The 144179-nt window shown below is 44.8% G+C and overlaps 2 protein-coding genes and 1 pseudogene across 19 annotated transcripts in view; 2 read left to right on the top strand and 1 right to left on the bottom strand.

Annotated features, from left to right (window-relative positions):
- The first annotated feature begins 666 nt into the window (after positions 1-666).
- On the top strand, positions 667-57822 carry GAPVD1 (GTPase activating protein and VPS9 domains 1). Of its 7 annotated transcripts, none has more exons than XM_039861690.1 (27): positions 681-821; positions 5569-5620; positions 18581-18798; positions 19564-20407; positions 21892-21978; positions 22795-22929; positions 23075-23264; positions 26401-26561; positions 28722-28851; positions 29973-30098; positions 31971-32144; positions 33703-33843; positions 34918-35052; positions 35538-35657; positions 38743-38820; positions 39021-39391; positions 41759-41846; positions 42851-42931; positions 46531-46653; positions 47727-47856; positions 49309-49418; positions 49707-49866; positions 50723-50910; positions 51394-51607; positions 53589-53661; positions 54449-54646; positions 55873-57822. In XM_039861690.1, the coding sequence occupies exons 3-27, from the start codon at positions 18614-18616 to the stop codon at positions 56011-56013; spliced, it is 4383 nt and encodes a 1460-aa protein (XP_039717624.1). In that variant the 5' UTR covers positions 681-821; positions 5569-5620; positions 18581-18613; the 3' UTR covers positions 56014-57822. The 7 variants fall into 7 exon arrangements, with proteins under 7 accessions (XP_039717623.1, XP_039717627.1, XP_039717629.1 ...); XM_039861691.1 differs by having other exon boundaries at positions 698-807; XM_039861689.1 differs by lacking the exon at positions 5569-5620 and having other exon boundaries at positions 667-821.
- A 1545-nt stretch (positions 57823-59367) lies between these two features.
- LOC120601849 (uncharacterized) lies at positions 59368-59486 on the top strand (annotated as a pseudogene).
- Positions 59487-108515: 49029 nt separating this feature from the next.
- MAPKAP1 (MAPK associated protein 1) overlaps positions 108516-144179 on the bottom strand; it is a 229154-nt gene continuing 193490 nt past the window's right edge. For 9 of the 12 annotated variants that reach the window (XM_039861615.1, XM_039861617.1, XM_039861622.1 and 6 more), the window contains 3 exons: positions 133217-133354; positions 113778-113875; positions 108516-109021 (listed from right to left, as the gene is read on the bottom strand). In XM_039861615.1, the coding sequence (XP_039717549.1) occupies positions 108896-109021; positions 113778-113875; positions 133217-133354 (362 nt within the window). In that variant the 3' untranslated portion in view covers positions 108516-108895. The remainder of the gene's footprint in view (positions 109022-113777; positions 113876-133216; positions 133355-144179) is intronic. The other 3 variants (XM_039861621.1, XM_039861620.1, XM_039861618.1) reach the window with 2 other exon arrangements.

Below are 144179 nucleotides of genomic sequence, written 5' to 3' on the forward strand. Positions count from 1 at the left end.
TTACTTAAAGCAGTGAGCTCTCTGAAATTTGAACTGTGGAAGTACAAGTTGGAAGACCATTCTGCTGAAAAGTACAAGAGGGAATTCCTGCCCGCGCGAGAATTGGACTAATGACCTTTAAGGTGCCTTCCAGTTTTAAGGTTTCTGTGACTGTTGAGCTCAGTTAACTAGAGATTTGAATATCTGAATTGCTTTTGTAAACAAGTTTTTATTAGATAAATTGTCAATCCACTTAAAACCTGTGTGGTCATGTTGACAATAAATAAAATTTGATAAAATGAGGAGTGGGAAGTCATGTTTAAAAGTGAAAGTCCAGAGACCACTAAAGGCAATTAGAGAAACTTTTAACAGAGCATGAGTGTGTGTATTTCGAATGATGTGTCCTGGGCAAGTGACAGTTATCAAAAACATAAACGCTCTGAATTGTTTTACTTTACACGAATATTTTGCTCAGGCGGGTTTTTCACATAGAGCAGTACAGTACGCGGAAGCGAGGGCCAGTGTGTGGGGAAGCACAATTTTCCAGAAGGCGCTTGGTGGTATTGCGGGCGCCCAGGACCGCCCAAGTCGGTAGCTGACCTGACCCGCCACGGCGTGTGAGGCCCCCGGGCCCGCGGGGCCGAACTACCAGTCCCAGGGGCCCTTGCGGCTCCGCGCACGCGCGGTGGCGTGGCGGCAGCGCCACCGCAGGACGCAGGGAAGCCAGCTAGCGAGTGGCGGCGGTAGCGGCGGCGGTGGCAGTTCGCGGCTAGGGCGACGGCTCCGAGGCCGAGTGGCGCTCGGGCGGTGGTCTCGGTTCCCTCTTCGGTATGATCGTCGTGGTGAGTGCGCGTCCCCCGTTAACCCGCGCCAGGCGCACGGCTCCTCGTCTGGCGACCGCGCTGCTCCGGCCTAGGGCCGCAGCCTGCGCCTGATGGCCGGCCGGGCGGCCGGGTCCAGCTGACCCCTGGCCCTTCCCTCCAGTGTCGGGGGAAGTGGTTGTGGAGGGAGTCACGGTTAGGCCGAGGGGAGAGGTGTGGCGGCGCGCAGGGGCCGGGGCGGCCTGGGGCGGACCAGCGGGTGGGACGCGTGGGGGATGGGATGAGGAGGGACCGCCGGGCTGCTTCGGCTGTGAGCCAGAGGCGAGGCAGGTAGAGAACCGGAGTAGAAGAGGCGAGAATGAGGTGGAAATGTCTTGAGTGCCGCTGGTGAAGATGTCGTGCTGTGAGGACTCTTGATAAGCTGGATTCGCAGGTCTGGGGGTCAGCCCACCTCCCACAGACACACACTGTACTTGGTATCTTTCCACTTGCTGTTGGAGATCTGGAAGTGAGGGACTGTTGGTTTCTTCGATTTCCTTTCCTTCAATCTCACCTTTTATTGACTGGCAAAATTTAAATGGGTGCTGTCCAGGCAAACCGTAGAAATAAACAGGGTGCGGTGTATAAATCTGCGTAAAAACAGGGAGGCATGATGATTTGTTCAGATAAGAGGTAGGTCAAAGGAGGATTCAGTGCTTTTATTTTGAAATTTGTGACAAAAATCAGTTTGAGCAAGGCTTTGAATAGAAAGGGTTTTTAACTTGGGATAGAATTGGAGAGGGGGTCCTCGAACTATAATGGGGATAAAACACATTTTTATTTTTATTATCCGATAACTGTAATTTATTATTTCCTTCAATTATGAATGTAGGCAACAAACCACAGTAGATTAGCAATGCTTGTGACTTCGTCACAAATAAAACTTACAGATATTGTTGTATCATGTTTACAGTTGTTGCAAATATCTCAAAATATCCCTTATGCCAATAATTTTTTCAAATTTATGGTATTATTAGACCCACTGTTAGCTTTTGTTATTTAATGTGTTAAAGCTGCACATATATTACTATATCAGGGTTTTAAAAATTGTTTTGCTAATAGTTCAGTATAATTGGTTTCCTTTGTAATCTCATGTATTTAATTATGCATTTAAAAGCAATCTGAGAAGGGGTCCATAGGCTTCACCAGACTACTGAAGAGATCCAGGGCACAAAAAGATTAAGAACTTTTTTGGAATCTGTAAGTCTGCCTGGACGAATAGTTGAATCATTAGATGAGAAAGAAGACAAGCAGATAGGATGTAAGTGTATATGAAAGAGGGAATTTTTTAATCAGGGAAGTAAAAGAGATGTGGCTGAGATCAGAGTAATAGTTTTGAAAGACAGAATAGACCACACAGATAGATATTTCATTCATGGTACTGGGGAATCAACAAAATAATCTGAGGAAGAAAGAAAAGTGAATACTTTGACTCTAAAATTTTCATATTAAGGCACTTCCTAGTTCCAGGTGGTTGAAGCCCTCCCAGCTCTTGTGTAAGCCTGTGATAGGAAATTGTAGTGCGTGCTGGTTTTCTTTAAATCATGTAGGTAGTGTTGCTTTTAACGAATTTTCTATCCTTAAGTGAAAAAACACAGGATCTCTTTTCAAATATAGCTTCCTATGGCTATTATCATCTTTTCATATATGATAGAAAGTAAACATGGAAATTATAGAGTTGGAGAGTTGGTAAGTCACTTTCCTGAAATTTCATTAAAAATTTTTGTAGTTCAACTTCATTTTGGCATCAGACTTCTTACTGATAAATCATTTGTAACATTTTTTTTTCCCAGACTATGTGTGACTTGAAATTTGCATCTGTTTGTAAAGCACTGTCAATATCTTGTGTGAGATTTTTTTCCCATCTAAAATAATGGCAATAATGGAAAACCACTGCAGCAAACTTTTTCTGGAAAAATGAAGGGGGCAGTATGAAAAAGTGAAGAATATTTTTTGAAACAAATGTTGGTACTGAAATAGTTTATGTTGAATCGAACACATTATATTACAAATTACTGCCTTGGAGAAGTTTTGCCTGGTACATCTGTGTCCTTACACTGCCTTTTTTGTCATCCTTTGTCCCCTGTCCCTTTATTTTATTTATAGCATCTACCTATCTGATATCATATTATTTGCATGTTTATTTAGTATTTTAATCTTTGTCTCCCAATTAGAATGTCAACTCTGTGAGAATAGGGACTTTGTCTTCATCACTGTGGTGGAATAGTGGCTGGCACATAATAGGTACTCAGTAAATATTTGCTGAGTAAGTAAATGAATGAGTTAATTTATAAGAGCTAGGTTTTTTACTTCTGGGAATAAAACATCCATTTTTAAATCTTGCAAATAGTATTATACATGCTGGGTCGAATTTGAACTTTTTCATCTTAATATTTTATAAAAGACAGGAAATTATTTCCCAAACACTATGTGGTCCCTTGTGAGAATTTGGTTTCATATAGGACTAATCATTCTTAGTACATGCTGCTATGTAAGTTTGATTATCCTTAACTTTCTGTATGAATGTAAAAGAAGGGTATGTGGGTGAAGTTCTTATTTTACTAAGGCTCTTTTACTGTGTGATCCTGCGTTGGTATAAGTGACTCTGAATTTTTCACATGAGATTGATAAAAAATTTTAATGTCTGACTATCAAATATTAATGAAGATGTGTTTGAAATTGGTAATGTAGAAACTGCTGGTGGAGTTTAAACGTATTGCTATGTTGAGGGACAATATGTGCAGTATTCAGTAAAGTTGAAAATGGTCATGCTTACTTTATAATTTCACAACTTCTGGAAGGCAGTAAGAATAATGGGAGGTGCTGACAAAGGGAATGATGATATCTGTCATTTTTATTTAAAGACTAGAAGCAACTATGACAGTGTTAACAGTTCTGGGAGACAGAATACAAGTGCTGAATCATTTATACCTTTCCCTATTTTCTGTTGTTTTTTTTTTCAATGCATAACTTTTAAATATTGTTTCCCAACTCTTTGAAAAATTGTAAGCCTATGGAAGAGTTGAAAGAGTAGCATAATAAACACTCATACACTCTTCACCTAGATTCGACAGTTGTTAACGTTTGGCATGATTGCTTCAAGAACAGGTGTAGACCTATATTTTGCTGAACCATATGCAAGTTAGGTATAGATACCATCAGGACACCTTTCCCCCAGATACTTTAGGATGTATTTCCCAAGAAAAGGGATTTTCTCCTACATATCTACAGTTCAGTTGTCACCCTCAAGAAATTTAACATGAATGTAATATTACTTAATAGTATATAACCAGATGTCCCCAGTTGTGCCAATACTGTTCTTAGTTTTTCGGTTTTCGTTTTTGACCCACAATTCAATTAAGGAGCTTCATGTAGTTGCCTACTTGAATCTAGAATCATTTTTCAGCCTTTTTTTAGGGGGGTCTCTCGTGACAGTAAACATCCAGATCAGGTTTTGTAAGTTGCCCCTCAATTGGGATTAAACGTTTCTTCACAATTAGATTTGCGTAAACATTATTGCTTGGAATACTATATAGGCGATTTTAGGTCTCTCACATCAAAGTGTATCACATCAAAGGCATGAAGATGTCAGTTTCATTATTGATGTAAATTTGATCATTTGAATAAGGTAATGCCTACTAGATTTATATTGTAAAGGCAGGCACCCTTTTTTCCTTTGTAATTAGTAATCTGTGGAGTGATAATTTTTTGAAACTTTCTCAAAGTCATGATTTCTTAATAGACGTGCCAGTATAAAGGGTCAAGAAAGTTTAGATTGGAGATACTTCTTCTAAATAGGAGAGTGGGAGATTAGGGGATGGCTGGCTGTGTGGAGGAGATGACATTTGAACTAGACCTTAAATCATAGATGCAGTTGGCTATAGGGGTGTTGGAGAAGGGCTCCAGGTGAAGAGAACAATGTGAACAATGACAGTGACAGATTTGTAAATTAAATAGATCATCTAGGTCTTTTCTTCTACTTCTCTCCCTCTCTCCTCTCTCTTCCTTTCTCCCTCTCTTTTCTTTCTCTACTCCGCCTCCCCCCTCCCCCATGAAATTGCTCACAGGGAATCTGAAGTCAATATACTGGGGAAGAACCAGAGAGCAGAGAAATCTAGTTTTGAATTCCTTCTTTGTCAAATAATAGCTGAATGATTAGGCAGTAAGTTATTTGACTTTTCTAAACTTGTTTTCACATTCGTAAAATGGAGGTGATAAATACCTATCACTTAGGATTAAATCTAATAATAATACAGTATAAAAAGCATCAGCAACATGGCTTTTACTGAGTAATTGCTAGTTATCTTTTGGTGTCCAGCTCTCAGTCTACTTTCACTTTTTTACACCTCGATACCACATTCTTGAATTTAAAACATGCCCTACTCTTTGGTGCCTTCTTGGCCACCATCACTGCCCACTTCGCCCAGTTGGCTCCACTGTCAGTTTGTGAGCTGCTTTCCAGTGATGGCACACAGCACTAAGCACCTCACAAGGTGATGCTATCTGAGAATGGCATTCTGGAAATTGCAACAATATGTATTAACTTTTTGGGGTTCAGTTCACAATACAACATTTGCCATTCTTTAAATGTGATATACTTCAGTTTAAATTAGTTTATTTGGAAAAATCATCTGTAATATTTGTAGAAAATTGAAGAGGGAAAGTTGATATATCCCAATGGTAAGACATTTCACTTTGTTTATTTATTTATTTATTTACTTTTTTTTAGGAATGAGTGTATTGGGGAGAGTTGGTTACACATTACACTAGGATTCTCCAAGGTAAAGTATGATTTTTTTTTTTTCTTTTTTTTTGGTTAAAGCCCAATATAGGTGGGATCCTTCTTACTTGCTTTGGAAAGATCAGTACTTGAAAAAAATTTCTCAAATGATTAATTCAGTTTTTTTTCCTTTTAACTTTCTGTTTTTTTACCACACATATTTTCTTCTCTCGAGTTCATTTTTTCTTAGGCAAGAATTTCAGCCATGTATTTTTTTTAAAAAACTTGAACAAGCTGCCTAAACTTGTGTTTGCATAGAATTATTTGCAGCTTTAACTCTTTAAGTAATCCTAATCAAGATATTTTCATTTGTGAAGGAACTAAAATCACTAATCCTTGCGTCATGTATACATTTTAGAGGAGGCTTTAGGCACCGAGCTATTTGATTTGTGGTTATTAAAAAATTATAGATAGTTAAAATTTCCTTCTTTATGCATATGTATATTTTCTGATTTTTCAGAATGTTTTAGTATATGTTATGATTTTGTAAAAACATTTTCAGAAGGGCAGTTCTTAATTGTTCCTAAGCCGAAACCCGGTTTTGAACTCTGCAGTGCCATGGTTTAAAGAAATAGTAACTATTTCTTGATGCTGCATGTTCTGTTATTTAATATATATAAATGAATGTTTGAGCAACTGTTTAAAAAAATCTTACAGACTTTCTAGGGGTTTCTATGTCTTTTTTCTTTTTATTTTATAAGTTTGGAGATGAAAATTCAACGTGTACACCTTTTTTGTAAACCATTTTTTAAATGTAAGGCTTTAGGCATGCTGTTGTAACTGTAAAAACAGGCAAGATGTCTGCTCATTAATCTAAGATGTCTGTCCAAAAGGTGCTTGCTTGGTCTTGCTGTCATGTAATGCCAGTACACCCACGCTGCAGACTAGTGGGGAAAGAGCATGTCATCAGACGTGTTCAGTTCTTCTTTTTTTTCCTTACTAATTTTTCAGTTTATTTTCTGTGAGTCTTGGAAATAATTAAACTGGTTTTTCTATTAGAAATTTTAAAAGACAAAAACGTTAGTCAAGGGATATTAGCCTGTTTTTCTTTCTTCAGGATCAGAGTCAAATTATCTTCTTAAGCAATCTTACTTTTATGGAATTGTATTTTTAAAGTTTTTAGGACTTAAGCTAAATTAATATATTTTCAACCCACTTTGAACTGTCTCCTTTCACTGTTCATATAGGACTCTGACCCATATCTTGATTTTGCTTCCATTATTTATAAATCCTGACTACTTGACAAAAATACATTAGGTCTAAAAGTCATAGCACTTAAGACAAAATTGCAAAGTGTTTACAGATACTGGTTTCTGTACCGGAAAAGCTTGGGAAAGAATAGATGAATTAGTTTTGCAAAATTATCTTATTTTTCCACCTACTTTAGAACACAAGGAATCTTTGATTCCTTTACAACAAAGTGCCTTTTAACATCTAACTATTCAAGGTTGTGATGGGTTTTGGATTCAATGGAAAGTGACTTATTAAGCCTCTCTATGAGTAAGTTTCTGTTCCATGATTTCAAAATATCATCATAGTAATAGTAATGATAATAGCCAACATTTATCAAGTTCTTTTTCTAGGCATTATGTGACCTATTTAAAATTATGAATTCTGTTATTCTATGGAGGCATCTTAATGGTTGATTTCTTTTTGAAAAATTATTTTAACTAACTAGATAATTTTTCGTGTGTGGTTCAGGAAGTTCCTTTTAGGTTAGCACAGTCAGTAATAGTAATATTGTTTGAAATCTGATGATAAATACTTTTATGAAATACCATTCTCATAAATGCGGTGAAACAGACGTGACAGCTTGCTGTTTATGAGCTTCTGGGGTGGACTCTTGGGTTTTGAAACAGGCTTTACCAGTATTACAGCTCAGCAAAAATGCAGCTGAAGCTCAAAGTTCTCTTTCTGCTCCCCCATTTTGTTGTTTTGTACACCCACTGGGTTTATGGAAGAAGCTAAGTTTATCCAGAGACCAGAGCTTCCTCAAAGCATGTGGGTGGTGAACTCTTCCTTTCAAAAGTTCACAGAGTGTTCTGAAGGTTTTAGGTTTTTCTTTAGTTAATTGGTTTGTCTTGATCTCCAGATTTATATGTCTTGGTGAGTTTCCATTAGAGATTGTTGAATAGGAGGAAATTAGACTTAGTGGTATTTAATTTCAGATGAATAAAATTAATGGAGCCTTATTCAATTGTGAAAGTTTCTGATACCCATTCCTGGACTGGACAGACATTTGTATCATTTATTGCCTCTGGGAAATAAAGGGATATATTTAATGCCATTGCACTTCTGCTTATTGGCGTGTAGCTTATTATTGTAGAACTATGTCTAGAAATTACATACTGTGTTCTTTTGGTTGCACTTGAAATTTTTCACATTTAGACATATTATCATTCATAGAATTTGTCTAGTCTCAATTGTTTAAAGTAATTGGACTACCAGATTTTTCAGCAGGAAAGATTTTAGTGCCAAGTTTTTATATTTTTCTTCCCCTTTTTAATTACTAAAGTAATAAATGTTCTTCATTAAAAAAAATAAAATAAAATGCAAAAAGAGAGAAAGCTTTTCTTCCCCACATATACCTACGTACCTGTACTATGTGCTTTGCATTTCTTCTTTTTCACTCCCAAATTATAGTTGATACTGTGCTTAAGTGCTTTACATATATTAACCCGTTAAATCCTCACAATCCTGTGAACGTACCTTAAGAAATTAGTTCTATTTACATCCATTTGCAAATGAGGAAACTGAGGCATGGAGAAGTAACTAGCCAATGGTTGCCTAGCTAGTAAGTGGGTAACACTGAGTTTTGGACCTAGGTAGTCCTGCTCCATGGTTTGTATTTTAATCCCTGTACTAGGTCTTACCATGTGTATCTTTCTACGGTTTGCTTTTTTTCACTTAATGATTCATGATGGACATCTTTCCATGGACCTCCACCTCCTCTTAATAATCATGTAGTATTCCAGTATAGGGGAGTACCATAACTTTTTTAAATTAATGTATTTCAAACTTATTCTTCTTTAATATTGCCAATCCCATTAGTAATAATTTCAAGTAGTATTTTTAAAAGTCGAGGTTTTTGAACTGGAATGGTGAGGATACGTTAGTATTTATAAGTAATGCATATTAACTGTTCAGATGTTTTGATATTCTTTCACTTGAGTCGAATAAAATCTGGCTTAACCCACAAGCCTTTTGTTATGCAGAGATTCATTATTTTTGTGATTCGTCTGTGTTCTTTCACTCTGGAAAATTAGTAGAATATTGGGGGTAAAATCAACATCTATTTAGATTTTATTTACTTTTGGTAGGGTCTGGAATTTTGATGTCATGACAAGAAGTCTGTGTAATGTTAATTTGAATTCTGAGTACTATTCGGCTTTATATTGCGTCTTCAAAGTAGTGTACCTTTCAATTCCCTGTACTTGTGCCGGGAATAATTAGTACTAAGTTATTCTTTCTTCTGCAATGTTTTACTCTTGTTTCAAATATAGCAACGAAAGGTATTAAAGTATAACTCGTTTCCATTTTTGTCCTCATTGATAATGCATTTCTAGTCCTGAGGAAATATCTTTTTGGTCCATTAATAATTGTTTCAAACATGCTCATTGGAAAGTTTGTAGATATTTTCAACTTAAATTTAGTTACTATTCTTAATCATTTTGGAACTGAGTTAGCAGCAGCCTGGCCGATTCCTAACTGGAGCATTGCTCTTAATCATTCAGTCACTTATTAATTATTTATAAATTCAGACATTGATTCAGCACCTGCTAAATGCCAGTCCCTCTGCTAAGTAAGGGGTATTCCAAGAGGACTTCATCCCTACTTCAGGGAACTTGAAATTTTGTTGCAAAATTTGTTGCAGTGTAAAATGCTATGATAGAGATGAGCCCAAATGAAAAAGAGTTTGAGTCAGGAGAATGGACAGTAAAGCCTCCTTGGATCGCATTGGGCCCTGGTACCTAAGTGGGATGTAACTGGCCAGTGAAAGGAGTGGCAAAGGATTCTAAATAGAGGGTGTGTAGAAATCTGGTCTGTGGAAACCACTCGAAATTATCATTAGAATGTCATGCTTCCTATATTGAGGGCCCTCAAGAGCAACCTTACCTGTCTTGTTCATCAGTGCCTAGCACATCATAGGTCTTTAAGCATTTGTTGCAGGAAATATGTTTGATAAAGCTGACTGTGCTTGTCTGCTCATTTTTTTTGGAAAGAAATGCGCTCATTATTTTTAATATCTGACAATTTTTAGATCATGTGGCTTAACAAAACATTATAAAATGAGTAAGAAACTGTTTCTATGCTGAAGGAGCTAAGTCTTATAAGGGAAAACACATGCAGACAAATCCTTGTAAAGCAACATGATGATTTATATTTACAAAAAATACTTGCAGGAGACACCCATCTCTTGTATGGATTGGTTAGATCATTGAAAAGTGGTGGGTAATATAAATCCTCAAAATTATTTGATTGATAAAATACAGGAGCTAACATTGTAGTAGGTTATTTAAAAATAGCAGTCATGTCCTTTTTTGCCCTATCACATTAATATGAATATTACATAAATACTATGAGGAAAAGAACCTGTATAACGAACAAAAAAAATTACTGACAGTTCTGTCAAGGTGTAGTCATCAGTATATAAAAATGTTTCCTATACTTAATCCTTGAGTAAGATCATGATTTTTCCTAAATCTGCATACCACTTGTACTATTATTTATTTAATGTTTTTTATGGACACACTTCAAAAATATTTTTAAAGAAGCTTTATGTTATTACCATAATGAAAGACTAATATCTCTTACCTGTGTAGAAAGCAGCTAAAAAACAAAAACAAACAAAAAGAACAATGTTGTAAAACCTGGCTAGCTACTGTTTGCAAAAGGTGCTGAGTTCGATGCCTGCTATCCTTTAATTAAAAGGAGAGATTAGCCAAGTGGTAGGGAAGTGTTGAAGACAAATTGGCACCTTGCTTAGATTTTCTCCATGATGTAAGCAAGACTAAAAGAGACTTGAAAATGGAGTAACTTTCCGTCTTGGTGATTTAGTGTCATAGGGGAGGAAGGGACACACTCTGTTGGCGGGAGCAGTTCCCCAGAGCTTCGCAGAGGGAAGAGATTTGGAGGTTGGGTCTGAAAGGATAAATCTGAGTTCACTTGAAAATAGGGAGGGTATGACCTCTTAGGCCTGTATAACAGCATCTGCAAATGTTGAAGACTTTAGGATGTAGTAGGGCAGCAACATGTGATTTGGGGAACTGGAGAAATGTTGAGAGATGATGTAGGAGATGGGAAAAGAAGCATGTATGGGGTTAATCCCTAATAGCTTTTTCTAAGCTTTCATATATCCTTTCTTTCATAGGATTTAAGAGAATTTAGGTTAATTGTTTAGTCCTGAAGTCTAACTAAACCTGATTTTGTCAGGCAGTTTGAAACTTTCAGAGAAAGAGGGAGTTGTCCAGATACCAATTTACATATTAATAGTTGTTGAAAGAGTGGATGTTTAGAAGAAGTGACCTTGACCATAGATTAAAGCTGGTGAGCCAGATAGATAGACCTGGATAAATTCTAGTCCCAGCTTTGTCACTTACTAATTTGAGCATGGGCAAATTATTTAATTTTCTCAGTTTCCTCTTCTTGGAAATGTGCATAAGAATACTTAGCTTTTAGGAGTGTTACACAGATTAAATGAGAATATCCATGTAAAGCACTTAGTTGGCACCTATAGTACACGATGAGCCTGTAGTATGTGGTCATTATTGTTCTTTTTATTTCCTAAGCACCTGTATATTTTACTCCCAACAGTCAATTAAAATTCAGGTTCAACCATTACTATTTATAATGGCTTTTTAAAAAAGTTTGTTATTAAGTGGAAATTAATCTAAAAACTGGCTTTTCTTAAACAATTCAGGCTAGGGAATATATTTGCCTTGCTTCAGTTGATCAGGAATTAGTGCAAAATGTAATGTACCCATGGAAATTTCATGTTATTATGAAGTTTCTGTATTTCATTTCTGATGACAGTGAACTGAAGGAAAAAATATTTTTAGTCTGATCGTTTAAAAATTACAGCGTATTGCCAGATGTTACATCATATGATAGATGGGAATCCTTTTTCTAAATGGTGGTTGTTGGAGGTTGTTCAAATGTTTTCTCAAGTTTGTATACTTTTTTCTTATTGAATAATGTTTGCTAAACTGGATGCTTGCCTTTAGAAGTGTATTATTTGTGTAGTTTTAAAAATTTAAATAGACTTTTTTAGAACAGTTTAAGATTAACAGAAAAATTGAGACGATAGTACAGGGAGTTCCCATGTAGCCAGCACCAAGTTGCCCCTGTAATTAACATCTTACATTTGAATGGTGTATTTGTTAAAATGAGTGAACCAATATTTGATATAACGTTATTAACTAAAGTTCACACTTTATTCAGATTTCCATAGTTTTTACCCAAGGTCCTTTTTTTGTCCCAGTCAGGATATATTACCTTTAGTAACGTGGTAAGGACATGTCATTATTTGTGTTATTTTTAATTGGATAATCTTAAATTAGACACATTAATTTATTTGCAAAGGATGCTTTATTCTCAAATTTCAAAGCCATACTTCTATATAGCATATTTTGTTACTAAAAATGATCTTAGATTGCAGATAGTTGGCCTTTATTTCACTTTCAATAAGCCTTTTACAAGTGTAGGTTTCATAATGTTAGCAAGCAGTCTATCTTACCTTTTTAGTTATGACTTTGATGTGTCCCATTTATTTTCACGATAAGGTTCATTTTGGTAAATTCAGTCATGTGATGAACATGGAGTCTGTCTCATTGTGTCCTAATGAAATGATAAAAATTACCCTACCTTTTAAAATTTAATTTGTTATTAGTTTCAAGTATATAGTACATTGGGTAGACATTTATACAGTTTATAAAACGATCCCCCTAATTGCTCTTTCTTACCTCTGGCTCTCCACCTCGCCATTACATTAATGCTGACTGCATTCCCTATGTTGTGCTCCTGAATTACCCTGCCTTTCAACTGACGAGAATACCGAGGTCCTACACTCTGCAGTCATTTCCACTTTACAGTCATCTCGCATGAACTGTACACTGTAGAGAGTGAAGTAGATAAGGACATTATTCCAGTTTTGAAGATGAGGGAACGGAAACTTAGGTGAAATGACTGTGTAACAGATGACATTGCCAGTAGGTGTCAGAGCCCAGTCTTAAATGCCAGCTCTTCAGACCGCAGTTTTGGTGTCCTACCACTGACTTGCTTGAAGTAGTTACTCTGTATAAAATAAGAAAGTAGCAGATGGTCTTATTGAGTTTCTTACAAAGTTATTCCTGAATTTATTAGATGAATAAAGAGATGATTAGTTTGTTTACTTGAAGTCTAGCTGTTACTTAGAGTTTAGAACTATTAGATACATATTAACTCGGAATGGCTTTAATTAGGAATTTTCAAGAGAGAACACATAAAACGTGATTCTCATTCCGTAAAACATTTCAAATAATTTTTTCCTACTTTAGAGTCCTCCTCTTGAGTCACAACGTTTGTTCAGGCATCATTGCTAATATTTTTTATATGTGTATGGTCTTTGGAACTTCTGCCTTTTCTAATTCACACATTTCACCTTATCCGGCTGTGCTTCCTCTTCGTGCTCTGCGTTCGAGTAGGTATGATTGCTTATCAGGAGTTGGCAGACCTTTTCTGTAAAGGGTCAGAGAGTAAATATTTTAGGCTTCGTGGGCCATATAGACTGTGGTAACTATTCATTTCTGCCACTGCAGCATGAAAGCAGTCATAGATGCTATATAAACAAGTAGGCACGACTCTGTTCCAGTAAAACTTTACACAAAAAGGCAGCTCGCTGAACTTGGCCCACAGGCAGGAGTTTGCCAGCCCCTACTCTACACCATTGTGAAGGATGCAGAAACCCAGTGTGCTTCACTCCTTTAGCTAAAATCTCCCCACTGGGCTCTCAATGATATCTTCATAACATGAACTGATAAGCTTAAAATCTGATTTAGCGTGCATGGGTGTAATTGATTTTATTTTGTAGAAATGTGATAAGTGGAACTGAACTTAATATAGATTTTCCAAGTCTAATTTTTGACCGCTCCAAAAAGAAATTATCTAACTTGGAAAATGCTTGCAAGTTTCTGGAAAAAAATCTTGTTGTGATTGACATGAACAGAAAAACAGGGCAGGCTAAATTAAAACCCGGTGGTCTAGGATAGATTTTGATGGAGTTGGCTGTAAGGGTTGAGGAAAGGGAGAGGAGAGGATCTTCTTACCAAATACCTGAATTTTCTGGGGCTTCCATTTGACTCCTGCTGTTGTTTTTAAGTAGTGACGTGTTAGATATTATTATTTGTATGTGTTTGGTATTATTTTTTTTTCAAAATGTATCAGCCAGTAGACTTGGTGGCACCTGAATTAAGTTCTGTTAACATGTTTGAGCTTCTGCCTGCCTGCCATCAACTATGCCAGGATGCAGAGTCCAGTGAGTTCTTTCCCTCAGTGTTTACCATCTAATGGGAGAGACATATATAATATCATTATGCTCGGGCATGTGCTACATGTTATATAAAATAGTATTCAGAATATGAATTTAATTTAGGTGAACTGTGGGAAAAAATATAGGTCAGAGTTAATTCATATTTTAAATCTCTTGCATTTTACCCAGTATTTAGCTGACACTTTCCCATGTGTGGTAATAAGAGGATTATACATTTATTCCATGATTTTTTTTTTAAGCATTGTTTTGGAGAGTAAGCCACTACCTGTTATTTGTCAGCATTCTGGCCATCTTACTCTAGAAAGGAAAGCAATACAGCTTATAATTCTTGAATATGATTAAAGAAAAAAGTTCTTAGCAAGTTTGTCTAGTGTTCTAGGTTTATTTAAAAATCCCTTTACAAAAATGTCTTTTGAAGACATTTGGGACTGTCGAAGGGTTTAGAAGGTGAGTTCTCGTTCAGATTAGTGGAGCATTACTTTCAAGTGTTAATTTTTTTAAGTGAAACTACATTTACTTAGAAAATTTTCTTTTCTAAATTGCATAACTTGGTTCATATTTTGCTGTGTGATTGGAAACTTATACAGCGTTCTATCTTGAACAGTATTTTGGTTGTAATTAGACTGTCAGCTCCTTGAGATTAGGGGACCTGGGTAGGCGCCAGCAAAACTCAATAATCTAGTTGTTGAATTAAGTTGTATTAAAGTGGTGAGAAGACCACAGTTTGATAATTTCTGAAATACTTTTTCCTATCTTTTTATTATGAAACATTTCTAACATACAGAAACCGTTGAAGCACAGTACAGCGATCACCATATAGCATCACTCACAGTGCCCAGTTGTTTACATTTCGCTGCATTTTTTAATCTCTTTTGATTTTTTTCTGAACCATGTACAAGTAAGTTGCAGACATCCTAACACTTGCTGCATACTTGAGCATGCACCTCTTAAAAATAGGATATTATCCTGTTCAACCACAGGATTTCTGAATCGTTTCTGTAGAGTTCAGGGTAATAATTAATAATAATAATGTACTGGCTCTGTTACCTTTCACTCACGTGGCCTTGTGCAAGTTATTTACTGTCCCTGAACTCAGTTTCCTTAGCTGCAAAGTACCTATCTCAGCGGGATATTAGGAAGATTTAAGTATGTAAAGTTCTCAGAACCATACCAGGCACAATTTTCAGTTTATAAAGTGGTGGAGAACAGCACTCCCACCCTTGTCCCCAGAGTTGGAAACTTCGACCTCACCTTCCCTATATGGAGGTGGCAAGAAATCTCTTATTTTCTGCCTCCTAACATCTCTCAAATTTGCCCTGTTCTTTCCATTGCTACTACATTTCTGGCCTATCAACAATTTCTTAATCTTTCATCTAGTTCCATCCCCGCCTCCTCATCCTTTTCCTTACTTTCCTTATGTTCTCAAATACAAATTTAGTCGTATTCATTCCCTGTTTAAAACTCTTTTCCCATCACCTACAGTGTAAAGTCCAAGTTTCTTAACTCTGACTTCTGTGTACCTTCTGTCTCTGTAGCCTTATCTCTCATTATACGCTTCCTCCCCTACCCTACCTCACTCTTAACACATACAAACACATGTGCCCCAATCCGTAACAAGCCATGGCTAGTTCTCTAAATATACTGTGTCACACACCTCTGTGCCTTTGCTGGTTGGCTTCTTCTCTCTGGAATCCTGCCCCTGTCTCTGGAATTCTACCCCCACCTACCGTCTTCTTTATGTGGCAAATACTTGTTTTTTTTAAGACGAGGTACAAGTATCTAACTCATCAGTCATTCTTTCTTGCCCCTACTCTACATTGTAGTCTTAGCGATAGCATATCACTCATAACTCTTCTGGGCTGCCATTTGCTTGCATGTCTGCCCCATCCTCCTAGATGAAAAAGCCCTTGAAGGCACACGCTAGGTTTTATTCTTTTTTGTATTCCTAGTACCTAATATGTTGCTTGTACAAAATAAGTGTAGATACTGTGTCCACATTTTGTGGATGAAAAGAAAACCCTGAGGTTCAGAGAATATTTATTATGTACCCAAGGTAACAGAACTAATTAATGAAGCTTACAGATCTTTAAGAGTCCATTTCAGTCCATTTTCATTAACTATAATACTTCTCATAATTACATCTATTTGTTCAGTAATTTTGTCCTTAGTCTATGGACTTAGAGCCCCCTAGAGGATTTTAGAGTTTCCACATAGAAGTCTACAAACTCATACATGCGTTTTCTATAGACAGTTATTAATAAGATTATACGTGTGTGTGTGTATAAATATATATGGCATCATTTTTTTTAATGTACACAGATGTGTTTGTGACTAATAGTAAATCATCTTGGTAAAGTAGACATATCTTTTGAGAGAAAAGTATGAGGGCCTTAACCATGTAGGAGATTTGGAATAACACTTTTGCCTAGTTTGCTAGGAAATTGATAAGGTACAAGAAAGCATTTTTTGAAAGCAATTAAATTCAGATTAAATGTTAACATCTGAAATTTTCCTAGTCATCAGTAGTTCATTAAAATAAAAGAAAGTTTAATATTTTCTAAAATCAGACAATTAAAAATTAAATCGATTTCTTTAAATAAGGTAGCTTTAGATATACTTTCAGCTGCTACCATAATGTTTCTTTTTTGTGCGTTAGCCCCATAATTATTTACATATATATATATATATGTATGTATGTATGTATGTATTTATGAACATGTTTTTATTGGCTCTCTAGGTCGTCTTCCCTTTTAGAATTTGAATTCACTGCAAATTGTATTTTATCAATTTTAAATAGATCCATTAGGTAACTTATGAATCTGATTGGAACAAGTTTTTTTTTCATCTCTATTGAGATGTAATTGAAATATAGCATATATTTAGGGCATATTATGTGATGATTTGATACACATATATATTGCAAAACATTTAGCGCAGTAAGGTTAATTAACACATCCTTCACCTCACATAATTATCATTTTCTTGTTGTGTTATTATGGTGAGAATATTAAAGTTCTATTCTATAGCAGCTTTCAAGTTTGCAATCATAATGTTTAATTCTTAATGAGAAGTATTTTTCTAATTTAATGACTGAACACAACAATGTATTTTGTTATCTTGGCCACAGGCACTTCTGTTGTTGATATAAAATATTTGTGGTCTGGCAGGCATTCTAGGTTCAAGGGTATAGCTTAAATAATAATGCTTTAAAATATGTGTGCAATTTTAATCAGTTTGCTTAACTACTAGATAAATAAGAATTGTGTGATTCATTCATTCCTTTGGTAAATATTTATTCAGCTCCTGTTGTGAACCAGGCCCTCTCTTCAGCCCTGAAATTACAGCTATGAGTGAACAAAACAGACAAGCCCCGGCCCTGGCGGCCCTTACCTTTCAGTGGGGGAGTCACAATCTTAGTGTGATGAACATGCAAGTAGATATCTGTAATAAGATGCCAGATAGGGGCAAGTGCTTTAAAAAAAAAAAAAAAAGTCGGAAGAAGGGATAGGAAGTGATATTTTCTATTTTACAGTTACCTGAAAAGGCCTTCCTAAGTAAACATTTGAGCAGAGAGACCTGAATGAAGTCAAGGAGCTAGCCTTGGGAAGAAATCTGGAAGAATAGCCTTCTAGACAGAGGGGTTGGCAAATGCAGAGGCTTTGGACAATTTCTAGTAGGGGCTGACAGTGACCTGACTGAAGTTTAAAGGATATTGCATGCCTTGTAGAGCAGTGGTCCCCAACTGTTTTGGCACCAGAGACGGGTGCTCCTATGAGAATCTAATGCCTGATGATCTGAGGTGGAGCTGAGGCGGCGATGCTGGCACTGGGGAGCGGCTGCAAATACAGATGAAACTTCACTCGCTCACCCGCCACTCACCTCCTGCTGTGCGACCCGGTTCCTAACAGGCCACAGACTGGTACCGGGTCAGCGGCCCACCGGGTTGCTGACACCGAATGGAGAGAACAGATCCTAGTAGTGTAAGAAAGGAAGCAGGGAAGTCAGTTAGGAAATGGTAATTAGAGACCTTCAGGTGAGCGGTGATAATAGATGTGGGGAGAAATAGTCAGATTTGAGGTGTATTGAAGATCGAGTCAACAGAATATGCTGATTGACTGCAATGTGACAGGAGAGCAGTCGGGGACTCTCCAATGTTAATAGGCACTGGACTTGAAGGGTAAACACAAGGTTTTTTGCAGTGGCTATCTCTGAGTGGCCTTATTAGGAGCTTTTCGTTTTTTCTTTTTGCTCATCTGTATTTACCAATTTTTCTATACTGAATCTGTGATGCTTCTGTAATAAAAAAATATAGATTACTTTAAAATTAGAGTTAACCATGCTGCTAAATATAGCTTAATTCTTAATGTGTTCTCTTATCCTTTTTGATTTTAGAAAACAATTTCAGTAACAAAATTTTTTAATTTGTCTTTTTAGTGATCAGCCTTTGTACCATTTCCACATTTGAAAATGGTGAAGCTAGATATTCATACTCTGGCCCATCACCTCAAGCAGGAACGCTTATATGTAAACTCTGAGAAACAGCTCATTCAGAGGCTCAATGCAGATGTACTTAAGACAGCTGAAAAGTTGTATCGGACAGCATGGATTGCTAAGCAACAGAGAATTAATTTGGATCGGCTTATCATAACCAGGTAAAGAAAAGATTTTGAGGTCTTAAATTTATAAACCACCGTGATTCTGTGCTAACTGTAAATGGATCTGTTTCAACAAAGTGCCTGGTTTAAGATAGTTTAAATTAACATTAAGGTGAGTCTTTGCTTATTTTGTTTATTAAATCATTTAAGCACTGTTATAGAGAATTACAACTTAAGCACTGATATTTTGTACCACACCAATCAATTTTGTATCTTCGTACACACACATTTTACTGTTAGAGAGTAAATTTTCTTGCACTCTATTTTTCTCCTAATATAATTTAATATATACATTTCTGTGTTTTGCTGTTGTATATCTACTTTTCAGTTTTAGAAGCCTCATTTTTCACTGTGTTCATACCTCATTGGTCTGTCATTCCAAGAAGCAGTTTTTAACTGTAAGAGTAGTAGTAGTGCTGAAGTATAATGTTGAGAAAAGGAGCCAGACACAGCAGAGTACGTATTGTATGATTCTATTTATGTGAAGTTCAAAAAAAAGAGGCAGGACTAATCTTTGATGCTAGAAATCACAGTAATGGTTACCTCTTGATACTTTTCATTGAAACTGATTTAATGTGAGAAATCTCTCGTTGTTTGTACTTTCTGGTTTTTTCTTTCTTTACACATTCAGATGCTAAAAGATTTTAGCAATTTAGTCATCTCATTGCTGGGACTATGCTCAGGTTATGGTTCATGTTACAGTATGGTATATGCGTTAAGTATTGCTAAGTTTGTTATGTTGCTTGTTTGTTCATTTCGTAGTGCTGAAGCTTCCCCTGCTGAATGTTGCCAGCATGCCAAGATTTTGGAAGATACACAATTTGTCGATGGATATAAGCAATTGGGATTTCAGGAGACTGCTTATGGAGAATTCTTGAGTCGATTAAGGGAAAATCCTCGTCTTATTGCCTCCTCTCTGGTTGCTGGAGAGAAACTTAATCAGGAGAACACACAAAGTGTTATTTACACAGTTTTTACCTCTCTCTATGGCAACTGCATTATGCAAGAAGATGAAAGCTACCTCCTTCAGGTTTTGCGATACTTGATTGAATTTGAACTTAAAGAAAATGACAACCCTAGGCGACTTTTGAGGAGAGGAACTTGTGCCTTCAGCATCTTATTTAAACTTTTTTCTGAAGGATTGTTTTCTGCCAAACTTTTCCTCACAGCTACTTTACATGAGCCAATTATGCAACTGCTTGTGGAAGATGAAGATCATCTGGAAACAGATCCAAATAAGCTGATCGAGAGGTTCTCCCCTTCTCAGCAGGAAAAACTCTTTGGAGAGAAAGGCTCAGATAGATTCAGGCAAAAGGTTCAAGAGATGGTAGATTCCAATGAGGCCAAACTAGTGGCTTTGGTGAACAAATTTATTGGTTATCTCAAACAGAACACCTATTGCTTTCCACATAGTTTGAGATGGATCGTGTCACAGATGTACAAGACCCTGTCCTGTGTAGATAGACTGGAAGTTGGGGAAGTCAGGGCAATGTGTACCGACCTCCTATTAGCTTGCTTCATTTGTCCTGCAGTTGTCAATCCAGAACAGTATGGAATAATTTCCGATGCTCCTATTAATGAGGTGGCAAGATTCAATCTGATGCAGGTATGCCTTGCTGTTGTCGTTATCGTGGCATTCGGTCTGAAATCAGTTGATTAGGCAATAGGGGCGGGATCAGAAAATCCGATGACAATATTCATAGATTCTTACCAATCATTCCTTTTCCTTAGACTGTCCTAAATATTTGCTGCCTAAGGTATAAAAGCAGTCATATTGGGACTTTAAAATATTGTTGTCATAAAACATTTTGTATTAGTTTTTAAACGAAATCCTTACACCTCCTAATGTATAGTTGATTAGATTTTCCAGAACAAGCCCACCGTCCCCTTCCCATGATTTCAAAATCTGGAATGATTGAAAACTGAGTCTTTTGTACTTTATTTGGTAGCAAAACCTAGTCTGAACAATCGTGTGGCTATTTATAATTGTTCATTATTCCATTTAGCACTAATGAATACTCATGTTTGCTGCAGAAATGTTCCTGTGTTTGATTGTAGGATGCTACCCTAAATACTGGACATCTTACACACTAACCAACCTTTTTAAAATCTCCAAATCTTGAAATATGAAATTCTTCTAGACCCAAGAGTTTTAGAAAGAGGATTTGGGGATTTACATTAACACTTTTTTTTCTTTCTAATTATCTGAACTACTGAAATCATGTTATTTCTTAAGGGAATCTTTTAATCACATGTCTCAGGAATACTGTGAAGAGGAGACTGAGTTTATTTGGAATAGGATATATCTTTGGATGATTCTTTTTAATCATACACTTTTTTTTCATGATCGGTTCCATTACACTAGGGTACTTAGCAATTAACTATAGAAATCTCTGAAATAAAATTTTTTTATCATCTATGAAATACTAAGTTTGTTCTTATGATAATGTAGCTGTAGTTTTTATTTTTGTCATTCTAACAGAAATTGAATCACATATTTTCAAAATGATAAAAAGGGGGTATTGTCCTAGATATTAAGAAGACGATGCTATATGATGTTAACTTTCAGCAAAGTATCTTTAAAGAGAGTGGATTAACAGTTCACTTTTGTCAATAAGGAACTTGTTCCGTGAATTAATATTTACTTTTCAAACAGCATACATTTTTTTAGGAATTGTTTGCTTTTCAGTCTGGTGGGAAAAAGATCTACCATGAGTACTTTGTGAACTATATAGGGAAAAGTACTTAGCATTAACTTGAAATAGTTTGAGTCAGCTTTTACAAATTAATTTTAAAATTTCTAAGCACATGAAAAGTACAACATCAGAAACAAAGGTGTATTTTTATTACCTAATGTCGATATCATTCGTTGAAGAGAAGTCAAAGCAAAATTTTCTACTTATTCTTTATAACTCTAACTACAATAAAACCTGATGTTGGCAAGATACACATTGGGGACCCTCTTTTGTCTGTCTGGTCAGGTGGTGTGAATATTACTATGAAAGAGATTTTAGAGGAGAAGTGGGTAAGTACTTTCACAGAGAACTTTGTACGTTACAGCCTGTGTCTCCCCACTGCTTTGGGTTGCAGGTCGGCCGCCTTTTGCAGCAGTTAGCAATGACTGGCTCTGAGGAGGGAGACCCTCGGACGAAGAGCAGCCTTGGAAAATTTGACAAAGTAAGAATGAACGCTATATCAAGTGGAATACTGTTCATAGTGGCAAACCTAACTATTGTCTTTGTTAAATCTTGTCCTTAGGTGGTGTATAAATTAAATGTGCTTTTCAATTACCCTTGGTTTAGCTAGAGAGCATGCAATGTTGGGTCAGCAGCATTTAGAGGAAGATGTCACTAAAAATTACTAATTCTCACTTATAGAAGTGTCGAGAGGCCATCGTAATGAGAACCAAAGAGCTATTAAGATTATTTTATTTTGAAAAGTTTAATTTAAAAAAATTGTCACTAAATCAAATTGGCAATAATTGTATAATTTTACGTGTATTTCATAAGTTAATATTTATGGCATTGTTCAATTAGTTTAATTAAATAAAATTTTAATCATATTTGAGTAGGCTATATTCAATCTAGTTCAAAATTCATAGGCTTTACAGTGAAATTTCCCTTCCACCTCTGATCTCTAGCCTTTATTTCCTCCCCCGCCAAATTTCTTGATGTTATCAGTTTTTTGTGTGTGCTTCAAGAGATCCGTGTGTATACAAGCAAATTCCTACATATATTTTCCCAATTACCCTAATCCTCCCTTTTCACAAAAGATAGGATAGCGAGCACTGTTCTGCAGTATGTTTGTTTCACGACCCGAAATATCTTGAAGATCATTCTATATCAGTTCATAAAGAGTTTAATTTTTTTTTAAATGTTGGGTTTAATAATATTTTCAAGAAGAAAAACTTTGCATGCTTGTCTACCTTAATCAGAAATTTTGTTCTCTTATTTTAGAGAAGTACTTCACTGTGATCTTTTCCTGTTTTAACAGAGCTGCGTTGCTGCTTTCCTCGATGTTGTAATTGGGGGCCGTGCAGTGGAGACCCCTCCACTGTCCTCCGTTAATCTTCTGGAAGGGCTGAGCAGAACCGTGGTTTATATAACCTACAGTCAGCTTATCACCCTGGTAATGGCTTGATTCTTTAATAGAATTTTCTTGGGAGTCATTTATCTGAGCACGGACAGAATCATAGATGAGTACATTGCGTGAGGAATATATATTGTGTTTGAAAAATTTATTTCACTAGCTAATGTCCATTTACTTTTGCCAGGTGAATTTCATGAAGAGCGTGATGTCTGGAGATCAGCTGAGAGAAGATAGAATGGCTCTTGACAATCTGTTGGCAAACCTGCCCCAGGCGAAGCCAGGGAAAAGCAGCAGTTTGGAAATGACTCCGTACAATACCCCGCAGCTGTCTCCAGCAACCACGCCAGCAAATAAAAAGAATCGCTTGCCTATAGGTAAAGAGACTTTTCTTGTGGGGCTTTCCCTTAAATTTAATGGTTTTTTTTATTAGCATTTGTTATTGCTCGGTGTTTCTGAAATACAGTTTTAAATAATTTGGAAATGTCTTTCTCTTCACATTTACTGGTAGTAATTCAGTTTTTTATAGTTGTACCAGATTAGTTAAAGTTTAGCAGTAGGCTTTAGCTTTATCTAGACCACGATTTTCATAATCAATTGAAATCATGCTACCTGCAGTATACTTTGCTTATATTTTAATGTCTTTTTTTGGGAAACTTTAAAAGTGTCATTTGTTATAAGTAGTCATTATTTGAATTATGTAGCCCTTTCCTTTCTACAAAATTCTAAATAATATAATAAAATAATAGTTTAGAAGTTCCGATCAGTAAAGTTGAAAATACAGTTATTATTTTTCCATTATTGTTACTAATAGTCTTTTATCAACTGAGCTAAGATATCTTTGTTATTTTATAAAGTAAAACAAAATTTCCAATTTATTTTGTTATTCATTAAGAATTAGGCTTAATTAAGCTTTATTCACTTAATAAACATCTATTATCCATAGATATATACCAAAAAATTAATTGAGCATATACTGTGTACCAGACACTGGGTAATCACTTTATAAATGTTTCATTTAATCCATGCAAAAAATCCATGCAAAACAGGTAGGCATTATAAGGTAGGCATTATAATCACTACCCTGCAGGTAGGGCACTGTGTTAGACACTAGGGATACAAAGACCTTAGGATGTGCCCTTATTCGAAGCCAGCTGCCAATAGTCTGATTGTAGAGAACAGGAAGAGTCCAAGACCCTTCGGTGTACTAAGTGTTTGATGGACATAAGCATAGAGGATTATCAGGACATCTAACTTAGCTGGGTGGTGATCCTGGAGCAGGTGAAGCCTGCACTTTCTCTTGAAGGATGAATGAGAGTTGCACAAAGTGAATAAGACAACAAAAGAGTGTTTAGGCCAAGAGAGCAGAGTAGGTTAGGGCTAATTTTTTAATAATAACGAAGACCTTAGTAATAATTAGTGAAAATAAACAGTTAATTATATTTTTTACATTTTGAAGAATGAGATTTTATTTTTAAACATACATGAGCTGATTTGTTAAAAACCATCAGTTTCTTAAAATTAATCTACCTTATATTTAACATAATATGAAATAATATCATCAACAGGAATGCGATATCATAATCTTTAAGTCAGGGCTCCCCAACCCCGGGGCCGTGGGCTGGTACCGGTCCGTGGCCTGTTAGGAACTGGGCTGCACAGCAGGAGGTGGGTGGCAGGAGAGCGAGTGAAGCTTCATCTGTATCTGCAGCTGCTCCCCCATGGTAGCATCACCACCTCAGCACCAGCTCAGATCATCAGGCATTAGATTCTCATAGGAGCACCGGTCCCTGGTGCCAAAATGGTTGGGGACCACTGCTTTAAGTCTTTAGCTTTCACCATCCCAAATGTCAATTTTCAGAATTAAAAATAGGAAAAAAATGAAGTTTGACACTCAATGATTTTTAATATAGGCTATTTGCACTTTTTTTTTTGCATCAAGAAATAAATGATTTGGTAAATTAGAGATAAAAATGTTCATTATTCACTCCTGTACATTAGTTTTTTCATTTCTTGTCATCCAGAAGTATCATTAAATATGGGGATAATGGAAAGTAAATTTCAAGTGTTTTCCCAGTATTATTTTGTATAGTCTATGTGACCTGGTAATTGAATTTATTTCATATTTTAAAAAATGTGTCCATTATTCAGAGGGTTGATTTTCTTTCTGTTTAATGCTTTCGCAACCCAGGACAACAGTTAGCAGCCATCACTGCCTGGGATTCCTCAGCCACCAATCTTACTGCTCATATAGCTCTAGTAACCCCATTTGGTGGGTAATAGGCTGTTCTTCCTCTTCTTGTACAACTTTTATTTAAGAAACAGTTTATAAAAGTGTGCTCCACGTGCATGTTGCTTTTGCTTTGTGTACATTGCTACATGAATTTTGATTACTTGCATTTTTATAAATTATAACGTTTGTTGTTTAAGATTCATGTAGTTGTTCCTGAAGTTGAATTTAAGTTCACAATTCAGTAGAAGATAGTGAAGGTCAGCAAAAAAAGGTGTGGGTGCACCTGACTTTTGGAAGTTGATGTGTGCTCTGAATTTTGAAAGTAAGAGTTATTAATGAACAGATCTATAGCATTGTGGAGAGGAGATGATTCTCTATATTTCTGTCTTTAGATCAGTTTCACTCAAAGTGAAGTTGAAAGACTTGATACTATAGAATATTTTTGCTTTAGGTCTGTACTTTTGATTATTTTGCCCTGCAATAAAATTTCTAGTAGTATTCAGATTGTATTGAATTTTACTGACCTCTGAAAGAAAATTGAAACTGATCACAGAAGACCGAAACTCATAAATTGTCACCAACTATCTAGATCTTTCAGATATTCTTGTAAGATCTATAGGCTGGATTATTTTAGATAAAAGTATTAGGTAGGGGAAAAAACACCCCAAAATAATTAATCCTGTATTAATTTAGAATGTTTCCAGTAAGCAGAAGGGAAACTTGTATTCAACATAGGGAAATCTCCATCTTTGGGAAGAGGTTAATTCATTTTAGGAAAGACAAACTTTCTGGTTTTGTCAGCATTTGCCTGATTAATGTATATTACTTTATATGGCAATCAGATTTCTATATGAAATTTTCTAATGCTTATAAATTCAGTTCTTAGTATGGGAGACCCTTGGCAGTTATTTATAGGTGAAATAGTTGAAGTATCTTGAAAAGATAAGAAATAGGGTAATGCTTTTCCTGTCATCCCGAGTCTTAAATTGATTGGGACGTATTTGCTGTCCTACAGATGTGGTCATCTGTGTGTCATTCTCTGTCAGGTGAACATGGATCATTGTTTCTGCTTATCAGTTTTGAAGGAGAAACTATATTAGTCATCAGTAGAGTAACTGGGAAGATATAGGGGTTTTTTTTCTTATTCATATTTTCACCACTCTTTTTTTGTGTATGCATGCGCAAATGTTCTACATTAATAGAAAATATATATTTGTATTTAGTGTGCCACTTTCTTTATCTTTTTTTATAAATTGTGTTATTTGAAATTTTTTTATTAGCAACTCGGAGTAGAAGTCGCACCAATGTGCTAATGGACCTACATATGGACCATGAAGGATCATCTCAAGAAACCATCCAGGAGATACAGCCAGAAGAAGTCTTGGTCATTTCCTTAGGGACAGGTCCCCAACTTACTCCAGGGATGATGTCAGAAAATGAGGTATGACTGTATTGTTACATTTAACTTGTAGCCATCAATGTTAAGAAATTTAGATTCCATTCTAATTAATGGTCACTTCTATAAATCAGTATGCATTTAATGAATATTTTTCATTATCTTCAGAGGGCCTGCCATGACACACCATCAAATGCTAAATTTCTTGTCAGCAGTTCTGGAAGCCCTGCACATTAATATGTCTATGGCACTGTAGTTGGTGACCAGGTCCACACCAAAAGGAATTTTCCTAATAGTGAAAGAGACAGAAAGCCAGGAAATTGTGATGTGGAAGTTGAGACTTTTCCAGTGACCTGTAGAAAGTGTTTTGTGTTTTTTTTTTTTCTTTCTAATCATATACTAGTGGCATTCCTGCTTTAAGGAGCCAAACATTCTTTAGAAATATATTTTTTCACTTGGCTATTTAGGAAGAAATGGAAGAGATAACTGAAAAGAAAACTAAGAAAGTAAAATATTTTGGAGAAATGGGATTGGGGGTATGGGAATCTGTTTTAAAATATTTGTAAACAGAAGAGCTTGGGATAAAAGGAAAGAAGAAATCTTGACTCTAAAGATAGGAGGAGCCTTTTCTCATAGATCGTGACCTCCTGAAAAAGCAGCAGCATCTTATATTCAACAGCGACTGCTTATTATTTAAGAAAACCTAGTCCTGGCTGGGAAGAAGGGACCAGTTATAGCGGTTGTTAAGGTGGTGATGGTGGTTGGCTGTGTTTGGAATTGTGGCAGCACTTCTAAGAGAGAGGGCTGTCAAACTCTCAAACTTTTCACACACACACACACACACACACACACACACAATGAATAAGCTGGCAAAAACAGTCAGAATCGACTTTTAGGAACTCTAGAATGTAATCACAAACGTATAACAACCAAGGGAATGCTTAATGAGGAAGAAAACTGGTGAACGTCAACCAGAGAGCTCTGTGGAATTACCTTCCCCTGTTACCGTCCCCCAGTCCCCAGCTCAGTGGCAGCCTTGATCATAGTAGTCTGCATTCCTGTGCAGGAAAATGTCTTCATTATGGCACGATCTTTTGTTTTCTGTTCATTTGTTCCACCCTCTAGGCTTTTAGATTTTGCCTGAAGATTTTTTGCCTTTTATTCATTATGAGTTTAAAGGTCTGAGTTATTATTTTTATTATCTTAAAAAATACAAAATGTAAAAATTTTATGTCTGCATTTAATTTCAAGCAAATAGGAAGAAATTCTATTTTTAAATAACGTTTTAATAGCATCGCATGAGTAAATATATAGAGCCATTAAAAACCCTTTATTTTCCTTATTTACCTGTAGGGTAGAAATAGTACATTGAGGTGTTTTTGTTTGTTTTTGTTTTGTTTTTTTTTCTTTTAAGTACATAAAAATTCTTCATATCCCAGCACTAATAGCCTAGGAGCTCAGTGGCTGTGAGTTCAAGTTCAAGGTGTCCTTAAAACATGCTGTGTGCCTTCCAGTAAAGCAGTAATTATGTTATTTGGGAATCAACATATAGAACAAATAGAAAACAAAAACGGCCATCCAGCTCTAAGCTAGGTGTGGCTGTGAAGTCACACTTCAGCTTCTGGTATTGACTTTTATGGCCATGTATATGGTGATCCGGTGCAAGTTCAGACTAGACTGATTAAATTCTGATACCTACAAGATAATTTGTTTATGTTTTCTTTTTTCCTTCCCATTGGCTTAGTTTATTAACTTTTGTAAAAATGTTCTGCAAATTTAATATGTCAATTTACCATGCTAGGTGCTTTATGTGCATCTTTTTATTTAATCCTCAACTCCATGGCATACATACTAGTATCACCATTTTAGAGGTGAAGAAACAAAGGTTTAGGGAGTTTAAATAACTTATCCAAGATTACACAGTTGGCACATGGCAGAACCAGGAGGACTGGCTTCCTGACTCCAAAGCCTTCTTGATTGCCTTTCCAGTTTCCAACACCAGTATGGGAGGCATAAGTTCAGTTCTCACTGATGGTCGTACTTCTCAAGGCACTTAAAAGCTCGATCAGAATAACAGAGAAATGGGTTTTTTAGTTAAAAATGATAGTTTACGATTAAAAAAGAACTTAAACATGTATTTGCTGTGGTTTGTCTTCTTGTCAGTAATCTTCAGTTGTGATGCACCAATGGCATTTTATTTTTTAGGTCCTAAACATGCAGCTTTCGGATGGAGGACAAGGAGATGTCCCTGTTGATGAAAACAAACTCCACGGTAAACCTGATAAAACCTTGCGCTTTTCCCTGTGCAGTGATAATCTGGAAGGCATATCTGAAGGTGAAGGGTTACTTCATTCAAGGAGTTGTGTGGTTCAAGTAATATTTTGTTTTGTGTTCTTTAAAGGAGCCTTATAAATTATAATTATACCATCTGTGCCCCTCACGGAGGAGAGTAATGAAGTTTTCCTCTAATGATCTTGAACAGTTGGCTAAAGATTGTTTCTTGAATAAAATTAAGAATACAAGAAAAAAAAAGATTGCAAGAGACCTTTGGTCATATAAAATGGAAAAGATATGTGTTCATTGAGACTCAAATAATACAAAGTTTTGTTTCTCTAGTGTCGATATATACTAAAGCTTATAGAGCTCCTTTAGAGGGATATAATGCATGTCTAAATGGGAAAAAAATGGACTCACTAGTATTTCAGGATGTTGTGTATACTTTTAATATTCTGTATTTTTTCATTCACACACTCACACACTTCACCTTTATGAAGCACAAAGATAAAATGGAAATAGGAATTAAAAAGACAATTAAAAGCCAAGACTGTGAAGTGAGACTGTGTCAACCTTTGTACTAGGATAAACTTTTAATGAAAAAAGTTTAAGTTTACTAACATTTTAACATAAACATAAAATATAATAACCTTTCCTCTAACTATATAAAGTAACATATGTTCATTCTAGAAAATGCTGAAAATGAATCATCTGTGATCTCACCATTCTATTAATAACAGTTAACTTTTTGGTTTATTTATAGCAAGATTAGGTTTAGGCTGTTTTGTAACCTTTTTTGTTTAGCGATATAACAGTAACATTTCCTTTTATAATTTAATATTCTTAAGTAACTTGGTTTTTAATGGCATGGCTGTCTTCTTTAATTTTCAATGGGCGTATCATGATTTATTTAAACATTCTTCTGTGATTAAACATGTAGATTGCTTCCACTTTTCAGACATTATAAGAAGCCCTGAAACAAGCAATGAATTTTTGAATTGTTCCTTAGGACAATTTTTTAGAAGCAGAATTGCTGACTTAACAGTCATGTATACGTTTAAGGAATAAATGCAGCATTAAAAACACTTTAATCAGTCTTTAGTCTCTTATCCAGGCATGAAAAGTTGCATGGTGCCTCCCGACTGTTTTCTAAAGCTACTCACAGTGGAAACATTTCTCTAGGTCCTTCAAATCGCTCCAATTCAGTATCCTCTCTAGACCTGGAGGGAGAGTCTGTATCCGAACTCGGAGCAGGACCTTCTGGGAGTAATGGAGTCGAAGCTCTGCAGCTGTTAGAGCATGAGCAAGGTAAAGTGACGTTGGACACAGTTGCTCAAGTAGCAAAGAACTTACCTGGTTTCAGGATAAACAGTGTGTCTCCATGTAAGTTGGCTCTGTTCAGGAAGAGAATAAATTTAAGTTGATTATATAATGACTATTAAACTCACATTTATTCATAGTTCCTTCATTTCTTAAAAATGTGTTCAGTTGGTGAGTGAATTGTTTAGGCTTAAATTACATGCTTGAATTCTGTAATATTTGATATTTTAATTCTGTAATATTAAAATTTTAAGGGATACAAAGATAAAACTCAGGGCTCAAGGAACTTAGAATAGGACGAGAATGGTACACAAATGATTAAAAGTGTCATAAGAGTGCTTTGACAGTTCTGAGTGAGAGAGACAGTGGTTGAAAGTATAGGGAAAAGCTTATTGGAATAAAATACTAGCCTTAAAGCCTGGCTGGCATCGCCTTGGCAAAAACTGGAGATAGGGCATTGTAGGTGAAGGAACGTGTAAGCAAGTCAGAGAGATGGGAAACCATAGTACTTACTCAGGAACTACCAAGTAGGGAAGAAGCACCAGCTAAGGATTGAAAAATAAATGGATCCCTATTGTGCTTTAGGGAGATTAATTTGAAAAAGGTCTTTGGATTTGTTTATTTAAAGATCACTAGAGGCCTTCAAGAGAGTGTTGAGGGCAAATACCCTCAACTGGGTTCGAGGCAGTGATTTTTAGACTTTAGTATGCATAAAAATTACCTGATAAGTTAAAAAAAAAAAAAAAGCTATTTCCCATGTCTCATTTCTAGAAATCCTGGTTCAGTCAGTCCATTTTAGAAAGGAAAAGGGCATTGCCAATTGGAGTATGTGTGGCTTCAATAAAAGTAATGCTATATTTTAATGGTTTGTTCTTGTTATCAATTAGGATTAAATTTTCTAAAATCACAGAATAGTATTAGCTTAAGAGAAAAGTCAAAAGAATATCATTTCCTTAACAAGCCCTCTAGATCATTCTGATGTAGGTGGTTGGTAGTCTGTAGTTTGTGAATATCACTTCCTTAACAAGCCCTCTAGATCATTCTGATGTAGGTGGTTGACATTCTGTAGTTTGTGAACACTAGGTAAAGAAGTGAATTGAGTTAAATTGCAGACTCTTTTTTATCAGTCAATGGAAGACAGTAAACTCCAGATTTAAGGGGTGTATCCAAGTCAGATAAAAATTTTTTTTTTAGTATGAGTTTATTAGTTAATTATTGCCACAATGCTATATAATAAACCACCTCAAAACTTAGTGACTTAAAACAATAAACATTTATTTTTGCTCTCAAGTCTGTGAGTCAACTGGGTGGTGGTTTTGATTTAGACTGGACTCACTCATGCATCTGTGGTCACCAGTAGTCAAGTAGGGAGCTCCACTCATCTTAGCTGCTGGTCTAGAGTGACCTGTGCTTTGTGTCATGTGGTCCCTCATCTTCCAACAGGCTCGTTCTCATGGGAAAAGCAAGGGTGAGAAAGAGCAGATGTCTATAAGAGTTCTTAATGCCTAGCCTCACAGCTGGCACACTTCCTCCTCACCCTTTTAGCCAAAGCAAGCAACATGGCCTGTGCAAATTCAGAGAGAGTGGAATGTGTCCCAATTATTGATCAGAGTCACACTGCAGAGATTATGGGTACAGGGAGACAGTTGATCGCATCTATGGCCCCAGTTAATCCATGAGGGGAGATCAGTTCAGGGAGAGACTACATCCATGAGGGAATAACTCAGTGTTTTGGTCCTGTGTGCTCAGTGTTAATTATAAAATATGTAACATGAAGTTCAAGACAAAGTTTTTTAAAGTTAATTTAAGAAATCATAGCTGTACTACCATTTTTCAAGTGTTTAATTTTGTTTTCGATAGCTACAACACAAGATAATCTTGATGATAAGCTGAGGAAGTTTGAAATTCGTGACATGATGGGACTGACAGATGATAGAGATATATCAGAAACAGTGAGTGAGACCTGGAGTACGGATGTCTTGGGAAGTGATTTTGACCCTAACATTGATGAAGATCGCTTGCAAGAAATTGCAGGTAAATGCTCTCTGATGTATCTGGAAGATTGCTCTGTGGTTATTCACATCTACCCCCTCTTTGTGGGAAGAGCGTCAGTGGTCTGACAGACGTGGTGTGTATGTTAGCACAACCTGGGAAACATAACTGTAGGGAACAAGGCATCTGCGTATTTTGTTTCTTTACTTAAATAGAGATATGTTTTCCTTGTCTACATTTATTTAACTCCCTTCCTCACCTCACCCCTCGGAAAAAAAAAAAAGTCTTTTGAATTAGCTTCTCATCAAGTCTTATTTACAAGGCATAGTATATGTTCTTAGTCTGTGTTTAGGATGATGTTCTTCTGAGACTAAACACCTTAAGATGAAAATTCTTACAGATCATAGCCATAAAATCTTTCAGAATAATATGATACTGAGATTCTCTAAAAATTGAATTTACTTCTGGAAGGATTAATCTAGTTCTAAAAAGTATCCAGTTTTTTTTTCTTTTTTTATATCAAGTGTATCGATGTACAATTTACATACATTAAAATTCACCCTTCTTAGCATACTGTTCTGTGAGTTCTGAAAGATTCATATGGTCTTGTAAACATCTTTATTTTTATTTTAAATCATGGAACCATTCAAACACATTGAAGTATAATAGTATAATGAACTCCATGTACCCACCATTCAGCTTCAACAAGTGTACATGCACACATGGCCAGATTGTTCTATCTCTTTTTCCTACCCACTACTGGTACTTTTGTTATCCCCTCCCACTGTTATGTTTAGGTAAGTTAAAGACATTTTTTTTGTAATTATTTCATGACATATCTTTAAAATGTAACTTTTACCAGTAATCTTTTTCCAAAAGTTTTTTCATTTTCATGCACTAGAGTAGAATTGCTCTTTTATTAGGTTTAATCAGAAGTAGTAGAGCATTTTGAGTATTTTTAACACAGGTGTATAATAAATAATGTTGAATCCTTTCTATTTGTATTTTGAAGTAGTGTAAATAGATTTTTTAATTGATTTTGCATTACTTCGTTCCAGATGCTAAAGTAGTATTTTTCCTGGCAGTAAGCTCTATTTGAACAGTAAGTTGTATTTTGCAGTTGAATGAGTACTACAGAGACAAAGCATATTTTCCTGCAAATTTTATTGCTCTGAATACATGGCTGATGTGCCAGAATAAAACACATTTGGCCAGCATAACTTTCTGTGGTTAAATGTTTCTGAGTATTTTTAATCCCTGTAGGACTATAAATTTTAGAAAGATAATAGGGACACACGTAAAATTTGCCGAAAACCAAAGTGAAAGCTAGTTGAAATGACCTCCTCTAAAAATGGGTTTTCTCTGTGGAGAACCCAAGGTGAACAGGAGGCAACCAATGAAAAGGAGCCTGTGTCATTGTGACCAGAGTGGGAAATTTGAATTTTCAGTGGTGTTATTGATTGAAATTACTCTTACCTTGGCTTCTTTCTTGTGGGTAGAGTAGAGAGATTTTGTTAGCTTAGTGTTTGGCCTTTCTCCATTATCACTGCTCTTTCCATCAGGATCTCTGTTAATCCTTTGCTCCCCACTGGTTATACAGGTGCAGCAGCAGAGAACATGTTAGGCAGTTTACTGTGCCTGCCAGGTTCAGGGTCAGTGCTGCTTGACCCCTGCACTGGTTCTACCATATCAGAGACAACAAGCGAAGCTTGGAGTGTAGAGGTATTGCCAAGTGACTCAGGTTAGTATGCTGTCATTATTTGCTTTTTGATTTGCACAGAAGTTTTCAATGTAAGGTATCCTGATTTCTGTATTATGGACATTTTGCCAAATAGACATTTGACAAATGTGAAATAATCACATTGCTAAGAATTTCAAATGGAAAATTAGTTCGGGGCATTTTCTGTCCATCAAGAATAAAATGCAGTGTTGAATGGCAGTAGGCTAAGATGGCAGGTGATTTCAGACTGTTCAGTTCTTTTGGAAGCAACTGTTAGTAACTCATCAGGGTTTTGTGTGGGGCTTTGAGTCCAGGATTTCCCACTAATTCATCACAAAGTAGGTATAGCAACACAAATCAAACCCTGAGTGCTTGGATCCCTGGTAAGCATGTTTAGATATATCCCTGGGGAGAACTTGAAGAGCACTGAAAGTGAGACTGGAGTCCTGAGAATTATTTTGTGCAGGAAATAACAAATGTATGTAGAGTGTTTAGTACTTTCTCTTATGTATTACACCGATGCTTTTTTTTTCTGCTTATAAAGATAAACCTTTGCCTTTAAATAAATGTCAACTACCAGAATGTAAATATAAGTAACTGTATGTCTGAATTACCTTCTATGGGATGTGCTTGGCTCAAGAATTATTAAGTGATCCTGACCTGATAGGTGTTTTATGATGTTAACACATTCAATCATGCTAACTTTTACTTAAGGAAACAGTAGGATTAACTCACTGTCTGTTAAGCATCCATAGGAGTTAATTTTTTAGAAAGTGGTTGATTTCATGCCAGCTTGCTCCGTATTCTCTTGTTCAGTTTACTTGTTAACCAACAGCACACTCTATGAGATTAGTGATCTGAAAGCAAAATTTTCATCTTTGCACAATGAACTGGCCTATATGGGGATGAAAACACAACCTTGATTTCTTTAACACTTGATGATCTAACTAACTTTGCTTAACTAGTCCAGACTTAGAAATCTATTTACGCTGATTTCATTCATGCCCTGGTAGCTTTTGTCATCTGGGTCACAGAAGCCGAAACTGTGGTGTGCTAACAGAATCACTAATGTGACACCTCATGTCTTCTATTTAGAGGCCCCAGATTTAAAGCAGGAGGAGCGTCTACAGGAACTGGAGAGCTGTTCTGGACTGGGCAGCACATCTGATGATACGGATGTCAGGGAGGTCAGTTCCCGCCCCAGCACGCCAGGCCTCAGTGTTGTGTCGGGTATGTCTGTCTTGTTTTAAGGAATAAGGATTTCAAGGTGTGTTCCCGCCTCCTCATTTATAAAGTTGATAACAGAGATAGATTTTATTTAAGACCTGAGTAATTTCCAGGAAACAAAATTATCTCTATGGGACTTTACATCTATGAGAGTTTAATGTTAGGCTATTATAGAGTCTGCTGAAATAATTGGCAGTCTGTATGTGTTCCCTTTGTAACTCGGTATCTGTTCTTGTTAGCCTCTGCTACTTGTATTTAGAAATGACATGATAATTCTGATTATGTTGAACAAATCAAGGTAAATGTATTTAAGCAATAGTATACAATAAGGGACATAATACCTAACAGCTCACACGTATGGAACTGGGACACACAAAAAAATTGAGACTATTTACATTTACCCAAACCTCATATTACTTTTTGTGTGGTTATTTTGTTCTTCTTGCTGTTTATTTTTATTATTTATTTATTCACTTTTTTTTTTTAAGGCATAAGTGCCACCTCTGAGGATATTCCCAATAAAATTGAAGACTTGAGATCTGAATGCAGCTCTGATTTTGGGGGTAAAGATTCTGTCACTAGTCCAGACATGGATGAAGTAACTCATGGTAAGAGGGGGGAATGAGAATGACTATTTAGATAAACAATCACATTTGTGGGTGAAATCGGTAGTCTTACACATTGCCGATGGAAATATCAGTTGTTACAGCACTTTGGGGTATAATTTGGCAATACATATCTAAGGCCTTAAAAGTTCACATACTGAATTTGGTCCAATTATTCCACTCTAGCAATCAATCATAAGGAACAGTTCTATTTATAGAGAAAGTTTTATGCACAAAGATATTCTTCATAACATTGGCAGACAATTAGAAACAACCTAAGAATTGAAAAACAGAATGGCTAAGTGAATTTTGATGTAGCTACTTATTAGAATTTATACTGCTGCTTTTTGACAGCTTTAAAGAATATGAAATAACTTAGAGAAATACCTACAACATAATATCACCTGGAAAACTTAAAGAATTTTGTTATATATACGGTAAAAATGTTAAAACTAAAACAAACAAAAAACAACCCTATCATAGAGAACGCACCGGAAAGAAATACTAAAATGCAACTTAATTAAAAAAAAAAAAAAAGAAATGAAGAAAGAAATACCAAAATGTTAGCAATGTTTTATATATTGGGTACTAAAATTTTTCTTTTTTTTTTGTGTGTGTGTGTATATATATATATTTTTTTTTTTTTTTTTTTTTGCTTGTTCTAAACCAGGTTTCTCATCCTCAGCACTACTGACATTTGGGGCCAGATCATTGTTGTGGGGGCCTGTCCTGTGCATTGTAGGATGTTTAGCAGCATCCCCAGCCTCTACCAGGAGCCAACACTTCCCTCCCTCCCCTGCAGCTGTGACAGCCCAAAATGTCTGCAGACATTGCCAGACGAGCCCTTGTCAGGGCAGTCACCCCAGCTGAAAAACACTGTTCTAAACTAACCAGCAGTTTTCAAAGTGTAGTCTCCATGGACCAGGGAGGGTCCTTAAGACTCTTTCGGAGGTGGGGAAAGAGTGTGAGGTCAAAGCTATTTTCATAATAACAAAAGATTATTATTATTTTCCCTGTATTGACATTTGCACTGATGGTGCACAAGCAAAGGTGGGTAAATTTGCTGGGACCTTAGCATGAAACAAGGCAGTGGCAACCAAACTGCTCACAGTCATCATATTCTTCTTTCACAGTTAAAAAAAAGAAAAAGTTTTACTTACGAATGTCTTTGATGAAGCAGTAAAAATTATTTAATTACATCTCAACCCTTGAGTGCACATCTTTTTAATATTCTTATGAAGAAATAGGGAGTACCTCTAATGCATTTCTAATGCATTCTGAAATACGAAGAATCTCAAGGAAAAGCACTTATATAATTTTTGAGTTGTGAGCTTATTAACTAGCTGTTCTTTTCTTGTTCATTTTTCATGAAACACCATTTTTACTTGAAAGAATGACTGACAGACAAACATAGTTATTCACACTTGGGTATTTGGCAGACATTTCTCGAAGATCAACAAAGTGAGCCTGTCACTTCAAGGAAAACAACTGATAAAGTAGAGTTTGTTGCCGATGATAAAAATTCAAGCTTTCAGATAAAAATTAGAATTTTGGAAAACTTGTGTCCACTTCCATGAGCTTGACAGCTTCCCACTATTTAGAGACTTTTTTGGTGAGATAGGTGGTGACATTAAGACTTTGATTTTTCTATATGATGTGAGGAAATTTGGCAACATTTGCAAGTTCTGCATATCTAATTAAACCAGTATTTTCTAGATGATCAGTACACGATGTTACAAAATCATGCATGGGTAAAATATCCATTAAAATATAAGACAGACCAATTAATTTTAATGTAATAGAGTACAAAAAGTTCATTGATTTGATTTCAGATTCCAAATTGTAGCACACCTTTAAAAAACTACTTGTCAAGATCTGGTATAGCATCAAAGTGGAATATCCACAGTTATCTGAAAAGGCTGTTAAAACATCGTCCCCTTTCCAGCTACACGTGTCGGGCCAATTTTTCTTTATGTACTTCCACCAGAACAGCACATTGCAACCAATTGAGAACAGAAGCAGACGTGAGAATCCAGCTGTGTTCAGTTTGGCCATACATTAAAGGAATTTGCAAAACTGTGAAAGTGTCACTCCTCTTATTTTTATTTTGGAAAATAGAGTTATTTTTCACTATAAAGAGTTACTTGTATGACCATTTAATGAGTATGTTTAAATAGATTAATAGATAAACATGTATTTCTTTTCAGTTCTAATTTCTAATATGGTAAATTTCAATAGGTATAAATCAGTCAGTAATTTTTAAGAATGTAAAGGTATCCTAAGACCAGAATTTTGAAAACTGTTGATCCAAGCTATCTTTCCTAATAATATGTACTATTTCTATAATTTAAAAAAAAAAGATAAGTAAGATATAGAACAAAAAAAAATCAAAAGGCATAGTAATACTGTCATTCATTTTCAAAATGATAGCTCAGACTCAAAAAGTTTAGAGTAACAAGGCCTTTTGTATATTTTTGAAGTGTTAGTCTCTGCATACTTATCTACTTTAATGTTTCTGAGTTTGGTTGTTTAGACATATGCTTACAGGAGTTCTCTCTTACTCTTTAGCTTTAAATAGTGCACTTTAGAAAATTCGAGTTTGTTTCATGGTAAAATGTAGTAGTATTCATTTTAATATGAGCTATTTTATAAATTGTCATTTGCTGAGAGTAGTAATAGATTCCAAATTTTACAACTTTTTATTTTTACTTCCTCCGTAGATAGTGTTGCCCCTATTTTATAGATGGAAGATGAGGCCCAGGGAATTTGTGACATTCTAAAATTTTTGACGATACACAACTGGTTCTGTGCTCTTTGCATTAACTATGATAGAGTTTGGCTATTAGAATTCATAGGCATGTGGGATGCTAGGCTACTTAAATGTAATTAAAATCCACGTATGTAGAAAAAACATATAATGAATTTAGAGTAATCAGAATTTGGTATTTATTAGATTATCTTTTTCCTGATATGCCCCTCAAGTTCTAATTGATCAAAAAACTTTGAAAGCTGTGCGAAAGTGCCAGACCATTTTCATTGTGCTGGGGATCTCACTGAGTCACGTGTTCTGCTTGCCTGTCCGCTGTAGGCGCCCACCAGCTGACCTCTCCTCCTTCTCAGTCAGAGTCGCTGCTTGCCATGTTCGATCCACTGTCTTCACATGAAGGTAAACTCATCAGATGAACTTTTTTAAAATTGAGATATAATTGATAGATAGCGTTATATTAGTTTCAGGTGTACAACATGGTGTTGATTTGTATTGTGAAATGATCAAGTGAGATTTTTGACTGTCTTATCGTGAGCAGTTTTCAGAAGAATGGAACAAAAACTCTTTGTTAATTAACACTTTGTTCTCCTGTGTACCAGGGGCTTCCGCCGTGGTAAGGCCAAAGGTCCACTATGCCAGGCCGTCACATCCACCGCCAGATCCCCCAATCCTGGAAGGAGCTGTGGGGGGAAATGAGGCCAGATTGCCAAACTTCGGTTCCCATGTCTTAACTCCAGCTGAGATGGAGGCGTTCAGGCAAAGGCATTCTTACCCCGAGAGATTAGTTCGCAGCAGGAGCTCTGATATAGTGTCCTCTGTCCGGCGACCTATGAGTGACCCCAGCTGGAACCGGCGTCCAGGGAATGAGGAGCGAGAACTCCCTCCAGCCGCAGCCATTGGTGCTACTTCTTTGGTGGCTGCACCTCATTCATCATCTTCATCCCCCAGTAAGGACTCATCCAGAGGAGAGGTATGGCACACAGGCCACGTAGAAGAATTTGCTGATTGTGATCACCTTTAGTGTTCTGTCCGCCCGATTCTTTTGACATCTGAAATTAACATGGATTAGGTACATCTAAGGTTAAGGATAGACAGTAGCCATGATTGAAGATGGTTTGTCAATCTGGCATATCCAGAACCATAATCCATAGGAAACCTGTAGTACTTGGTTTTGTGGTAATATAACTTAACATTGTTATTACACTCTTAACTTTCTCCAAGTAATTTTATATCTAATTCCATTTAAACCTCACAGTTTCCTTCTGAGATGGTTAGCTATTTTTTCTTTTTTTCTTCAACAAGGTATAATTTTTTTTATTTTGAAGCAATCACAGAGTTAGAAAGAAGTCAGAAGTAGATTAAAAACAAAAAACCTCCCCCCAACCACATGAGAGTAAGTTGCCAGCCTGATGCTCCCGTGCTCCATCACCTGTGAATACTTAAAGTTTCCTGCAAGTACTTGTACACATAGGACAACCATCTAAGTCTCACACCCCATTCTTGTGTCCCCAATTGTCCCAGTAACATCTTCATAGTGAAAGGATCCCATTCAGTCACATCTTGTATTTAGTTGTCATGTCATTTTAGTCTCAGCCTAGAACATTTCCTCAATTTTTCTTTGACTTGGTGACCTTCACACTCTTGAAAATTACAGGCCAGATTCTAAGATGTTCGTTTAATGTTTTCTCATGACTGTATTCAGATTATTCATCTTTGACAGGAATATCGTAAATGTGACAGTACGTTCCTTTCACTGCATCAGCTGGCACACGATTTTATTTTGTCCCATGCCTGTGGTGGTCATTTGGATTATTTGATGAAGGTGCTGTTTGCCAGGCTTCCCCTCTGTAAAGTTACTTTTTTCTCTTTTGTAATTAATAACTTTGTGGGGGAGGGGGTCCTTTGAAAATAAGTAAATATCCTATTCTACATGAAATTTTTTATTTACTCATTCACATGGTTTTCTATTTTAGTCAGTGGGTTTGTTACTGTCATTTATTTCGAAGCCCAATTGTCCCTGATTTGGCCAGTGGGAGCCCCTTCAAGCTGGCTCCTGGGTTCTTTAGACATACTGCTGTCATTCTTTGAGTATATCTTTGCTTTTTGGCACAAAGTGTTATAAGCTTATATTGTACTGTGTTTGCCCTAGTCTTGGAATCAGCCATTTCTCCAAGGAGCCCTTGTTCGTTTTAGTAGAAAATGGTTTTTAGAAACCAAGATCTGGATGCTAGATGTATTCTTTGCTGTAGGGGTGTTGTTGCTCTCAGGACCTCTCAGTAGACGGAGCTAATGAGTGTGTGCATGTGGATGTGTGTGTGTGCACATGCGGTTGCACACATTTACATATGTATTTGTATATTATTTTTCTCTTTATATGTAGAGAACCATGAGCTCACACCAATGTATTCCATTCCAGTCTAAAAACAACAGAGTTCATTTCATCCTTCTCCCTGTCCATATTTGTAACTCTCTCTCCAACAGCGAGAAAGCTGTTTGCATTATCTTTCGTGTGTGTATGTATTTGATCAGTCCACTGCCCCCACTACTAAACCCTCTCTGGCACAGATGCTCTCACCTCTCCATTCAAGTTCTGATACCCCATGTACTCGGATGCCCTTAGGGAAGATATTTTTAGTTCCAGTTTTGTAGATGAAAAAATCAGAAATTAAATGATTTGTCCAAGGTCACACGATGGGCAAGTAAGAGAATTTCAGTCCCCGTCCTTTGACATGTGATTGTAATGATAACTCCACTAATCGGTGATCAAAACGTGAACTTTGAAGTTAGTCAGGTCTAGGTTTGTGTCCCAGCTGTGCCACATACAGGCTATGTAACTTTTGGGAAGATGAGAGATGACCTTTTTTTAGCCTCATATTTCTCAACTATAAAAGAGACTTAATAATAGTATTTATCTCCTAAGACAACCGTGAGGTTTAAATGAGATAATATGCATCCTTACACTCAGTGTTGGCACACAGTATGTACTTGGTTTTAGTAATAAATACTACAGCTATCATCTCCTACCCCTCTCGACTTTGTTTGCGTTGCATTTGCTCATTCCATAAGTATGTGTTGCGTGCCTACTCTGCACTGGGCTCCATATCGACCTTTCAGTTTACTAACAGTAATGAGAGAGTGCCCATCCTCAAGCAGAGTGCAGTCTGGTGCTTAAACGGTGCACGTCCATGTTCCAGAAGTTGCCCATAAAGCAGCATGAATGGTTTAATTTTAAGACAAACCAGAGTGGCTTTTGTATTTCACAGACTAACTTAAATCCTTTTCATAGTAATTTGTCCTGCTGCCCAACTCCAAATAAAGCATCAAACTTTTTCTACAGACTGAAGAACGCAAAGATAGCGATGATGAGAAATCAGACAGGAACAGACCTTGGTGGAGAAAACGTTTTGTTTCTGCCATGCCTAAAGGTAATTTTATAAAATATTAGAATGCTGTATTGGCAACAGGAAGCAAAGCCCCCATATCTCTTTCAGAGGCCAGTATCTCAGCTCCTGAGGCTTGCTGGGCTTGTTCCTAGCTGTTCTGAGGGCATAGAAAATAGTTTCACACAGGCGAATGCTAAGGCAGAGCTTTAGAAATGACAGTTCTTGCTCCTTCAGGAAGTGGTAGTGGTTTCATAAATGGAAGTCATGCAAGTCATGCTTGCTTCAGTATCATATACCACTGATGTTAAGCATTTAGGACTTTCGACATATGTATTGCCAATGATTATTGCAGAATAAGGAATGCTATTGGTAATTAGATTGAAAATTTGAAATTCATCCTTTACATTCCCAGAATAAACTTAAACTTTTAATGTTTACGTTCACCGAGAATGTTTATAACTTAAACATTGGTGAGTGTTTATTTTGAAAGGCAGTCGTATAAAATTGCCTTTTTTTTTTTTTTTTTTTTTTTTTTGGTGAATAGCCTGGTGCCAAACCAATAGATACTGAGATTTGAGTTTACAAAAGCGTCTCTTCCCAAAAGGAGAGATCATCCAGGATCAAAACTAGGGACTTCTTCAGAAGGCCTCTTCTTGGCGCTGTGGTGCTCAGGAGCTGAGGCGCCCTGCCGTCCCGCCGCGCTCAAGCCCACTGGGTGAGGAGAGGATGAGGCCCAGAGCTCTGAATGTGCTGTTTTTGAGCAGAGGCTGAGAAACTGTGGCTTTGATGTCGTCCCAATAGAGTGCCGTTAAATCCTTCTTCCTGTGACAGACGACCCTCAAGCAGATTCTGAAAGCTGCTTTAAGAACCTGCAATGCTGTTTTAGGAACGATTATCATTTGACACTGGGGATTTCTTAGCTTTTAAACTTTTCACCTTCCTTGCACTTAGAAATGTTGGCACACCAGTTAACTCCAGAATGCCTGCTGTCTTCCGGGTAGTGCAGTATGTTATATGTCACACTACTGACTTTATTTAATTTCCAGCTCCTATACCATTTAGAAAGAAAGAAAAACAAGAAAGAGACAAAGATGATCTGGGGCCTGACAGATTCTCAGCACTCACAGGTTTGTAGACCCATGGGCTTCCTGGCTCCTTCATTCCCAGAGCACATATTTCATAACACTTTTTCTTGGTGCCATAAGCGTTGCCTTTTTAGAAGAGTGTGTCTGTGTGTGTACAGTGGGGAGTATGTTCTTTACAGCCCTGTGGTTTCCAGTTGGCCACAGTGCCCCTCAGTGTGCTCTTCCCGCAGCCCACCACCACCATCATCATCCTCATTATCATAACTTGTTTACAATGAGGCCCCTGCTCCTGAGCCTCTAGGCGCACCCTACAGCTCGACATCTTAGTGGGATGATGACACATATAGTGCCTTTTAGGAAAGTGTGGTGATGGTTTTAGTGCTGCATGCCATATCTTTGAATCATTGATTGAATAGTTTTCTCTAACATTGATCATAGAATTCTAAATTTATTTCCATCTGTAGTTCTTGATTATTCAGGATCACAGTGAAATTCTGTTTTTACCTAATCATTTTCTTTTTTGTGATAAAGTGTTCGTTTAAACAATATCATAAATTTATAAACTTGACCAGTTTTTTACAGCTCAAATCATTTTAACATTGCTATCTGACTCAAGGAAAATACAACTAAGGGTTGGGTTCTTACCTTATTCAGCATTTGTATTTTTACAGCTTCTTTTTGGCACATTGCGAATGAACACCTAACAGGAAGGAGTTTGAGAAGCAGTGTTAATGGCCCAACCTTGAGTTTGGTAGCTGTGTAATGTTTCCAGTGACGATAGAGCATCTAGAGGGAAATTAATTCCTCGCCTCTTTTTGTTTCTATTTTGATTTTAAATTTTGTTATCTTACTAAGTTAAAAATGAAGATTTTTATTTAAAAAGGGGGGAAGTTTCAAAAGAACATCCTTCTCAAAGAGCTCAGCATAGTACAGGTAGAATCCCATTTTAATGCATGTTATTTAATGTCTAATTCTCTGTATTTAGACATAGTTCCTTGTCCTAGCATACATCCCTGCTTTATCTGACGTGTGACGTTCCTGGGATAAAGGGTTTGTGCAGCAGAGGCTGTGCTTCCAGACCACCGTTCCCTGCTGGGAGCAGTCAAGCCTGTCCTATTCAGTCAGCCAATACTTGTTGAACAGCTGACTCATGCCGGGGACTGTGCTAAGTGATGTAGGTATTAAGTCACATCACGCATGATCCCTGTTCTTCAGCAACCCAGAGTCTGATTGAAAGGAGTTGGAAACGCATTCTTTTGGCAAGATTTTTATGTTTCCTTACCATGTTCCCAGTTTTAGAACACCACCAACATTTACAGAGTGAAAATACATTTAACGAAATTTTCTTTTTTGAAAATGCTCAATTGATCAGTTTTTGAGAAATTATAAATTATTTTTTACTTGTCTTTGGGCAATACATATTTTTTGATTCTTAATGCCTAAACTGGAAGGTAGGTAGAATAGAATAAGTTTTTTTCATGAAGTATTTCTTGTTCTTTGTGTTCGATTCAAGCCATTTAACTTCTCTACTGGTGCAGAAACTTCTACCCAGTCCTAATTAATGACCCATTGAAAATTATTGTTAAATCAACTTTAAAAAGCTGTGAACAGAAATTTTTTAACAGTCTGCCTATAATCCCACCACCCTATTGTTTTTTCATGTTCTCTCCCAGTCTTTCCATAGTTGTACATGGCTTTTCATAATTGAATCAGAGTATGTATGTAACTATTCTTTTACCACATTTTATTTCATAAAACCCTCTCCCAGTTTCTACTAGACATAGTTGTTTTTTAAATAATTTTTATTGGCTCTAAGATAATATATTGTATGATTTTACTGCAGTGTGAGTGTTTTCTTACTTCTGGGCATTTAAATTGTATCCAGTTTTTTACTATGAAAATAATGCTCACAGCTTCATATATTTAGCACCTTTTGTTTTTATTATTTTCCTGGGATAAGATTTTTAAGAATGGCATTATAAAAATTATAAGCAACATTATAGCTTTCACTCTTTGTGGGTTTTTTTTGTTTTTTTTTGTTTGTTTTTTAGGCAAAGCAACCCTTGGTTGACCTCACAGATTTCAAGGACCTTGTCAGCTTAGAATCCCTTATTTTTCAATTTTTTTTTTTTGCCTACAGCACCTGGTCTTCCTGGGTGGTCTCCCATCCAAGTACTAACCAGACCCCACCCTGCTTAGCTTCCGAGATCAGATGGGATCGGGCATGGCTGTAGATGGCTTTCACTTTGTTGCACCAAATTTTACTGTCACTTTCTCAGAGCCCTCAACTGCACTCAAAACCAATAGCAAGAAGTTCTCCCTCTCTAAAAAAAGATTTTGTAACGATAAAGGTTTGATCAGTTTCCATTTTGAGTAAGATCAGATTAGGACTCTCTGATCGTGCATTCAAATGACATTATAGCAGAAAGATTAAATTACTTCAGAAATTCTTTCTGCAGTCCGTTACAGTTCTACAGAGACACAAATACTAAATATTTTTTCATGAAAACAAAAGAAGAGCCTCTGAGAATAACCTCTCTGCACCTCGATTTGCTCTTCTACAAATGGGGCAATGGTGGTGCCTCCCTATTAGGGTTGTAGTGACTGAGATCATTCATACAAGGTGCTTAGCACGTTCCCTGGCATGTGGTAAGTGCTCAATAAATGTTAGCTGCTATTAGTTTTAGCTGCTATTAACATACATATATAAAACCTAGTGATTTTTATGTGTTTTTAGACTTTCTAAAAAATGGGATTCTACCAGAATGTGGATATTTATGGCTATTACCTGCTCGACCTAGAACCACCTCCAGAGTTTGCATTTTTCTATGGAACTTAATTTTGTCCCATAGACCTGTAGCAGTTCCTTGCTTTGGTAACTGTTAATTAATGACTGCTGTCTTCGACTCCAGGGACACATTTCGATGTGCTGATTTTGCTGACAGGACAGAGGTCCTGTCAGTAAACAGTGCTGCATCTGTGATTGTGATAAGCTGTTTCTCTGTGCACCCCAGGTACAATTGCAGCACTCCCAACAATGTCTAGGAGTGCCCCTGACATCATTGCCCTGTTCCAGCAGCGGCACTGTCATGGTGAGATCTAGTGAGATAGAATATGAACATCTGAAGTTTTCACATGTGGTGTAGACAGAGAAATCCATGAAGGAAGAATGAAGGAAGGTTCTTCTTATTATTATTATTAAAAGGCTTTAATTCTCAGTTCGAATACTTCTCTTTTTCTTCCTTCAGCATGGAGATGTCTGAATAAGTGAAGTCTGCATATAAAAGTGCACTGTTGGAAATTCTGTTAGCATGGATTGCTAATAACAGTGATTTGAGTGTTAAGCGCTTTAGAAACCCATCATCCATTTAGTCTGCACTGAATTTTTTGACACTGTCATGCAGAATTGTGGCGATGATGAGAAAGTGGAGCTAACACTCCCAATTCCGTGCTTTGGCAAGGCTCAGACCTAGAGATGGGACGAGTAGGCAGCTGCATGGTGCCTCTTAACATTGAGATATGTGCTCTTTTTAAGTCTTACCTCCTAATCAGCCTTTGGGATTATGCTCCTGGTGTCGTACTAACGTCAGAGTTGGTACAAACCGAGGGGAACTAATTCTCTCACTCTCCTTTCCCTGCAGATGATCCCAGCCCCAGACTCAGTGCACAAGCCCAGGTTGCTGAGGATATTCTGGACAAATACAGGAATGCCATTAAACGCACCAGCCCCAGTGAAGGAGGGATGGCAAACTATGAAAGTACAGGTGATAATCATGATAGACATTTGAATAGTAACCTTTGTATCACAGTGATAAAGGTGATCTATAAAAGTAGCCTTTTAGTAGCTACTTTTGAATAGCTGTCAGAGAAATGTGGTAAAATTTCCAGGATAAATTAAGAGGAAACAAAAGTATATGAAAGCATAAACTGCATGTATTTATGCTTGTGTGTGCACAGTGTGTCTCTGGAAGAATTTCCGACAAGCTAATGAGTTGGTTCGGAGGGACTCGTAGGGAGCCTGAGAGGGGAAGCCTGGGGAGAGGTGGACTTCCCATACTTCTCGTTTTGAAAAGTTTTAAAATAACATAAAAGTTGAAAGACTAGTACAATTCAGGTCCATGTTTCCTCTGCCTAGACTTACCGTCTATTAACATTTTGCCACATTTTCTCTCTTTTTTTCCTGAAGCATTTGAAATTATCTCTTAAGAACAATATTTTTCCTACATAATCAGTATCTTTATTATACTAAGGAACTTTTTTATTCTATTTGATTTTATACATGTATGTCTTATCTAAATTGATTAATTTAAAACTTAAAAACAACTGTGGGACTCACAGATCTGTCCTGGCTGCATTTGCGAGTTCGCCCCCAGCTCACTCTTGGGCAGTGGGTGACGGGAGGCCTGAGCGCATGGTCCACTTCATCCACTGGCGAGCCAAGGGGGCTTCAGGCAAGCTCTTTTCTGGTAGCGCAGGATGCTATGTTGATGAAATGAGGGTATTGTGTAAAATGATTTTTGAGGCCCCTTTTAATTCTGTGGTTCAGTGATTCTGTTTATAGAGTATTATCTTCATTAAATTAATAAAGACTTTCATCGTTTTTCTTTTTAGTTAGGGTTGGAATAAGAAGTAAAACCATTCTGTTAATAAGTAGTCTCTTGATATATTATCATTGCTCTCAATAACTTATTTAAATGTTTGGAGTTTTCTTTCTTTTTCAAATAACTTACTGTAAAGCTCAATGCTAATTTATTGTTGATTGGCTCTGAATAACTACGAGTGCCAGAATATTCCAGAAGAACCTTCTTATCCTTTGGGGGGGTTGGGTTTTGTTTAGAGGTTATGGGTGATGGTGAAAGTGCACACGATTCTCCTCGAGATGAAACACTGCAGAACATCTCGGCAGACGATCTCCCAGACTCTGCGAGCCAGGCAGCCCACCCTCAGGATTCCGCTTTCTCTTACAGGTATTTCTTTTACAGTATTTAGGACTTCGGGGTTTGGGCTTTTATTCACCATTGCAGTCATTTCAAGTCAAGTGTTTCATTGAGTCACTTAATAAATGTATGAAACAGAGATAAATTATAATGAAGTGGCTATTTACTAAGAAGGCTGTTCTCGTGTGGATATCTCATAGCAAAGGCTTTCATCCAGGGGTAAAAGAAAACCCCATGTGCTCACAGGCACCACACGGGTAATTAAAATGAAACAAGTGGCAGCGCCTCTGCCCAATTAGAGCTCCCAGGCCTCGCGAGAAGCGTTGGAGGGATAGGGAAGGAGGTAGGAGCAGTTGTGGGGTTGTCGAATAACCCCCCCGTTAAACAGTACATGGCCAGTACTGTTTCATATTTACTCCCCCCCAATTAATGTAAAGCTAACTCTAAACAGTATATCATTATAAATATTGATGCTTTATAATTTTTTTCCTACAGTAAAATTGGGGGGAGGGCATACAAATAAAAATTTTTATTTACCGTTATATATTTTATGCATCTTTGCAAAGTGGGTGAATATTACATTTGATAAGCTTGATTTGTAAGTTGCTCCATTTATCGGAAGCAGACCAATAGGGAAAGGCCCAGCTAGCCAGCCGAGGTGGACAAGCATAGTCCTGCAGGAGGAGCCGGCTCTGGCCTGTGCCCTGAGGCGTTTCAGCTTCTTCCTTTGCATGGCAGTTTGTACATTGTCAGGGTGCTCTGGTTCCTGCCCCATGGGACCAGAAAGGGCCACAGCCACCAGCAGAGGAAAGAACGTTGGTGGCATCTCTCAGCACGAAGAGCTGCATTGTGGAGGAGAGCGACACCTTACTGTAGGGTGCTCTGACCTGGGTGCTGCTAGGCGCTTCAGTAGTTGGAAGTCGAAAAGAAGCAGGTTTTGACTCAACACAAAAAGGTTTCAAGCAGTAGAGCAATAAGAAAGGATTCTGGCTGGGCGGTGAGCTTTCCTAGCGGCGGGATCAGCGTTTGTCAGGAGTCATGGTGATAGGCGTTCCTAGTTCAAGGGGTGAGGTGGTTCCGACGACTTCTGCGGTGCCTCTCGACTTGGGCGCAGTGCGTCTTTCCACCCCTCCTCATGGTGCCTGTCCTGGGTCTCAGCGCACGGCGGAAGGTCAGAAACATTTGTTGTTCGACTGATTCTGGCGACTTCACAGAACGGTCCTTGCCCAGAATACTTTTGCAGCCTTGCTCAGGTAACCTGAGAGCCTGTACCTTTAAGTGAGGTCTCAGTAAGTTAAAAATTACCAACCAGTGTCACCCCAATAAAAAATGTAATAAGAAAAAAAATTTTAATTTACCTTTACTTATGACCCCTTGAAACATTTGGGTCCTGAGTTAGCATATTAATTTATGTAGTAAATGTTCATAAAATGTGACCATATCTGGAAAAAGAAGTTAATGAATTTTCAACTCACTCCTTAGAGATGCAAAAAAGAAACTGAGGCTTGCCCTTTGCTCCGCGGACTCTGTCGCCTTCCCAGTGCTAACCCATTCAACAAGGAACGGCTTACCAGACCACACAGACCCAGAAGGTGAGTTGCTGCCTGGTAGTTTTAGTTTTTCCTGTATTTATAGGTTGAACCATATGAAATCGCCAGTTTCACCTGTAAGCTCAATAGCGATTCCATATGGTTCAGCTTAATGCATTTATATTATCAGCGAAGGGCGTTTTGATGACTGATGGCTCGTTGAAGTGTGGTCTCGTTGAGGGTGGCAGTACAGCCTGGTTCTGCCGATCCCAAAGGCTGAGGCGTGACGTACAGCTCATGTAAGGCCATGGACGTTCTCGCCAGTAAGAGAATTCTTATTTTTTTGTTTAGACAATGAAATTGTGTGCTTCTTAAAAGTTCAAATAGCCGAAGCAATTAATTTACAAGATAAGAACTTAATGGCTCAACTTCAAGAAACAATGCGTTGCGTGTGCCGCTTCGATAACCGGACCTGCAGGAAGCTGCTGGCATCTATTGCTGAGGACTACAGGTGACATGTCTGGCCCGTTCGCGCGAAGCCCTGTTTCCACTGCAAGTGCTTTCTTCATGGTCCTTGTTTCAGAAACCAATCCAGGCTTACAAAGTGCTTGGCTGTGTTCACGGGGACAGAGATCTCTGAGGAATGCATTGGCTGTTCAGCCTGGAAGTGTAGTTCTAAGAGCAGCTCCCTAACGGAAAAGCACGGTTTACGTCAGCCTCGCACAAAAGCTGCTTTAGCAGCGGGGCGGCCAGGATAACTAGGAGATGATGTTCCTTTTTTGCAGGGGACAATAGGAAAGACTAGTTCCCTAGGCTGGGGGAGCAGTTGGCCTAGGAACTGCTGCCCTTCATCTGTTGCCAGTCCCTTGCTCTCAGTTCAGGAGAAAAAAGAAATTGAGATGCTTAGGAAGTGAAGAGACTTGAGAGGTTTAGGGAATGGGTGCTCTAATGATTGTTACGTGTAGACCATAAGCAAATAATTGGTGGTATGTGTAACTGGTGGTATGTTAACCTGCCTTTTGTTATTTTCACTTCCTGTAGCAATCAGTTTCCTGTTAGGTGTGTGGTCCTGCCCGCCTGGAGACTGAGCCCTGATGTAAAATAGATCAGCGATGTAACTTAGTAATGTTGAGTAGCTTAGGTAGCCGAGCGGTCAGCCCAGGAGATGGTGTTCTTCACAGACAGGCCGAATGCTTCTGTTTCTTGAGCGGGCAGCATAATTTGTCCTCAGGACACTTGTTTGCAGCCTGACATGTCAATTTGTAAAACCAAAATCTATGAAGCATCTTTTTCTAAAGAAAAACTAGGATGCTCAGTCTCCAAAGAAAGTGCATATCTGATGTCCTGAAAAACATATTTCCTTTCAGGAAAAGGGCCCCCTATATTGCTTATCTCACCCGTTGTCGACAAGGACTGCAGACCACGCAGGCTCACCTGGAGAGGCTACTGCAAAGGGTTTTGCGGGACAAGGAGGTGGCCAACCGATACTTTACCACTGTGTGCGTGAGGTTGCTGCTTGAGAGCAAAGAAAAGAAGATCCGAGAGTTCATTCAAGGTAACTGAAGACCTTTAGATTAAGCATCTCTCTCCAGCATTTCTCGTTAGGGAGATTTGGAACTTTTTGTTTTGTTCGAGTAGCTACATGTTTAAGAGCAGTTTCTTAAATTCCCAGTTATTTTACGGATTCTTCATCATTAAACCTGGATGTCAAACAATACGTTTTATTTTTATTGGATTGAACAGCTATAGTTTATTTAAAAATTAGGAAAATTGGTAAAGTTTTGGATCCACACAATTATTTTCATTTTTTAAAACAAAGTATATCTTTTTTATAACAAACCCCTTGCTCTTAAACTTTTACATATCTCTTACCTTTCTCCTGATTTTAATGATTCGGCTCCCAAAATAAACCATACCCAAACACTTTAAGCTTTAAGAGCATAGTACCTGCATAGCTAGTGGGTAAAATAATCTTTATAATTTCCTTTTTAAAATTATTCAGGTAGTGTGTTTTAAAAATTATTATTTTGCATTGGAGACTTTCAGAAACTCACAGCAGCTGATGATAAAACTGCTCAGGTAGAAGATTTCCTGCAGTTCCTTTATGGCGTGATGGCCCAGGACGTCATATGGCAAAACGCGAGTGAAGAGCAGCTTCAGGATGCTCAGCTGGCCATTGAACGGAGCGTGATGAATCGGATTTTCAAGCTCGCTTTCTACCCTAATCAGGACGGGGACATACTGCGTGACCAGTGAGTGCCTCTGTGTTTAGTGCCTGTGTTGGACTGTGCAGGGATCCCTCCGCTCGCCCTGTGTTTTAGACGAGCTGTACATGAGACTTGTTGTCTCATCATAAGGGAGGTGCATGTTCTTATCATTTTCACCCACCAGAATTACAACTTCAAAAAGGATGATGTGCCCTGCTTTTGGGGTTGTGGGGAATCAGGCCGGAGGGCACACAGGTCGCTGCGGCCTCTCTGGAAGCCTTGCCGGGTACTCCGCCTCAGCTCTTCTTCCCTTCCTTCTTCTTGCTCGCTGACCCTTCAGGTCTTGACTCAGGTGTCACTTCCTTGAGAAAACTTCTCCGGACCTTCTGAGCCGGTTGACTCCCCCGTCAGGGCTTCCGGGCCCATGCACCTTTCTTCAGCACCTGCCACAGTTGCAGTCTTACATTTGTTTGATTCTCAACCCGGCCCTACTGACATTTGGGGCCAGATGGTCCTTTGATGCAGGAGGCTGTTGTGTGCATGGGAGGAGGTTTAACAGCATCCCTGGCCTTGACACACGAGAGTCAGTACTACCGCACCAGTTGCGAGAACCACAGATATCTCCAGACCTTGCCAGGTGTCCTCGGGGGGCCAGGTCGCCCATCCTCGAGCGCTGGTTTGTGTGGTCATCTGAGGAATGCTGCTGTCCCCTGCGGGATTGTTCCCTTTGTGAGAGCAGAAACATGATTATCCACCACTGTGTCACAGCGCTGCGCATGTAACAGATTGTTTGAATGTTATTTCTAGTATCCATTTACTTATTAGGAAAAGTTATATGTTTGAATATCAAAAAATATCTGGAATGGTGTGATATGTGACTAATATCTCTGTAAAGCTGTTTTTTAAAAAGTAATCCCAAACAAAATTAATCCTGAAGAGAAAAACATCTGGAATAGCAAGTGATTGTTTTTGGTGGTGAGACTATGGATAACTTAGCATTTTTCTTTTTCCTCTTCTGCATTTTCTTGAGCATTGCTTTACAGCCCTGTTTCTGCCCCAGGTGTGTCAAGGTGGTCACCATGCCCCCCAGCCATAATAGCGACTTACTGTGCCAGCGACTCTCAAGGGATCCATGTAATAGGATCTCAGGGTGGGATCTCATTAGTAGTTTTTGTAAGGATTTTTTTTTCATGGAAATTTTAAGGTATTGCATGTGTATCTGAGGGAGTTCACTTTCCGGTGAATGGGTTAGGATCCTTCCAACCTGCCACTGACACTTGTTCATAGTGTCAGAGGCCTTTAGCCCACCCCAGTGCCTCTGTACCCAGTCTGCCAGCTGGGGCGCGTTTTCTCTCCAGAGCTCCCGTTTTCGGCTTCCAGCGTGGGGTGAGGAGTGGGGGCCTTCCAGCTGTTTTTCCTCCAGCGAGCAGACTTGGCAGCAGAGTGTTCGCACCCACTCCTGCGTGGCGTTCCTGTGGGTTGTATAGAGTGGAGAGCTGACAGTGTTCTGGAGAGAACTCCAGAGGCCGGGAAGGCCGGGTTACCAGGCTGCTGCCTCTGTGGCCGTAGGCAAAACCCTCACCTGTTTAAACCTAGTTATTTTCATCTGTGAAGTGAGAGGTTGAGTGTTTTCAGAGTCCCTTCTCCACCTAAGCATCTGTGATCTTTGGGTTCTGACTTTCGATCCCTCTACTTCTTGTCACCCTATTTATGAATTAGTGTGTCCAGGCAGTTTCCGGGCTGAGGGGTCCTCTCTTTTCTCCCTTGGAGTGCTACCCTAGTCTTTCCTGCAAGGCCACCACCAACAAGATCCCCCTCAGCTCACTCTGCATTTCTGAGCAGATCCTAAGTATGACTTTTTTTGACTAGACAAAATACAGCTAAGAGAGAGTCTCAGCTGTAGTTGTGATCTGTATATAGAAATAAGTCTAAAACGTTTTAGATGTTTTGAAAAAAATCAATTATGACTATTTGTGTACTTTATTTTCTGAAATACATATTTACATGTGTGTTTTTGGGTTTTCAGGGTTCTTCATGAACATATCCAGAGACTGTCTAAAGTAGTGACCGCAAATCACAGAGCTCTTCAGATACCTGAGGTAACACACTGGTTTACGTGGCACGTGGGTGGTCCTGTGACCTGACGGCTTTACTAGCGTTCAGGGAAACCATATAATAAAATATGTGGCACTGTTGGCATTAGAGGTAATTCAGTCTCACTGTGAAGTTCTCAAAGATCTCTCCAAGGATTTAAATTCCCCGGTTTGGAAAGGGACCGGGACTTGGTCTGAAAGTGATGCGAAGTTACGTTTTAGTGGTTGACACTAGCATTTTTACCTGCATATAGCTCTTACAATAAAATAGGAAAATTTCAGTTATTTGAGCTTTCTGATTGTTTCATTAAAATCCCCATTAATGGAACAGTGATTAGCATAAAATTTTTAATTGTTTTTGATTTTTTGAATCTATTATTTCTAGAACCGCAGCAAAGGCACATAATTTTTAAATTATTTTTTTAAAAGTAGCTTATTTGTGCTTTTGTAATTAGCTACTACACGTAGAGAAGTTCCATTCTAGCTATTTAAGAAAGTTAGTTGTTTGACATTTTATGAATTCTAGGTTCTTTGTTATTGTATGCCCTTTCCTCTATTAATGGAGTCTAGGTTATTTTAAAGTGCAGATCTTATTACTTAAAAGTTTAAAAGTTAAGCTTTAATCTTTAGTGGAAGAGGAAGGAACCACGATCTGGTTTTACCCAAGAAAAGAAAAGGCAGCATCCTTTCCTCTCTGCCGATGGGGTGGAGGCGGGCTTGGTCGGTTGCTGTGGTCGTTGCCTGTAGTTGCGTTAGAGTCAAGATCTGTCTTCCTGTCTGTGATCTCACTCAGGTTTACCTTCGGGAGGCCCCATGGCCATCCGCACAGTCGGAAATCAGGACAATAAGTGCTTACAAGACCCCCCGGGACAAAGTGCAGTGCATCCTGAGAATGTGCTCCACCATCATGAACCTCCTGAGCCTGGCCAATGAGGACTCCGTCCCAGGAGCAGACGACTTTGTCCCCGTTTTGGTATTTGTGTTGATAAAGGTAGGCGCCTCAGTGCTATTAGCGAAGAGAGTTTATTAGCGTCCTGAGCAGGGTGGCGCAGGGCTTCCCGGGATGTTAGCGACCTTGGCTCTGTGTTATCCAAAGAGAAAGTGTCTGATGTCACGTGTTGTTCTGTCCAGAAGTTAAGGTTTTAAAAAGAAAAGGTAGGAAGACCAGTTTCCTAGAGGGACATTTTTAGCTTACAAAACTGTGTCTGAAGTTCTTGCTCGGGGCTAAGTGTATAATTATCAAATGAATAAATAACTGTGCTTTCACTATTGAGTTCTTCATAGTACTTGTCACATAAACTACTAAGTTTGCCAGTCATCTCTCTTCTCTAGCCTCTTATTTATAATTATACCATATTATTTTAAAAAACACGGACATCTCTTATCCTTTTTTGACTTTCAAATTAAAATTTTATCATTTAAACTGTTAATTTTGAATATTTTGGGGGAGATCAGGTGGTTTGGGTGCACAAAGCCACCAAGTAACTGCATCGCTCATAAGTTCCAGTCAGCTCAGCCCACCTGTTAATGTCTAAAGTATATTTGACACATACTTCACTAATTCTTGATGTTTGCAGTATTTCTGCAGCCTGAACTCTGAGTCAGAAGCCCGTAGGTTCAGTGTGTTATCAGCCTTCATAACGCCTGCTGTTGGCCCCTGCTCTTCTCTCTCCCACACGTGATGTATCTAGTCTTTACCTAGAGCCGGTTTAAGCTACAGGCCTTGGCTTGGCTGCCTACCCACTTAACACACCTGTGTCCTTTTTTTCCACATGAGGAAGGTGAAAAAGCAGATGTTTTGTGTTCCCTCTTGCAGTAGAGGGCATGTTATCTTTTTTAGTTTTTACTCTCTCAGCTGATCCTGCCTGCACTTACTGACCAGATATAACTCAATTTGCCTATGGCATTTATTTTCTTATCTAACATTCTAGAATCTGGGCTGTTGAGTAAGTCCACTGGTATTAGTTCAGCATCCTTAAGGAAGCGGTGGGGTTAAGTGACTTGCAAACAGAGAGTTCTAGATAGTTCAGCCAGGACTGGAACCCGACTTGCCTTTCTAGTATACTGTTGCTACTCAGAGTGGCTAGTGTTTACACACTAGTTCCAAAAAGGGATTTGGTATCCCTTTCACAGAGACATTCGAAGATGTTAACTTAAATGATTTTTGCAAAGCTATACATCTGAGTAATTGACTCCTTTTTTTTTTCCCGTCTCTAGGCAAATCCACCCTGTTTGCTGTCCACTGTTCAGTATATCAGTAGCTTTTATGCCAGCTGTCTGTCTGGAGAGGAGTCCTATTGGTGGATGCAATTCACAGCAGCAGTGGAATTCATTAAAACTATCGATGACCGAAAGTGACCGAGACCAAGAACACCAAGGCGGCAGACTGTTAGGCGGGCAAACAGACCTCTAAGACATGTGCCAGCTGCTTTGAAGGCTGACGATTGTTTTTGTATAATATTGTACAGTATTCAGACATTTTAAAACAGATCTTTACTAAACAGATTAATGAGCTAACAAGCAGGTTCTCTTTTCTTTGGGTTCTTTTCCTTTCTGAGTTGCATATTTTGTTATTCTCTTGGCCCCGAGTAGAGAATAGTACTGCAAAAAGGGACCACGTTTTTCAGGTATTTTGAAATATTACAAAACAAAGCAAAATCTAGAAAATGCCTAGATCTCCATTCATGGATACCCATTCTTTCCTTTTATTTTAAAAAAGAACAGTACACCTCTTTTAAGATGCCGTCTAATCCTCTAGGCATCCAATGGAAGGAAAATACGAGTTGCACTGAGGATTATAATGGTGGTGACATTAGTGGCATTAATTATAAATACACTCACCTAAATCGAAAAGCTAAGAAGGAAATGTAAATATAATATATATTTATATTTGATGTAATATGAACATCTTCAGATTCTAATAAACAAGGAATATTGCTGATAGTAGATTGTGATGTACCCTCTTGTGAAATGGTTTCCTTGACAAGATTTAAGCTGAGCTTAAAAGCAAAAAACAAAAACAAAAAAAGATATTTATTAAAGTATAATACAGTTTATTGAACTTTCTAGGTGTGGAATTCGGGCTGCCTTTGATGAGGGGTGGAAAAGTCACCAAGTTAGGTCCCTCAGACATCTCACCATGGACATCTTTGAGCCTGCAGTAGGAGAAGGACTCTAATAGTAGCGTTGACTACTATTCCTTTGTATGTAACGTTGACTGCGTTACATACAAAGGAATAGTAGATCCCTAATACTTTACTGTGGTACTTCTCACCTGAAATACGAAAGATCACGTAGAAACCCCAAACGGAACTCCTTACAACCCTTTAATTGTAATATATTTTTGATGATTATTCACATTGAATGCACAGACCAGGAATTCAGTGAATGTCATTTTTTAAAAAACTAATTTGTATTGTCTGCTCGTGATACAGGTTTTATTAGTGATGAACTATTTTAACCATACTATTCTTATGGGAAAAAAAAATATTTTGGCAGGTTTCTGTGCCTTTATTTCCCTCTTCTGAAAAAAGGTATGTGTTCGAGTATTTTGGTTTGATTGTATGTTGATAATCAGGATGGGTTTTGGTGTCTGAGAAATTGGCCAAGGAGGCTCCCCAGAGCTTCAGGCACATGTCTTGTACGAGGTCACCGCTCACTGGTCTCACTTTGTATATTTCCGAATCACGTTTAGCTTCTGTAGCAAACCCGGTCTTGTACCTTGGGTCCCCTGTTGATGACAGCATCCCCGGGCATTTTTAAGGGAACTGTGACAGCCCTGAGCAGATGAGTGCAGGGGTTGTCATCCTCCCTCCAAGATCTCTGTGTCTCACTGTGTCTAAAGAAGCTGGGTTTCTTTATGCTTCCGCCTCTTCTCATCCCTTTATTTTAAACCACCGACATAAGTTGCCCAGGAGCGCGGGATGTTTCTGCCTTTTAGGGAGAGGTCATAATTAAACTAGTTCTATAAAACACCCTTTTGCATGTTGAGTCAAGAAATCCATGTACAGAGTCATGAGCTTCATGGGTTGTGACTGTTGAACTTGTCTAGGTATTAGAAGTCAAATCCCATGATAAAGACAGACAAACCATCTAACACAATTTCTAAGACCTCGAGGGCATCCATTTACTTCAGCATTTGAGTCAATAAATATTAAGTCAGTAGAAGACTTGGAATAGTTGAAATTCATTGTTATGGATTTAACTTGAAGTCAGTGAGAGTTTTTTCTCCTCCGCAATGGTTGCTAGATCTGTTTCATGTTATCACCCTGGAAATGACTGAAGATGCGGACATTGTACGGGGCTCTTTCCTGTGGAGGGGAAAGTGCAGAGTTTGGGGTGTAGGGCTACACTGGAGGCAGGACGTGGGGCTCTGTGGGGCCTGAGCCAGTGGTGAGAGTGGAACCCCAGAGACTGGTGGAGGCGGGCGCTCGGGTCTTGACCCCCCGTGCTGGCCCAGCTGTTTAAGGGACAGCAAAGTGTCCCTCTGTCAGGAGCGAGGACTACTTCAGCGTTAACCGTCACTGGTCTGATTTCATGACGGGGCTTATGAGCATTGACTTCTGAACGTAGGAGTTGGCAGCTCTCTGCATGGCAGGAGTGAGGTGTGAGGTGGGGAGTCATTTGATTTTGTTCTTTCAGGAAAGAGGAGTAGTTCTTTGAATAGTTTCTTGCTTTACTTCCTCCCAGTACTTATTTTACATGAAGGGTTAGTACAAAAGTACAAAACCACCCGTAGGAAACATTCAGTAGATTATTACCTGGAACTTATAAAGATAACGATTGTTAAATGGGGAGATGGTGGCTCAGTTCACCCAAATCCTGTAGAATTAAATGAACCGTACAGTTCATATTTCGTGTTAATATTCTGCTTCTGGAGAAAGTTAAGTAATGGAAATACAGTCTGAAGATGGTCTTTCCTTGTCAACTCAGTTTTTAAAACCTGGTAAACATTTCGTTTTCTCCACTTTAGGTCAAATCTCAGTCACAGCTACTGCTTTCTTCTGCTTTTTCTTTAAAAAAAAAAAACCTTATGAAAACCTTTTTTACACAGATAATATTAAATTGCTGGAGTAAGAGAAGTAGGCTTTGTGAGGGATCGAAAATAGATATGATGCCTGGGTTCTCTTTTCCTCGTGTACCAGAAGCCCTTGTTGAACGTGAGCTTCCGACACGCACGTTCCTGAAGCGTAAGCAACAGGACAGAACCCGGTCCCAGCGGCACCGGGCCGTGTTCTCACTGTCACAATCTGTAGCTGAGTGCGCATGCCGATTGGCACCGTTTATTGCCTGCCCTGGGAATTATAGTTTGGGCCAAGAAAAGGCCAAGAAGTTGTCTTAGATGAGTGAGGTTTAAAAAGTTCTTTTCTCTGTTGTGATTGGATATAAAAAGGGAAAGCAGTACCAAGCTCTTATTGAGTTGCATGGCAGCGACGTAGATGTGGAGTTAGCTGCTTCCGTTTGTGTGTCCTAGACTGTCTCTCCCTGCTTCTCATTCCTGCTTTGTTTCTTCAAGGACGAAATCTGTATTTGCCTTTTAAAGTTAATTTAAGTCTAGTGAATTTATTCTGTATGCAGTTGCCATAATTTGGGGGTGGGGGAGTCTTCTTGAGGCTCAAAGAATTTTTAATAAGTCAGTTAAAAGTGATAAGATAGAGGTATTTTGAATGCCAAAATGCTTGAGAACTTTGCCAGATTAATTATTACTTAATAGTCTACGGCCATGCCACCCTGAACAAGCCCGATCCCCTCTGATCTTGGAAGCTAAGCAGGGTCAGGACTGCTTAGTACTTGGATGGGAGACCACCTAGGAAGACCAGGTGCTGTAAGTGTAAAAAAATAAAAAATTAGGGATTGTAAGCTGACAAGGTTCTTGCAATCTGAGGTCAACCAAGGGTTGCCTCACCTAAAAAATACATATATATTATTACTTAATATATTTTAGAATGTAGGTTACCCCAGAGGTAGGGTGACCAGGAATAGCTTTATTACTCTTGACAACACTTGGATGAAGGAAGATACAGTTTGCCTCAGTGTCAAGGTTGGTGTGGTTGAGCTCTGGAGTCACTGTGGAGCTGCTGGGTCCCTCAGGCCTGCCCTCAGCGAAGGTTAAGTTCACGAGAGAGGAAATCTTCTCCACTTAGCTGACGACAGGCAGTGTGGACACGGGCCACACGCCTTAAGAATCCACCTCTACTGAGTTGCTATTCTGTCTCGTCTACCGCATTCTTGTGCTTCACCTGTATAAAAAGCCTGTACTGCCTCCTCCTGAAATGGATAAAACCTATGAGCCTCATTAATGAGCTTGTACAATCTTGTATATGAACGGGAAAGCCATCTTGTCTCCTACTGTGATTACTATGATATTCTGTAAAACATTAAAAGGGGAGAGTAGTTGAATTCACTGGGTTTTATGTTTCCATCATCTATTTTGTACTCAGAAGCATTTCTGAAAATTTCTTCAACTTCTCGAATGTTACTAAGGTTCTCCATGAATTCACACTTGACTTTTTCATCTGAACATCTAAGGATATTTGTTAAGTGTGTACAGGAAGGAATTAGAATGACCCAGCAGTTACTAAGGAGATGGTGAACGTTTACTGTTTTAACACTGTCGCTAGCCGACCTGTGTATGTGGTAGATACTCCTCAGCCTTAGTTCTGACAGCAAAGCTGCTAAGCACGGTATTCACTGAAGCCTTTATTAATCTCTTCAGCTGAGGGGAGTTACTGTTAGACAAAAATCCCTTGTCACAGAGGTGAGCTCATTCTTCGCTTCCCTCGGTGGAAAGGTGCTTTCCTGATATTGATTGCACTTAACGTTTAGAAAGAAACATTTAGAAATTCGATTAGGGCTTGGTTTTCATCCAGTCTGTTCTGTATGAAAATTAATGCGAATGACTTGCCTAAAACTAAAAATAGAAATTCAACTTTTCTTGCCAACTTGGAATTACCTGTCTCTTGGACTCCTGTTTATGTTTGTACCCGCTCAACCCGCGCCCCCTCCAAGTAAGAGGCTCTGAAGCTTTTCCCAAAGGATGCCGAGCCAGTGACTGTTTATAGTTGGACCTCCCTGCGGTGCTGCCTGTTAAATGTGTCATGATCCTGGAAAGTGAAGTAGGTCAGAAGCTCCTCTTGCCTGTAAATGTGTCCTCTACAGGCAAGAGGAGATTTAAGTATTCATCGAAGACCTTTCTCTGCAGTCATTTTATCCCAGAAGAATTCGTTTCCATCTTCTTAGGGTACCAAATTGCAGCGCACAGACTCTTTTAAAAATTGACTAGAGTAGTTCGAAAATCTCTGGTTATGGGGATCCGGAAAACATCTTCCACATTTTGTGCTAAAATGGAATTAGCTTTCAGCACCAAGTCACGGAACCTGTTGTAGACGTGAGCATGAGTACCACGGTGATCTTACTTCTGCGAACTAGGAATTCAACATAACGCTGGCCAGAACCATTGCGTTTTATGCTCCCATGAAGAGCATCCATGTTTTCTGCTTTCTTCAGCCTTCCTAATTGCGATTTTGACAGAACTTTTGTAACCAGAGCTGTTGATTCAAATGCATAGCTGCTGAGGTTTGCATCAATAATTCCTGGTGAATTCAGTCAAGGAACTGATCTGACTCGCTGCGACCAAAATGAATTATAATCTCTGGGTGTGGGGCCCCAAACTGGTCCATTTTAAAGTGCCCTGGGGTATTCTATAAACCATTGTTTTCCAAACTACCCTGTTGAGAACCATCTGGTCGTCTTGTTGGTAAATCAGAATCCATATGGGATGGAACCAGGAATCTTCAAACAAGTCCTCTGGGTGACTTAGTTTGAGTCGGAATTTTGAGAAGCACCATGAGGGGTACATTTCACTGACTAGGAACCAGTGGCCCCTCTGCACTGTCCACCTGTGGATGGTCACAAACTGCAGACGCGTGCGTGGTCCCACCCCGTACCCATCGAATCAGAGTTTCTGGGGAAAAGCCAGGTCCTCTGCACTCCTAGCAAGCGGCCCGTCTGACACTGATGCTAAAGTGTGCCGTCTACCTCAGCAGCTGTGCCATTCTTAAAGATGTGGCTCCATCTCCCACAAGGGTGACAGGCATGAACGAGGAGGGCCCTTCTGAAGGATAAGAACTCTTGCCCGACAGCCAGTCGAATTTATCCTCTCAAGATAGCTCTTTTTATTTGCTTAAATCTGTGTTTTCTTTATTCATAATCTGTTGGGTTATGTAAAAGCTGTCTCTCTCCCAAACTTCAAATCGTTAAATAAACATCTCCAGAGGATCGCTGTGTTCAGATTTCTGTCTGGAAAATTTTTTTATGTGTGTGATCTTCCTCTCTGTTTTAGCTTTCAAAATGGCTTTCATTTCTGTTGTGTTTTGTTTCCATTCGTAACCCATGTCCCACGTAAAATCGAAGTATTGGTTCCAGCAGCCGCTGGCTTCTGACGTGACTTTTGCTCCCAGGGTACAGCCTGGCCTGCCCCTGCTGACAGAACTTTTGCTCTCCCCCTCCCCCTATTTCTGGTCCCCTCAGTCAAGATGTGGATTCCAACTCCTGGATTTATTTACCTCCCTTGCACCCACCTCGCTTCTAGATCATCTGTTTTCCTGCTCTTGTGGCTGTGATAGGGACAGATGAGGCTGTGTCTGCTATAGCTTTGGGGTAGCAAGTGGAGAGTGAGCCAGACTGGTGGAGAGGAAGGCAGGAGGAGGTGAGTGTGGAGAAGGTGACGGATGATTGGAAAGGAAGGCGGGAAGCGTGTCCTGCATCCTGTGAGCACAGCGTCATCACTGATGCCCGCCAGCACCTCCCGCACGGCGAATCTGGACCTCGGTATTGAGCCCAAAGAGGTTTTTTTCTCCTCCTGGGTCACTCTTGCCACTTACTGAAAACCACGGGTTTCAAGTGTCATGTTGTCATAGTGCCAGGTCTGGAAGCCTGAAGATACTCTTTCTAATCTTAGCTCTGCCACTAACCGGGCCTCAGGCAAAGTGACACTTTTCTGTCTCTGGCTTTGCCACATGTATACTATGAGATATATATGTGTGTATATATATATCATATATATGTATGTTATATACATGTCATCTTGAAATATGTGTCTCGTGCTAGCATTGAAATGAAGGATGTAACAAAAGTGTAGTGACACTGGATGTTGCCAGAAGCACTGTGAGTGTTTGGAACCCCTGACAGAAGAGGCTTCCCCCTTAGCTGACTCAGGCAAACTTGAGATTCTGCCCAGTGAACCAAGCTGCTGTCTAACCTGGTTTAATGAACTTGAACCAGGACAGAGCTATATATATATATATATATATATATATATATATATATATATTTATTATATATTATATATAAAATATATAAATATACATTTATATATAATATATAAATATATATATTTTGTGTTATATATTATGCTTATATATTATTATATATAAAACATGCATAATATATATTTATATATTATATATTATGCTTATATATTACACAATATATATAATATATATTTATATATAAGGTATATAAGCATAATATATAATATATAAGCATAAGCATAATATATTATATATACATATATAATATATATTTTATATATACATATATAAAATATACATATATATGTATATTTTATATATGTATATATAAAATATATATTATATATGTATATATAATATATATGTATATATATTATATATACATATATAAAATATATATTATGTATATATATATATGTATATATATATGTGTGTGTGTGTATATATATATATATATATATATATATATATATATATATATATATAAAATGCTCGACAACACAGGCCAGGAGATCCTGGAGAGGCAACCCTCCAACATAGGCCAAAAGAGCCATCACTGAAAGGGGCAGCTCTGGCTATGCCTCGTGACATTCCAGGACAACTTGGGAACATAGACATCACTCAACCCATTTTTAACTAACAGGTTCCGTTGTAAATTTGAGTTCTATACTGCTGTAGTGATGAGTAATAACTACGGTGAGACAATTCTGCAAATTACCTCTACCTTTCTGGACGCGGATGCCTGAAATCCTTAAGCACCCCCGCCCATCCCACCTCTGGGAGTCTTCCCTGCCCCCAATCCCGGGATCACCCAAACCTCCAGGGAGCGTCTCCTGAATATCTCCCGAAGGTGCCTCCACTACCATAGCCGGTTTTTTCCACCTCCATGATCACTACTTCGTGATTCGCTTTCATGCCTCTCTCTCACCCTTTCTCCTAGGTGCCGGGAGAACTAATCAAATCTGATCAAATTTCTCTTCTGCCTAAACCTTCTTTTCTATTTTGGTTCCAAGCTATTTCCAGCCTTTCGCCTCTGTCCCTTCTCCTTCCCCTCCGGTTCCCTCTACCCCAGAGTAAAGCAGGCGTTGCGGCCTCTAAGCCTTTGCCCCGCTGACTCCTCTGGTTTCGACCCCTCCCCCCGGCCCCTCCTCCAGCCTCAAACGCCCCTTCCGGGAGGTGGGCTCCCCAGACGCCCCATCCTCCCTCTGTCTCCCACGAGGCCGCCTGTCCAGGCGTCTCCCTGGGGCACACTGGTCGACAAAGTCCTCATCTCCCTGGGGCCTGTGCGCTACTCGGGGACCGTCCGACCCCAGATGGCAGGTGTCCCCGAATGTTTGCAGATGGGGGCGAACGAGGGGGCAGGCAATAGCTCCCGCTGCGGGGATTTCACTATCTTTTCCTCCCAAATTCGACTCCTGCGGGGACAGGGGCTCTCCGTCCCCCACCTTCACGTGGTCCCGGCCGCGGCTCTTCACGTCCTCTGGGAAGAAAGACGCTGCGGCCCCGCGCCCTTGAGCGCACGGGGTAGACCTGGAGGCGGAGGCTCCGCGGCCCCCTCCCGCGCCCCTCTCTCCAGGCGCCACCACCCTGCTCTGGACCCTGCACTCCGGGGCGAAAAAGTTCGGTCACCGAGGTCGCCTCTCCCCCGCTGTCGGAGGGACGGATAAGGAGCCCGGCACCCGGCACCCACCCAAGTGCCCGCACAGCAGCCAAGTCCCGGTCCGCGAGGAGCCCTGGCTGCGCGCTCTGGCCTCCAGGGGTCCGGCCCAGATCTGTGGGTTCTGGAAGATCAGGCTGGGGTCCAGGACGCCCGGTTCTCTGGCTCCAGCTGCTCCTCAAGTCTGGAGACCTGAGGACACTCGGCTGGGCTTCGATGGCTCCTGCTGTGCCACAGCCCAACGCCAGGAGCGGGGTCCCTGGACTCCTTCCGCGCACCGTCTTCTGGTCTGCTGAGGGCCCCAGACTGCCCGCGGGTGGGTGGCAGACCAGGGCCAGGGGCAAGCCCTTACTCCCTCTCTTCGCCGGTCCAGATCCAGGCGCCAGGTGGCCGCCATTCAAAGAATTGGTAAGGGCCCTGCTGGGCCACCTGAGGCCGCCCCAGGGGCAGAGAATATGCCAGCGTCGCCTCTCAGGCTTCTACTCTCCACCCCTATCAGGCACCCTACAACCGCCTGCCCCGGCTGCCGGCCGGATCACCCCGAAGTGTGGTTGTCTGCATGTACCACCTCTCACCCCCGTCTTCCGCAGGCACGGTTTAATACTCTGTGAAGTCAGGATTATTATCCCTATCCATTTATTAATTTAGGTGAGGTCTCCACCTGGTGTCGTCTGGGGACAACGGTGCCATGTTCTGCAGGAAATTCTGGAATTCGAACCAGCCGCAGCATGATTGCCTTTGGGGGCTCTTCCTCTGAGGCACCCCAAAGGTGAGGGCACCCGGAGAGGGTGAAGGCTGGAATTGGTTGTTGCCTAGGTTGAGGTCTGGGCTGGCTAGTTTTCCTGAAGGCCCCTGCTTTGCTGTTCCTTGGGTGACATCTTGTGGCTAAGACAGGTACAAACCATTGGCTGAAAAGGCTGCCAGCGAAGGCCTCTTCTGGAGGAGCAGGTGGGATGCTCAGGGTGGGGGGGGGGCCTCCTGGACACAGAAGCGCCAACCAGCCTCTCTTAATCCCACCTTTCCCTGAACTCTTTACTAGGACAGCTCTAGATGGACCCCGTCCACATCCCCAGCACTAGACACACAAGCACACCCGGTTCCTCTGACGTGCCCCATGTGGTGGCAGATAATAACCACTATTCTCTCCATATAAAGCTTTTCTACAGCAATCTGATGACAAAGTGATTATTCCTATTTACAGATGGGCAGCGGCCCTGAGTCACATAGCCAGCGAGTAACTGAGCCAGGAGTCGAACCCAGCTCCGACAGGCTCGGAGGCTAGGAAACCTCCCCCAACACAGAGCTGAGAACTGTGGGAGCCCTCGCACCCCATTCCCCAGGGAGGTGCAACCAAGGGTGAAAGTGTTGTTAGTCACAATGACACCTCGAGTTCTGGGACCATTTCCACATGTCAGGCACAGAGCTGAGTTCTCCACATACACTCCCTCGCAGGATCCTCACCTGTGAGCTGGAAAGCGGGATGAACCCCGTTTTACAGATGAGAAACCTGAGGCTCAGAGAGGGGAAGTCATTTACCCAAAGCCACACAGAAAATGCATGGCAGAGCCAGGATCTGACCCACGTCTAGGGGACCCCTGCATTCTTTTTAGCTGCAATGGGATCCTGTCTGCCCCTCTGCAAAATGTCAGCCCCTCAGGATTGTGGGGGATCATGGGAGTGGGAGTGGAAGAGCTTTGCAAACTGTAGACGACGGTGCCCTTGATGGTTCAGTATTATCCTGATCCTGGTGTGCACTTCCCCTTGTGCACGTGGACCCCACGAGAGCAGGGCCGGATACCCATGGGCTCCCCAGTGCCCAACACAGAGCCCGACGTCCAATGGGCATCAGCAGATCAGAATGAATTTGAGTCTCTGAAGCAGGGAAAGTCCAGTTCGCCATGTCCCCCCACATGGCCCAGTACCACTTCCTAGTGCCAAGATTATCGCAAGGCTAGATGGACAGACTCCACCTCCTGATTCGCCTTGTTCAGAAGAAGAAGTGACCTTCTCTTCCTTCTTTGTGTAACAGGCTGACACCCGGACTCCCATGGGGGGCCCAGGGATAGAGGGCCTGCTGCTGGAGACCCCTTGCAGACCCCACGAGAAAGCAGCAGGGCAGGCGGAATATAAACGCGGCTGTGGACGCAGAGGAACAGATGAGAGAGCCTCCAGGTGACCGGGTGGCGGGGCCCACCGGGGCAGCCGCCTCCTCTCTGCGCACAGATTGAGCCCATGATGAAGATGAATGGAAACCCCTTTGCTGGAAAACGTGGAGGCAATCAAGCTGGCTACCTGTGCCGAAGGGCCCTCCCACCAGCTCCGCGCAGGGAAATGTTAGGATTCAGAATTCAGCGGCAGCCACGTGGTTAGCACGGAAACCAGGCAAAACTCGTGATAAGCAGCCCCAATTACAGGATAAATGATACAGGATGCCCGTTAGCTTGGCAGGAATTAGTGGACTCAAACGGCGGCTGCGAGTGGGTATCAGGCAGCCCCTGCAAACAGACGACAGCTTGCAGAAAAGAAAGGCAGCCTAGATTAGTAGGGACCCCTGGCCCCAGCCGCAGGCCCCTCAGTGAGGTGGCGGTAATGACCAGAAGCCTTCCATGTGAGCAGCTGTGGGATTTTTAAAGACTGGTTGAGAGGGAAGATGGGAGGTTGTTTGGTGGGCTTTCTAGCGTTTGCTGATGAAAACAAACCTAACTCATACCTTCCAAATCCCACACCGGGAGGCGGGACTGATGAGGACACTGTGTCTTCATCTTTCCAGGCCAAAAAATTCCCGATTTTTCTCAATATGTCCACTGCAGAGCAATATGTGACGATCATTCGGTCGCGGGCACCGTGGACCAAGAAGAAAGGTTTGCTGAGCGAATTAATATTGTCGACAAGCTTGCAGGGGGCATGTTTAACTCACTTCAGGTGCTCTAGTAGCACTCGCACAATGGATAAGCTAATTACAAATCATGCCTATTTATTCATTAAACAGGGCCTGGGGGAAATTCAAAGAGGCAACACTGTCTTAACTTCATTCAATTTGCAGTCTGTGATTAAACGGAACACAGCTGCAAGACTCCAGAAATATGATCTAATATCTGCCTTTTTCCTGGCCCGGACTGACCTCTGCTCTGGAGGCCACTTCTATCCACAAGACGGGTCTTGCCATCCTTATTCAGGCCTTCAGATGCTCACAGGCTACTTGTGACTTTGCGTAAGTCCCTTCACCGGCCCATGTCTCAATTTCCTCATCTGTAAAGTGGGTTCATGCACCTTTGGCTATTGGGGTTCCTGAGAGGAATGACTGAGGAGTTAACTGGGATTTTCAGGACTAAAATTGGGGCAGTTCCAGGCAAACCGGGACAGTTGGTCGCTCTGCTTTTCGAGCCCCATAAAACTCTCCAAGTTCCAGAAAGTAAACTAAAAATAGAACTAACTTTACCTGCCATCCTTGCAAACGTCTGGGAAGCTCAAGGGTTATTTATTATCATCAATAATTTATAAGAACCAAACAGCTAACATTTGCTTAGCATTTTCGAAATCACAAAGTGCTTTTAATTTGCAGGATGAGTGTTTCAGCGTTTTCTTTCCATTTACTCAGCACCCACTGACTGAGCTTTCCAAGCTGACGTGGGAAACAGGAGTCTAGTAGTCCCAGCAGAGCACAGGGCTCTTGTCCCTTGACCCCCGGGAGGCCATGGAATTGGCTGCTCCTTGGATTCTGTGACTCTCAGCTCTGTGAACTGTTTCTGTCCCTCTCTCCTGCCTCTGTTAGAATCTTCTACATCTAGAAAGGGTCCCTAGCCAGGATACATTAAAATATTAATGTATCAGCTTGAACCATATGAAATTACCCTTTTTTTGGTGTGAATTCCAAAGTTGAATATCAGCAATTTCGTGTGATTCAAACTAGTATCGTAGTAGTGAACTTCAAGCCACGGTGCAACTTGAGACAACTTAATCTCTCTGAGCCTCGGTTTCTCATCTGATAAATGGGGATCATGATAGTTTCCGCATCCGAGTGTTGCTGTTGGAGTTATACGAGATCATGTGTGGCACCGATTTAGCATCTTCGGTAGTGCCTACTATGGTACGTAGTAGGTGCTATCTGGATTAGAGCTTTTATTTTCAGCTTTCATCTGTGTATGTCCTTCATTGTTCTGCGTTGCCTGTGGTCGGCTACGCAGCGGGCGCCCGACAAATGTTGGTTGAATCAAAGAGCGGAAGTAAATGCGTTCGTCTGCCCCGCTCTGGTGTTTCCCAAATGACCTTGAACTCCGATAGGCTGCTTCTTCCTCCACCAACTAAGGGGCTCTTCTTTTGCCCTCCATCCCTTGGAGGCCTCTTGGTAAAACACCCTGGTTCCCCCGTGACTCCCCGTGGGGGGCCTGATGGGTTTGGAGACATGTTTCCATCCCCCCTATGGTTTCTAAAACATACAAATCATTCTGGCTGCACTTCTGTGTTTCATTACTAGGAATGCACATTTGAAAACAACAGAGGGTGAGGTTTAAAAGCAACATGCAATTTTTATTACATATATCTCCAAATCTGCCATTAGGCCCGTCCCCGTGGTGTTATTGACCTTGATTCTTTCTCATTTGCATCCTGCATTTTTCATCCTTTGGAATATGGTGTTTTGGGACTTCTCCATCATTAAGTGGATTTACAGCAATTTCCCTGTGTGTTTTCTCCAAGGGATTCTGTTATGAGATGCACATTAAATCTCCATTAATACCTCATTATCCGACTGATAAGATTACCATGATAATGAGGCAGAAATTCTAATTGTTTCACTTCTTATTGTGCCTTCCATTTAATCCTTTACTCTACCTGGAAGTTGGTCATGAGCTGGTGAGCACCAGGCCTGAAAACGGCTTTCCACATGTGGGGCTGGAGGCTGGGATGATTGTGATCAATGGTGATCAGGGGAAGGAAAGGAGGCGGAATCGTGTTTGACTGAATTTCCTGGGCAAAAAGTTTGGCGGTGGACAGCCATCTAGGGTGGGCCTCGTTGGCTTTAGAGAATGCCTCTACTCCGGTCCAGTACACGCTCACACACATGCACGTGGACACACACGCATGCACACACATGTACACACAGATATGCACGTGGACACATGTGCATACACTCACACACTCATGACCACTCACATATGTGCACGCAAGACATGCACACGCACAGGCCCGCACTCCGAGTTCAAGAGAGCCCAGCTTCTTGACCTCAGGCTCTGTTTTCCTCTCTGCCTGGACCCCCTTCCAGACCGTTCCTAGCTCTGGAGCTCTCCATGAACCCGCCTTCCAGATTGATGAGCTCAGCTGACAGTTAGTGGCACCGAGCCAGAAGACACTGGGGGGGCAGAGGAAGGAGGGATAGAGACAGTGGGACAGGAGGCCTCGTCAAGAAAAAGTTTGTGAGGACCCTCTGCGAGGGGTGCCTCCAGCAGGGCATCTCCAGGTCCCCCGGGGGTGCTTGTCTGCTTCAGGTCGGCTCCCTCCATCTGGAGGTCCCTGAGAACTCCCTGTTTGTTGCCTCCTCCCCCTGACCCCTTCCCGCTCCCCGCCCCCATCACGTTCAGAATGCACTGAGCTTTGCACATCACCAGGACATTCCCCAGAAGTGAGTTGCTTGGACAGCAGACGAGAGACAGGCTCCCTCTGGCCTTTATTCTGCCTTTCCGCTTGGGGAGCAGGCTCCCCACCCCGCCGGGGCCCCACCCTGAGGCTGAAAGTGTTTCTAAAGCCTCTGTGGGGATCTGAGGTAGCTGGAAGGGTCTTGGCTGTCAGTGGCAGAGGGTCTGTGGCTGGAGAAACAGCAGGTCAGTGGGTCCTCTGGCACGCTGAGGCCAGGCCCCGCCAGGAAGGCAGGAAGTTGACCCACTTAGCAGATGGGAACGGCAGCACACTGTGGGGCAGGGGAGCTCGATGGTGCCCAGAGATTGTAATATGGTTGTAACAATGTGGTCTTTCTACAGTGATGGTCTTGCTACAGTTCCCTGAGGTTTAATGGCAAACTCCCTGCTCATTTTCCAGTTGCCTTCTGTGTTATTTCCTAGGACTGATGTAACAAAATGCCACAGACTGGGTGGCTTAAAAACAACAGAAATGTATTCCTTCATAGTTTCAGAGGCTAGAAGTCTGAAATTAAGTCTCAGGAGGGTCACGCTCCCTCTGAGATTCTGGGAAGAATCCTTCCTTGCCTCTGAGCTGCGAGAGGTGGCTGTCAATCCCTGACATTCCCTGGCTTGCGGCTGCCTCACTCCAATCTCTGCCTCTGTTGTCACACGTTCATCTCCTCTTTGGGTGTCTCCCTCCTCCTCTGCTAAAGATGCCAGTCACATTGGATTAGAGCCCACCCAAAAGGTGTCATCTTAGTTTTATGACATCTGTAATTCTATGACATAGGTACTGGGGGTTAGGACTTCAACACATCTTTTTAGGGGATACAATTTAACTTGTAATACTTTCTGACATATATCTATGTAATTAAAATATTAATGGTAACATTAGGCAAATATTAATACAATTGGCAGAATTTATGAATGCGTTCTCAGATGTGAGGTTTGGGCCACTGTAATGAGGTGTCTGGGGCTGGCCCAGATGGTCCTTATTGTCCCATTTTCCATGGCGGTTGGAGATTGGCAGGGCTGGAAAGGCTTCCTGAGACCAGTCAGTTCAGTCTCATCATCTTCTTTATTATATTTTAATTATTTTAATTCCCCCCCCCCAAATAATATAAGTACAGTTTTTAAAAGTCAAATAGTACTAAAAATTAACAAAAGCCATCTGTCCTTTGATCCATCCCTACCTCCTGAGTCCCTTTCCCCAAAGGCAATTACTTTAAACAATTTATGGTACTTCCTTCATATTTGTCAATACTATCTTTATATCACTATTTCCCAACTCATCAACTCCAGACCTTGTCTACTGACTTCCTACAACGGAAGAGGAAAATTTAGTCGTCTTACTAGCGTGCCTTCAACTTTCCCTTTTCTATGCTCGCATCGTAGGTATAGAACAATGTCTGTTAAATCGGTATTCAGCATCTACGTAAGGATTCTTCACATCGGAACCACGTAGGAAATTTTGATCACATTTCCTTTCTTGGATCCCATGGGGGCCCAATGGATCCTCACATTTTCATTTGATTTGTTTTCTATGTCCCGATTGTTAATTCTCCTCCAACAGACCCGTAGAACCCCTCTGAGGCCTATTTCCCACGCAGTCTAATAGCACCTTGTTGGCTCACCTCCCCCGCCATCCCCCACCTTGGTGACTTTCTCCTGAAACCCTCTGTCCTTCTCCATCCTGGGCTGATTGCTTCTGAGACCCTCTGCACGGCTGTCACTTCAGATACCCCTCATTTCTCTCCTTTATTGGACCTCCTGTTCTTTGGGGCTGATGTCTTCCACTTTCTCGATATTCTGGCTTTATTCCGTGTACATATGCGATCGATAGTTTGGCTGGGTATGATATTCTAGGCAGGAAGTCATGTTCCCAGATAATTTTGAGGGTTATACGCCATTGTCTTCTCCTTTCCACTATTGCTGTTGAGCTGATAAACAGTGTTTACGCCTGGACATGGGCACTGTTCTTCCTTCACTAGCCTTTCATCTGGGGAGTTGAGTCAGTCTAGCCAGGAGTTGAGCTAAGTCTGGGTTTTGTTGCTATGGTTACCTCTGTGCTTCTTGTTCATCTAGCATTGCCTTGCTCTACTAAGAGTATTGAGCATCATTTCTCGTACTTATTTGCTATACATATATCTTCATTGATGAAGCGTTTATTCAAATCTTTTGCCCATCTTTCTCACTGGGTTGCTTTATATTCCTCCAGCATTTCCATGTGTTTAGGGATGGGCTTGATTTGCCAGAGGATTTTACTCAATGTCTGTTCCACTCTCAGCTTTAAGATTTGCACTTGCTGGATAGAGAACCTCTCTCCATCATCTCGCCCCTCCCCCAGGGGTAGACCTTGTTATTTGTTACTGAGTGTTTTTATGCCTTGCTGGGGGAGGGGCATTCTCTGTTCTGGTTCAGCTTCAGTTCTAGGCAGGAGCTGGGTCTCAGTGGCCCTGCCCTTCCCCCAGTGGCAGGTGTGATCCGATGGCTAGGCCCAGGCTATAATTCTACCCCTCCCTCAGAGTTGGAGGGTTTTTCCGTTTGATCCCCCAGCTGCGATGGATCTTCACCTGCACCCTGGGGGCTTTCTCCTGCCCTGCTCTCAGAGGCTTAAGGCTCTTGTTCCATTGAGAAGACTGGAAAGGAGATATTCGGGGTGCTTCAAGCCTTTCCTACAGTGACTGCAGAAGGCCACTTGCCCTACCTTTCTCATGAACACCCCGAGAGGTCCCTGGAAAAGAGCTTCCAAGCGGGTGGACTTCCCCTTGTGTCTGCAGCTCCTGGGGATTTCAGACCTCACACTAGCTCACACTTCGCCTTTAGCAAGTTGCTCAAATTTTTAGTTAAATTCTTCTTAGCAGCTTGTATGGAGTCTGAGGTGCCGAGTTCCTTAGAGGTTAGTTAGTTGCCCCATGACCTCAGCTCAGAAAAGTTGAGATTTTGCTAATTATCCACCATTGTTGTGGTTTGTGCTTTCACTTAGTGCCTTCATGTGCAATGTTCCACTAGGCGCTTAAGGGACAACACAGCGCAGGCCCTGCCCCCATGGGACCCACGGCCATTCTGGTGGAGCTCACTGGGGCCTGGGGCTGGTGTCTGGGGCAGCAGTGGCTGGACCTGGGCCTGCTTTTCCCTTCCACCTTGCTCACCAACCCATGCCTTCAGCCCCGCAGGAGGGAGACTGGGCCCCATAGTCCATTCTGCGGCTGAGTGTGAGGAATGAGAGGTCAGGCTTGGTTGCCAGGCTCCGAATCCTGGCCCTGTCACTTGTCAGCTAGGCCACCATGGGCAGGCAAATTCCTTCCTCTGAGTCTCAGTTTCCTCATCTGTAAAGTCAGAATAGTTTACCCTACCTTGTGGGTGGTTGTGAGAATAACATGAAGAAATATGTGAGGTGCCCACGGTGCCAGGCCCCTGGCAAGGGCAGAGCTGCTTTGCCCAGACAGAAGCTGCCATGTTGGCCTATCAGGCCCACCATGCTCCACCCGGGTGTGGCTCCAAGGGGGCCACCTGGCCCTCTGCCTTCTGAAGGAACTGAGACCCGCCTGCTGTGAATTTAAGCATGGAATCACTCGGGGGAAGATTTGGGGAGCAGGTCCCCGTTAGCAAATCTGGGCTCTAAGCCGCTGTTACAGGTTGAATTTGTGCCATCTCCTCTTCTTTATGTGTTGAAGTCCTAACCCCCAGCACTCAGAGTGAGACCTGATTTGGAGACAGGGTCTTTACGGTGGTAATTAACGTAATTTAACTTTTGTGTGGGTGAGGGAAGAGTGAGTGAGGGTTTGGATGGAGGGATGAGCTGAGCATGGGGTCAGCCCAGAGAATGGTAAAGGCCTCAGGCACTGTAGCTCCGACCACTCTTCCCAGAGGAAGCCTGATCTCAGGAGATCTTGGATGATCTCAGGGTCGACAGGGGCGTCATGGGGTGAGACACACTTGGGTGCCTGGGTCCCTGAGGCCCCTTCCCCCACACCGGTCAGTAAGGCCTGGCTCACACCACTTAGGGCACAAACCCTCGTGCCTTCCCCAGAGTCACAGTGAGACAGCGCCTCATCCCAAGTTACAACCCTTGATCACCTCTGTAAAGAGCCTATCTCTAAATAGCGCAACCATTAGGGTGGGCCCTACTCCAGTAGGACTGGTGGGTCCTTATAAAGAGGAGGAATTTGGACACAGAGATTGCATAAAGAGAATGCCACATGAAGATGGAGGCGGAGATGGGGTGATCCTTCTACAAGACGAGGGACGCAAAGTTGTCCCCGGACCCCCAGAAGCTAGGGACAGCCCTCAGAAGGAACCTACCCTGATCACACCTGTGAGATGGTAAATTTCAGTTGTTTAAGGCGGCCAGCGGTCCCTAACATTTTTGGCACCAGGGACTGGTGCTCCTATGAGAATCTAATGCCCGATGATCTGAGGTGGAGCTGAGGCGGTGATGCTGGTGCTGGGGAGCGGCTGCAGATACAGATGAAGCTTTGCTCGCTCACCTGCCACTCACCTCCTGCTGTGCGGCCCGGTTCCTAACAGGCCACGGACCTGTACTGGTCCACAGCCCGGGGGTTGGGGGCCCCTGGTTTAAGCCACCCAGTTGGTGGCACTTTGTTGCAGCAGCCTTAGGAAAGTAATACAGCCACTGAGCCACACTGCCTCCACGGGGCAGGGCTAGGAAGCCAGGCAGAACCCGGCTCCTCCACTCCTTACTTCCTGTGGCTCCTTGGCCAAGTTACTCACCTCCCTGAGGCTGGCTTTTCTCATCTGTGTGGGAGATGATTGTCCCTGCCCAGCCACTTCACTGGGGCTGTTACCAATGTCACCAGGCCACATGCCCTGAAATTTGGAGGGAAAATGTTCCCCCTTCTGCTCAGCCCAGGTTCTGCTGTCCACCAGTCATCAGGCAGAGATGTAGGTCAGCAGACACCACTGACGGGGAATCAGAGGGTCAAAGAAAGAGCCTCCACCAGGCAATCTGAGGAGTCATTGTGTCCAGGGCCTACGGGAGCCACTGCCTCTGTGGGTTCTCTGCCAGCCTAGAAGTGAGCCTGGGCCACCAGGGGTCAGCAGGGCCAGCAGGCAGCACCTGGGCACGGAGCTGAGGAGAGCGAGGACAAGCTGGACCTGTGGGGCACTCTGAGTCTGCCCATCCCCATGTCTTGACTACTATGACCTTCAAAGAGTAAAGGTCACTGCTTCACTTCCGCTTTCCAAATCTTATATACAGGAATCGCACGAAAGGCATTCTTGGAAATGTATTTTGGCACCATCGACACATCTCCCTACCTGAATCTCCCCTCCCCTCCCCCAGGCTAGGCTTCTTCCATCCCAGCACCTCCCCAAGGCCTGCCTGATGGCTTCTCCGCCTTCCCCAGAAGTCCGTGAGATCCGACAAGCTGGGCTGGATCTGCACTATTCATCACAGTGTGACCAGCACCTGGCACAAGCTTGGAACAGAGTGGCACTCAATATGTATTTGGCAAACGGATGAGTAAATGAATGAATGAATGATGCCCACTTGGTGCCACGCCCTGTGCTGGGTGCTAGGAACACAGAGAGAAGAGTCAGAGAAGAAGCTAGCTACTGCCTCAATTATTCTCTGCAGGGGCCTGTAGGCTGGGGAGGGGGATGGGGACAGAGATGAGCTGACCCATGAGTGACTGTGACACATTTAACTGAATGTGTTCAGGGCCCTCAGGTGAGCTAGATAAGAGACTTGGCTGAGAACTCGGAAGAAGCAAGGCCATTGTCAGCTAGTGAATCATGGAGGACTTCCTGCAGGAGGTCTCACAGGGGGGAGGACTGAAACAGGTAGAGTTTAGGAGGGGTGGATGCATTCCAGACATAGGGATTGGCTTGTGCAGATGCAAGCCCAGGGCCCACACCTGAAATGTCTTTTACTTGGCTCTCACTTCAGGCTGCGGGCTTGTCCAGGTTTTGATTTCTAGGATGATTCTTACAATTAAGGAGGATGATCTTGTAAGAAATGATTAATCTTCCTGGTGTAAACAGAAGGTATAAACAGGAGATGCAAACAGATACCTAGCTCCTGAGTTCACTCCTGCCTCCAGGCTCAGCCCCTCTGGTCCATTCTCTACAAGGCACTGAGTGTAGCTCCTGAACCCTCCATGGCTCCCCATTGCCCTTGGGATGTGGCTCGGCCTCCTTAGTATGACTGCAGGTTCCTCCGAGCTGTCCTCTCTCACCTCTGGGCCTTCCCACAGGCCTCTGCCCACAGCACTCCTCACTCCTTAAATGCTGCCTCTTCAGAGCAGCCTCTCCTACCGCTGGCCTAGATCAGGGGTCCCCTGAGCTCCCCAACTCAGCACTCATCAGGGTTTGTTGGGTCAGAGGCACTGTCCCTCCATCCGCCCGCCCCGCCCCAATCATCTCTGTGCACCGCTGAATCCTGCTCAGCAGCCGGAGCTGGCCTGCCCGGGGCAGGCCAGTCTCTACGGCCTGGCCAGACTCCACATGGGTGGCTTTACACGGGGGGGAGGGGACGCACAGCTGTGTTTGGCTGAGGAAGGAAAGGAGGGGGCTGCCTCTGAGTCAAGCCCTCCTTCCTCATCATTCCTGATTTAGGGGGTTCCTTTGCTCTGCTTTGGGAACAGTTCCCATGTGAGAAACGCAGGCTCCCATCTTGTGTCCATGGCAGAAGAGAGCCGAGACGTCACCATGTCCTGCCTTTCAGAGCCTGCTGGTGGGGCCTGAAGTGGCATGTGTGGCCTTTCGAAGGGCAGGAGGCTATGTTCACCAAAGGCCTTAAAAATGACTATGCCCTTTGACCCAGCAATCCTACCACTAGAAATTTACTCCTAGAAATCGTGACAAATTCACTCCTAGAAATTTGTGACAAATTCACAAAGACATGCACTGGTGTTGTTAATAAACACGAAGAATCGGAAGTCACCGAAATGACCAACAGCAGGGTTAGGAGGGTGAAGGGTACATAGTGGGGGCTCTAAAAATTCTCGACTAAATGACTGAAATTGTGGTGCTTTCACTTATTTTACTCTCGTGCCATCCTTGCAAGCTTCGAAGTCAATCCTATTACTAGCCCCACTTTTCAGAGGGAAGAGCAGAGGCTCAGAGGAGGGTGCGTGGCCGCGGCGTTGGGGCCAGAACCTGCGCTCAGCTTGGTCTGATCCCAGGGACCGAAAACAAACGAAGCCAGGAGTCTGAGGGAGAGTGAAGGACATCAGGGAGGTGACTCCGGCGAGTGACTCTTTTTTGTTAGGCACGTGCAGCCCTTACGTCAGGGCAGGTTCAGCACTGACAGTGGCAGTGACCCTGTGCCTCCTTGTTCACTTTTCCTGAGAATGAAGAGAGCCAGCTCCTGGGACCAGTCCAGCTGCCGCGACCTAGTCTGAGGGGACCTGTCTGGGGCAGGTGTCATTCTCACGCGTGGCAGGACCTGGGGGTTATGAAGAGGGACTCTGGAGCTAGCGCGCCCCGGCTCAAATCTCAGCCCCACCCTCCACCACAGACCAGCAGCACGACCTTGGACAAGTCACCTTCCTTAGCCTTAGTTTCTCCATCTGTAAAATGGGGGTAATAATAATACCTACTTCACAGGGTTGTTGTGAGGATTCAATCATATTTGTAGAGAACATAGAGCAGTGCCCGGCACAAGTAAGTCCAGCACTTGTTTAAACACACACACAGACACACAACAACATACACACGTAATTGTTAGAAAATGTTTGAGAGTAATTTGAGGACCACGAATCAAATTTTTATATGCGCGGCACCGATTCAGCAATCCTACTTTGTGGACTCTCTCTGATAGACATACGCAAATTCCTAATGATAAATATTTAAGGATGTTTACTGCAGGAGCATTTGTAAGGACAAAAAAATTGGAAACAACCCAGATGTACATCAAAAGGGGAGTGGTTAAACGAGGTATGGTACACCCGCACGTGGAACACAGTCCGGGGGTGAAAAAAAGAGTTATGTATGTTAGGCCGAATCATCTGAAATTGCTAACATTTGACTAGTTTTGACTTACATAGTGGTGAAGTGGCCATTTCAGATGATTCGCTCTAATGCTATGCACTTGGATTAGAATAGGTCGAACTGTGCTGACAAACAGACCTAAAAATGCAACGGATAATCACAACAGAAGTCGTTTTGTTACTAATGTAACAGCCCCGGGGTGTGTGTGGATGAGATAAATGAAGAGAAGTGCTCTCTTCCTGGAGATGGTTCAGGGATCCAGGCTGAGGAAGAGTCTGATACTTGAACAGGTGTTCTTCCAAGGCTGTTGCGTTGAACTCTGTCCCAGCTGGCCAGTAGGGAGAAGGAACATGCAGGAGCATGTCAGGGGTTTTACGGCCCAGGCCTGAAAGGGGCACCCCTTAATGTCACCTCACACCCCACAGCAGAGAACTTAGTCATATGGCCACACCTAACTGCAAGGAGGCTGGGGAGCGTGGTCTAGCCATGTGTTTGGAAAGAGGGAAAAAATGGGTTTTGGTGGATGGACGAGCTGTCTCTGCCCCAGTAGTCTCTAAGCCTCAGTTTCCTCATCTTTAGAATGGGGCAATAATAGTGGCTACTGCACAGTAAATGGCATAACCTCTGTGCACTTAGCACAGCCCCTGGCCTATAGTGAATGCTCAATAAATATCCTAGAGGTCCCTAGTAGAATTGAGTTCCAACTGCCCACAGAGTTAACTTGCCTGGGAACTCCAGCAGATTGTATTTCTCCACATGCTCTTGTTACAAATGGGTCATTGGCATTCCTCCATCCTTGAACCTGAGCAGACCTTTGTAACTGTTGGCGGAAGTGATGGTACATGACTTCTGAGGCAGGTCATAGCAGGTTTCTACCTGGCATGTTCTCTCTCTCTCTCTCTCTCTCTCTCTCTCTCTTGCCTTCTTGGAACTTGTATGTGCCACCATATTTCAGGAACCCAGGCCACCTGGAGAGACTACATGGGGGGTTGGAGCTGACAACCAACTAGGCCCCCAATGGACAGCCAGCATCGACTGTCAGATGGTAAGCGAGAGACCTTCAGATGATTCCAGTCCAGGCTCTGAGTTTTCCAGCCGAGGCCCCAGGCATTGTGCAGCAGAGGCAATTCATCCCTGTCTGCATCCCCGACCCACAGAAATCATGACAGGTAACAAATAACATTGTTGTTTTAGGCTATGGAGTAGTTTGTTATGCAGCAGGAAATGACCGATAATAGTGGTGCACTCCAGGTTCGTCGCTTCCCTTTCCACTCCCTTTCTAGTTTTTCCTGGGATCACCTCCCAGATCACCATCTGCATTCCAGTTCTTATCTCAGGGGCTGCTTTTGGGGGAACCCCAACAAGGCAACATTTGGAAAAGATACACAGAGAAAAAATGACAAATTGAAATTTATTTAGTGCTTCTTTGGAAATGGATTTGAGAGCCAGAAACTTTACATTTTATTCAATGCATGCCTGAACTATTTACATCTTAAACAACTCTTCGTTATAATTTTGAAATATATAAAATTTTCCCATAAAACCCCATTCAGGTCTCATTAGGCCCAATGCGGGACCGAGTGAGTTGCTTTCTGAGAAGGTGAGCCTCAGACTTTTTGCACCGGCTGGCAGCTGAGCTGGGTGGGGTGTGGTGACTTTTTTTTTAATGCTTTAAATAAACGAAAACAATTGTGGTAAAGTATGTGTAAAATTGAGGATTTAAACTGTTTTAAGCAGACAGTTCAGTGGCATTAAGCACATTCGCATTGTCGTACAACCATCGCCACCATCTGTCTCCAGAACTTTTTCATTTTCCTCAGCTGAAACTGCCCCCATTAGACACCAACCCCCCATTCTGTCGAACCCCAGCCCCTGGCCACCGCCATTCTTTCTGTCTCTATGAATTCGACTACTCTAGGTACCTTATACTAGTGGAATGCGTATTTATATTTTTGTGTCTGGCTTATTTTACTTAGTGTGATGATTTCTTAAGGGGTCCCAGGTTAACTCTCCTGGTTGCTGCCATCCGCAGCCGTGCTCCCTGGCCCAAGACCTGTACTCACCCTGCACAGGTGAGGCTGGTGGACATGGCTGTTGGTTGTGGCGGGCGGATGAGGCTGGCAGACATCGCGAGCCTGAGGTGGCTGGCCAGACACTCTGTTCCGGACCAGCTCACGGTGCCTCCCCATCCCCAGTTCCGAGCAGAATTGTTGGGCGAGGGTTAATCAACATTCAGTCATGTTTCCAAGTTTAAATGGAGCATTTGTTTAATTATGTGTAAGTAGCAATACATTGTGGCCATTATCTAAATCACTATTTTATTTCCTGGATGTGGTTTCATAATGCAGGGTTTCTGCTCCAGCCTAGCATCATTAACAGCGAAGAGTTAATGAATATAAAAGCGTAAAGGCTAATTACACTTTAATTTACAATCATGGTCTCATTTTGGGACCACATGAAATCTGTTTTGAAAACAATTAAAAAAAAAAAAACCCACTCTTGCCCTGGTAAGTGGAGGGACCCCGGCCAGGAGCCGGGTTCTGTCTGCCACGTCGTGACTGAGCAGCACTGTCTGGCACCGATGCCCTCCCTGGCGCCATTACTGGGAGGCTGGTGAGGCCAAGTTCAGCGCCCTGTGACTCTGTCTTCTGTTTCCAGCAATTTCCCCCTTGCCTTCAGTGTCTGCTCTTGTGGCTGCTGGGGAGAGCTGGGGACACCCCATCTGGAGCACTGGTGGGCTGACCACGCTGCTCTGACATGGCCTCCCCTAGAGCCAGGCCAGTTGGAACCCCTTGGTGTTTTTAAAAGTGGTGATGATGGAGGTTGCTGGGAGAACACCGATTGTTGTTAAGTCCCTACTGCGTGCCAGGCTTGAGAGGGGCACTTTACATATATTGTTTATTCCTTGAAATGGCTTATTAACGGCAATGAACAGTCTCCCTGAAATTTGAATTAGTCCCTCTGAAATGGAACTATGGAATCATTGGGACTTTTCTTAGGCCTAATAATGGCATTGTAGTTATGTAGAAGAATGACTTATTCTTGGGAGATGAAAATAAGTTTGGAGGTGGAGGGTCATGATGTTTACCACTCTCAAATGGCTCAGGAAAAATATTATATATAATATATATATATATATATAGAGAGAGAGAGAGAGAGAGAGACAAAGAGATAAATGGGCCAAGTATGAATCATTGTCGATGGAGGGTATGCAATTGTTCATTGTGCAATTCTTTGAACTTTCTTCTTTTGAAAAATCTTATAATAAAAATTGGGAAAAGACACTGTCCCCACTGGCTGCCATGAACTGCTTAACCTTTTCTTGTTAAATAAACTTCTTTTCTCTCAATTGAGGTCAAAAGTTCATTTAATGAAGCCCAGCCTTTGTATGAATTTGCATTATGGATTACTGGAGTCTGGAATAATAATGAATCAGATAATCAAATAATAATGAATCAGATAAATATGCAAAAAGTAAAAAAGCAAAAATATAGCTAGAGAGAGGTTGGCCTGCAGTGGGGCGCAGTTGCCTTTTGCTTTTCGAACCCTCAATTCTGGCTCCTCTTGTAAAGAACAATCACTTAAGAAAATCCCACCAGCTCTTGCCCATTTATGTCCAAGGGGGCAGTAAAGGGGTCGGCTCAGCTATGGCCCATGAAGTACAAACGAAGCCACCTCTAGGATTTCATCCTCAGGAAACATGGGGGGAGGGGGGCGCTTGTTGCAGTTAAAAATTTCTATTAAAGGTAACAGTAGGGACGAGCGAAATAGAAAAAACCTGAAAGGAAATAGCAAACATTTCTTTACAATTCAAACGATACACTGCATTTTAAGATTTTCTGCATTTCTACACAGAATTTGCTGAGCCTGCCCAGCTCACAGGTCCAAGGGCTGTGACTCCCAACACACGGGGCCCCGGGGTTGGGCAGCCATGTGACTCCGCCCCCTTGGCCATAGCTGATTGGATGAGGCCAGGCCAAGTCAGGCCAATCAGAATGCCTTCCCCAGGAATTTGGAAAACTCAGCTCTAGGGTGGGCCCTGAAACACAGGCCTCCCATTGGCGAATGGGAGGGAGGCACAAGCGAGACAGGAGGGCGGGGAAGGGAGAAACCAGGGTATTTCTCCCCGGCTTGTCGCTCTGCCTTGGGCAGCCTCTGACATGTGTCTGTGTTCCATCTGCAGCTCCAGCTCCCCCCAGATTCGCCCTCCCTGGTTCCATCTTGCACCCAGTGGCTCCTGTAAATCTCACCTCTTCCCTTTGTGACCCTCGGTCCAGAGAGAAATGTCTTCCTACTGCAGTAAGGTTGGGGTCGCTGCCCCATCCCATTTGGCTTCTCAGCTCTTCTGTGACATATATAGTTTATTCCTGGATCAAATTTCTCCGTTTAAATACTGTTTTCCTATCAGTTAGTTGAACACTAACGGATACACATCCATTATCTCATTTCACTCTCGAAATGCTCCTCTGGGGGAGAGATCAGGATTCCCACTTTGCAGATGAGGAAGCTGATGCTCAGAGAAGCTAAGTAATGTGTCGCAAAGTCATACAGCTTGTCACAAAGCTCAGAAGCTCTTCGTGCAATTATTACTATATCGTACCATACACTTTTTAATAATCACCTGTATTAGAAAAATTATTAAAAACAAAACAAAAAAACAATTCCTAACCTCTAGATCCTTCCAGCCCTGCCCAACTGGGCAAGTGCATGACCGATTGTCAGGCTCTGGGGTGGCCCCACGGGCCTAGGAAACTTCCTCAGGTAAGTCTGGCCTCTCTGAGCCCCTGGACAGCAGGGGCTGGTCCTGGAATCCCACGCCTCAGCTTACTGGCCAACAGCCCTTGGGCTGTAGCCTAACCTCTGAGCCTCTCTCCTCTGGTGCATGAGAGAAGGCACATCCAGAAGGTGAGCTCTTCGAGGGTGTCCCTGACTCCACCTGGAGCCTGAACGCCCACACATAACCTGGAGCAGAGTCACACTCAATAGGCTGCTCAGGTCTTTTGCCAGTGTCCCCTTGTTCTGGGGGTGCAGCCGCCTGTGTGGCAATCCCGAGGAGGGAGGTGGATGCTGCATGTACACACCTGTGGCCCTCCAAGGCCTATGACCAGTGCCACCTGTTCTCATTTACTTATGATTTTTCTTGCTTCGAAAATGTTTATTTTTAATATCCAGGAAATGTTGGGCTTGAAGAGCTGGTTATATTTTTTCCTGACACATATGAAATTAAATGTGTAACTGCTAGAGTGAAAAATGCTCCTGGGAGACCATCCTTTCCACTTAGGTATGGGCTGGGGTGAAACTATGCCCCCTCATCTGTTAGCTGAGTGACACCAGACAGGTGACGTCTCCTCTCTGAGCCTCAGTTTTCTTACCTATAAAATGGGATAATCGTGGTCCCGACCTCAGGGGTTATCGCTAGGGTTCCTTCAGCTAATTCAGAGGCTGGAGGATGGGGCACCACCTGCAATTATTATTATGATGTCGTTTATTGTTATTTTATGATTGTTTTGTTATCATCACCAGCATGTCAGGGCTGAGTGGGTCCCTGTGTGGCTGTGGACTGAGAACCAGCGTCCAGGGGTTTCCAGGTGCCCTCAGGCTGGGCTGGGGTGAGGATGGGTGCCCTCTCTGCTGTGGGGCTGCCACCACTGGTGCTGAGGGATGGACATTCTAGAAAAGCAGATTTATGCACCTGCAGAAGGGAGTGCTCCCCGGGGTGCCGACACAGGCATTTCACGGCACTTACCGAGTGGCCTCTGTCTGGGGAAACTGGGAGGCTCCTGGCTCCTGGCGACTTTCTACCTCTGGTGCCTGGGAACTTCTCCACCCAGGCCTGACCCTTTTTGAGCGTCCAATGCAGATTCCCCCTTCGGAGCCTGTTGGCATCAGAGAAACCCGGGTGCAAATTCTGTCCCGCCACACAGGGGCTGTGTGACCCTGAGCACATTGCTTAACCTCTCTGAGCCTCAGTCTCCTCCAGTGTAAGACGGTGATGATGATGAGACCTGCATACCTTGCAGGTTCAGCCGTGCGAGTCCGTACTGAGCCCCTGGCTGGGGCAGTGAGGCGATGGGGGTGCAGCATGGAGCAGAGAAGCCTGGCAGGCGAGAGAGCGGAGAGGCGCTATCATGACAGTAAGAATGGCCACATTTATTGAGCCCCCACCATGGGCAAGGTGTGGTGCTGGGTGCTGGGTGTTGGCTGACTGTCCCATGTCGAAGCTCACACACCGAGCAGACAAGCAGGGATGCGAACCCAGGCTGGGCTGACTCCAAGCATGCGCATACAGCCCCTCTGTGACAGGTTCCAGTTGCCTTGGTTTCTTCCACTGCACCAAGGACGCATGGTGGTGTCAGTCACTCCTTGAGGTTTGTGGTCCAAACTGGGGGAGCCATCTCGGTACCTTCGAAAGTTCTGAATCCATAATGTTTGGGGATTGGGCACGTCCGCTGACAGGAGGCCCCCTTGTCCTGCCTCAGTCCCTCTCATGGCTGGTGGGACGGGCACCTTCTTGCCCCTTCTGGCTTGGCTGTCCTAGAGCTGGTGCGCAGTAATCGGGTTTGTGTACTGCACAATCCCAGGGGCGCTCACTGTTCACATTATAGACATGGCAGATTTTCTAAAGTTAGGATGGTTTTCTGAAAGATGGGAGTAAAGCGAAAGTAAGGGTGCCTCTTCCTGATTCGCACAGAGATGCCACGTGAACCAGAATCATTTCTACTTTGGTAGAATGACACCTCCACCCAATGACCTCCCATTCAGCCTTCAAAGCCCAGCTCCAGTGATCCCTCCCTGAGAAGCCCCTCTCTGCCAGGCTGTGAGCTCCTGGGGGCAGTGATGGCTGCCTTGGGTGGGACTCCACCCAGCTCCTGGCCTTTGCCTGCCCAAAGAAAGGCTCCATGGGCATCCCAGAAGGCCCACCAGATCCTGAACCAGGAGGCCATATGGAGTTTCACAGGTGCCTAAAAAGTTGGAGCTGAGAGAGCTGGCCAAACTTTCGTCCACCTCCATTTTACAGATAGAAACGCTGAGGCCCAGAGCTGTAAAGGACTTACCCAAGGCCCCACTGTGAGTTAGGAGCTCACATCCTGACTCACTACTGAGGCTGTTTGCATCCACTTCCTCTACGTGGTGGGGAAGCAGCCAAGGACTGCAGGACAGTCTGGCAATGGGGACAAAGACATGGAGATATCCAGGCCACCGTCCAGTGGCTCTGGAAGTCAGTTCCAAGTGCTTCCGAGTGAATTCCTGACATGGAGCCAGGATGTCTCACTCCTTGGAGACTGAAATTCTGGCAGAACCGTAAGGTGCAGATTCTGGGGTCTGGGCTAGGGGTCTGGGGGCTGAAGTGAGAACCCCTCCTGCAGCTGCCTAGGCCCAAAGTGACCCTCCACCCCCTGCCTGCTTGGCCCTCCAGCTCCAGCTCCCCTCCTCATCTGATCCACTTCATCCTTCTGAGATTTATTCCTGGGCCTCAGAGCCTGGAGATAATTTGCTGACAAAGCCCCGTCCTCGGCAGGTGCTTTAATTGGTTTTGTGGGAGCCGGTCTGGGAGCATCTATTTAGAAGGAAATAGAAATTATGGCGGTGCCGCCTGCCCTTTCTCTGTAATGGGGACTGTGGAGTGTGTCTCTGTGTATGGTGGGGGAAGGGCGGCTCTGAGAAAAGCAGAGTCCTGGTCACGGGGAACCCCCGGGTCTATATTTGGGGGTGCAGATGTCTGGAGTGTCTGGGCCAGTGGGAGAAGGGGCTGCAGGCCAGGCCCCTCCCCAACCTTGGAGCAGCCTCAGAATCAGGGCAAGGCAGGTTCTCAGCCTCTCAGAGCTGAGGGTGAGAGAAGGAGCTGGGAATAAGGAGGCCCAGCAGCAAGGGCATGGCTGGCATTAGAGATTGAGGCCTTGTCCCCATCCTTCCTCAAGGGCACCTAGCCCCTGCCTGGTGAGCACCTTCTAAAACACAAATCACATTTGTAACTCCTTGGTTCAAAACCCTTCCATATCTCCCCACTGCCCTCAGAAAGAAGCCGAGTTCCTTAGCTTAACCTTCAAGGTCCCTCACAGTCTGTCTGACTTCCCCAGCCATGTCACTCTTTGCTCCTGTCCCCAACTGCTCATTATCAATAGTCTAGTCTGTGTCCCGCCCTGTGTCCCACCCTGTGCTAACTGTGCCATTGCCCCATGACCGATATCATCATTATCACTCTCATTTTACAGATGAGGAATGGAGATTCAGAAAGGTTGTCACATGCCAGAGGCCACACAGGGCTGGGGCTCGAACCCAGTCCTATCCAGTGCCCGAGCCTGTTCTCTTAACTACCAAGGTATAGATGGAGCCAGGTGAGCTCCCTCAGGCCTCTAAGCCCCGTATCTTCCCCTGAAATACCCCTGCCTGCATTTTTCTACTGGCAAACTCCTACTCACCCTTAAACCAGGTGTGATGTCACTTCTCTGACTGACTCCTCCCATGTCCAGTCTACCCTTTGGGCTTCCCCAAGCCCCAGCCAGGCCCTCATCTCAGTTCTGATCTCTGTGTGTGTCACTGTCTGTGACAGTATCTGTCCCCTCCATTCCATTCCCCTTCCCAAGACTGAGCCCCGGCTGAACAGTTGATTTTACAGAGTGGGGATCACAGCCCTGGAAGCTCAGGTGAGTCAAAGATCCCGGGACCTGGACTTGTCTCACCTGGGCTATTGAGCAGCCTAGACCACAGCTGCTCTGAGTAACCCTGAGCCTCGTGTCTGTGCGGACTCAGTTTGCCCATCTGTAAAACGGGAGGGTCAGCCTAGAGGCATCTGACACTCAAGGACTCTGAGGGCCAGGCTTGGGCTGGAACCTCATACCATGTGACCTGTGCGATTGTGACTCTCGTGAAGAATGTGTGAGTGGGCAGCCACTCCTTGTGCCTGGGCGGGTCACGTCACAAGGCCCGTGCTGATGCCCACCCCAGCCTGGGTTCCTGGTGGTGGCCATAGACTGGGTAGGGGTGGGCCCTGGCAGAGCTCTACAGTGTCTCGGCCAGGGCCGGAACCACAGCTCTGCCACGTGCCTGCTGCTTGTCCCCGCGGACAAGCCTCCTGGCCTTGCCGAGTCTCGGCTTCATCGGTAGGTTGGAACAATAATAATACCACTCTACGGGGTTGATTTGATGTGAGGATTACAGGAGAGGTGCACAGGGTCCAACCCAGAGCATGTGCTCCAAAGGTGACCAATCGTCACTGGTGCAAAAAATGCTGAGTGCCACGTGCCTGCTGGGGGTGGGGGTGGGTGCTGCAGGATCTCAGCCTAGACAGACAACCCGGCTAACTTGCAGAGACCAGGCCAGAGCAAAGGGGTCTGCACAGATCTTTTTTTTTTTCCTGGGGCCCACGGTAGGCAGTGAGGCCCTTTCTACAAGGGTCTTTCCTCATGTGATTTTTCTGACTCCAGGGCCGTGTTACATAGTTCCTGAGAACGGATGGGCAGGGTGTGGGTGGGGGCTCAGAAGGGGGCCGGAGGTGGGCATAGCTTCCTGGATGAGGCGGGAGGTACAGCTTTGGAGGCCACCCTTGCCGGTGGCCCAGGAGGCGGCAGGTGAGATTCAGCTGCCTCAATTCCAGCCGCCCCAGAGTCAAGGTTCTGTCCTGGTTTCCCCACTTTCAGGTTGTGGCCCGAGCCTCAGTTTACCCCTCTGTAAGATGCAGAAACTGCCCTTTCCTGTGGCAGCGGTGGGGCAGGCCAGGGCAGGGTGGGGGACAGGGGCTCTCATGCCACCCTCGGAGCGGAAGAGGCAGACGGTCTGAGAGACAGACAGACCTACCACGGAGGCCAGGGGCGCCCGGGCCCGGCGGCCTGCGCGATCTCGACCGCAGGTGGCGCCACGAGGCTGCGGTTGGGGCTCCCTGGCGGCTCCCGCCGCCGGTGTCTCAGCCGTCCTCGTTCCCGCGTGTCTGTCACCGCGGCCGTTGGTCGGTCCTTCCGCGGAGACGCCCGTGTGTGTTTGGGACGCCAGGGGTTGCACCCCGGCCCTCCGAGGCCAAGGCCCAGACTGAGCGGGCGACCAGGGGCGGGAACGGAGGCGTGCTCTGGGGCTGTGCGTTCCCGGGGATTCCTGCGTGTGGCGCGCGTGGGTGTGAGAGGTGGGGGTGCTGGCAGGCGTGCTCTGCTGGGCTGGGGACTCTTCCTTTGTTCCCCCCACTCCTCCCCCGAAGGCCCCAGGAGGTGGGAATGACTTGCCCCTCTGCAAGCCCTGATTTCCTTGTGTGTAAAAAGGGACAAGTAGTTCCTCTCTCTAGGTAGCTGCGAGGACTCAGTCAGGGCAGGCTGCCTGGAGGGGCAGGCACGGTTGTCCCCGGAGCACTGAGTGGGAGGGTGATGTTGGCTGGGGTTGGAGAGGGAGTGGGGGAGGAGGAGGCCTCCTGACTGGGGAGGCTGGGAGGGCGTGGGGGCTGGGGCAGCGTGGCCACAGTGAGGGCTGCACCAGTGAGGGAGGGCAATGGCAGAGGCGGGGATCCCCATTCTTGTCTTACCCAGATCAAGGGTCGGGGGCTGCAGCTTTCCTGGGGGGCTCAGCCAGGGGCCAGGGAACCAGGAGGGCCGGGCAGGCAAGATTGAGGGAGGAGGCAGACCCCCAGCCCAGGTGCTGCACCCCCTTCCTTCCAGGTGAGGGGAGATGTTTGACAGCTGCAGCTGGGCCCGGAGCCCCTGCCGGCTCAGGTCACCAGGCCGGAGCCCGCCAGCGACAGTGCTGGTCACATCCAGTGAGGTCTGCTGCCCACCCCTCCCTCCTCGCCCCTTCCCTCCCTCTGTGGCCTCGTCCTGTGCTCGCATCCTTCGGTCTCCCTCCTCCTATCCATTCTCCACAGAACAGCTGGGTGGCTCTCAAACCCACACGCGACCATGAGCCTCCTGCTTTAAAACCCAGACACGACACCTTACTGCTGCTGGACCAAGTCCTGAGTCCCTAGTCCACCTTTGGGGCCCCGCCTGCCCCTCAACTTCCCTCTTGCTGCACCCCCTTCCTTCCGCGCTGGGTGAACTGGGCCCATGAACCCCCGAATGCCAGGCCTGGGGCAGCGTGGTGCGGGCCAGGCTTTGGGGTCTGAATCAGGACTCTCCTCTCTCACAGCTGTGCCCCTGTGGGCAAACCCCACCCTCTCTGCGTCCTAGGTTCCTGATCTGCAGGATGAAAAGTACCCACGTCACCAGGGAGCTGTGTCAGCACAAGGCCTGACACCCGGACAGGGCTAGACGCATGTAAGCCATGATTTTATTATCATCAGTGCCTGTCCAAGGAGGTTTCATCCAGCCTCTTAACCCAGCGCTCCAGGAAGCTGGCACCCCCCCACCCTCTCTCCCCACCCTCACTCCCCACCCGCCCGCTCCCCGCCCCACATGAGACAAATGCCCCTCTTCTCTCTTCCCTCAAGGCTTTGTTCCCACAAGTGTGGGGTGGGGCTGTCGTCACCAGCTAGGGCTGTTCCAGTCTTCAGCGACCCTTCTCAGAAACTGACCCAGACAGGGAGAGTGAGCGGGGCACCTGGCCATTATGGAGAGAGAGGCAGGAGCCCCCCTGAGAGAGACTTGGAGAAAAAGAGACACTGGAGGTTTTGACATCATTTTCAGATAATCGAAACGATCAAGAAAGACTCACTTTCTACCCTGGACAAAGGGAGGAAGACATCTGAGACCTGAGGGAGGCAAAATTTGACCTGAGCAAATTATGTTGGGCAGGGAGCTGAGCACACACCACCAGCGGGAGAAAGGTGACTTGATTAAAGGGCCGTTGTTAACTAAATTCTTTCCAAGTGCTTGCGTTTTCGTTGTTTTTGTTGTCTAGGTTGAAGAAAAATGTACTCTTTCCCATCATCAGAGAATGAGAGCGATGACTTCCGTTCACCACATACCTGCTTCTCCTCCTGCCTGTGACCCTGTTGCTGACAATTGTCAGATGTTGCTGCTTCGGGAGGGAATGAGAGGAAGGGGCGCCAGCCCCCACCCCTTCATCTGAGGTTTCCTCTCCATCAGCTCTGTGCTCTCTGGGCGGTCTGTCTGGTTCTTTCCCTGGCCCCTGACCCCCAGCAGGACTGGACACAGAGGACTGGCATTGGGAAGGGTTTGAGGGACCCTGAAGGGCTAGGGGCTGGGGCTTTTTTTTTTGCTAAAAATCATTATTTATTGAGAACCTACTGTTTGCTGGGATCCAGGCTGAGCACTGGGGGCCCTGCCTCCAGGAAGCCCCAAGTCTACCATGGGCTGGACACTTAATTATGCATTATTTGATTTCAAGAAGTTTGAGGGCTCATAGCAGGGCGTGGTCTCCCCCGGAGGTGCGAGAGCTGAGACCTCAAGAGAGAGAGACACAAAGGGACAATTTAAACAGAGAAGCCAGCCCGGGAAGTGCCGTTCCTGAAGCAGGAAGGAGGTCATTTTTTTGAGGACAGGAAGGCAAGGCATGGAGCCAGGGCTCCAAGATGGGGTGAGTAGTGGGGACCGAGGCAGGTGTGGCCTGCAGAAGACGGCATGCAAGACCTTAGACCATGGGAAGGAATTTGAGCTTTGTCTTCAAAGGGAGAGGAAGGGTCTAGGGAAGAGGGAGGGCCAGGCCATGTGGGTTTTCCCAGGCTCCAGTCCCCTTGGCGTCTTGGTCAGGAGAAGGGACCTGTATTCAAAGCCCGCTGGTCCCGCAGAAGATGGGCCAGTAGGGCCAGCCTGGATCTGGTCTAGGGGCGTAGGAGTGTGGTGGGCAAAGAGCATTGTCTCTGGAGTCAGAGAGACCTGCCTTTAAATTCTGACTCTCCCTCATACCGGCTCTATGTTGGGCTGCTGGGCCTCTCTGAGCCTTAGTCTCTTCATCTGTAAAATGGGAATAATGATAATTCCTGTCTCCTTGTAGGGTCATTGGAAAGACTGAAATTACAGAACATATGGGAAGTACTTGACACGGCACATAGTGAGTGCTCAGTAAATTTGAACTGTTATTACTATTATAGATCTTGGAGGTACCAGAAAAAGTTCTACCTCCAGACCTTTGCATATGATGGATCCTCCACTCAGAATGTCCTGGTCCAGCCGCTGTGTGTACCCCTCCTCATCCTTCAATGCCCATATGAGGGGTCTTATCTGGATACCCCTCTGCAGGCACCCTAGCACACAGCTGACTTGATTCATCCCTTTGTATGCCACCCCTTCCACTGCAATTACTCACCGATGGCTGTCCCGCCATCCTGGACTGGCCACCAGGGGTGCTGGGCCAGTTCTTTTTCTGCGTCTGCAGGGCCCAGCCAGAGGCTCAGGGCCCCCAAGACCATGCTTTCTATGTCCCAGATCTCTTTCTCCTCAGATGAGCAGAGCCTGGGCCAAGCTCAGCATCTTGAGGGCCCAGCGGTGGGTGGTGGAATGCCAGATAGCTTAGGGGGCAGCCAGATCCACACCGGCCTGGGGCGGGCTAGGTGTGAGGAAGGGGCCTGGTGGCCCAAGGAGGACTGAGGCACCTGTGGTGGAGGTCGAGTCCACGTGAGAGGTGGTGGCCATTTTTGTTGAGGGCATCCTTGAGCACAAATATAAGTAATGGGGGAACAAGAAATGTGGGGGTCCCTCTTGGGGCCAAGGTCCAGGCGGGCCAATGTCTAGGCCCAAGGGCGCATACAGTCCAGCCAGGCCTGGAGTTTGGGTCAGTTCCAGCCCAAATGGGAGACCCGGGAGGCCCGGCGCTGGGTTTTGAGTGGAGAGGAGGGGTTTTATGTCCTCAGTGAGGGGAAGTGGCAGACAGGCAGGGGGTAGATGGCTTTCCCGGAATCCCAGATCACGCTTTAATAATTTGTTTCAGAATTAATGTCCATTCACGCCATCTTCACAGTTCCAGCTCATTGGAAGATTAAATAAAAACCCGCACCCCTCCCCCAAATGGAGGAAAGACCGACCAGCCCTGTTCTTTCTGGCTGGGCTGGCTGCCTGAAGCCAGCGCAGGAAATAAATCTCTCAGAGAAAACCACTTTGCTCACACAATTTCAATCCAACAGGGCATAGTGGCCCCAGTCACTTCTTGTTTTATTTAGCTGATAATCTTTTATTGTATTGGGAGACCCTCGCAGAAGCATCGCGTCCTTACAGCCCGAGCCTGCCCCCCCATCCCCCCCAAAATAGCTGGGCCGCCCAGGCTGGGCCTCTCTAGTGCAGCACATTCTCTCCCCCTTGCCCGAGGGTCCCCCCTGGCTGCAGGCAGCAGTGCCAGGAACCCAGAAAGGTAATTGCTCAGGTGCCAGGGCACTGGGAAAGGGACAGGCCGCGGCTGGCCCTGGCTCCAGGGCGCAGGCCACGGCCTCTGTGGAGGTAGAATGCCAACACTTCGCCTTTTGCATGCCAGGCTTAGGGGACTCAACCTGCGGGGGTGCTTACCAGCCAATGAGGCCATGGGCAGAAGTCCAACTGAGGCATCATTCATTCGTTCCCTCAACAAACATGTATTGTGTGCCTTCTCTGAGCTAGACTCTGGGAATAAGGAATGACAAGACAGACAGAGAGGCAGACGGACAGACAGGTTCCTGCCCTCCTGGGGTCACAGCCTCTCCTCCTAGAGGAAGCCCTTGTCCTGCCGAATCACCTGACTAAACTTCCCTGCTCTCGTACCATTTTCTCTGACTCAGCCCTATGCTTTTTTCCAATTGGTTTTTGTTTCATTTGGATTATCAAGTACAGAAGCTAAGGAATTAATTAAAAATATTTAGAAATATTAAAAGCTGATGGAGTATTCTAAACATAAGTAAAAATAAGTCATCACATCAAAGAGGCACATGATTGGCTAATGGAAATGAAAATGCACCATCCTTGGGGTCAGGAGAAAAAATCAGACAGCATTAAGATGTGAGATTACTACTTCATTCAACATTTATGATTTTTTCCTATTATTCTTGTCAATGTGCCTCTTTACACTAGTATGTTAAACTTGCTATGTATTAATAACTTTCCCACACAGACTAAGTTCTTTGAGTTTATAAATCATATCTATCATATCTTTTCTAGTTCAACCTGGATGACTAGAGTATTTTGGATGCTCACTAGGGTTTCATAAATGTTGTATACATAGACATTTGATTCTGATTTCTTGGACACATTTCTTGTTTTTAAATATCCAAAAACCTTTTTATTTTGAAGTTAAGTATAGACTTATAGGAAGTTGCAAAAAAAGCATGGAGGGTTTGGGCTCTCCTTCCCCCCGCTTCCCCCAAAGCAAAGATCTTGCATAGATATGATACAAAATCAAAATCAGGAAATGACAATGATACAACCCTGTTAAGGAAACACGAAGTAATTCAGATTTCACCAGGTTTTACACGCTCTCATTTTTGTGTTTGTGTTTCTATGCAGTTTAATTCTATGTCTAGATTCATGTGACTCAGACACACTTAACGATTATTTCTATTTTCCCAAACTTTTGAATGGAGGCATAACTGTTATGGTGGAAGATGCACAGAGCTTAAGTGTTCGCGTGTGGCCATTCCTCATTCCACGGTGACATCTGGCACCATGGAATAGTTTGGTCTGTTCTTGAGCTTCTGTAACAGTCTGTGTTCTCCTGAGTCTAGTTTCCTTGTGAGGGTGAAGCCTGGGCAGTTCTATGGGCATCTTTGGTCAGGGGTATAATGTGGTTATTTCATAGCTGGCACTAACCACGGGTAGGAAATCTGTGTTGATTCCATTCATTTGACAAAGATCTATGAGCCCTGTTTTGGGGAGAGCCCAAAGAGCCTTTATTGTGGGAAGAAATGGGCAAGACAAGGGTAGGCAAGTTTGAGGAAGTCTAGGACTGGATCGTTTGAATAATTTCAAATTGCCTTTATTTGCCGCCATACCTCTGTGTGCTTCCTTCTTGCTCTGTACTTTGTACCTGGCTTGCAGGGGTCAGAGGACCCCTCGGCATTGTCACGCACAATGGTGAGGTCAGGAAATGGTGTGGGTGACATCTGACAGGGCCCTGATCGAATTATTGTTGTGGGTCTGCTCTGAGCCCAGCACTGAGCAGGTGCTGGGGAACCAGTCAACGGTTCCAGGCAGGCAAGGTCCATGTTGTCACAGGGCTGCCCTCACACATGCCCCAGACTCTGGGACTTTCTGATGGGAGGTGGTGAAACACTCCTTATTGTGGGCTGAGATGTGTGCCCCTAAATCCCTATGTTGAAGCCCTAACCCTCATACCTTAGAATGTGACTATATTTGGAGATAGGGTCTTCAAAGAGATAATTAAGTTTAATGAGGTCAGATAAGTGGGCCTTAATCCAATACGACCGATGTCTTATAAGAAGAAAGACCATGTGAGGACACAGGGAGGAGATAGCTACCTGCAAGTCAAAGAGAGAGACTTCAGAAGAAACCAGGCCTGACAATGTCTTGATCTTGTACTTCTAGTTTGTTATGTTTCGAATCCAGTTGCAGTGGGGCTTTTGATGCCCATTGGACCCATTCTAGCCTCCAGAATGTGAGAAAATAAACTTCTTTTGTTTAAGTCACCCAGTCCACGATACTCTGCTATCGTAGCCCTAGTAAACTAATATACTATTTACTATATTAATCTTCATTTGGGGGAGTGAGTGGGACAGTCCCTAGGAGCTGATACCAGATAAGATACAAGACCACGCAGTTAAATTTGCATTTCAGATAATTTTTCAACGAATATCGAATGGGCCATACTTACAGCAAAAAAACAACAACAAAAACAAAAAAAAAACATTATTTATTGAAATTCAAATTTAACTGAGTGTCCTATATTTTCTTTTGCTAGATCTGACCACCCAACCTGAAAACTGAGGCAGCGGCTCCCACGAGGATGGGGGTTCAAGGACACAGGGACCAGCCCTGGCTGCCCAGAATGGGGTGAGAGCCCCAGGCTGCTTCCCAGGCCTCAGCCACTCTCCCCAAACAGTTTCCATCTCCCACACAAACATATTTATTGGGCTTGATGGCAAACAGATTATGCTTGTCCCGGGAAGGGCAGCTCGAAAGAGAAAACCTTGAAGTCCGGGAAATAATGACGAGGGGAGTTGAATTAAAGTGCATAAAACCCTCCCGAGAGATAACGTCAGGGTGAGTTACAGGCCCGATAAGGGACTGGGGGCTCACGGAGGGGGCTTAGAAAGGTTGCCCAGCAGCGCACGCACGAGCAGGAATCATAAATACGGGGCAAGATGCCCAGCCAGGGTCACCAGGGTGAAAATATTGGGGTCATTCCAAAAACAATTATCCTGCTTGGTTTGCTCTTCAGGTCTTGTAAATCTTTCACCTTTTATAAAAGATTTCTGGGGTAAAGAAGCATTTTGGAAGCTTTAACTGATTTTTGTGGCCGCTTCTTTGTGGTTCTGCTAAAGCAAAAGGACAAAGGGGAAAAAGGCATTACCCGGCGTCCTCAGGGACACAGGGATGGGCTGACTGGTTTCTTCTTATTCCTTCCAGAGTTTAAGCAGCTCTGGGTTTTGACTCACGCCGCTGGGAGTCTGGTCACAGTTTAACAATTAATTCATTCTGTTTTGAATCCAGTTGCAGTGGGGCTTTTGGTGCCCATTGGACCCTGATTTTCGGAGCAGACGGGGAAGCTGTGCGGTGGCCGTCTTGTCTGGTGTGGTGGCCGTATTGACCGTTGAGGCAGCCTTCTTGATCATGTGGTCCTCTGACAGACGAGGCAGCCATCTTACCTGATGTGGCAGTTGTCTCGAAAGGCGTGTACCAAGGCTCATGTACCCACACGGAGCTCCTGAATCTCCTAGATCCTGAGAATGGATCTAGGCTGTGCTTGGCCTCAAGTTCACTGCTCCATTGCATCCCCTGTCTTCCCATTGTGTGTCCAAGGGGCCCCTGGATGGAGCTCTGTGCCTCTGTGCCCTTGTCTGCTTTCCAGGACAGTTGGCAGCATCAGCAGAAGGCACTCGTTCATTCCACAAGTTTATCGAGCACCTGTTGTATATCAGCCACTGTGTTGGGCCCGGATCGCCCAGGCCCAGCCGAGGGCTTTATCCCGGAGGCAGCCATTTCCCAGGTTTCTCTGTCCCTCTGAACATACACGGCCACAAAACCGTCTCTGTCTCAGAAATCTCTCTCCTATCTACGAGCTCATTTAATTTTTACGACCTTTCGGTGGGATTATTAGCTCCATTTTACAGATGCGGAAACGGAGGCCACAGAGGTGAAATTACTGGCCTGGGAGGTGAGGCGGAGCTGGGGTTTCAATCCGGACTCCAGAACCGTGTTCTCCCCCAGGTCCCATGCCACTCAGTCAAGAGCAATGATCAGATCGTGGGACCTGGGTTGGAATTTCTGTCCTGCTTCCCTCTAGCTATGTGACCTTGAGCGAGTCACTGAGCACTCTGAACCTCACTCTCCTCGTCTGTGCAATGGGCACTGTGCTGTTGCCCTGCTGTGGGGTGTAGAGTCCACGAGCTCACGCACCCTGGACGCTGAGCCAGGCCTGGAGCCTCTAGCACCTTCTTGAGGTGGAGGCTATTGTTTCTATGTGTACACAAGAGTTTCTCCCAATCATCTTTTGCCATCTGCCAACTCCTTATAGGATATAACCATTCAGGATGAATAAATGTTTGCTGGGTAGGACTTGGAACTGCTTTAGGTTCAAGCCAGACAGGTGTAGGAGAGAAGGAGGGAGGAGGATTGGGAGAGGGGAATAAAGGGAACAGGTGGCCGTAGGCTGCTTGGCCAGGCCAGGCCTGACACAGACTAAATTCAGTGTTCACACAGGAATACCCATTCATCAATTCATTCATTCGCTCATACATACATTCAACAAATGTTATTTTGTGCCAGGCCTGCTCTGGGTGCTGGGGATGCAGTGAGTGGGGAGTAAGACAGACTTGAGTCCTCTGGACTCAAAGTTCATATTTTGGGGTGGGAGACAGGCGGCAGCCAGAGAGGCCAGGGAGGAGCCTATTACTATGTGTGCGAGGAGGTTGATGATGGGAGCCTGGACGAAGACGGAGCAGCCCTGATGATCTCCATGGAAGTGTATGGGATAAGTGAGGCTCGGAGAGGTAAAGCGACTTGCCCAAGGTCATACAGCTAATAGGTGGTAGAACTGGTTTGCCTGACTCCAGAGATCACGCTCTCAGCCAGGACCTGACACGGCCTCCCTTGGGTAGCCTGAAATAGCATCGCCGCTCTGAGTCCTGAGCTACCCCAGTTCTAGAAATATGAACACATGCTTCGGCAAAAAGGGTGCTTGGGAAATGTACGTGTTACTCTTTTCCTGGAGCACAGGGCACAGTGGCCTGTCGTTAAAGGCTCTGAGGGGTCCTGCATGGGGGAACTGCTTAGCCACATTAACATGGCGTTTCCCAAACCTCTGTGTCCAATGGAACCCTTTTGGGAACCAGAGCATTTTTTAACATTCGTTCTATTCAGTCACAATTATTTGTTGAGCACGTACTAAATGCCAGGCACTGACAGAGCAAAGCAGGTATGGTCCCTGCGCCCAGGGTATTGATAATCGGTACAGGTCACGAGCCTGGGGCCTCAGCTTAAGAGAGAGAGTCTGGGCAAGAGGAGAGTGTAGGTGACTGCATGGTCACCCGCCTCCAACTCCTGACTTCCTGTGGACAGACAGACACTTCCTGCACGAACCCCCTCCATGGCCTGGTCAGGACTGTCATTGCTGACCCACCGCAGCCCTCAGCTGCCCTCTGGGAGTTAGTGCTCAAAGGTGGAGCTGAGACAGTCAGGGTGGTGGTGGGGGTGGGCCTGGGGGGCATGGGTGTCCTCACCAGACAGTGACCAAAAGGAGGCATGGAGGAGAGGTGACCGACAACCCAGCCCTCTGAGAGAGAGAGCGTGGCTTGGTACTTGAGGGCCTGCTCAGTTCCCAGGGCGTGTTATGGGAACCCCTGCCTGCATCCGTCGTGGGCCTCCTTCCGTTCCTGCAGTCAAAGCGCCTTGGCTGAGACCATGACGTCAGGGGGTCAGAGCCACGCAGCTCTGGTGGGCCCCTCCCGGATGCTCTGGAAAGTAGTGGGTAAGAGCCTGAGGGGCCAAGGTGGGCCGTGCCGGCTCTATGGGCTTCCTGGAAGAGGAGGTCCTGGAGTCAGGCCAGCAAGGATAGCCCAGCTCAGGCATCTGTAGGGAGGCTGTGGACGTGATGGTGATGAGTAGGGACTTGGGGGGTCAGAGAGGTTCTGTTCAAATCCTAGCTCTGCCCTTAGCAGCTGCGTGACCTTGGGGAAATGACATGACTCCCCTGAGCCTCGATTTTCTCACCTGTAAAATGGGGTAATGGCAGGACCTCAGGGTGATCTTTAAGGCCTTAGCCCAGGGTAGCACAGGAGAAGATTCTACCAGTGAGAATGTCGGCCTGGCAACGGAGGCAGGAGGGCCATTCGCATACTTTTTCTCCTCGGAAGAACTAGAGACTATGGAAAACACTCCTTGACCTGACAAAGCCCCAACTGGACGCTCCTGTGGGTCTGTTATAGACATGACTTTGCAAATCAGATGTGACAGGGAAATGTGTGCCAAGATGGTGGCCAGCTGTTCAGCTGTGGGGAAGGGGCTGCTTAGAGACCAGGCATGGACTCCTCTGAGAGCAGACGGCCACCAGCCTGGTGGTGCCGGATCACAGGTGTGGGAGGGTAGGCGCCTCTGCCCAGGAAGGGGGATGAGCGGGCTGCTTGTGGACTAAACTCACACGCACACATGCACACACGTGCACACACACACACACAATGTACACATACACATATGCATTTGTATTCACACATATACACTAACATATACACACGTACACACGCTCACACACACCAGCACACACACTCATACACTCGCATACCACTATTCCCGGGGGATGTTGAAGCGAGGCTCCCCCTCCTTTGTGCCCTTAGACACACTTGGGTCGGAGTCAGAATCAGGTCCATGTCCCACAAATGACCCTTCCTCGCTGGGCAAGGCTCCTTCACCATTTAGGCGTTGTTATTGTGAAATGATGCTATCGGCTGCTGCTCCTCAGTGATTTTAAGAAAAAACAAAAGAGAATTTAATTTAGCACAGTAGTTGTCACACAATAACCGCTGAAGACGTCCATTGATGTCCCCTGTCCCCTGCCCTTTTTCTGCTCTGGTGACTGGGGAGCCTTCCCCTGGGCCTTGTGGCCTTGTGGGAGCTGCCAATCGCAGTAGCCCAGCCCCAGCCACAGGGATTGGTCCAGGGATGGACATGTGACCCTTGCCAGGCCAATCAGAGACCTGGCCTGGGATGTGTATATGGTATTTAGGGCAGAAGTCCCTCCAGATGCCTGGAAGCTGTGTTCCATGTGGAGGATGTCCTCAGGAGAGGATGAGCCCAGAAATGGGACAGCACTGAGGGGGATTAAGGGGCTGCAGGGTGGCTGCTGGAATCCTTGTCTGCCAGGCGGTGCTCTGACGACAGCTGGTCTCGGTGTTGGCAGGTGTGGGTAGCAGCTGGGAGTTGCTTTGTGAGAGTCCTGTCCCTGAGGGCTCCTCACAGCATCCTAGGCAGGGACAAAGGTAAGTCCCTCCCCTCAACCCAAGCCCTCCTTTCTCAACGTGCATGGGAGAAGCCAAGCATCTGGGAGGAGCTGCCAGGGGGCCCTCTTTCCATACTCAGTGGAGGATTGACTGGGTGACAATGAAGGCCATTCGGCAGGGGTCTTTGTGTTCATTGAGCTCTGGGCCCCTGTAGAACCGCAGCCACGGGCCCTCAGAGAGGCCACCTGAGCCCAGAAGGAGGCTGCAGAACCATCTCTGGTTCACACTCCTCCCATGGATGGGGTTTGGACTTGCCGTGCATGCTCCTTCGTCCCGCTTGGTGAGTTTCCTCGTGGGACTCTTTGCCTCAGAATCTGTCCTCCCCAGGCATCCACCAGCTTGTCACCCTCCATTTAGATCCAGTAGAGCTAGGCAGAATCTTTACCCAGGAGCGTTCTCAGCTCCCAGCTGCAAATGGGTATGTGAGAAGAAGGATGTCTTCACTTCCAGTCCCTGGGCACAGCACTGCCTGTTACAGACATCTGGTCACCCGAGCATAGCGGACAGACCTAGGCCACACGGACCATGAGTTCCCAAAAAGAGGCTCTGAGTCAGGTCATTTCTGTACCTTCAGGGCCTGACCGGGCATTAGAGGACACTAGTTGAATGAATGCTGGGTGCTTTCATTCCTCCAGAGTCGGGGAACTCACTCCCCATCAGGAAACTGCTCTCATCTTATTAGTGGTCGCCTGGGAGAGATTCCTTGGGCTTCTTCTGGGGCAGTCTTCAGAGGGGTCCCTACTTGGTTCCCGGGTTCCCCCAGCACCCCACAGCAGCAGCAGCTCTCTTTCACCCCTGCCTTCCCCTCACCAGGATGACGAGGAGCTTTGTAAACTGAAGTTAACAAGCTTGCTGCTTTAGTCACAGGCACTGGTTGGAGTCCAAACTGTGGCTTGTCTCTGTCAATCAATGCATTATATCACCTGCAGAAGGTGATTAGGAAGCAGAGCTGTCCATCTCACCGGGTTTCCTGTCTCCACGTTGTAGATTTCTTGTTCCGGCTGACGCCTGGTTGGAACGGCAGCGGAGGAGACTTCCACAGCGGCAGCCTGCTGCACCCGTCCCCTCCTGTGCACGGTCTCGCCGGTCCTCCCAGCAGCCCCGCAAGGGAAGCTCCGTTACTTCTGCCCCTATCTCACAGATGGGCCCTCAGAAAGATTGCAGGGTGTGTCACTCAAGGATCATGGTGTTGTGACTCATGGCAGGGAATGAGAGCCCGGGTCAGAGCAGCCTCAGAGCCCCAAGGGGCTGCCGGTGGGCTGAACACCCCAGCTAGGACGCGGACCTCAGCCACGAAGCACCCACTCTCGCCTTCTCCCAAAGGCTGCCGTGAAAGCCCTCCCTGATGTTTTCAGAGCCTTCCCCTGGCGGCCCTTGGCCGAGCCCCAGGGGGAGAACTCGTGGGAGGCTGCATGCAGCCCATGGGCCAATTATGGGGCTTTGTGAACACACCTTGAACTTTGCAAAGTTTCTGCCTTGCTGGGCGATCGACATGTCACTCTAGGCACTGGAGTGGGGATCCAGATCGGTCCCGGGCATCTGCTCTGGCTCACACACGTCATCAACCCAGACTCCTTTGCGGAGCCAGCCAAGGCACCCTGGAGGTCCCCTCCTCTGTGGAGCTGCTAACCTCCCCCTTCCCCGGTATCCACTCAAACATCGCTTGCGCATGAACTTTGACCTTGGCCCCATTTTGGGACCAGGAAACAGACATAGAAGGCAGGCCAATGTCGCCTGCCAGGAAGTGAGAGAACCAGGGCCTGAACCGGGCAGCCTGGCGGCCCCCAGGCCACCCTGGCTCCCTCGGCCTGGGCCGCTGCTGTGGGGAATCTTCCTGGTCCCCATAAAGCCACCAGTCACAGCTGCTCCTTCCAGTAAGGAAACCGGGACTTCCGACACCTCCCCAGGAGTCCAGACATTCTCCAGACCAGAGGAGCAACTCCTAAGGTAAGGGAGGCACAGAGGTTTGGGGGTAACCTTGCTTCTAGAACTTTCTCTCCTAATTTATAGCCTCTGCCAAGCCCTTTTCCCCAACGCACATCAGCTGAGCCCTTGAAAGAGTCAGGGCTTGAAGAATGCTAAAAATTTAATGTATGTTAAAAGGATATTAAATCCTAAAGTAAAATTTACATGGAAATATGACATTAAAATATTTTTAGCTTTCAGGAAGCTGGGGGCTGGAATGCTATAATATAGACAAATTTTATCATTTTAAAAAGAATTAGCTTCACAGTATTTCTTATGTATTCTTAGAATTAATGCATAAAGATGTGAGCCCTGCCTGGGGCTACTCGGCTGAGGCAGGTGGCTGCGGTGTGGGTGAGGCCCGCAGAGGGTGGGCCAAGCCCACAGCTGGACCCTGGGCTCCCCCTGGGGGTGGGACTGGGGCTGCCCCAAGGCCCGAGCTCCTGCCAGCAAGCTCGCGTATTCTCAGTGAGTATGCGACCGGGCACCCTTGTCTCCATGGCTACCAGTTACTGATCTCCTACTATGAGCAGGCCTGTGACATTATCTTATTTACTCCTCACATGACTCTGGAGAAGGTGGGATTTTGTCCAAGTGCAGATGAGAACATGGCTCAGAGAGGTTGAGTCACAGGTCTAAGATCACACAGCAGAGGCAGACGCTCATTCCTCCCGGGCTCTTCGCTCAGTCTTGAGGCCGTTTGAGCATCCACTTAACTGGCCACCCCTTCCGTGGCTGGATCCCTGTGGCTGGAGCGTGGCTTCCTCGGGTCCCAGCCCTGGCCTGGCCCCCACCTCCACCACACTCTGGCTTTCATCTTGCCGGGCTCCTCAGCTGAAGCTGGCCTTCCTGGCCAGGTAAGGGAGCCTGGAAGCCACCATTCCAGGCACTTGCTGTCACCACCCCAATGCCAGGCCCCGGGCTGGTGCTGGGCACCCACATATAACTCAGATCTGACCCCGGGCCTCCAATACTGGAGTTTGCTTTTAGGAAGTCTGTGGCTGAGTCCTTGACAGGAAGGGCCACGGGAGGGGCGTGAAGAGGGTTCTGGGAGATGTGACTGGCTGGGACTTCCACAGCGTGGGGCGTGTGCTGGCCCCAGCACTCAGGGTGCATCATCGGTCAGCACGCCGGCACCATCCTCCGGCCTACCTCTGCTTCAGACATCATCACAACAGACGGGCAGAGCCTCCTTCATCTGCCTGCTCTGTGACCTCGTGACCCAGAAAGTGACCAGCCTGTCTGCAGAGCCGTATGGCACCAGAGTTCATGGTGGAGGGAGGTCCTGGCGCTTGGTGGCCTATTTCCTCCCTGTCTCAGCTGTCCCAGGGAACCCAGAATGGGAGCCGAACACAGCCCCAGCCATGCCTCGAACCCTCCCCGCGGAGACGAGCTCTCTTACTGCCCCCATTTTACAGATGGGGAAACCGAGGCTCAAAGATTTTAAAGGTGTCCTCAATCACCCGGCTAGGCAAGGGCGGGGCTGTGTGACTTCAGGCCCCCAGGAGGCCCCCAGGAGGCCCCCAGCCCCTAGCCCCGTTGTGTGTTGCAGCCGAGAGCCCCGCAGGCAGCCTCCTCCCCTTTGGGTCACAGTCCCCGCCAGGGCGGTGAGGCGAGTGCCTCACCGGCCTGGCAGCCAGCTCTGGTCCCAGGAGAGGGGGGCCGGCGCAGGCGGAAATGACCATTCGCCTGGCGGGCACCTCCGGGAGGTCACTCATTGGCAGTTAAAAATCTATTGTGACTAGTCAGAAAAATGAATAAATGGGCACATTAGTTTTTCATTCCAGACCTCAGCATCTGTTTGTCTAATCAGGGCAGAGAGTGGGGACGTCGGCAAGCGCCCCGTGCACGTTTATGGAAGTTTTCCTCTGTCAGAGGAGTTTAGATGGGTAATGAACAGGCCGCGGTGATTTGAAATATAATCCCATTACGCTGACGAGATTACGGGGCTTCACGACTTCACAAATCACTCTCAGGGCTTTATAGCAAACACCACCCTACTGGGACTTTGCATGTAGGCAGAGGTGTTTGGTGGGAACGCAACATGACAGGCTTAACCCTTTCCCTCTCCTTGGCTGCTTTCCAAACATCGGGGGCCTTTCAGCAGGGCCTCGATGGAGCCTTCAGGATCTCGGGCATTTGGCACATCGGCTGAGATAGAGGCCCAGCAAAGCTGGGGACAGCTTGTGAGGTGGGCATGAGGAGTCCCTGAGAAAATGGTTAATAAAATAATAACTAGCTTTAGTTGAGAGCTTAATGAGGGGCAGGGGCAGGCACTTTATCAGTGCTAACTCATCATACGTCTGCCAGCATGGCAGGCGTAACCGTGGTTGTACGTCAGGGGGACGTCAGGGGGACGTGAATGGATGTTTTTAATTTGAACAGTTATATGTATTTATTTTAATGTGCATCAGAAAACACCAGATCCGTGGCTATTCATGTTTAGGATGAAGTTTCAGGTGGAAAACGTTAGCCTAACTCCATTTAAAGGGAAAACAGGAAATCGTAGAGGAGAGGCCACCTTGGGCAGCCTGTGAATGGTGACGTTTGGGAAGCACAGTGTCATCTCATGGTGGCAGACTTTCGATCCTTGGGTCCTCACACCCCACTGTTCCCTTGAAGTAGGTGTCACCATGGGACCGATTCTGGACAATAAAATGTGAGTGGAGGTGGGAAGTGACACGCGTCGCTTTCGAACCACAGTAGCTTGTTGCTGCTGCTGCTCACTGTCTGGCCCTCTGTGCCCATCCCAGCCTTTGTGGAGCCTGAGCATGGCCGGGCACGTGGCTGACTGTGTGAAGAGAAATAAGCGTTCGCTCTGCTAAGCCACTGAGGCTTCGGGGCTGTTTGTTGCTGTAGCAGAGCCTGACCCATCCTGACCAGCTCACTCGTCCAATCCTCACAGCAGCCCTTTGAAGTAGGTATTACTGTCCCCATTTTGCAGAAGAGGCTCAAAGAAATCAAGTCGCTCATCTGAGGACATAGCAACCAGGAGACAGAGCTGGACTTTGAGTGGCGTCTGCTCTACTCCAGGGTCTGCTTTTTAAGAGGGCGCTCAGTGAGTGTTTGTTTTATAGGATGAGTTGGTGAGAAAAGGCAGGATGGGTAGCGTCCCAGAGGTGGCTCTGGGACTTGGACTGAGTGCAGGCCCACCATGCCAGGCCCCCCAAATCAAGCTGTTCATCCCTCGGGGCAGAGGGCCAAAGCCTGGCTCCTGTGTACCCTCCTTCCTGGGCACTGAGAAGCTGGTCTTGGCAGCTGCCACAGGCAGCTTCTTTGGGCTCTGAAACTCAAGGAGGGGATGGCTTGTCACAGCCGGGTCCTCTTCAGAGAGGGCATATTTGGGGCAGAACATGGCATCCAGGCCACTAGATTAAGTGAGATGACAGACGTCAATGTCATGCTGTCATTTGTGAAGTGTTTATGCACCAGGCGTTGTTCATGTATTGTCTCAATAAATCTTGACTCCAGCCTGGAGAGATGGGCATTTTCATCCCATTTTATAGACAAGGACATTGAGGCACAGAGGAGTTAACCACTTACCTAGAGGTCGTGAGGCCAGGATTCGGGCCTTGGAGCCTGCACACCAGGTGCTGCACCCTGAGGCCTCTGACCTCCAGCTGGGAAGAAGGAAAGAAGCCCCTGCTTCTTCCTTCTCTTCTTCCTGTCCCCCTCCCTGCTGGAAGGAGAGCACCCCATGGCAGAGCTGGCAAGTCATGTGGCAGGAGCCCGTGCCACACGCTGACGTGGGCACCGGGGCACGGGGCACAGGCGGCTGGGCAGGGCTGGCTCAGACAGGAGCACAAACCCCTTCTCTCCACTTCCAGCTCCGCTCCCCAATCTCCGGGTGCCTTCTTCAGCCCACACGGCAGCCACCATCCTTGGCGGTCAGTCCAGCTGGGAAACGGAAGCTGTCGATGCTGTGCCCGGGGTCTCCCTCCTAGGGTGGGGGGGGCCTTACTCTCCCCCTGGGCGCTGCAGCCCCATGCCACCCGCCCCTCATGGCTTTGGCTCAATGCCCAGCCTCATCACAGGTGTCCTGGGGCTCCACAAGGGGGTGGTCATACAGTGTGTGGGGAACATCGAGAAGCTGGGACTGTCCTGCTCCAACAGGGCTGGTAAGGGCCGGACGTGACAGTCCCGGCCGCGGCCCAGCTGTCCTCTCCCACCCCGTCCTCTCCGCCAGGCGCCTTCTAGGCCCACGCTGGTCCCCACAGCGCGGGCACAGCGTTCACTGTGGTGTGGCCTCGGGGTCACTTGCCCACCTCTTGGCCTCGCCAGACTGTGAGCATCTTGGTGGCCGAGTCAGGTCTTTGCTCTCCTCTTGGGCCCTGATATTTTGCATCCCTGACCTGCAGAACGGGAAACCCTAAGAAGCAGCTGGCAGGTTTTCAGGGACACGATAGGGGTGGGGACCATCTTCCAGCTTTTTAACACATGAAGACTCGGGGGGACATCAGTATGGTCTCCCAACAGCTGATGAGCCTTCCAGGGCAGCGGGAACACTAGTCCTGGGGTCCAGGTAGGAGTGTCAGGAAGCAGCTGCCACTCACAGTGGAAAGAGGGACCCGGCATGCAAAGGCTGGCAGCGCCATGCAGAGTGAGTTCTGGCTGTCAACGGAGGTCAGCTGAGGGTGACCAAATGGGCCAGCAAGGGAAAGCGATGACCTGAACGGCAATGAGCACCCCGTTGCTGGAGGTATGCAAGCAGAGGCTCCAAGACTCTGGGAGGGAACATGCACTTAGTGCCCCGAGAGAGGAGGCTGCACTCAATGACCTCACAGTACTTCTCAGCTCTTAGAATTCTTGTTCAGAAGCAGAAAAGCTCCTGCAAGCTTTGGCAAACAGAAACCACTGGAAGGCTGGGTGGGCTCACAGTGATCTGAGGCATTTAAGACATTCTCTAGAAAGGTCTGCAGAGGCTGCCTAATCTAGCACCTTCATTTGCTAACGAGGAAACTGAGGCCCCAAGGAGGTAGTACCCAGCTCAAGCCCACAGAGCCACTCGCCGTGGAGCTGGACAGGGCCCAGCGGCTAAGAGCATGGCTGTAGTGAGTCCCAGATGCAAGGTGACACCCTCCCAAGCCCCAAGTCCTCACCCGGGAATAGAGGTAATGACAGGACCTGCCAGGGGCTGGCTGCGGGCGTCACATGGGCTCACGCATATTTAACAAATGCTGCCACACAGCAGCCCCTCACACCAAGGAGGGCGGTTCTCAGTAGCCAGTTGAGGCCAAGGCTCCAGGGACCACTGCCCAGGCCCGGCAGGCTACCCACCCACACTTGGCGAAGTCCTGGTTGAATTACCATCGTGACTGGTGGGGGCTCACACTCCACACTGCTGGAAATTGGAGTGGGGCCGGTTGGGTCACTTCAGCTTACCTCGGCGTGCTGAGCTCCTGCTGCTCTGTAAAGCCGATCCTTGGGGGCCTCCTTGTCTTATCTCAAAACGCAGGTGTGAGAGAGGGGCCGAGGAGAGACGGACTCTAGACAGTCTTGGTATCTGGGTGACCTGGGCGGTGGTGGCACAGCGTTCCTCTTATGTTATTCCTTCAGGCAGACGTGCATTCCGTGTGAACTGCACATGCGCTACAACTCGCCGGACGAGGACGGCGTGGATTCTGTCACTTAAGGAGGTGATGATTTCAGTGTCACCCTTGAATGAAGGGGGTCATCCTGTCTTGCTCGGTGTTTAAGGAGGCCCACGGCACACTGTACGGTCGTTGGTGCCACCCAGATTGACGCACTGTAGAGTCACACTCTCCCAGATACTGTACTCAAGACTTCAAGAATTCAAAGCAATACACAAAAGATAGTACTTATACGACTTTTATTTTAATATCATTTTAATATTGAATATGTCACAGGATTTAATGACTTAATTAGTCATTCACATTTTTCAAAGATATCTAAATACAAAATTGCTAAAAATTTGAATACAGAGAGCAAACTACAAATAATATTTCTTTTGTTTCTGGGGTGGGTAAGAACGGAAGACATTAGAAAAGGATGCTTCTGTCCGCTGAACAAAGATCAGAATGAAAGAGGAAGTCATTAAAATGAAGTCTGTGAAGAAAGACTCTCGACGCTGAGATGCTGTTTTGTCGCATCTCTTCCTGTACAATTTAAAAACTGTTTGAAATGCAGGTCCTCAGTGAAACGTCTGGTCCTTGACCCTGGCTGGGGACAGTGTGAAAGGACGTCACCCTGGGAGGGACACTGGAGGCTGGTGAGGACCGCAGAGGCATCTGGTGTGGCCAGAGGTGTGGTGTCAGTGGACGCCCGTCCCTTGCCTTCCCACCGTGAACGCAGGTTCCCTGCCTGCAGCGTCTGCTCACCGTTCTCCCCGATATACTGAGAAGCAGCAGCTTCTGGCGGCTCAGACAAGGAGGCTGCTCTGCGAGGGGAGGAGAGGGAGCGAGGCCTTCCAAGCCGGCGGAGAAGCCACACGAGCTCTCAGTGCTGGCGGAAACGGACAGGACCACGCCTGGCCAGGAGCCGAATGTGACCTGAGGTCCCCCCGCTCCCAGCCTCCCCCCCCGTTCTCCCCGCGTCCCGTGACTTACACGTGGTCCTGAGCCTCTGAAATCAGAGGTGTGGGATGAGCTAAGGAGAGGGGGAGGGGCGCAGCCTTGGACACACTTCACTAGGTCCCCCTAACTTCAGTAAGATACTGTCCCCAAAGCAACGCGCTCATTTAAACAAACGGCATAGTTAGAACTATTGACTAAGCCCTAAACGCTTCTGAGAAATCGAGCCATAGCTTTTCCAATCTGTCTGTTCAATACGGGAACAGATTTTAAAGTGAAGGACATAATCAATTCTCTGCCCCAAAGAATGGTCCATCAACGTGGTAAAGAGTACACCTGTTTATTAAAAGGAAGAAAGAAATGTACATTTTTGTTCTTCGTCCGTTTTCAGAAATTGGATCAAGTGGCGAGGAGCGGTCTGGGCATGGCTGTGTCTACCCTCGGGCGGGGCTGCCAGGCAGCAGGTGGCTCCTCCCGTGTCGTCTGGGTCCTGGGCACTGCCGATCAAAGCCACTGCCACTCAGGCTTCGGTCCCATGGAAATGTCCCCACCTCCGTTCCAAGGGGTGCTGCCCACCATTCCTGTGCCCATGAGCCAGGGGCTGGCCTCCCCACGAGGACTGCAGGACACAGGGCGGGCTCCAGGGCGACCTGGCCCTGGCAGGCAGGCTCTGAGCTACGGCAGATGGCAGCTGGAGGCCGGTGTCACTGCTGCCCTGATTTCTTCTCCTTCTGGAAGCTGAAGCTTGTACGTCTGTTCAGTTTTCTCTGTTTTTGAGCAAAATAGTCAGCCCGGGCAGTGCTTGCTCGTGACTCCAAGATGTAGTTAACCTAGAAAGCAAGAGGACACAGCTCGGTCACTCTCCTATCTTGGGTTCTGGTCATCACAGCCAGCTAGCAGGTGGGGGCCGGAGTCCACTTGAGACGGTAGAACAAGGCTTGGAGACACAAGTGGCGGGCCTGGCCGTCCGGTGGGTCAGTGGTGGGCGCTCCTGACCCCAGAGCCCGCGCGCCCCCTCACACAAGCTGCCTCCTGTCTCCGCAACTCGCCTGCTGTGCATCTCTGGGCTCATACTAACTGCCCTGAGCCCCCTCTCTTGGCCTGAAAGAGGAGAACGTCGTAGGAATGAAGAATAGACCACACTAGGCTCCATGTTCGGCCCCCACCAGCGGGTACAGAGCTTCCCGATCACTGAGCACTCACGAGTGCCCACCAGCCAGGGATCAATAAGCAGAGTGAGGCTCAGGGAAGCGGCCGAGCTACCAGCACCGCCAGAGTCGGAGCCCCAGCGGAGGGGGCGTCAGAGCTGAGACGGGGAGCTCAGCCTTCTGCACGCTGCTGCTCCCACCTGCGTCCCCAGGGTCATTTTATATCACGACTCGCGGACCGACCACATGCCTGGTGGCTGCCACACATATAGTCACTGTCCCTGGACCTGCCACGTCTGAGCCTGGCCCCCTGCTTGGGGAAAGGAAGGGACAGAGGGAACAGTGAGACTCGGTCTGTGCCCTGAGGGGCTCAGAGCCAGCAGGTGTCCACCACAGGACAAGCGCCACGACGGATGCACACGGAGCACAGAGGGCTGTGACTGACTCCCGGGGAGGTGTGAGTGTGGGGAGGCCGGTGGGGAAAACGAAAGAGCTGGGTTCTAAGAGGTGAGCAGGAGTCCGGGGTGCAGTGGGGGTGAGGGGGACACAGCAGTGGGGCACAGCGAGGGGTGTCCACGGGCCTGCAAGAGCTCAGTGGCCAGTCGTGGCGGCAGCAGCAGGGCTGGAGTGCTTTCCAGGGCTTGACTCATTTACCCTCACGACAGCCTTAAGGGTTGCCATTATCACCCCCATCGTGCGGATGAGAAAATCGAGGAACAGAATGGTGATGTCATTTACCTGAGGTCACGAAGCTGGTAAGTGTGTGGGCCAGCGTCTGGACCAGGTGGTCAGGCCGTTGACTAACACGCCTTCTGGTTCCCAGGCCCTGGCCTCCTCAGAGGCACCTTCACCCCTTCACCTCCTCAGACCCCACACCTCCCCCTGCCCCCAGCTCCCCTGGCTGGAGCTTTTTGTGAGCAAACATCATTGCTCTTTACTCTCAAATACATAAAAGTTATGAGTAGAAACCTGAATATTTCTGGCTCGAGAAACCAGGCATCACCTCTGCTGATTCTATGCCGAGGGCCACGTGTCCTGTGCCTGAAGCGGGAGAGGCCTCTGGGATGGCACGTCTCGCATGGGGCCAGGCTCTGGCACTGTGTCCCCTCCAAACTTTCTGCTCTGATAGTTGCCAGCAGCAGGCATTAAAGGCTGGTGTGTGAGTACAGAAGGCCTGACACGCTTGGCCCACTGCCACGCCAAGGTGCCAGCTGAGAGCAATAAATCATGAGGGCCGCGGGGCCGGGCTGACGATTTGGGACACCACAGAGAGTGTATGGAAATAAGAGGTTTTATCATTCTCAATGAGAACAATCTTCAGGTCATATTGTTTGCACACTCAGCCAACCTGGTGTTTTCAGTATATTTTTTGGCACATATAACTTGACAAAAGCATTTAAAAAGGATCCTTAATAAGCCAACTCTTTCCTAAATTTATTATCTTCAGTGCTTTGTGATAATCGCATAGATAATTTTAATGGAAGATTAATGTAATAATCAAAAGATAAAAACGCCCTTTGGTCTGCCATTAGCTGGTTAATATGCTGTGGCTTAAAACTTGCACAATTTTATGCACTATAGAGTGTTTCGCTTTCAATGCATTTTACAGCTTGAGGCATAAAAATATAGGGAGTTTTCATGGTCAATAAAGCCTCAGCCTCCATCACTCGATCACGAGAAGAACCCGATTTGAAGAGACCAATGATCCCTCTGAGAGTCCTCTTCGAGCCTGCAGAATTAAGGACCACACATGGCTTAGCTCAATTACATCTCGGGGCGGGAGGAGGTGGCTCTGGAATTCCTCAGGGCTGAGTCCGAGTTGACGCTCCTCCCTTACGCTCTGTGGCCATGGGCCTCTATCTCCTCATCTGTGAGATGGGGATAATAATGTCTACGCTGCGGGACAGTTGGGAAGACCGAATGAGATACTGTACATGAAACGTCTTGTATGCAGTTGGTGCTCAATAAATGGGAGACACTGATGTCTCTGCACAGGAAAAACACGATGAGAAAACAACTAGATGGAGAGCTGTCCGTTCGTCACAGTCTGACGTCATCAGCCTCTGGCCCTTATCTGCTCCCTTCGGTTTCAGTCTACGGTGCTCATTTTATGAAAAACTCCAGAATTCTAGGACCACCGCATGCATTACCTGAGTCTAAGACTGACCCCTGCGGAGCCTCTGAAAGAAACATCTCTGCCAAATTCCAGGACACAGGGGCAGGGTCCTCCGTCACCTGCTGTGGGTACGGAGCTCACAAAGACACCGTGGGAATGGCAGATAAGGCTAAGTATTTAAATTGCTATAAAAATCAGAGACAGGAGAAGTGAAATTTCGTCTTCCACCAGCATCATGATCGTGAGCATCATGATCGTGAGCTAAGTAAATCAGGCCTGGGCACGCTGTGACCCTCCTGGAGTCTTGTGCAAGATGCAATATATCTGCGAACATTTTGCTATGAAAACAGACGTTTTAGGGCCGGCGACAGGCCTCAGGGATTTTGCAGGAAAGCATCTGCTTCGAGGGAGCATTCGGTCCTGCAAGATGATTTCTCAGCGCCTGCTCTTCCACAGCCTCATCCTGAAGTCATAAACCTGTGTTTCTGTCATCAATCTGCTGTTGTGAAAATTATTTTGATGTCAAACACAGGATTATAATTTTACAAGAATCCTTCTCAAGTCTTGAATATTTTAATGCTAGCTATAAAAAAAAAAAAGCCCAGCCCCTGACGGGGTAATAGAATATTTCTTCACCTGGTCCCCAAACACCGCACCAGCTCCCTGTGCTGTCTGGTGACGATCTGGCAAGTAACTCTTCCCTCGCTGGTGTCAAGCACTCCAGGCAGGCACTCTGTGCCCATGGCCTGGTCGGAGTGGGAGGGGCAGCTCTGCTCGGGGTGGGCAACGGCCCTCCCACCTAACTGACCACGCTGCTCCGCCTCCGAGCTGGACTGCTCCCCCCGCAGCTTTGTCCTTTTAATTCCCATCTACCACTTCCGAACATCCTTTGCAGCCTTGGTGACTGCCTCGAAATATTCTGTAACACAATTGCATTTTGTTGAAATCTCCCATTCAATTCCTTAAGGCTTCATGCCTCTAGGGGGCTAGGAGTTCGAGTTCTGGAAGCTGCTGAACCTGGGGTCAAGTTCTGGTTCTGCCAGTCACAGTCCTGACCAAGCTGACTTTTCTTTCTGAGCCTCAGTTTTCATCCAGGAAATGGGAACAATTTTCCATCACTACGTCATGGAAGCCACAAACAGGATGTGTAAAGCGCTTAGCTCAGGTCCTGCATTGTGTGGTCCCTCTGTGTATCTTAGCTACTTTTATTATTACTTGATGACTTCCACTCTTAAGAAGAGAATGAATAATCATCTAAGTAGGTTTATCATATCTCGTTTGTGTTCTAGCAGCTCTGTGGTGAGGTGGGGCAGGTAGCTGCCATGATCCCCATTTTACAGGCAGAGAAACTGAGGCCCTGAGAGGTGATGTGACGAGCCAGCGTCACACAACCAAGGCCCCCTCTGACTCTGAGCCCTGCTCTGCCGAAGCAGCTCTGTTTTTTTCTATCTGATCAATCTACCTAAGATTCGTTTTAAAGAAAGAATTCTCAGTTTGGAAGAGTCCGAAAACCACTAACTAGTCCAGGGCTGCTGAGTGTGGTGTATGGACCAGCAGCCTGGGCAGCACCTGGCAGCATCTCAGAAACGCACAATCTCAGGCCCCGCCCCAGACCACCCGAACCAATGAGATCCTAGGAGAGCTTTTCTCAGCCCGCTACGCTTTGCAACGTTCTGTGTGGCCCGGCACCCCCAACCTTACTCTGCTCCGGCCACACAGGCCGGGGTGCAGCCTCCCAGCCACACTGCTCGGCCCTGCTTCTGCCCCTTCCCAGGCTGCTTGAAATTTTAATATTTAACGCCTGTCTCCTCTGACAAAAGAAAAGCTCTGAGGACAGGGCCTGGGTCTGTCACTGCAGTATCTCAAGTACTGACGCACGAAGAGGCTCGGTGAGCACTGCTGATGTGGTAACATGCATACAGTCGGGTGTGTTTAGAATAGGTCACTAAAACTACCTTGAGTACACTAAGGTGTCTTCGAAAATACCAATAATTTCCTCGGTGTCTATTCCTGGAGCCTCAAGGGGCTCCTGACAATGGATGGAAGGAAAGAAATAGGGCATAAAAAAGGATAAATAAATATGCAAAGAATCAAGATTACTGGGGAGCCGGGAGGAGGCCGCAGGGGGTCCTGCTTTGCTGGTGGGTGCAGAGCAGCTGACCCGTGGTGTGACTCCGGGCGCGGGCCCTCACCAGTGGGTTCTTCCTCTGCCACTCTGGCCCCAGAACCTTGCGCAGTGCTAGGAGGGGGCGCTGCTGCCAGGCCTGAGAACCGAGTGGAAGCCGGCCCTGCACAGCTAGCACCTGGGCCGAGGACACTCACCTTGAGCACGATTTCGTTGATGGTAGCAGCGTCAGACTCGAAGTAGAGGTGTTTATAGTCGTGATTGCTTAGATACGTGAGTTTAAATATTGCGTGACCTGGAGAGAGAGAGAGAAAAGGCCGTGTTGATGGGGTTCTGGTGGGTTCCCTGTGCGGAGGGCCCACACTTATTCTCCTCTTATTCCGAAGAGAGCAAGTGGAGGCGGCGTGGCGACGAACTCTTCACAGGAGGAGTTCGTTTTTCTTAGCACAGGCCGGGGAGCAAATGGACAGTAAAAAAAAAAAAAAAAATCCAACGGCCAGTGAGTGAGGTCCCGTTCCACTCTGGCGCGTTCTTAAGGAGACCATTTCTTTTTCTCTTTAAGCTATTTTAAAGCTGGCCACGTCACATTAGGAAGGCTTTACAGAACACTTCTACACGATAATTATATGGAAAAGGTGGTATTTTTAAGACAGAAGGCCAATTAACTCCAAATTATGACGCTAAAAATAACTTCTTAGAGTCAAATGAGCAACAGGAAGAGGCAAGGCTGGTCGTAAGGCGGTTATGAGCCTTCTCCACGGGCGGCCCTGGCTCCTGCTGGGAGGGGGCGTCCTAGGCTTGTGACCCTGAGTGGAAACTGCTCCGAAGGTTGCTATGGAAGCTGGCACTTCAAAAAGCAGACCGACCTCAGGGGGTCAGATGTCCCCCGAACACACAAATCTCCCCTAGATCCAAATTCTCTCATACCCACTTCCTACCGCCATTTAGAGTGACCTTGTCGTTTCTAGACCGCTTCCTGGTCAGGTGTCACCTCACTCCACTGCCTTCACATGACACGGGCCAGCCCAGAGCACTGTACACCCCCACCTGCCCGTCTGGATCCTAGATGACCGGGCTCATGGCACCTCCCTGGGTGAGTCTTCGTGGCTACGCTTGTAGGCATCCTTCTCGTGTGACCTCCTGCTCCATATCGTGACACCTGCAGCTGTGTCTGCACTCCCTGGGCCTGTCCTGCGGGCCACACGTGCCAGGTTCCTTCTTCTAAACTGAGACGCAGATGCCAGCCTGTCTCAGGCCAATGTGAAGCTGTCCCTGTCCCGTCAGCTGGGCTCTGGGAGACCTCGGTGGCCCCTCCTTCTTAAGGAGAACGTTTCTTTTTCTCTTTAAGCTATTTCAAAGCTGGTTTTCATTACTGGCAACCAAAGGAGCATTGCTCCTGAGGGACAGAGAGTCAGTGCTCAGCAAATGTTCCCAGACAAAGGAGCAGCTGGTGACATCTCTCACCTAGAGGCTACCGGCACACAGCCCCAGAACCAACCTCGCCTAGTCCGCTCTGTGGACCTCAGTGCTTAAGGATTAAAATTCAGAATGTCCTTTCTATTAGGCCTTCTCGTCTGCTGTCCTTTTAATTGAAGCGGCGGCTGGTCACAGTTATTAATTAATAATATATCACCCACATTACTGTAAGTTCACCTCTTTCCCGGAGAAATCTTCTTGGGGACTTTATTTACAGTAGCTAATTCTTCAGATCTCCAAAAATAAACTGATATATGTTGTACATTTGTGGCCAGAAAAGTTGAGCTGCTGGTATTTCATCCTGGAAACATCATTATGATATACTAATTGTGACTATAAATTCCATATCGAAAAAATTAGCTAATAATTTCTGAAAAACCTCACTTTTTAGTCACTTGACAAATTTAGCCTGATTCTAAATTGTGGTACTAAAGTGTCAGAATTCTTAGCTGGGAGCTAATTGTTCTGTTAATACCTGTTTCTGATAAGAAAGGGAATCGCACATAAGCAGAGGTATCTGTGTGGGTTCATTCGTCTGTCTCGGAGCAACAGTTCTGTGGTGTCACCGTGTGGAAGAACAATGCGGATGTATCTGTTGGCCACGCTGTGAGCAAGCAGAACCATCTATGAAGGTCACGGGGCTGTGAAGGACAAACAGAGACACCCCCTCCAGGAGGCCTTACTGCTGACACCTGGCCACGACAGACACAGACTTCGGGGCCTGGGGCTAAAAAGGACCAGAAGGTCTTAGGGAGGCCTGTAGACCTGAAGCTTCGGGGTTCACTGACCACTTAGATAAGTGACCTCATGGACCGTCTACACCACCTGCTCCCGCCTGTCACTGACAAAACCAAACCTCAAGATGCTAGAGCATATTTCGCTTGAACTACTGAGACACCAATAAAAACCCTTCCTGTATGCTTCAGGTAGAGCCAACTCTATACACGGCATATGTGATACACAGCCTGCACGGGCCCGGGTTTCTGGAAGACAGCCTCGACACTGTCCCCCTTGGAGTGTATCAACTGTGGGTTCACTGAGTGGGGGTTCTGCGGTTCATCTGTACAAGTCACATGAAGAAACAAAAAGAAATCACCCCAAGTCTCCTGAAAGCTGCACATGTGGGCCAGGTGACCACAAGCATACCACCTTCTGTATTTTGCTGTGCTGGGGGCTGTGTGTGTCCCTTGCCTGTCCCCAGCGCTCATACCAGAGCCCACGAGGAAGAGAGACAGGAATGAGGAGGTGTCCAGCCCCCCCCCCCAATCCCCGCACCCGCCATCGCTCTGAAGCCTCTGACTTATTCGTCCTCTCCAGCGATGGCATTGACATCACTGAGAGAACACGGAGAATGTTTCCTGGAGGACTTGAATTTGAATTTCACCAAAGCAGCCCTTTGGTGACTAGTATAGATGTTAATGACAGGGTTAAGGTGGTAGGATGGCCACAGCAGACAGCACCCTCTTGCTCCAGGAGGGAGAGCTGCAGTGCATAAGCTCAGGTTACTATCAGCAGCCATGTGTCCCCTATGCTGGAGCCACGAGACCCTGGGTCAACGACTCACGCCAGGAGTTGTTTGCTGTGAGGGTTTCCCCCTCGCTCCGGGGATTCTTCCTTTGCTTGGTGATCACAAAGTTAACATTTTGCTCGGTGGCAGTTTTACTCAGTTCAGGCCCTGCCGGGGGCACAGGTGATTGGTCTGGTGGGGGAGGCGTCATCAGAGACACCAGAGCAATCAGCCATCGTAGAAGAGGAAGGGGAGTCAGCTGGGTTAAGGTGGGGGCTGGAGGAGGAGGCAACAGGGTCCGGATAAAGTGGACAAATGTACAGGGTCACGGGGGCAGCCAGGAGGTGACAGGGGCAGGGCCAAAGGGCTGAGGGAGCCGGGAGTGGGTTGCAAGCTGGGCAGCGACGTGAAAAGGTGGGTTGTGCTTCTGGGCGTTCACCCCGGCTCTCCAGGGCCCGAGGGCAGGGAGACCAGTGCCGCAGTCACCCAGGTCGAAGTGTATTCGGCTTTGAGCTGAAAAGGGGCAAAAAGGATGCTGAGAAGAGGGCTGACTTGAGAACGATAGAGAAGGGAACCCCGGCAGGCTTTGGGGATTCTTTTACAACAGAATAACAGTTAACGGCAGAATTCACACTTGCAGAATTTTACCCCGTCCAAAAGCTATATATTAAAGTGTAACAAGTTAATTGACCTCTTGCTGGAAACGAATCTATCAATAAAGACGAGTAATTTATGCTACGTGGTAAATTTCCACCAGGGGTGTCTGGGAAGAAGGGATCACTGGCATTTCAATATCCAACGAACAAGGGAAGAACATGGGATAAGAAAAGTCTGTTAACACTTTATCGGTCTCAGGCACCTCAAGGCTCCCTTCAGGGAAGGGAGAAGAGGGGTCAAATGACCTCCTCGCTGCAGCTTCCAGGGCGTCTGTCCTGGAGTGTCACAGGGAATCAGAGCTGGGCAGAACACCAGCAGTTTTCATAAAAATGGGGTGGGCCACAGGGGCAAACTGTCTCTGTAAATGTGTCAGCTGAAAAAAACTTAAATATCAGTATGATTGAAAAGAAAACGCAAAGTCTAATATTTCAATTAGCTCAAATTATTTTGCTTGGACTGTTCGGTTCTATTTGGGAAGTAAGGCGTGAGAAAAGCCTGGCGCTGGGGTCAGAGGGAGGACGAAAGCCCAGCCCGGCCGTGTCCTAGCGGCGGCACCTGGGCGAGGCGCTGGTGGCCCTCCAGAAGCCACGTCTGCCCAGCTGTACGGGAGGTGGCGGCACGGGCCAGGCGTCCCACTTCACGCCTGGACACAGCAGCAGGGGCTCAGTGGACGGTGGCGCTCATTCTTTCAACTGATGGAGCTGATATTTGAGGATAAAATCCTCATGAAGGTTTTGTTTTTCACTGGGCCTTCTTTGAGCGGACTTGCTTTTACTGTGCTGTAGGAATAACTGCGGTGTGTTGCGCTATCAAATGTGGCCCCTAAGCACTGGTCACACGCCCGGGACAGACACCACAACTACACATCTGCTCTGAATACTGCCAGGAATCTGGATACGTAAAAATGTATTTACATTTTTTCCCCCAAAGGAAAGCACAGAAGATGGAATGTTAACTCTGAGCAGAAACTAACAAGCAGCACGAATGTCAGAAGTGGAGACGGTCGAGCTTTTGCGCTCTAATTTATCTTCTTAAAAAAGAGGCTGCTGAAAAAAATGGGTTCCCCTGGTCACTTGCAGGGAGTGGCCACTCTGAAGCTGCTATTACCACAAGGGGACGGACAGCTCAGGCCAAGACGGGCAGAAGCGTACACATCTTGCTAGAGGCGCTCCCAGATACACATTGCCAGCGCGACAGAGGTGGCTGCTGGAAAGGAGGCCCCTTCGAACACGGCCCGCGGTTGGGCTCCACGTCGAGCCTGCAGCCCGCCGTGTCTAAAGCCCCCAGGTGTCCCCACTTGCCGAGAAGGCCCGAAATTATCTTTTCTTTTTCAATTAAAAAATTATAAATTACTAGAAATTTAGAAGGCAAGAAGACATAGCAGGGGCTCAATGGACAGTGGTGATCATTCTTACAGCTGACACCAAATACTGACACTCTGGCATGACACCCACGACCTCTTCCCTAGCTATTCTCACACGTGTGTTTTCGCACAGTTGGAATCTGATTGCATACTAAAATCCGGGGCTAAATTTTTTAGTTAACACTCAACCATAGCTCTTTCCTTGTCGCTGCGGTTTCCACAGCCGTTTTTCAATCGTTGCGTTTCATTCCAAGTTGATGCACGCCATGGTTCACCCTACCTCTCTCTCTGTCGGACATTTAGCTGACTTATAAAATTGCCAGCATTACAGTTAATGAAGATCTTTGAAGATTTGGATTCTCTCTCAATTCCTTTATATCAGGCAAGGATACTTTAAAAAATCTGCTTTCGAGGGTCTGACCTTTTCTGTTCGTTCTGGCCCAAAAGGGGGTGGAAAGTTCTCACTGGATTTCTTGGGAGAAACTACTGGGAATGCACGTTCTTTTAGGCAAAGCCATAGCTGTCTGTAGGCCCTGGGGGAGAAGGCTGGGCTGGGGTTCTCTGGCCTGAAACCCCCTCCAGGCCTGGTCGCCACTGTAAGCCTGCAGGAGCTTCAGTTCAATGGCATTCAGCTGGCAAAGGCTGGTGCTCCTTGCCCGGCACCACCCCATCAGTGGCAGAGGCCTGGGGCTCGAGCTCTGGAGCAGGGGCCGAGTCTGACCCACTGACACTTCCGCCAGCATCTTTTAAACCCTCTCTCTCCTTCTCTCTCACTCGCTCTTTGGCTCCCCCCATACACGATTACGGCTCTGATTATCCAAACTCCCATGTATTTCAGTGTATTTCCCTCCTTCCTCTGATTTACTGAAAACACTCTTGCTGAGGTCACCATGACCTCCGTGTTGAGAGATCCATAGACACTTCTCGTCTTTTGTTTCTCAGCTGTGTTTGATATTTCTCCCTGAAGTCTTCTGCTCCCTGGGTTCCCATGGAGCCACAGTGACCGGATGCTTCTGTGGGCTTCTCCAGTCGATCTGTTTCTTGCACTTCCTTTGTGACCGTCTTTGTTCTTCATCTGTCCCTTAAGTGACTGTCTTCCCCAGTGTCCTATCCTTGACCCTTATCTCTTCGAATTCTACATGTCTCCTGTCAGATTTGCCCCTTAGGCTTTCATTACTACTCGTATGTTGATGATCCCGAAGCAGATACGTGGCCCAGAGCTTTCCCCAGGGTTTTAGAGCCAACCAGTGAGTACGGCGGCCATCGTCACATGGCCCCCAGTGCAGCATGTCCACAAATGATGGCAACATTTTCCCTTAAATCAAAAGCTCTATTAGCTCAACTGAAGGCCTCGCCACCCACCAAGCCAAGTTCCAGGCATTTGGTCTCCTACACAGTTGTCACATATTCATCTTCCATCCCCTTCCATCCGGCGAGCACAGCCCTCAGCCACGTCCTGATCATCTTTTGCCTCCTCTGTTTTCCTACTTTCGATGTCTTCTTCAGATCCGAACATCTGCCCACAGGAATCATCCTTTTCTAACACACATCTGGCCACGTCGCTCCCCTCCTTAGAACTCTGCAGTGCTCCTTTTCCCATTGTCTTCAAAGTTCAAGCTTAAGATGACTGAGTCTCTAGATCAGCAGTTCTCAAACTTTTTGGTCTCAGAATCCCTTTACACTCTTAAGCATTACTGAGGAGCCCTCGAAGCAGTATTTACTATATTAGAAACGAAAACTGAGCTTTAAAAATATTTACTAATTCATTAAGATAACAATAAACCCATTACAAGTTAACATGACATTGTGTTTTTTAATGGAAAAAATATTCTGTTTCTCCAGAGTTTAATAAGAGTGACATTATTTTATATTTTTGAAATGTCTTTAATATTTGGTTTAACGGAAAACAGCTAGATTATCCTATCTGCTTCTGCATTTGATCTGGTGTGATATATTGTTTTGGTAGAAGCACATGGAGAAAAGCCAGCCTTGGAGAGAGGTTTCTGGACAAGAGAGGTACACTTTAATACTCTTCTTTTGATACCATACCAGACTTGATAAACAGTAGCCTCTTAAAGATGAGTTGTAATGTGGAACCTAAAACAACATTAATAAACTTGTATCCTGTTACATTAAAATCCATCGGTCTGTCTTGCACTTTGAATGAATCTTTCACGCTTGCGTGATTTTGTAACATCAATGCAGTAGTCTGGAAAATATTAGTTCACTGAGTTATGCGGGTCTTCTAAATGTTGACACGTTTCATTATACAGCATCAAAAAAATCACATCCATTAATATCACTGCTGATCTCATCAGAAAAATCTTTAAGAAATGAAAATCCAAGCTCAGAGATAGATACGAGTTTCCCAAAATTCTAATTGTCACCTGAAAGCTTGAATTTCATCACTAGCATCAAATACTATTACTTGTTTTCCTCGAAGTGACATGACGGGCCCACTTCCTTCATTTTCAAGAAAATGTCTGCTAAATATTGAGTTGAATAACCAGAGTCTGTCAGTTCATTCAGGTAGAAACGGTGTTCCATGAAACGAATGGCTAGTTCGGCTTGCAACTCAGACAATTATCAAGTCCTTTCCCTTGAGACACATATTCTCCTCCCACACTGGGAGGAGATGCATCCTGATTCCCTTGGGACTGCAAAACACTCCATGTCTTGCCACAAGATGGCTGCGCGCTGCCGCACTGCTGTGCTTACTGGGCTCTCGGACCGCTTTTTAAAAGCTTTTGTTTCATTTCTGGTCAACTCTTGTCAGTTTTCACTTCCTACTGTCTTTATTAAGTTGTCATTTCTCTCCTCCTCTACTTTTCTGCATTTAACATCCTTTAGGAAGAGAAATCAGATAACCAAATATGGTTGAAAATTTGTTTTAAAAAAGACTTCACAGACTCTGAGTCCATCAAAAAAAAACCACAGAAGTTTAAGTGCCTTGGCTTCATGTCAGTGACAAAGAATTTAAAGCTCTATCATCATTTATATACGATGTTGGATAAGTTATGTAACTTCTTGAAGCCCGTTTCCCCATTTGTAAAATGGAAATAATATCTGCCTCATGGAGTTGTTGCTAGGATAAAATCAACAGTCATAAAATTCTATAATGAATGTATATAAAACCTCACAGAGTTGTTGTAAGAATTAAGTAGTGCACATAAAGTGCTCGGGACACTACCTGGCATGTGGCAGGCCCCCTTCATTTTTACCTCCATTCTCTAAGACAAACAAACTTTTCCTGTAAAGGGCCAGATATAAATATTTTAGGCTTTGTAGGCCAAGAGCAAAATTAAAGATACTTTGTAGATTCTTATATAACTAGGGAGAAAAAAAAATTCCCTTTTTTTTTTTCGACAAAAGTCAAAATGTAACAATCAAATGCATCTGGGGGGGGGGAGAGGGAGAATAACATTTCGCTTCAATGGAATTCAAAATTAGTATCCCCTACCATCAAATTAATTGCAAATGTTCATCTGTAAAAACCTTAGCTCATTCTTAGCTCACAGGCCATACAAAAACTGGTGGTGCACTAGATTGAGCCCACAGGCCAGAGTTTGCCAATCCCCCCTAAAGAGGTCTGTTTTGCTTATTTCCTTTCCCGGTTTATTCCACACAGTTGGTAATGGTGACATTTTGAGTGCTCTTAATTTCTTTGTGCAGATCTGGGTTTCGATTTGGTATATTTTCCCCCTTCAGCCTTTAACATTTCTTATAGTGAAGGTTTAAAGGCAACACATTCTTTCATCTTTTTAATGTCTGAAAATGTCTTTATTTCGCCTTCATTTCCGAAGGATGTTTTCACTGAATATAGAATTCTAGGTCGACGGACTTTCTTTCAGCACTTTAGAGATGTCACTCCATTGTCTTCTGGATTGCATTATTTCTGACGAGAAGTCAGCAATCATTCTTATCTTGGCTTCTCTGGCTGCTTTTAAGATTTTTCTCTTTATCATTGCTTTTCAGCAATTTGATTATAATGTGCCTTGATGTGGTTTTCTCTGTATTTATCCTATTTGAACTTCACTGGGTTTCCAAGATTAGTGGACTGATATTTTTAATCTAATCTGGAAAAGTTTTCTCCTCCATCCCCGAGACTCCAATTACGTATGTTAGAACACCCGATGTCATTCCACAGTCTTTGCTCTTTTCGTCCATTTTTTGTTTTGGTCTGAATAGTTTCTATTGTCCTGTCTTAAAGTTCACCGATTGTGTAGGGAGATTCTGAAATGGCTCCCAAGGATCCCACCTCCTGTTTTTCGCACCCTTGTGTAATCTCGTCTGTAGGCTTGACCTAGTGACTTACTACTGATGAAAAAAATACAGTGAAAGTTTGAGATGTTACTTCTGAGACTAGGTTACCAACGATTGTGACTTCTTCTCTTGCTCTCGGTTACCTTGACAAAGCCAGCTGCTACCTTATGAGCTTCCCTATAGAGAGGCCCAAGTGACAAGGAACTAAGGGTGTTCACGAGGAAATGAGCTCTGGCAGGAACTCAAGCAACGAAGTGAGCTTGGAAGCAGATCCTGCCCTGAGTGAACCTTGAGATGACTATGGCCCTGGCTGACACCTTGCTGCAGTCTTGTGAGAGACCTTGAGCTAGAAGACCCGGCTAAGCTGTGCGGGATTCCTGACCACAAAACTGCGAGATAATAAATGTTGCTGTTGTTTCAAGCCACCAAGTTTTGGGGCAATTTGTTATGTGGCAATAGATAACTAACGCACTGACTTGTTTAACTAATATTCCTAATCTGCTCCCATCAGTGAATTTTTTGATTCAGGTATTGTAGTTCTCAGTTCTAGAATTTTCATTTGGTTCTTTTGTAATAGTTGCCATTTTTCTTCTTTTTGAGTTCATTTTTCTTTAAATCTTTGAACATATTTATAATACCTTTTTTTAAAGTACAGCAGGTCTTCGAGTAACGTTTTGTTCAACGTTTCACTAACGCTGATGAGAAAAAAACAACTGATTCCTGGCCAGGGCCACCGCCTGTGTGGAGTGTGCACTTTCCCTGTGTCTGCACGGGTTTTCTGCAGGCTCTCTCCCTTCCTTCACATCCGAGATGTGTGAGTGTTAGGTTAACTGGTGTGTCTACATTGTCTCGGCCTGAGTATGGGGGTGAGTGCACCCTGCAATGGAATGCTGTCCTGTCTAGGGTTGCTGTCCACCTTGCGCCCAGAGCTGCCCGGATAGGCTCCAGCCACCATGACCTTGAACCGGAGTAAGTAGGTTGAGAAATAATAATCTTGTTTTTATTGATGTATGTAGAGTTCACATTTATTTCAGTGTTTAATATTAGAGTTGTTTTGGGTTTTTAGAAGTTTAATGATGTTTTTGTGACCACAAATATGCTGTAGAAACTTAACGCTTGTTTAGGTCAATTAGCCGATGCTGAAACTGGTTTTGTTATACGTCGTTTTGCTTAAAGTTACAGTTTCCAAGAACCCATTGATGATGTTAATTGACTTTACTGTACTTATCTGCTAATTCTATCATCTGTGCCTGTGGCTGTTCCTATTGATTGATTTTTCTCCTGGTTATAGGACACATTTTCCTGCTTCTTTCATGTCTAGTAGTTTTTGACTGAATGCTGGACACCATAAACGTTACATTGTGGGGTGTGTGTATTTCGTTGTCATCCTTTAGTATTGGGCTTTGTTCTGGCAGGCAGTTAATTTACTTCTGGATCAGTCTGATCCTTTCAGGACTCCTTTTAAAGCTTTATGAGGTAAAGATTAGAGCAGTCTTTAATACAGGGCCAGTTTATTAGCTTTACTTGTAAGATATGGCCTTAAGTGCCCTGGATGCTCCTCTCTGGTCGGCCAGAGCTCAAGTGTATGGCACCTCAGTAGCTGTGCTCTGACCAGCCTTGTGAGGTCCCACGATAGGCGTGTGCAGCTTAGTACACAGCAGAAGACTCAAGGGCCTCTTGCTGGAGCTCTTTCTCAGTGTAGCCTCCTCCTCTTCATACCTTATTTTGCAAATTTGTCGCTTCAGCCTCTCCCAACTCTGCTGTCTCCCAGCTCACTGAGACTGCCACATGCTCCTTGGGAAACCCTGGCAGAAAGCTGACGTGAGAGCAGGTCCCAGCTCATTTGTGTCTCTTCTCTCAGGGCTCCCAGCCCTGCACTGCCTGTTTTCCAGAGTCTAAAAAGAGTTTCTTCTGGTTTGTGCAGTTTTCCCGTCGTTTATGATAGAAGGGCTGATCTGTTAGCAGTTACCCTGTCCTGGAAGTTGCCTATGGGAGTCTCGTAAGCAATATACACAGTTTGATTTTAATAAAAGAATGGCTTACTTTTTCTATGTCTATAAGAATAACTTAAAATCTAAGCACTCCATTTATTTATTATGAAAACACAATCTGGAGCTTGGCAGGAGGCAAGGGAAGCAGATCTTTCCCTCATTTATGCAGCTGAGAAATCTTTAGCGCAGAGCTTTTCTGTAGGGGACAGTCCCTGCCCTCACCCTTCTTTCGATTAGGGTCTCTTCTGATGTTAAGATCGAGAAAGAATTTGAGGAAATGGTAATCAAAATCTAGGAAAATGCAATGTATGTAAATTTTCCATTGTACCTAGATAACTGTTTTGTTAGTATGGGTCCATAAGCCCAAGTCAACAATTAATAGCGAAAAGAACACTTTCCTAGGAGAAAAAAAAGTCGATATCCCCAAAATGTTTTCTATTCTAACAAATATCAATATTCCAATCAACATAAGTCAATTCTTTCTTGTTATGTTAATAAGTCCTATGGGAAAATGAAGAAAGTTTACAGAGAATGTAAGAAAACCCACCGGCCAGTTTTGATCACAAACACAGACATACCTACATATTACGAAGTTAGCAAACGTGCCCCCAACATCCCCTATGAGCAACTCTAGTACCTGATAATGATTATGGGAGGTAAGGTCTTCTCATCTGTCTGGACCTCAGAGAAAAATCTCCTGCATCCTAAATTCAGAGTGCTGACCCTTCCAGAGACCACACGCCATACCAAAATGCCTCTTTTCCAGGAACCGCAGAGACGGGCTTAAGAGCTGCCTCTGGAATGTGGAATCAGCCAAGAGCAAGCAAGGCTCTTCCATCAAACGCGGAGGGTAAACAGCCGCAGTAGGTTAAGAACGAGGTGCTAGGTTTGCCTTTTCGCTAGAACCTTGAGAAGTTCTCCACTGGGCCTCCACCTCTTTGTTGAAGAGCGTCACTTGACTGATTCTAAATTCCAGAGGCAACTTTTCTGTGATCAGCATGTCCAGGTGGAGTTAGAGAGCCTCCGAGCTCTGACTAGTCCCTGGACAGAAGCTGCTGGATTTCTGGAGGGCGCAGCCGGGAGCATGGTCAGGCACGCCTGGTACAAACGTCGGATGCCAGTTCGTGGCCAGGGTCAGCCAACGGGTCACATGCTGGGCTGGCTCCCATGGGCTAAGTTTGCAGGGGTCTGGCCAATGTTATTCAGCCTCAGAGAAACGGTCCCTGAAACACAGAGATGGACTATTTAACAGCAAGTTGCAGCCTGAGGTTACTGGAAAGCAAACTGAAGTCAGGAAACTTAAGAACGCAGCCTGGCATTGGATGATGCAGACGGGCCCTGTGCTCATCGTTTTTCTCCACCATTATCCTGTGGCACGCTCCAGGTCTTTCCCTCCCATACACTTGGAAAAATTGAGGTGGTCCCGCTGGTTGCCTAAACCCATCTCCCGGCAGCTCCCTTGTTTTGGAAGGAGATGATAAATAAATCAAAATGCACTAAGCAGCACTTCCACAGGCACTCTGCTCCTCCGGTGAAGGCGCACCTCATCAATCACACTATTGTCTGCTTGAAAGGCGAGCCTTGTAAATGTCATATCCACTCAGGCCCAAGGAGAGGCGCATCCAAATGCAGCAAGGAGTTTTAATTGGATAGTGTAATTAAACTAAAAAACCCCAGCAGACTCCCTTTGACAGGAGAGATGAAGACCCCTTTTAATAGGGCTAGGAAACATATCTGTTAAAAGGATGAGGCACTGCCTGCTCCTGATTGCGCTCCAGAGTACTCTTATGAAAAGGCAATTCAATAACTGGGGCATTTAATATGTTAGAGTCCGTTGTGCTCTGTAATCGAGCAGTACTTACCGTATTTGATCTGGAACTTATGAAATAAGTCCTTGTCAGAGAACAGAGACACAACACAGCTTGCCCACCCAACGTGAGAAGTGCCTGGACCTCCTGGAAATCTACAGAGCCTGAGGATGCGCTGTAGTCCTTCTGGGCTACAGGTCTATTTGGGTATAAACGCAAGCGGCTTCCTCACCGGGGCTTAGAACACGCGGACGTGGCCGCGGACGCCCACTCACTGGCCTCGGGTGTAGCGGCGGCTGACGTCACCCTCGTTTCCCTTTCACACATTCTCATGGGCATTTAAAGGATATGACGACATTCCTGGGGACCTCCTCCCTTAGGAACTGGGATACCTGGCACACGAGTGTGTGTGCACATGCGTTTTCTCTGCTAGAAGTACCGTTGTCAAAGAGGGAGAAAAGAAATCGGGTGGCCAGAAGGTTCAGTGTATGGGCTGGGGTGCACCCAGGCCAATTTTAGTGCCAAAACCTGAGTCCTTCTGCCACTCTTTGCTGGGAGAGAGGGTGGAAGATGCACACGCAGGCACACTCAGACACACACACATGCATGCACGGCTTGCACCTCCACAAGCAAGGTAACAGAATTAGTGAGAACATGTGCAGAGGTTCGTATCTGCACAGGGCTGTCTTATGAGCAGACCAGAGCAATCCCTTTCAGATGGAATGCTAGTGTCTCAAGGTCAAAGTCAAGGAACCCAGCTTTCGAGTAGATCAAGAGAACCTCTCAGCTGGGGCTCAGGTGGGGTACAGAGGCAAAATTTCAGACTTCCCCATCCACAGCTTTCCAGAAACAGACTTTTGGCTTTATGTACAAAACCCCGAAAGTCAGATTGCCTGGGTCCTCAGACTGATTTTTCTTTTTTAAGGATGGTGAAGGGTTTGTTTGATGGCTGCTTTTACTCCTCCATAAAGCCTCCTCGGAGCTCTGTCTGCAAACCCGTGAACACTCTTAATACTGGTTTTTTCACTAGGAGCTGATGAACCCATTAAGGACATATAAGTGAATGTTTATAATCCATGAAAACTGGACACCGAATTAAACCATCAAATATCTTTAGAATTAAATGAAAACTACATAAAAGCATTTCAGCCATCAATTTGGCTATCACTTCTAGCCAGTATGAATTCTGCTGGAAAAGCTATTTTCGTGCAGATGTGGAATTCAATGGGAAAGACTGACTCGTGTACCAACATCAATCAAAATGTCGACTTCCCTGGCAGCTCTCAACAGTAAGGCGGGTTCAAAGGTCACAGGATAAAGAAAAAGCCAAGCTCTGGTTCAGCTCTAATATCTCCTCGGTAGAAGTCTTGCAAAAGTACCCCCTTCTGTATTAGCCTTGCTTTCATTAATCTTCTTGCCATCTTCTTTAACTAGTCATGCAGAACCGCTCGATAGCAAGACGTATAATGGGGAAGGCCCTGTGCCTATTACCGCGTTAACATTCTCTTAAGCCCCAGCCCAACAATGGCCCGGGAAGGCAGAGGAAATCGGCAACTGCAGGGAGCAGTGCAGGCAATTCAATTACAGCCCGGGCTTACCTATGTACTTCTGACCTATAAAACACAAGAGGCCTTTGTGTCTAACTGGCTCGGCCATTAAGGTTCCTGAAGATCACAACAATGCTGATCTTTTCTATTTAAGCTAAATCAATGTGGACAAATCATTATTCAGGAGCTTTAATTTAATTAGTAAATTAAATACACTACTTTACAGATCTTGTCAAGTACTTATGAAAAGAAAGATTCATTTAAGCGGGAGGTCACCAATAAGCCCAGCTAATTTAACTCCCGACCTTAACTGAATCTCATCGCGAATATCTAGCAGGCCCTAGTCCCGCGAGGGCTTAACAGTCGCCAGCAGTTGTGGTGCACTCATAACCCCAGCGTTCCCATCCGGGATCCAAACAGTGTTTTGGGCCGAAAACAAAACAAAACAAAAGAAAACAAAACAAAACAAAAAACAAACCTCAAACAAACAACCCCCCACCGACATAACCAGCATCGAGAGAATCAGATTTCCTTGAAATTATACTATTGCAAGAGAACGTAATCAGGTTACCTTTATTATGTTGCTTCCTTAAGATTTTATATTAACTATACTTAATTGAGATACAGAGGTCTTTTCAGCTATAAAGACGACAGCTACTTTATTGAGGTTTAAATCTGATTCCTTAATGATAGGCTGCTTCCTTGAAAGACTCTAAACCTGCACAACCTTCTTACGATAAAACCAGACCTGGCTTGGGTGAGTCTGGTGCTTCACTTAAATACAGCCGAGAGCCTCTGATGGGTGCTAGTTTCACAGAAAGGTCCCTTGCTTTTGTTTCAGTGTCGGAATTCGAGGCTAGTACTTAAAAAGAGAGCCTGCCGCATTCAAAGCCTACGTGTGGACCTGTATTAACGATGGAGAATTATTTCTCTGAGACAATTTAACCCGGGTAGTTTCTGAGACGGAGACATTCTCCATGTGCCACACACATCTTTGTTCAGTTAGAATGAACTAAAATTAATTTATCTTTTAGAGGTCTGTGACATCCTTCAAAACAGCAAAAGAAATCCTAAGGAGTGGCAAAACCAGACGGAGAAATCGCTGATTTGAATTACAATGGCAGCATACACTGGTGGGGTTTTTTTTTTTTGAAGTCTAGAAAGGCAGAGTTTATTCTTAATTTCTCAGGGCTTCTGACACCCAGATGTTCTCAACTAACTCTGGTAAGAGTCCATATTTTTACGTATGGCTTTCTTTATAAGGCATGTATCTATTTAGTCGTTAAGTTCCAGGTTCTTAAACATTCACAGGGACAGGGCAATAAATCTTCCCTCTGAGAACATGGCCTAAGAGGGAGAAGTTCGGGGGAGAAGAGCCGCGGAACTGCTATTTATGGAGCATGGCTTCCCAGTGTGCGTCTTTCTGATTCCACAATATATGTAATTATGGGTTTCGCTGCAGGCGCTCTGATGCTCGGTCCCTCTGCCAAGTCAGCTATTCACACACACTTTTTGGATACGGCATCAATTCAACTTGAGTCGTGCTCCTTATGACGACCAAATTAATGGTTTGACAGCGGCTTTCTCAATAAACACTGCAGACTGGCCGCATTCGAAGGTTTTTAAAAACCATTTCTTTTTTGTTCAAAACTCTGACAAACACGTCTCAAGTAAGACCGGGAACAACTTCATTATCCTCCCGACACTTAATGCCTTTTTGTAAAGAAGGCTGTTTAATAACACGTCCGCTCTGTTTTCACAACTAAATTATTCCAGTTGGTCACACGTTCCCGTCTTCGGCAAGACACTTGTGTTATGAGAGATAAAAACATGAAAAAGGAAATATATTGCAGAAATCAAAAACCTTATCTACTTCTAGACTCTCTCTCTTTGCCATAATTCATTCAAGAAGGCCCCAAGAATAATTTTTGATGTGAACTCAGCTACAAACATACATCACTATGCTGATAAAAATCACGGGCTAAACTTATGAAATATAGTGACTTTCATTTCTTTACTGCTGTTAAAATAACTTTTTTCTAAGGTTCAACAGACACAAAAGATAAAAAGGGTTCATTAATCCTTTAAAAAAAGAAGCAGCCCCGTAGATTAATTCTGAGGTCTGATGATGGTCTCGAAGATGAACTTTTTAGATTAACTCACTGAATTAATTTGATGAAGATACTGGAAATCATAAAAAAAAAAAAAAATAACACAGCATCAAGCCGATTCATTTAATATATCTTTGTTTGGGCACTTTACAACATAAATTATATTGAATAACTTTTGGTTTCTAAATTCTGGCCTTATTAAGTTCAATTTCAAGACAGCGAACATACACTGAGGGCAACTGCAGGCACTGTGCTAGGGGCCGAGCACAAAGAACTCGGCTCCTGGGGCAATCAGCTCGGCATGGAGATGGGCGGAAGAGAGGGAAAGAATCCAGAGAGACATACAGAGCAGTGTGTGAGGTGCTTTACCAGTGGTGTGTACAAACGCCTAGGGGCAAAGTTACAGAGAGAGGCTGCCTGGTGAGCTGGCTCTTGAAAAATGAGTGGGCTGGGCATAGGGAAACAGAGGTGTCCATAAGTTAGAGGGTGGGGGTGAGGTGCAGGCCAGGCAGTGGGAACAGCAGCAGCACAGGCTTTGAGGTGTGTTTGTGTACGAGAAGTTCACAGCGTCCATGGCCCAAGTTCTGGATGGGAAATTTTGGGCTGTGAGCCTGTAGTAGCCAATGTCTGCAAAGGCTATGCTGAGTCTGATTTTTATTCTGTAAGTCTCTATCTTTTAAACCTTTTCTTTTTAAGCAATAAAACAATTTTAAGAGTTGACTTTTTAAATGCAGAATCTCAAAATAGAAAAAGATTGAGCTCCTTTGGTTGAAGGGGAGGCTTTATGTCCACACATGCACGCGTGCACGCACACACGCGTGTGCCCCTAGAGGTCCCCTGAGGAACACGGTTTGAAACAGGGACTTAGGAAGTGTTTCATAGCAGTGCATCTCTTTATTCAGGAAAGTATCATCATTTCTAGGTCTCTGGACCCAGAGACAGAGGGGAAGACACCTCAGTTAGACCCACATGCGCGGTTTTCACCCAGAGCAACCCAGCAGGCCTGAAAAGAAGACAAAGGCTCTCTTGCTGGATTGTCAACACTGAAATGGTGGGGCCCACGTCTGCTCTGCATCCCCAATTCTTGGAACCCGGCCTCACTCACGGTGGGTTGACAATTACCTCCTGAGTGACTGATCCCAAGAGAAAACTGGGAGGTGGTGGCCATGCACCTTTCCGTCGCTCCCCGCTAGGCCGGGCGTGCTACATCCCTCACCTTTCAGAGCCTGAATCAGGGTTTCTTGGTGGTGAGTGTCTTGACGTGAGTGTAAGAGAAACCTGAATCCTGTTCCCAGCTCTTTCTCCAACCTTCCCACCAAGCTGACCCCTCTATGCAACATGTCTGTGATTGTCTTTCATTTCTCAGACACATGGAGATTCATAAATGTTACTTTTCAAAGCATCCTGAGTTCTTGGGAAGAAAGATGCTAGAATAATAACATCTTTATTGGTCGACAAGCTGGAGCGAGAGGGATTAGGAAGAGGGTGTTTATCTAAAGGCACGGGGGATCTGGAAGCCTGGGGACAAGGACCCCAGAGCTGCCAACACCATTCACACCAGCCCCTGCCAGCGGCCACCTCACAGAGTCAAGGCCTCGCGGGATGACAGGAAGGGCGGGGGGTGGGGAGGGCCTGGCCTGACTCCTTTCTCCCTACACCCCGAAGTTCTCCCTTCTTGTCAAGCTGTAGGCCAATGAGTTGAAAGGAGGAGACGACACAGCCTGGCATCGCTGGATCTGACAAAACAATTAAACGCTTGCCCGTAAATGAGACCACGTGGCTCGTGCCCAGTCTGGAGGCCCCGGGGAGCCAGGGGCTCCGTGCTCTTTAGGCCCCTGTTTAGTCAGTATTATCTCAAACACATGAACCATATTATAAACACTTGCTGGACTTTACGTTTCTTATTATTCCTTTTGGGTATGTCGTTCCTTATAATATTTGTCCTCAAATTTAGTGGAAACTGGAAAAAAGCCGATTAACAATAATTTTAGATGCTCGAGAGTCATACTCCAAGTTGCTGAATCGGAACCCAAGGCGGGGGCCGAGGGTGACCGCATGTTAAAGAGTCCACAGGCAACACTGACAGCCTTTGAGGACCACTAGGCGCATAGCCTTCTCCAGGCACCCAACGAATCCTTATACAGTTTAAACTTTTCTCTTCCATGGAGGAATTTCATTGTGATCTGCACCCTTTCTGTCCCTTGATGGGACTGAAGTCCTAAAAATGATTAATCTAACTGCTACACTCAATTACTTAACTGCAAAAATATAATACGTCAAGATATACAACCAGACTGTTATCTACTTTCATAATTTAAACAGAGGAGCGTCGAACCGGCAGCGAGCTCTTCTGCGGGAGCAGGCGGGAGTTTAATTACGAGCTGGTAGGTCGCGCAAATGCCAATAATCTGGAGGGTGCTGACACTTAGGCATGATGGGCATCTAAATCTAGTCTTCAGCTGCCACAGAAAATCCCCCAGCTTCCCTCGGTCTGGCCAGGAAGGAAGGAAGGCAGGTCCAAGTCTAACTGGTCAAGTCCCCCAAACGGGAAGAGGGAGGGTGCACGAAGTGAAATGAGGGCCCTGGTGACTGCCATCCTCAGCAGGAGTTTGTCCCCAGCCTTCCCCCTCCCGCCCCTCCCCCGCACTCCCATCCCCAGTGCCCGGGGGTGGGGCTACTGGGGTCAAGAGCTGTGAGGTTCTCTGCTGACATCAACGCTGAACAGGATGGGGACCCATGTCAGGCTCTGGGCACCATAATACAATCCTGTTTGATTAAAAGAAATTTCTGGTAATGAATTAAACAGACCCAAGGAAAAAAGGACACGGTGGTAATATATTCTCCTGGCACCCAGCACATTGAGGGGAAGAGGGGGAAGAGAGAAAGGAGACATAAATAAAAGGGACTACTCACTGGGGCTTTTTTCTTCAGCAAGGTCACAGGCACAGAGCAGGTCAGAATCGATTGAGATGGGTTTCTGCTTAATCCAAAACTTAGTGCTGGCTTTCTGATTCGTAACAGGGTCTATCTCTACTTTGTCTCCAGAGATACCTGTAAGGCCGGGGGGAGGACAAAAAAAAAAAGAAGCCACAAGAAGTGGAAGGTGTAAGTGATTTCGGTGTAATCATTCGACCTGCTTTGTAAATCCTCTATTGGAGAACATGTGCTATTTCTTGGGGCTCAGGGGAGGGCCACGGGCTTAAGACAGACACAGGGAGATTCCAAATGGCACAAGAAGTTGCACAGTCTGGTTTCCTGGGTGGGTGAGTTGGGGAAGGAGACGCCTTAAAACTATATATAAAAAGGCATTAAGAAATACATCTTAGATATAACACAGATACAATATAGAGTTTACCTACATTGTGTCAATCCTACATTAATTACCTCTATACTGTAATTAAATAACTATACTATAAGATTCGTTTAAAAACCAATTATGATCAGTGGTCTTTTTGTTGTTGTCGTTCTAGAGTAAGATCTGGGTTGGACAGATAAATCTGTAATATAACCTATGCCTAAATAGCTAAGCTACCAATGAAGAGTTTCTGATCTTGAAAAACCTTACAAACTAAAAATAGGGAAAAAAAAAAAATCTAGCTCTTCCCTTCTCTGACACTAAATAATTATCCAAGCTAAATTTAAAGGAAGCCACGGGAGGATCAGAGGGTCCTTTACATAAAATCTTCCAAGTTTAAGTCTTGGAGCCTGGCTTCAGGCTGTGGAGGTCGCTTCTCCACTGAGAGAGAGAGCAGTCGGTGCGAGCTTCATGCAACAAAGACTTTATAACAGGAATCCGGAATGTTAAACCCCGGCCCTTCGGGTTTCATTTTCCGAACTGTGGAAGACGTGACACACGGCGCGGCGACTGGGAGCGAGGGCGTGAGGAGAACAAAGGGAACCCAAGGGCGGATGGCGTCCAGGGATAACCGGACACGCACCGCCACTGCTCTGCTGGCGTCACCAAGCAGTGCGCGCTCAGCCCGACTCACGGGAGCCGGGCTCCGTGCTCCCTCTTTTCTCTTTGGTTGAAGATGGAGAATTTCTGGTCTTGAAATGAGACAAAAATCTTCAATATGCCTTCGAGAGCGGGCCCCAGATGGAATCTTGAAAGTAATTAATTTTTAGGCCAGAGTTTAAAGGTCAGGGTCAAAGTGAAAAGAGCAAAATGAAGTAAAGATATAAGAAATAAAACAATCAAATGTACACAATGCGACAGAAAAAACCGAGTTAATACATTTCACACTTATGACTCACACTTAGAAATTTTTCAATACAATGTGAGAAAACTTAGTAGGCCAAAAGGAAAAGCAGATAAAAGAAACAGATAGAAAAACAAAACAAAACAAAAATGACAAAACACAAAAACGAAAACGAAAAACTCCACAGTGACCATAGTCTGAGAGCAAATTTAAAATTAAAAAAGCAAACAAACACACATACGACTCTGGCGATGAGATCTGCCACACACTTGTTAGGTTCTGTTTTATCTTATGAATAAAGAACGTCAAGCCACAGGCAGACAAAGGCAGGCGACCAGACAGGCTGAGCGAGTCCCGCCTGCCGTCTGCGGAGGGGACAATGCAGTGCGGCCACTTAACCCCGGTCATCGCTCGGTGGTCGTTGGAAAAGACAAACAACTAGTATTTTTTTATTAATCGAATGCTGGAATTTGTCATTAGACATATTTCAGGAACACCATATTTCAATTAGGCACAACGTCATAAGTCCAATTGACTCTGGACGTTCAGGTCCAGATGATTTCAGGAGGGTGAGAATGTATCACTTAAAATAGATTACGACTACCCAGTTACACTCTTCCCTCCAATTTGGTCATTAATTGTTAAAGATCTGGACATTTCTACAGTTCCCTGACAGAGGTAAAGTACTTACGCCACGGTTGTCGGTAGCAAGTGTTTTTTCGTGTGTCCCCCCCGCCCCCGACCCTTCTGCTTCTTATTTTGACATTGATAAAAGTCAAAACGAGCAGAGCAAAATAAATGTGCATATCTCTTATGCGGAATAAACCCTGCCTACACTTCTTTCTCAGAAAGAGAGGGGGAAAAATCATCACCAGAGAGACACGGTTTTAAAATTTTGTTCTACGGCCCTGCAACTCTTGAAGTCGCAGTCAGTCAATATTGTTAATGTGCCTTGTTAATTTGATAGGATTTGTCAGGTAACTCCACTGGAAAATTATATAAAACTGTTCCAGATGAAAAGATGATAGTGACATGAATTAAAGTGATAGAACAATAGTGGAATATAAACCAGAAATGACACCCAAAGTGGCTGTTGATTTATTGCCGTACTGAGTTTGGTTCTGGGCTCCCATGTATATTAGTGCTACAAATCTGGGTCCATTTAGCAGAGGGATGCTCATACATACATCACCAGCTCCTGCTCCAAGCCAAGGTCACTCCCCATTGCATCAATCTTTTCAACAGAGCCTACTTCACAAAGCAGGACTTTTGTAACCATCTCAGATGTAACAGACTCTCGTCCTCCTTCATCTTTCTTTTATCATGTAAAGTACACTTTAACTTCTATTATTTTTATCTGCAAATTGTTACTGTATAGTTCATCCATTACCAGCCGTATCTCTACATCAATTGCCTATGCTCTGCACGGCCACAGGAACACTTTCCCAATGACGCCCTTTCCTGGGTTATGGTGCAGTCGCTGTGCACAGAGGGGAACCCCAAGCCTGGGGTTTGGGGATGAAGACGCGGGAGATGAATGTATTAGGTTCAAGATGGGCAGGCAGGTGGAACACCATTTAAACAATTGGCGTGTTCCAAAAAAGTTGTGTGTAAATCAGATTTTTTTCGAATCAAATCACATTTCCCACTGACTTCTAGTTCCACAGATACTTTGTCTTCATTTTGGATTGATCTGTAATTGGCAGGGGCCCCTAACACTTTATTTTTAAGTTTCTCTGCCCTGCAGGCTTTCAGTCAAATAGTTAATGATCTGTAAAACACTTGCCTGCCTAGAGGAGTCACTATTTAAAGGAACCTGTAGGGGAATCTTTCCTGATGAGAAAAATCCTTTTGTACATTAAATAATTTCACCCTACTTGAGATGCGTGTGAATCTCAGCTTCTTACAGCAGGGCATGTGGCCCCACTGCACCCTCTCTGCTCTGGGTGGAGAAGTGGCAGCCCTCTGCTTCCACTCCAGGCCAGAGCCTGTGTTCCTGAGCACACTCAGACCCCACTGCTGGAGAAAGAGTCCATAGAATCCAGCCTGGGAGCAAACAGAGACCTCTTCTGTCTCTGGCGTGGGAGTCTCAGGTCAACTTGGTTGGAAGGAGGCAGCAGCCTGGGGAGTGGAGACCAGCTGGAGGGCTGGTGCCACAGTCCAGGCCAGGGGCAAGACGGGTGAACAGGTGAACATTAACTGGCACAAACTATGTGCACTGATTCAGGTCTCACGACAACCTCGTGAACTTGGTTACTATGTTTATCCCTATTTTATAGAGGAGGAACCTGAAACACAGGGAGGTTAAGTAACTTGCCTGAGATCACACAGCTAAAAAGTGGCAAAGCTGGAATTTGAAGAAAACTAGGAAATTTGTTCCAGAATCTGTCCTCTCAGCCACTACACTATTCTGCAGGACCTGTGCGGGGTGTTTTCCATAGCACACGTTGGGGCAGGTGAAGGTGCCGTCTGGAGAGACTGTATGTGGAAAAGCCATTCTCACACCCAGAGCCTCCCAGTTCCCCAGTGCGGCGCCTTCCACTGCTCTGCACAGTCTCACTCAGTTGGGTCAAGAAGACATCACAAGGAACTCTGCCCAACTCGTCTTTAGTCTCCGATCTCGACGTTTGCCAAGGAACAAATAAATATGCAAATGTGCCAATAAACACACACCTATTTTTGTTCACACACGGCAAACCAGGACATGAAATCCTTCCTACCTACCTACCTACCTATCATCTATTTTTTGTCCACTTGAGCATGGTTTAATTGCCCTGGTTAAAATTTTTATGTAAAGTCACTGAAAGAAAGGCAGAAGTACCCCTTAAAGTGTTGCTCATACACTATTTTTAAGTAATTCAAATTATAGACATAAATACACTATTTTTAAGTAATTCAAATTATAGACATACAGACGTAAAGAAAACAAGGGAAGCTAGCTTTTACGTTTACATTTCCCCAACTTAAGTGGCCAACAATAGAGGATTAGTCAATCCACTCATGACAGACTACAACCCAACCATGAAAATTATGTGTAAGAAAAACTTCGACTTGGAAAAATGTTTAGGATGTTACGTGAAAAGGACAGAAAAAGTATTTATTGGAAAGAGAGGAAAAGAACACGCTCCAAATTGGAAATGGTGGTCAACTCTGGTGAGTGGGAAATATGTCCTTTCCTTTTCTGTATTTCTTCGAAGTAAAAACGTCGCCAAGAATGAAGACAAATGATTTTAAGAGATGACATTTTTTTTCACTTTCTACTTCAGAATTCAGTACTCCTTTCCAACTTTTAGAATGCAGGAGGGACTATGGTTGAATTCTGTAACTGATAATCACGAAAAGTGACCGTAACTGAAGATTACTTCCTTCCTTTCGGCAGTTCTCAGGGACCCAAGGGATGGCGCTGCTGGGAGGGGCCCAGCCTGGTGCCACCCGGCAGGCTCCACCACAGCCATGGCAGGTAAGGAAAAGAAGAACACGGGGGCTGGCCCCGGGTGGCCAGGGTCAGCCCCTTCCCTCGGAAACAAGGGAGGACGTTTGTCCCCTTTCCCAGCTCTTCCCTCTACCCACTTATCCACAGCCATCTGTCATGACCTTTTCATGCTCCCACTTCTGACAGCTTCCAGATACAGTGAGTCAAACTTCACTGGAAGCAAACTATCACACCAACTGTCAAAGGCAGAAAACACTGCCTGATCGCTGCCCTACATCAACGCCAACATATAAATCCTTCCTTAACAAGACAGCTCAAAATACACAAAAATGCAACTCTAATGTATATACAACTCCCTGGGGAAACTATCCGTCCTAGGCTTTAGAGTTTACAAGGGGTCCCTCGTCTGTTTTAAGTAACCGAAAGATTTCCATACAAGGCAACTAGCACTGTGCACCCGCCCCTGCGAACACAGACCGGGCACCTCCTCTGAGCAGCCCCTGCGCAGAGACGAACCGAGAGCTGACTGCACCTCTACCAGGAGGCAGCAGTGGCCCGTTTCAGACTTAAAGGCAGTAGCGCAGAGAGGTGAGGGGCAGGGACTTTGCAGTCTGAGAGTCGTGAGTTCTAACATTGGCTTTCCTGCTTCCTAACTACGTGACTTAGGCCAGTCGCTATACACTGGTGATGAGGACAGTGCCAAGCTCATGGGCTTGTTGGGAGGATTAAGCGAAATGAGACTTGTAAAGCGACTGGAATAGTGCTTAATACATAGCTGGTGGCCTTTACCACTACTACTCATGACCATTATCATCAGGAGTCAGGCACGGGGCTGTGACACAGACCCAGTGACGAGGGTCAGAACGGGGGAGCTCGAGGAGCCACAGGAAGGATGTGAACGAGGGACCTGCTGGCCCCAGTCTGGGGGACGGGTGAGGGGAATTCTGTCTGGGACCCGCTCCACACCGCAGCCTCGGCAGTACCGGGATCCAGAACGACTGTCCAGCTGGGGAAACCAATGCCCATGAACCCTCACAATCGCCTCCCATCACCGAGTGTCGCTGGGGATTCCTCTTCCCTGTGACCCCCAAGAGTTCAATTCAACATCAGGAGGGACATTCTCACACCCGGAGGTGTGGAAACATTGTGCTGGGGAACCCCCATCCCATGAGGTCTCCATGCTATTAATCTGGAAATCCTGATTTCCTAGCACATTCCACTAGTGTTACCCTGGGCAGTTACTTCTCCCTCGGTGAGTATGACCTTCCACCTTTGTAAAACAGGGAGACAACAGCCCCAGTTCCTGAGGTGTCAGGAAGATAGAATGGCATAAGCATGTAAAAAACTTGGCGGAGTGCCTGGCACATAATAAGGACTCAATTAATTATTACTAAAATTATTATTAAAGTTGAATCTCAGGCGAAAGGGCAAAGCTGGGGCTGACGCCCAATTCCAACTGGGTCTAATGTGTTCCGACCCATCAGCTGTTTCCCAGGGTCCCAGGAGGCACGAACTCCTGTGAGGCATATTTAAAACACCCGTCTCGGAAGCTAAAACACCAATTTGGCAAAAATTAGGGCGTTTGACATTCCATGCCTCAGTGTATTTCCTGAGTTATTGTTTATTTGCTCAAACATCATGAGCTGTGGTTCATTCATCAATATCCTACAACTCGGAATCTAAGACTATCAAAGCCCCTCTGCTGTTAAATCCTGGAGCAGCTCTTTACGCAGAGCTACAATCCTCTACTCTTCAGGTTACCCAGAGCCTACGAAAGCCTGGAAAAGCCCCCTGGGAGGGCCACTGAACAACTCTTGGCCAGAGTGGATTTTGCTGAATCTACACGGCCAATCGATAGCGTCCACAGAGCAGTCACGGAAGTCTTTGAAACTTGCCTGAATTTACACACAGGATCAGACACACAGGCTGTTTGGGCTTAATGAGACCTCAGAGATCACCTAGTCTGGGGCTTTCATTCTCCTATGAAGAAATTGCGGCTCAGGGCAGGGATATGACTTGTCTGATGTCACCCATTAATGACAGAGCTATCATCATAATTCACATCTTCATACTATCTGGCCGGGCTTAAAAAGACCGGCTCTCCTGTCTTGCTATGCATTGTTTATATAGTGGGTATATTCACACGGTGATCAAATGCATTCCAGTATAAAAAGCACAGCCTTGGCAATATGCTAGGAACCCAAAAAAGGTGACGAAATCACATTGTGGGTCACAACTAAAATGAGACCCAGGAGAGCCTTACATTCCTGAGGTCAGGGGGGGTCCTGGGGTCCAACTCGCTGGTTCCATTCGAGGGACTAACCATCTGAAATTGTTTGGGAGACACAGCTAAAAGCTGCCAACTCCAACGTGTGGTTGGTGACTAATCTAAGTGGACCTGACTAGGCCATTATCCTTAGAACGCAAACTAAGGGGCACTGAACACGAATCGGACCGTGACCACACGGCAACACTCGGCACAGCACCTGGTCACAAGGGCGGAGCTTACAACATGGGGCCCGGGACTGTCCAATCCCATACACCTGTCCTCAGAGGAGGGCTGAATTCTCTCTGTAGAGAAGGCAGTTACAAAGATGTTTTGTACTGGGGCAGTTAGGTCCCCAAACTATTCTCCTGGTAAATGGATACCTCGGCTGAGCTTATAATGCGAGTTCGGAAGCAGTAATGCCATTTCCTAAGAGAATTTATAACAGTATCAGTCCAGGGTGGGGAAAAGTCAGCCTTCCTCCCAGTCGGGCCCACGTACACTGTCAGAGCGTGAAGGCAGGCAGGAAAGCACCCAGGGTTCCCGGCATCCCAGCCAGGAGCTCCTCCAGCAACTCCATCCCTGCACTAAGCACCGGCGCAGCAAAGGAACTTTCTGGAACACGTCTCGATAGAACCTGTCCTGCTCTCTCACGACTTCATTAGTATTTGTTAAGCTTGATTACGAATTTTGGTTCAGAACATGTGGCCACAATAGGGACACAAAAATTGTTTCGCACTAGCATTGCCACCCTCAAAGTACTCAGTGGATCCAAGGAGTTTGGAGTTAAGCATGACGCACGTCTCATGATCATTTTGGTGTCTTTGAATGGAGAAGGATTATCTCCTCAGTATTCGAAAAGAAAATGAAACAGAAACGTGGAAGGAAGCTCAATCCTCTTAAGAACACACATTTCCAGATCATGTATTACTTGAACTTGACACCACAGGTACCCCATCGGAAAGTAACGAGGCAAATGTTTTATTCATATAGCCACACAGAACTAGTTTTAGCGTCAGAGTGAGCCTGAGGAGTAGAAGTCCAGGCTACAGCTCTTTGCTTTCACTCACGTAGTCTCGTGCTGTTAATGTGTTTCTTACCTCTGCATATAGTTTACTAAAAAATAACTCTGTAATAAGGTCTTCCTTGAGTGCTGGCTTGTAGGTATCAACTAGGGGGTTAAATATGAACTGCAACAGGACAGATAAACCAGGGAAGACAACAGATGGCAAATATGCTGCCTCTCATCATGCTCAGGCCCAGGGCAGACATTTTTAATCAATCACAGAATTTCTTTATGTTGCCCTCAGACACAGCTCAAGACGCTGCCTCAGCATAATGCTCTGGGCAGCCATTACAAACCTGACCGGAGTCAGTTTATGAGATGAAACTACTCTGCCTTCTCTAAGATGTGTGCTATTATACCTGATAATTCTGATAGATATCTACTGTGATCACGGATATTATTATACATATGGACTGTTTTATGAAGAGATAATGGAAGTAACCTTTCGGCAGAGGTTATTTTATAATATAGTCTTTATCTGTAAATCCTATACAGAATTTGTATATCTATATGGAATTTTGTTAGGCTATATGCGCAATATGACAGATGGAATTCATTATGTATATTACATATTCGTATTATGGGATGAATTCAAGGTGTGTTATGTTTCCCTTTGGTGACGTGGGGACAACTTATATCGACAAATGGTAAGTTGAAGAAATCAAGTTAGCACAAGTGGCATGACTATTAAAGCACTTCTCAGCCTGAGACTGAGTCAGGAAAACCAGGCTGACCTGCCCAGTCAGTAAACTCAAGCCTCGGACAAAGCGATAAGGGGCAGTTAAGCATGACGCACGTCTCATGATCATTTTGGTGTCTTTGAATGGAGAAGGATTATCTCCCTTCGAATGCTGTGAGGCTGGGTTTCCCAGACCTCACAATTGAGGGGAGGTTCTGAGCCAGCAGGTCTGGGGTGGGGTTGGGGGATCTGGTACAGGGTCAGGACAGGAAGCACTGCTTGAGGGTACCGTGTGAAGGAGAGGTGTGCTGTGACATCTCGGCCCCCTCTGCCTTGCTTACATGGGTTTCTGGGCAGCCCCTTGGCGAGTGCGTCAGAATTCAGTTTCTGCCACCAGCCAGCAAATACTTACTAACAGGATACTATAGGCTTTCTAGATCATGGCTGGTACCACCACATGATGCTTTTAGTTTTGATTTTCCCCAAACGTATTTTACCCTGCCAGTCTTGGCTGTTTGGGTAGTACCTATGTCTTAGTGCCTGACTCTGTGGTCAGCCACACAGGATCAGGCACACAGGTGACCAGTTAATGGGAAAAAACCCTCAATTTGGTGTTAGCCCAAGCCAAGGTCTACACTTAAAGAGCATCTGTACTTTTAGGCCAAACACGGATGAAGCAGGCAAGATGAAATATTCCAAGAAGGTTTTCAAGAAACAGAAATGGTCAGACATGACGGCTTTGTTTGGTGACTCTGCAGGCTGGGAGAGCAGGGACGGTAAATCGATTTCAACCGGAGAACCAACTCCAGTGACAGGCGGGGGCTGTGTAGAGGGCTGCGCCGGGGAGGGTTCTGAGGACAGGCGCGGACCCAAAGGGACAAAGTCCAGCGGCTGACCAACGAGGGGAGTGGAGGGAGAAACAGCAGTGCCCACATTACAGGACGGGCAGAGTGACGGGTGTGCGGAAGCTCTAGGACTGGCCGGACGGAAGCAGTCACTTCCTTTGTAAAGGCCAGTTCTGAATGACCAAGGCATCTGTGGCACGATGGGTTGGGTGAAGCGCAGGGATTGGGTTTCGGGCCCAGTCCTCCTGGGACTGGCCATCTCAGTGTATATCTGATGGTTGAGGGTGAGGGAACGAGAGCTAGTGCCTGTTAAGTGGTAGCTGTGTGCCAGTCACCACTAAGTGCTTTATACACATCACGTTATTGCATTAACCGCCCCGAGCCTGCTTCTCAGTCATGAAATGGGAATGTCATCAGCGTGCTGTGTGGATTTAATAAGGTAAGAGGGGTGAAAGTTCACCGCACACCGGAAATTGTCATAGACCCATACGGTACTTGCGCTCAGGGCATAATAGAGTAGTCAGCTGTAGGACTCAGCGTCAGAAGGATGTCGGTTCTGATTCTAGCTTCATTATTACTAGATTTCCCCATATCCCAGTTTCTTCATATAAAATATGGAGATAATATCAGTACTATCTAGTAATAGGGCCAAAACAACAGGAGACGATGCATGTAGAAGAGCGATCAGCAAAATGCTTGGCACACAGTAACTGCTTTTAAAAATCATATTTTTTTGTTAAAATTATTTAAAAAGATCAGATCTTTGCCATAGCCTTCATTAATAGATTCCGATAAACTTTTCAACCATAGGAAAGTCTGGTGGGAAACTGGATCAAGACTGGGTCTTGCAGATCAAAGTCCGACTCTCTCACCCCGATCTCAGAAACAAATGGCAGGAGGTAAAGTGGGGGCGTTGGCCACCACCGCCATCAGAGGGCATGCAGCTGTGGTGGCACCGCGGAGCGCGGGAGTGGACGCTCACAGGCCACTGCCGCGCAGGGGCCAGGTCGTTTCCTGTGGAATCAGCAGGGCTGCCGGGTAAACGCCGTGCACAGACACTCCCTGCTAAGAACGAGCCAGAGCAGGCAGCGAAACCTCCGCTCTGACTGACACAGGACGGACGTGCAGAGGAGCCCATCCATCAGTGTCAGGGAAGACCTGAAGTGCCTGGCTAGTCCGCTGAAATAAAATAAATTATTTACTGATCCCAGGATCTAGTTGCTCAGTTCAATGTTCATAAAGGGTGTGCAATTTGCTGCCCTGTACTTTGCGGTAGATTCTGTTTCAGAAAGAAAGAATTTCTGGATTGCTGTGTGCAGGTTCTTGTTGTCGGAACGAAAGGGTGTCTGTCACCTGCTCTGCAAGGAGGGAAAGAGGGTCTTGGGTTA

The sequence above is a fragment of the Pteropus medius genome, unplaced genomic scaffold, assembly GCF_902729225.1.
Source record: "Pteropus medius unplaced genomic scaffold, Ma_sr-lr_union100, whole genome shotgun sequence".
Taxonomy (NCBI): domain Eukaryota; kingdom Metazoa; phylum Chordata; class Mammalia; order Chiroptera; family Pteropodidae; genus Pteropus; species Pteropus medius.

Bases quoted from the DNA above. Each gene is read 5' to 3' on its own strand.
- GAPVD1 (XM_039861689.1), top strand. From the start codon at position 18,614: ATGGTGAAGCTAGATATTCATACTCTGGCCCATCACCTCAAGCAGGAA. The intron at 20,408-21,891 runs GTATGCCTTGCT...TTTGGGTTGCAG, and splicing joins CAAGATTCAATCTGATGCAG to GTCGGCCGCCTTTTGCAGCA. The intron at 41,847-42,850 runs GTAATTTTATAA...TTTAATTTCCAG, and splicing joins TGTTTCTGCCATGCCTAAAG to CTCCTATACCATTTAGAAAG.